The sequence below is a fragment of the Panicum hallii genome, chromosome 3 (assembly GCF_002211085.1).
Source record: "Panicum hallii strain FIL2 chromosome 3, PHallii_v3.1, whole genome shotgun sequence".
Classification (NCBI taxonomy): Eukaryota; Viridiplantae; Streptophyta; class Magnoliopsida; order Poales; family Poaceae; genus Panicum; species Panicum hallii.
Genome location: NC_038044.1, coordinates 3,830,222 through 3,965,151, shown reverse-complemented (window position 1 = coordinate 3,965,151; position 134,930 = coordinate 3,830,222). Strand labels below are relative to the sequence as shown.

Here is a 134,930-nt window from a genome sequence, read left to right as displayed (position 1 = left end):
TTAGTCTGAAATCCTAAAAGTTTGAGAAAAATTCTAAATAAATGAATTTGTTTTGGGCCTAGAGGACTGGAATGAGAATATTAGACAAGTTTAAAGATATCGTTATGCATTTTGGGAATACGTACCAGAACCGGGACCGGAATCCTGAATACTTTTTAAAGATCAGAAAATGTATTATAGGGCCATCAATTTGAAAATAAGGAGACAAAAAGAAGAAGAATGAAGAAATAAGAAAGTAAGGAAAAAACAAGAAAATGATTTGATGGCACAGAGCCTTAATCAGATCAAAATGATTCAAGTTACTACCACGATTGAATTCGAACCTTAGAATTTTTCTACTAAAGGAAAGAAACACGAAAACGGTATGCTACAGGAAAGAAATGGTGATCGCGTAGAAACACGCGACAAGACAAGACAGCGTAAATGGTGACATATGTACAGGCGGTAACCGCTTCCTCCCCCTTCATCAAAAGTTCAAAACTACCATCGAGCACGAACGTAATGGCGGACGGGCATGGCGAAGGCACCGACTGGGAAGGGCCCTACGACCTGCTCCTCATGCAGGACGACTTCGACGACGTCATGTACCTGCTCGACATCCCCGCCGTCGTCCTCGACCCGGCGCCACTGGCACTGGCAGCACAGGCGCAGAACGTCACCGCCGGACCTCCCGGCGACAATCTCCCCGACCCGGAGTGGCCGGCGAAGTTGAACAACGACGACTCCGTCGACAGCAGGGCTCCTACGCACAATGCCGCTATCGCCGGCGATCTTCCTAGGAGCACGCAGTACGTCGGCGCTGGCACATCGGCGACCGCATCAGCGTCGTCGTCCCCGCACGACGAGAACGCGTTATTGGATTGCACCGGCTGCCATGTACTGCGAGAAGTTCTGCACTCTAACGGTAGGCGCACGTACTGACACACATGAATATTAATGCCGATCCGAACACAAATGCTTATACATGTACGTGACGAATTGAATTTCTAGGGCTCGAAGCGGTGAAGCTTCGTGTCCATGGGGCCGCCGGCCTGTTCTACCATGCAACCCTGGAGGTGTATCGCATCAACTCCGAGGGCCTGGCAACAGCACTGACGCATCAGTCCTACATCGAGTAAGATAGACACTACTCCTAAAATTCATTCTGCCTTGCTAGTTAAATTTTTAATTTTTTTGCCATGGATCATATAGTGATTTGGTTGAAGCGCCCAGTTTCAGGGGTCAGGACTACGTGTGGGTGAAACACTACCTGACGGACTACGCGCAGCAGCGCGCCGGCGCAGGCTACACCGTCGTCCACGACTCGATCTCTGCGTTCCACGACGCCCTCTGCGTCGGCATGAACTACGGCGGCAACGCTGACGGTGACGACCGCCGCGAAGAGATGCAAATGGCAGCGGCAGCCGGAAATGGCGGTGGTAGTGATCAGCAGCAAGAACTCGCCGGTACTGACGATGCTGCACAATCTCTCATCCACCAAGGCAACGTGCCTGCAGCAGCAGGTTGGATTATTGTGCATCTATCACTCCATCAGCTCTTCTTCTTGCCCTTTACATTAGGTTACATATAGGGTTTAAGTCGTTGAGCATTCAGTTTATCAGTTAATTACGAGTAAAATCTACCACTTCAAATATATAGGGCCATCTGAACCAAGTGCTAGTAACGAGCAGGAGCAACGAGAGGTTCGCCAGGTTGGCAGGAGTGCCCTCGCGATCCAGGTATTTGTGTGACGACACGAGATCACACTCGATCTACTGTTTTCTGGCGCACGACTTTTATGTTTTGTTGCGCAACACTACATGTCAGAGCCACTCACTCGTTGTATATATAGACATACACTTCCTTAAAAAATTTTCGGTTGCAGGAAGAGAATGAAATTAAGCAGGAGACAAAGAGCCTAACCTAATGTACTTCGATTCTCATACACAGGACTAAGAAATACAGCGTCTGATCAGTTCATTGACCTGGTTTGGCAGAGGGAGAGGGCGAGCAATCTGCAGCTGGGCGACCTGGCGCGCTACTTCCACCTCCCCATGACCCAGGCCGCCAGGCACCTCGGCGTCTGCGCCACCGTCCTCAAGACCACCAGCCGCAGGTTCCACGTACCTCGCTGGCCTCACCGAAAAGTACTCACCAGTTCATCACCTAGCTTCGTCCTGATCGATCTCCTAGCTTTACTTATACTTTCTGATGATTTGCTCCTACATACAAATAGTTGATCGATCAGTGTAGTGACGATGGAGATTTATTTGTGTGCAGATCAAAAGCATCGACAACCATATCGCCAAGCTGAGGAGGACCGGCGACAATGGCGGCACAGCGGCGAAGCGTGAGATGGAGAGGCTCACCGAGTCCAGGAGAAAGATTTACGCTGACCTGCTTGGTCAGTAAAGACTGGATACATTTTCTACAAGTTTTTTACATTAAAGATTTACACTGACCTGCTTGGTCAGTAAAGGCTAGATACATTTTTCTACAATTCTTTTACAGTAAAGATTTACACTGACCTGCTTGGTCAGTAATGGTTAGACATTTTTTACATTAAAGATTTACGCTGACCAGCTTGGTCAGTAATGGCTCTAGATACATTTCCTCCAGCAGCCTCATGATTCAAACTCAAAAATTGTGCGCCACAAATCCTCTAGCAATGTAGGCAATCTATCATGTCAAAATGGTCAATTCTAAGGTTATATGAAAGTCTTGTGGGAAATTCAAACCATTGTACAGATGTCAAATTATTTTTTAAATAGCATGGTTTTGTGTTACAACTTGCAAATGATCAAGTACCGGAAGTTCAGTAAATTTTACTCACCGAACGGTATACACTAGCCCTAAATATTCAGTTTTACCATCAGTTCTCTTGTGAATCAACAATGGTCATCATGTTTCTTTAGTATTTTTGTTGTACATTAGATGATAATTTTAGTGTAATTCAATATCATTCCAGATCCTCATCACTTAAAATCAAGCATAACTAGTCTCTACACGTTATCGTTCCAGGTGAGATTGATTTCAGAGACAAAAATACTTGAATTCGAAAAGGAAATTCAAAGGCAACATCGATTTTTCCTTCGACTATACCACTACATATACACAGTTATCCGCTAGCTATATGATAATGTGTTTGAAACGAAAACTCAACTATTTTGTCATCTGTTATGTACGATCTAAACGGTGACCGCAGGAGTTGAGAGCTCCGGAATGCCGCCCTGGCCATTGAGCACGACGACCTTCCCCTCTGAGTCAACATCCACAATGGCGGAGTCACCCTCCTTGACCTCCCCAGCAAGCATCTTCTCCGCAAGGCTGTCCTCCAGCAGCCTCATGATAGCCCGCCTCAACGGCCGCGCACCATAGCTGGGGTTGTAGCCTTCGTCCACCACCCGCTCCTTGAACTTCTCAGTGACCTGCAGGTTGATGTCCTTGACCTTGAGTCGGTCGATGACCTCCTGGAGCATGATGTCCGCAATCTCCTTGACCTCAAGCTTGGTGAGCTGCCTGAAGACGATCATCTCATCAAGCCGGTTGAGGAACTCGGGGCGGAAGTACTGCTTCATCTCCTCGATAACGAGGCTCTTGATCCTGCCGTAGCTGCTGTCCTTCTCGTCAGAGTCGAGGTCAAAACCAATCTTGCGCCCACCCTTCTCGATGACACTGCTCCCAACGTTTGAGGTCATGATCAGGAGGGTGTTCTTGAAGTCCACCGTTCTTCCCTTGCTGTCGGTCAACCTCCCATCTTCCAAAATCTGGAGCATCATGTTGAAGACATCAGGGTGTGCCTTTTCAATCTCATCAAAGAGCACAACTGTGTATGGCCGCCGTCGAACTGCCTCTGTCAGTTGGCCACCCTCAGTGTATCCAACATATCCTGGAGGTGAACCAATCAGCTTGGACACTGTGTGCCTCTCCATAAATTCACTCATATCAAGCCGGATCATAGCCTCCTCAGAGCCAAAGTAATAGGCAGCAAGGGCCTTTGCGAGCTCTGACTTCCCAACACCAGTGGGACCTGCGAAAATAAAGCTTGCAATTGGCCTGTTGGGGTTCTTGAGGCCCACACGAGCACGGCGGATGGAGCGACTAATTGCTACAACAGCCTCATCTTGGCCAATGACACGTCTGTGCAAAGTCTCTTCCATTTTAAGTAGCTTATCAGATTCATCGCTAGAAACCTTCTCCACTGGAATGCCAGTCCATGACGACACTATGTGCTGGATATCTGCTTCATTAACCATCGGTCCTGTCTCTCCAGATTCCTCCTCTGCTTTGCTCATCTCCTTGCTCTTGTCAATGAGGGCTGTTATCTGTGCCTTCAGTTCCATTTCACGGTCTCGCAGCTCTCCAGCCTAATGGCAAGACATAAAAAAAAGGAAATTAGCTATAAGCATCAGAAAAAAAGGTGCATGCAATTAAGTAAACAAAAGTATAGGCAGAAAGGCAGAGCATAGGCATCAACACATGTGATGAAAGCATGGAAAATAATTAAAAGAACAGGCAGAGAGAAAGATAAGTGAAATGCAGATTAAGGAATATTCTTACTACATTTTAAAATATAAATGGAGTAAGAAAAGTGATGGAAGGAACAAGAATTGCTGCATCATCCTAAAGTATTTGCCATCTGCCAACTATATAGGTAAATATTTTGTATATACTAGTGAATATTGTCAATAGAACAGTTATGGTGGATGGAAGTTATGAAATACTATGACCTACCAGGAGGCCTAGTACAACATTTAAGTTGCGACACAAGCCTGAAAGAGATGTCAAATTTAGTAAATATTATGTCAATTACCTTTTCAAAATCCTGACTACGAACAGCTTCATTCTTCTGTTTCGTGACTTGTTTGAGCTCCTTATCAAGCTCTCTTGCTTCCTCAGGAACCTGCACCAGAAGTTCCATTTAGAATGGTTTAGGGCATGCAAAAATTAAGCATCAAAATAAATGAAAGCAGATGACTTGTGATACTTGTACCTGTGCATGCTGTAGCCTAACACGGGAGCCTGCTTCATCAATCAAGTCAATTGCCTTGTCCGGGAGGAAACGATCACTGCAAACAAAATGTGCTGTCATGTGATGATAAGGATGCAACATAGAGCAAAGGTAAATCATCTGTGAACATCGTCAGACATGATGTGCACTTTTTTCTCTGAGATGGTAGCTAAGGTTGCAGAGTATTTTGCTTGTACTTTGTTACATGATCAGCTGAAGTGAGTATGCGACATTTCATTATTCACAGTTCACAGACCTGATGTACTGATATGAAAGTTTTGCAGCTGCGATCAGTGCTTCATCGGTGTAACGAAGTTTATGATGGATCTCATATCGTTCCCTAAGTCCTCTGAGAATTTCTATGGTCTCATCTACTGTTGGCTCTGGTACTTTCACTGGTTGGAAACGTCTTTCCAGGGCTGGGTCTTTCTCAATGTGCTTCCTATATTCGTCAAGTGTAGTCGCTCCAATACACTGAAATTGACCAGAACAAGTTATAGTTGTAGCAACCTCAAAACAAGCAAGAGCGCTGAAAAATCTCAGTTGAAGGGGCAATAAAAAAGGATACCGGACATACCCAAAAGAAAAGAAAACAGATAACAACATAGGAAATATTATCTACACACCTGTAATTCACCTCTTGCTAATGCTGGCTTCAAAATATTAGCAGCATCGATAGCACCTTCAGCTGCTCCTGCTCCTATCAGAGTGTGAACTTCATCAATAAAGAGTATTATCTCGTCACTTTGCTTGATTTCTTCCATCAGCTTCTTTAATCTTTCTTCGAATTCTCCACGGTATTTTGTGCCAGCAACAAGAAGTCCCATGTCAAGGGTAATGACCTGTGGTAAATTTGTTGTCCATCATTTCCTCACAATCTCATCAAAAGAATGCAGAAGCACGGCAAGAAAAAAATTGAAAAGTATGGTATTGATAATGTCCCCCATATACTCTGAAACTACTACTAGTCCACATCTACCAGTGAGCTAAGATTAATCTACAATTCTAATACAATTTATCACAAATAAGTACAAATATTTGCAGCATATTTTGCTCTTTCATTTGCTCAATTACTGTGTGCGTCAGCGCAGATGACTACAAATTTCTGTAAATTAAATATAATATTGGTGCTAGTATGACCCAAAATATTGAGCAGACTCTTCAATCATTAACATTGTGCCTACATACTTAGATGGCCACTGGAAGAGACTACACAAGTAAAATGAGAAAGAAAAGAGCAAACATGTGCATGCACCCTCATGTACAGAAGCAGAAATATACCATACACAACAAAACAGGTGTATGTAAGAAGAAGAGATTATTCCTAAGCCACAGAATCAATTAAAAAAATACTATGTATAGAAACATATTGCATATTTGCTTTGAAATGATGCAAAAAGGCTACCTTTTTCCCTTCTATCGTTTCAGGCACATCGCCTGTAGAAATGCGTTGAGCAAGCCCTTCAGCAATTGCAGTCTTGCCAACACCAGGCTCTCCAATCAAGCAGGGATTGTTCTTTGTTCGTCTGCCTAAAATTTGTACCACACGCTCAATCTGTGGCTGCCTACCAACAACAGGATCTAGCTTTCCCTGCAGATATGATCAATATTACTTCTAATCCAACACTTGTGCCTCTAATAATGCAGTAGGTCAGAAATATTACCTCTTCTGCTAATTTTGTTAAATTAGTTCCATACTCCTCAAGAGTTGGCATCTTATTACCACTACTCCCTCCTCCAACTCCAGCACCAACAGCTTCTGTAGTCTCACCAATCATTCGGATAACCTAGAGGTCCATGACATTAAAAACAAGCTAAATAAACAATGTTTCTTTTCAAACAGAGTACTTCATCCTGTTAGAAAAAAGAAGTCAGATATAGTTTACCTGTGTACGGATATTGCTAGGGTCAGCTCCAAGACTCTCAAGAACACGAGCCGCCACACCTTCACCCTCGCGAAGCAGTCCAAGAAGCAGGTGCTCAGATCCGATATAATTGTGTCCTGGAAATGCAAGTATTTATTGCTCAAAAGAAATCTTCTATGTAGCTTAATGAGAATTGGGATATAATGATAAAATCAGGTGCTCTGTGATATGATACACAAAAGGATATGATATTCTCGTTAATATAATGCCTTGACAGTTATCAACATAGGAAGTCGACATATTTGCTAGAGGAACAAGATAAAGGGTGTTTGTCTGTTAATATGGCAGTAGATCCACCATAATACATGAGAAAGCAGGGTGTGATGTTTTACATATACAAGTGGACAGCGACAAAAAAAAATTATATGGACACAGCAAGACGATGAAGAAACAATTACATTTAAAACCTGAATTGTTAAAAAGGACAAAAGTATATGTATGGATGATGCGAAACAAACAGGCCCCTTAATGATGCAAATATGTAAGGTTTGGAAGTATCCAGTATGAAGCTGATAGTGGAGACCGAAGCCACCTGTCACTGGGGCACACTGTTATTTTCCAGCTTGCAATCTATTTGTAGTGCTACTAAGAAATATTCTTTGATGAAGATACAAAAGGAGCATTCACAACTTCCATTCAATACTTAAAAAAGTAGCACAATAGACAAATGGAAGATCAAATGGAAGATCAACTACATATATATATTGCAACTACATATATACTTAAAAAAGTAGCACAACAGACAATCAGGATCCCTCTCAAATCAAAAAAAGAGATTCGTTGAATTTTAAGGGAAAGGGCATTTGGTAGGTATGTCAAGACGCCATCAGATAACTTCATATCTGAAAATCCATAAAATCTACCACATTTTTTTAGCAAAATATTTTGTTTAAAAAACACTGTCTGGGAGCTTTACCAGGACTATTAAAAAAAACCTAAATCTGGAAGCAACAGGAAAAGAAATTCCATTCTGGGGAAACAAAATGTTGGTCAACAGAGACAATCCTTCTAATATGTTTTAATTCAATACAAGAAGCAAATTAAGGACTAGAACACAGGACAAAAGGGTATCACAAGAACCTCGAGAAGCATACATTACATAGTTGGCGATTCCTTCTAGTTTATTTTAGTTGTAGTAGTTAATTAGAGAGAAAAGGAACCGAAATTGAAGTCATCACGACAAGGAGAAAGTTTCAAAGAAGCATTGATTAACCTACCTAATTGGCGAGCTTCCTCCAACGAGAGCTCCAAAACACGTTTAGCGCGTGGTGTGAATGGTATTTCAACAGCAACAAAGCCGTTGCCCCGCCCAATGATTTTTTCCACTTCCACACGTGCATCCTTGAGATTTATACCCATGGACTTGAGCACCTTTGCTGCAATACCAGTGCCCTCTCCGATCAGACCCAAGAGAATCTGCTCGGTTCCAACAAAGTTGTGACCCAGGCGCCTTGCTTCCTCTTGCGCAAGCATGATGACCTTAATAGCTTTCTCTGTAAACCTCTCAAACATCGCCCGAGTAACAAAACGAGAACGCCTTGTCCGCCGAGACGATCTGTAAGACGCAACTGCTGACCTGGAATTGGACACTGTCGGTGTGATCGAGAAACTATGTACCGATCTTAGGCCAACAAATGCTGACATCTTGACGGGGCGGCTAAGCGACATTGCCAACATAGAGGCAGGCCTCCTGGCGCCATGGGACCTCCATTTCTGGGTGCTTATGCGACCTGCAAATGTTGTTCCGAGGGCAACTGACTGCAGTAATGTTCCTGCCATGGTTGGAAGTACCGTCCCTTAACCTGTGCAAAGACATTACATAGTTTAGGAATAGTTAGTACCTATCCTCAAATATCAGATGGACACGACGGATGAAATCAAAACATTCACAGCAACAGTACAAGCCAAATCTTCAACATATCGCCCTACATCCAGGTGATACCCCAAACAAATTGCAAAAGCAAACTGTGCTGAAAGTTGGAAAATAAACTGCGTTACAGTCTTCCTAACAAAATAATCCATAACAATCTGGATGGACATGGACTGGAAATCCGCAAAAGAAATAACCATTTGGATTTGGGAGTACAGAAAAAAGGAGTTTTTGGGGGGTTCAGAAAAGGATCACATCTATGAACCGCGCCTATTGATTGAATTAAATAATGCTTCAACCTCACATTGGCATCGATTATAACTAAAGAGGGAGAGGGAGATCAGCCATGCATCTTATCCAGAACCAAAACTTAAACTAAAAATCAATATTTTGCCCACAGAACAATCTCTAGATTCAGGCCAAGAATCACAGCCAACAATCCGACAACAGGTGATTGACAATCCATCAATCGAAGAACGCGAAACCAGGACGCGAGAATCGGGCGCGCAACCAAGAACAGGAAATTACCCAACCCAAGAACAGGATTCAGAGGGAGAGAGAGAGAAGCGATGGTGGCGCTCACCTCCGAGGAGAGAGAGAGGAGGAGGAGGAGGGAAGGGCGGTGCGTTGGTGTTGCGTCCTCCCCTGGTCCCTGGAGATAAGGGGGCCGCTTGCTTGGCTTGGCCGAGTGCCCAACAAGAAAGAGAACAAGAGATTGTTCTCTCCCTCCCTCTCTCCCCTCCTTTCGTCCAGACTCCTGATTCTGCCTTTTGTCGTTTCCCAAGTTTTCTATTTTCTGTTTCTGCATTTCTGAGGACGGGAAATTTTTGACAAGTCCACAATTTTGTTCATGCCATGCACTGTGATAGATATTTTTTGGGGGTAACAGATTTTTTTTTCCCAGTGTGAGAACAGAATCAGCAGGTGTACGCAATGCAAATGTCGAAGGGCAAACAGTAGTTGACAAAATTGACTGAAGACGCTTAAGTAATGTGAGCACTTTTATTTTAGTTTTTTTCTTTATTATATTCAAATTGTACCATGTTACGGATCGTAGTGGAGTCCACGTGGCATGGTTGACAACTGCCGAGAGTTGGATCAAGACATCATAGGATCACGATCTTCAATGTAGGGTTGAATGCGATGTGAATAAGTGCATGCAAGTTCTCGAAGAAAACAAACATTCTTAAAAAAAAACTAACACCAATTTTAGTATATTTGTTTGAGTACAGGTACAGCATGTAGACCGGAGCTATGTTCATGCATGCAAGTTAACTACCCAATGTTGTCATCCAAAAAGAGGAATATAATAATAATAATATAAGATACTTTTCTCGTGCCGAACTGTAAGCATCAATCCGTTGAGCCACATAACAAGCCATTACATGTTTATACACATTTCCCTTTCTGATCTTTTACAAGGATGTGTTGGCAGATGACATGAACACGCATACAAAAATCTTGACATGGGCACTGTGTGAGATGGGGTGTTCCTTCACGCCGGCGCCAGAGCCTCGTAGGCCATCAGTTTCTGAACCGTGCACTTCTGCTACGGCAGCGACAGCTTTCAATCTTTTGTTGCCATCTGAATCGATTACACTGAACCTGAACGAATTTTTGCAGGTCTTTGAATACTTCTCCGCCTGCCAAACAACCCACCACGTCCACGGGACAAATTCTCTGAAGAACACAGATGCGACTTGTACTGCATGCACTTGCTCTTACTGATGCAGACATACATCTTTGCGAACTTGGACAACAACCATGCTGCAAGGACCCAAGAAACTACAGCTTGAGTTGAGATTTCATCTAGCATTGCAGAGACGAAAACGAAGAGAAACTAAGATGATTGCTGACAAAAATTGACCTGAAACCAGTATCAGGCAACTGGTCCTGCATCGACGATTACAAAAACACTTCAGCCTTTGCTACAACGTACATACGGCGGCATGGTACAGCAGGCTGCTGATTGCTACAGAACTATGGAATAATCTATGCAGATGGCTCATGCTTGATTGTTGTACCATGACATCTTGGAGACAGCCATTGACAAAATTGGTAATCTGGGGAATCCGAACCGATGCCTTCATGGCCATCAAACTCATCCAATCCAATCAACTCTTCGATCCGACTCTTCTTGTCCGCTAGGTTTGGGATGCCCCGTGCTCCAGTCTCTTTAAGAGGATAATCTGTCTGTAATTTTGGAGTGCTCACCTTTCTTGGGGGGGCAAGTTTCAAGTGTGGCGGCCTTCTTCTCTGACAGTTGCTTGGCACCTGGTGACTGGAGGGTGCAGATGCTTTTGTTGTCCTGCTCAATCTGGACGGAACGGCAGGTGCCTTCTGAATCTTCTCTTGGGAGGAGACTTTGGTTCCTTTGGGGCATGAATTGTTACTCCCTCGATGCGGTTCAATGCTCTTCTTTGCTGAAGATAGTTTGTTCTTACGGAGCCTCTGCAAGACAGGATTTAACTGACGAACTTCAGCATACCCCATATCCATTGTGTTTCTACGAGGTGACAAACTGAGAAATTTTTCAAATTCAGGGCTGTTGTAGGCAGTGCGCTCAAATGGCCAGAATATTGGTTCATCAGACTCGCTGGCTTCTTTCCTCTCCGATGTCCCTGGACTAGAACTGGAAGGACCAAATTGGAGGCTTCTGACTGCACTGAAAGAAGGGCTGGGAAAGTCAGAACTGAGACTATCCAGAAACTGTTCCTTGCCTGGCAGCAATGCAGAGTCCTCTGCATCAAGATCTAAAGAAGAGACCCAGATATCTGTTCCGTCAAGATCCACAGACTGAGTATCTGACTGTACTGTGAATGGTGTACTTGGGGTACTGATTGTAGATGACTGTTCGCTGAGAGAACTATCATATGAAGAATCACCGCACTCTGAGTCTGACAGAACAAAGGGAAAGCCATTCTTTTCAAGTCTCCATCTAATCGCATCCTCCTCAGTAGCATCCTGCTTAAGACTCTTTAGCGGCAAATTGAGGATGGCAGATGGAACCTCCTTGTCAGGACATGGAGAAGTTGCAATTTCCTCCCTGTTCACGGTCACATCATTGGAACTAGATAGCAATAACTGCGTTGAGAACTGATTATGAAGTGAAGTTGCCTTGTTGTCAATTTCGGAACCATCAAAATCATGGGTCCCCCAGCTGTGCTTCATACAATTGTATTTTATATCACCCTAAAAGATTGATTCGACCTAGCGTTAACAGAAATAAGAACTGTTAGTGGAAATCGGCAAACACTAGCAGAACTTCTCAGTTTTTCCAAGGAGACAATAAGGAAATGGTAGCACCTCCAGTTAAGACAAGGTAATGCAGACAAACCAGAACCAAGATAAGCGAGGATTGCACCTTAAATATTGGATTGAAGCATCCATCAACATTGTGATTTAAATTTTACACAAGAAATTAATATTACAAATGAAGTTTACGGGGTCAAACTAATTTGTTCTGCTTTGATAAATAAGTGACTCAACTATAACAGTCTTGAATTCACATCATACATGATATAATTCTTTTGTTGATATTTCATCAGTATTCTGAAAAGTATCACCATAAACTGCGCAGCTGTCTAAGTATTTCTCATTCAAAGGCACTTTGTCTCAATTGACCAGGATTTTATATCTGCTCCACTTCCTAACACTACACTGCTTTTGTTAACCACTTCAGCTACATGCAGACTTTTATACATAAAGAAAAAAGAACCTACTCCAATCTACGAAAGTGACCTAATGCGCGGGTGTTGTTTTCATATATCACATAAACAAGTTCAGGTGCCCCGTTATGGGGAAAAATTCCATTTCTTTAATAGTCAGATAGGTTCTGGAAAAGGAACTCCACCAATAGAACACTAAAATCAACCTGAGGCTGTAGTCAAGGAAACAGTCGCATGCCTTATGTCATCACTTGTCAGAGTACTTCAACTTCAAGGAAACAAGTCCATTAACGTAATGGCAGGCTTTCGTAGTGGCCTCAGAAATGGTCAGAGTAGAGAAGTTGAGATAGTGATATGATGCAAAGAAATTTCCTCTTGTTTCAAACGTAAATTGTTGACACTATGACTGCTGTTCAGATTTATCAGTCTAAATATGCAATGATGCGTAGTAATACTGACTACAAATAAATAAGTTACAAACATGTGGAAATAGATTCACATGTCACCCAACAATCCCCAATAGTTTCAGAGTTACACCAGCATGCAGAAATCACTGACATTATCTAAAAAGTTCTTGAGGATGAAGTGTCCCTCTGTAGCTCTTTTCAGTGATAAACCTGTCCTGCTTCTAATCAAGAACTCAACATGTAGAAAATTTCCCCCCGATGTCAGCATCTTTTATGATACGGAGGTACGAAAAAATACCATTCTAGCAATCGAGAAACAGAAGAGGCAAAACAGAGAAAGAACTGAAATCTGAAAGAAATCCGCCGCAAGGGAACTTTCTTCCTAAAAACCGGTTAAATTCGGGGAAAAGAAAGAAGGATGGAAGAAGTAAGCGACCGAGGTTTACAGATTGGTGGATGATTATGAACTGAACAAGAAAGGGGGGGAGAGAAGAGTTGCTACCTGAATCTGGCGCGCCAGGACGAGAAGCCGCCAGGCCCTGTTGCTCGGCTTGTTTCTCCCTCCGTCCAAGGCTCGAAGCGGTTTTGAATGAACCCTCTGCAGCCCTGCTGGCTCTGTGGTTTTGGTAGCGGTTTCTTCTAGTTTGGACCTCGGATTCCTTAGGGCTGACATGTGGATCCTCAAAACTTAGGTGAATTCTTTTTTCCTAATAACTGGCCAGCCAGCAGGGGTATTTTTGGTGCCGGTGTGAAACCGATCGGATCTGGGTCCCCTCAGTATCTTTCTTTTCCTAAATCGCATACATATTGTGGGCCACTTTTCATAAGTTCTTTTTTTATCGAATGCTTTCCATAAATTATTGGCATTGTCGATATGCCACATGCTCCCTCTATTTTTATTTACTTATCGTATTAGGTTTATTCTAAGTCAAAATTGATCAACTTTAACTAAATTTATAAAAAAATAATAATATTTACAATATCAAATTTGTTTCATTGGATCCACCATGAAGTATACGTTGATAGTGCATATGTTGGATAGTATAATTATTGCTATATTTTTCTATAGATTTGGTTAAAATTAACTAATTTTAACTTAGAATAAATTTAATACGATACGTAAATAAAAATGGAGGGAGTATGCTGAGAGAGAGAGGGGGGGGTGCTGAGGTCACACGTACGGATTTGATCATATTTGCCGGGTTATGTCTAGTAGTATATTTGCAGAGACTTGAGAGAGAACAGCACAAGCTGTTGCGTGTGCGTGTTTTTTCTGCTAAATACGTATCTTGATCTTGATCTGTACGATTGTGCGGTGGTCATTCTGATTATATTTGTAACAGTTTTATTTTCCTAACAACGTTCGCAGAAAATTCGAAAGTTTCCCCCAAGCGCATCTGGATTTTTGTTGAAATTGTACGTACCATTCGACATCGTTTGAGTTGCTCCTGAATTTTAGAATCCTTTTTCCAAGAATTATTGTGAAAACTCTGGATCGCTTTCCTCTTTGGGCTGTGTACTTGGCCCACCATCATCCCGTTCACATCGTTTGAGGCCCAACCCACGGCCTCCTAAGAACCATTTCCGTTCCGCTTCGGGCCATCCTGGCTCATGGGCGCGTACCAGGCAACAAGGCCAGCGACATGACAGCCCATTCGCTCGCTCGGATTCCTAACTTTTTGAAAAAAAAAAATTAGAGAAATTTTGAGAAAATTAACCACCCACGTCCGATTGAGCAAAAAGTTCGGCCCAATGTAAGTTGGATCCACGTGCAAAACGGCCCAAAACGCCCAGAACGGCCAAAAAACCCCGTCAAGCGGCGGCGCAGCTCAAGCACAGCTGCATAGAAGGACGAAGCAACCTCCTAAAAAAAAGAAAAGAAGGACGATGCAAATTCATGGTTGCACTCCTCAAAAATTGACACCAGGCTTTACTCTACAATCAAACTAAAGAAGCTCTGCCAAAAAGAAATACGGCGCTACTAGCGCCCGACTTATGATGCATTTGATGCTTCATTGCAACATCAAAATAAAATATCTGAAATAATTAAAAATTGTAAAATTGTAATATTGAAAAATACGAAAAGAATAGTTCAATATAAGCATCGTATTCTGAGGAAAAATTTACCACCGCAATATCCAATGCATGTTTTATGAAGGATGTGTTTGGTTTAGCCGTGAGCTGTGAAAAAGCTATCGTGAACTGTCTGCTGTATAAAAGCTGCTGTGAGCTGATAGCTGTGAAAAAACTGAAAGTCGTTTGGTTCACCCTGCTTTGAGAAAGCTACTGTAATACCTTGAAACCCTGATAGACTATATTTATACTCAAAATGATCGTAGTACATAGATTGTTCGGTTTACAGTGACTAATTTGAAGTTCAAATAAAATAACTAAAATATTAGACATACCTCTATGCTACTCATTGACTAACCAAATCATCAGCTATCATCTCACGGATAGTATTTACGGTAACCTCGTTATGTCCCTCTACCTCATCACCTTCTTGTGCTGCTGCTATTGTTGTTGTTGCATGTGCCGCTCGAGGCATGTACTCCTCATTTGCATCACATCTATCAAACTCTTTATCGCTCAAATGGCTATCACGAATGAAATTGTGCAATGCAATACAAGCTACGATGATTTTTGCTTGAATTGAGAAACGTGGCATAGCTTTTAATATATACTATTTTTGCTTTAGAACCCCAAATGATCGCTCAATTACATTACGAAGGGACGAGTGCAAGTAGTTGAATATCTCGTACTTTCCTTGTGGTGGACGACCACGACGATGATGAAATTCTAGTAGATGGTATGTGCTCCCCTTGAAAGGAGCAAGATATCCAGTTTTGTTGGGATAGCCAGAGTCCACAAAATAATATTTATCTGTAAAAAAATATAATTAGTAATAATATAGAAAGTGTTATCTATAGAAGAAAATTGTCTCATATTTGTAACTTTTGGTGGGACAGGAAAGGAATCAAAATTTGACAATGCATGATTAAGGATTCTTGTGTCATGTGCTGAACCCGGCCATCCGGCAACCGCAAATGTGAATCTTATATCAAAGTCACGTATTGCAAGTATGTTCTGTGATGTATATCCATATCGATATGTGTGGTTAACCACCTCATCAGTGAGAACTACGATCTGGACATGAGAACCATCTATAGCACCAATAACACCTTTGAAATGAGGCCAAAAACTTTTCATGTTCAGTGCTAAATGTTGGATCCTTAGGTTTGATGTTTTCTTTCCCCAACTTACACAAACATTTGAGAACCTCATTGAACTTCATATGAACGTCCATGTTGATCGTACAAACCTGTTCTTAGCTTGTGAAAATGATTGGGGACCTCCAACGATCCATAGAAATATTGCCAATGACTCTATTGATGTAACATTATGAGTGGATTTTAGATCATACGAAGAGACCAATAAATCATGAAGTGCTACAAAAATATCAGGGCTTATCCGTAACATCTTATAAAAATATCTTGGAGGATTGAAGCACCTCATAACCCATTGATATCCAGTTTTTGGAGCATCTTTATCTCTATATTCACCTTTGTGCAAATATCGCTCATGGTACAGACTGCCCAAATTTCCAAGAACTGCAGCATGATGTGATAGTTCAGATAGTTAAGACAGAAATAGTAGAGACTGCTGACTTTTTTTTGCTAAGTCTTCCATGCTTGCATCCATCTAGACAGAAAGTGAAAAATACATAAGAAACATATATATTGTTACACATGATATTAATGGTTCAAAGAAAATAGTGGTTCAAAGCAAATAGTGGTACAGAACCTGATGGTTCAAATCAACTAATGGTTCAAAGCAAAGAACAGCTCACAACATAATTATTAAAAGAAAATAATAGTTCAGATGCCTTCATGCAGCCTTCTTCATCTCCTTCTCGTGCTCTTTCTCAATAAAATTATATCTGCCTTCATTCGTTTCAAGTAAGAAAAGGATCTGCCTAAATTCCAGCTTCATGATCAACAAGGTAGCTGTGTGCATCATAGAAGTTTTTTCTTGCACACCATACTCCTTGACCAACTTCATAGCATCTGCAATAGTAGGGACAGGGCTAGATGGAGGAGGAGCTGATGATGCTTCAACACTTGAGTTGATCTTGTCAGCTACACCATCAATTTTCAGTCACGTGTTCTTATACATTCTAAAAAATGGACTTGTCTCCTCCTTGTCTTCAACTGCTCTGTATATTTGTTTGCGCTTCTTTCCGGCTAGTTTTGGTTTCTTCAAAACAGACAACTTGATTGCAGAACTATCATCATTTTTTTATGCAACCTCTAACACATCGTCACTTGAGGAATCACCTGAGGAAATATCTCCCGGACAGAACGCGGTAGCTCCAGTGACATGCACCTTATCTAACAAGAAATGCAAATCATCAAGGTATTTTGGACCACGTTTCCGAAATCTCACATGATTGCACTTCACACCTCTCTCACTATTGTTGCATCTCTGAAAAAATGCAAGGTTCAGTCAAACATATTATGAGTGCATTTTGTATTATACTGAAATAACATCTTATCTTACCTCAAGGTGTTCATTCCACCATATGTCCGAGCAATCAACAGTTTGATTTGCCTCATTACATCTAAGCCCAGTGGCAGCATTCTTCAATACCATGAACTGTGTGTAATCTTTTTTCAAATTATCCAATTTATTCTTCAATTATGTCTTTACTAATTTCACTCCACACTTTGCTAAAAACTTTTCCTCCATATTCTTCCAACCATTTCTAGTGAAACAACCTCCAGGCCTATTCCCAGCTAAAATCTCCTCCTTACAGATATCAATCAAGTGCTTCACATTTGCATTGTTCCAAACTGACTTCTCAGCCATACTTTAGTAAAGATAAATAAAAGTTGCATTAGAAGGTACAAATATTATTTTTCTAGCTTCATCAGCGCACTAAAAGATTTATTATAAATACAGAGAACCATTTGAGTTCGATTTGGGATGACATAAGGGAGATGTGATGCAAAAAATTTTAAAGATGTGGGAAGGTACCTTGCCGCTTGCCGGTGTGGAGCAGGGAAGCCGGTGAGGAGGGGCGGCGCCGGGGACGGGCCGCGCCGGGGGGAGGGGCCGCGCTTGGGACGGGCTGTGCCAGGGGGCGTGGCGCCGAGATCGGGCTGCGCCGGGGGGGGGGGGCGGAGGGGCGGCGCCGTGGGACGGGCCGCGCCGGCGGGAGGGGCAGCGCCGGGGGACGAGCCGTGCTGGGGGGGGGGCGGTGCCGGGGGGAGGGGCGGCACCGGGGAGAGGGCGTCGGGGAGGAGCTTCTGGTCGTGCGTGAGGTGGAGAAGGGGAAAAGAACGAAGGGGAGAAGAAAAGAAACGAATCGGTACTTCATAAGGAGTGGCAGTGGGTAATTTTTGTGACTTACGTTTGCCCTAACGCAGCAAAAGCAGGCGCCCGGCTGCTGTGCGATTTCTACGGTGGAAAGCAGCCTGCGGTGGGAAAAGCAGGTTAAGTTTCGACCTCTTTAGTTTGGATTCTATTTTTTCACAGCAAAAACAGCCTACGGAAGCAGAACCTAACACACCCGGAATATTCCCAAACAAATATCACCATACGATGGATTGAGATTGAGCACACTGAATATTAAAATACAAACACTGCAACATCAAAGATTAACAGATGAAACACCAAAAATTAACTATTGCAACATTCGCATATATCTACAGCATTTGCAACATCCAAAAATCTCTACTGCAACACCATAAGGTACCGATTGCAGCATTCCAAAATCTCTACTGCAACGTCATGAGATACCGCCTGGTGCTCTCCTGCCACAACCTTCGCCCGGTGGCAGGGCTTGGCTACGGCCGGTGGCGGGCGGTACACGCATAGCTTCTCTTCAGGCCCCAGGTCGACCATCCCTTGGACGAGGACGAGGCCGTCGCGAGCCGCCAGGGGCCGGCAGAACGTGCCGGCGCCCTTTCCATCTGCGCCTGGGGGGAAGCACGCGCCGGCGCGGAGCAGCCTGGTAGCCTCCGCCGTGGCGGCGTCGACCAGCATCAGGTTGCCGTCGCGCCTGTCGACCAGGCCGCCGCGCAGGAGGGAGGGGACGACGAACCGCTGGGCGTGGCGGCGGAGCTCCTTGCACGTGGTGGCGCAGCGCACGAGGGTGACCGGGTCGGAGCGCGCCGCAACTTCCGACAGGAGGTCGAGCGGAAGGGAGAGCGGCGCGTGCTTGCACCTCCTCGGTCGTTTCCGTGGCCGGGGAAGGATGGCGGCGCCCGCCATGGCTTGATTCGCAAGCTGGATTGGATCCGTGGGAATCCTCTACTCCTACGTTTGTGGGATACGTGGTTGCGCTGCGCCAGCCGCCAGGGGAAGGTGGGTAACACGTATGCTACTTTAATATTGTTTTATTAGAACAATAGATTTGATGATTGGTATTTTTTTACGAAACATGCACATATACTCTCATGTATACATATATGCACACTGAACCTAAGGATGAAAATGGACGGAAAAAATTCCATGTCGTCCCGCTGCTCATTTCTGTATTTACAGAAAAATACGAAAATAGAACGGAAAGCGGAAAGAGATGTATCCTGCTGGTATTTGTGGGATCTCATTTTTATCCAGAATGATCCCGTATTTATAAAATCCAAAAAAATTTAATAGGCACACCATATGTCCTCTCTTATTATCTCGATATCAATGGATGCACTTTACGGTTTAATGATTGGAAACATGAAACACTGTTTTTAGTCGGGCTCATCTGGGCTGAATTTGCTCTCAGCCGGGCCCGTGCTGGTGTGATTCTGATTCCACTGTTGTTCGGCTCCGGCCTCCCGGCGCGGCGGCCAACCTTTCTGGGCCCCCGGCGGCCCGGCCCCGCCGCCTGCTTAAACCCCGAAACCCTAACTGTGCAACACCCCAGCCCATACCATGGACGAGCCCCAGCCGCCGCCGCGCCCGCCGGTGCAGCTCGCCGGCGCGGCGCGCGACGCGGAGCTCCGCCTCGCCGCGGCGCTGTCCCGTGAGGAGGTCCTCCGCCGGCGCCGGCGCCGCCTGCTGCAGCTCTGCTCCCTCTACCGCGCCCAGTTCTGGGCGCTCGCCAACGAGCTCCCCGCCAGGCACGGCGAGTACTGGTGGCATCACGGCGCCAGCCCCGCGCTCGACGACGACCCCCCGCGCGCCCGGCTCCGGCCGTCCCTGCCGCTGCTGAAAGGGAAGGGGGCCAGTGCTGGAGCGCTGGAGAATGGGAGCCCCGTCGGGCCGCTGGAGAATGGCTGCCGCGGTGCCGTCGGCCCCGGCGCGGCGGCTGCGGGCGGGAGGGCGGGGTGCGCGGCCTCGAATTGCGAGGCCAAGGCGATGCCCCTGTCCCAGTACTGCTTCAATCATATCCTCTTAGACCCCAAGCAGCAGCTCTATCAGCCCTGCGCCTTCCCCACAAGGACAAGGTATACTTCCTGGGTTGACCAGGGGAGTCCAGGATATGATCGCGTCGTATAATCTCGCAATTTCGCTATACAATTCTGGTTTTTGCTGGGCTATGTGTGGTGCCCTGGTCAGAAATGAGTTTAGTTCTTCTACATGAAATTGTAGTAATAGTTTCTTTTTTGTTGAGAACTTGTTCAAGCACATTGATTTGGTGGCTATGTTAGTATGTTACTGTTGAATTTTGTTTTCTAGCAGACTAACACATGATTGGGAGAGAACTAGGTTTGCGGACATGTATTGTTGAAGGCTTTGACAAAGCCTCACAACTCTGGTTGGAAATTGGAATAGATCAGTTCCCGCATATTCCTTGTTCCGCTTCTGAGTGGGGATAGCTACAGCAGCACCCGGACTACAGACTACTATAATCACATAATGAAGTGTAAATGCTAGTGGATATACTATTTTAACCAGAAGCTGGCTTGATAGCTGCCTCCTAGCTTTAATTAGGCGTTTTTTTTAAAACACCGGATTCAACTTGTTGTCTGAATCAAACATAGAATACATCAATTGTTACCTCTTAAAACTATATGCATGTCATTTCATCATTTTACTCTTCTGATTTTCTGCAGTGGCGCGCCAGATGGGGAAGCAATTTGTGGAAACCCTGTTCTGAGAGGCATTACTCCACTACGATGTGCTGACCATGATCCAAAATCTCCGAAACTCATCATAGATGCTTTGAAAAATGTAGGAATTGACCTGCCCTTGACAAGTAAGAGTGCTCCAAAATTGAGTCTCTTGATTTCTGAAACAGTCCGGGAAATTCAGATGAAAAGAAAGCTTTCCATTTATGGTGGAAAGACTGCACCTTCTGATATGTCATTGAAATGATTTATTTGGACCAGCCTGTGATCTCTTTGTACATGATGGCCCTACAGAGATGGGAGATGTTCCATTGTAAATACCAGGTGTCAAGGTTCACCAAATCTTCAAAAGAAGAAACAATGAATTGTTAAACTGTTGGATGAGTTATAGTGCAGTGAAGGAAGCCCAATTTAGAACAATTGGCTGCTTTTAAGCTACCCTCTTTAAACTTTGAATGGAAGAAAACAAATTTCTGACTGGGCTTTCAACAGCCACATGAGGTATGTGAAGTCACCACTAGACCATTGTTTGCTATTTTGAGTTGTTGACACTTGATATCTACATGTTGGCAAATATATTATTACAAATATGCAACTCGAAACTGTTATGCATTGCTAGTAATATAGATAAAAAGGTGCATTTGCTTTACTTTGAACTTTGTGAATGAAAATGCCTTGTGTTGTTATAATTCCCTGCTTCATTGATGATCTTGTGAAAAATAACTTAACCTTTTTATGCTAGCTTTGGATCATGCATTAATGATGCTATACATTTAATTTGCCCAATGGCTCATGGAAATGAATCTGTATTACATGGAAATATTTCTGGAGTAATAGCAAACATTTCTTAATGCTAGTGATTAGTGAAAGAAACATCCAGAACTAGAGATAGAACAGTGTTATAGTTGTTATAGTGTTGATAGGTCATAGATTGAATAGAAATCAACCTGTCTTTAGTCCTGATTGTTTACATTTTCTCATATTCAATATTTATATCCTATACATAGTGAGAGCACAGTGGTAGAACACCATTTGTATCTTTGTATAGTATAATGAAGTTAATATATCATGCTCGCTGAATTCTGACAGGAATGCTAAATAAAGTTCAAGTAATTGGAGGGTTGTATTGAGTCTTGGATGATCAGTCAGGCTACCCTGATGAGACTTGCTAGTCTTCCCTGTGTGGGGAATGTTCAGCATGGAAGTTTCTTTATCATTAGTGTTGTTGCTCCGTATTGGACCGGAAATGTTTCATCTTGTTTGTGGTCAGAAATGTTTGTACATATAGTCGTAAATTGTGGTAGCTACTATTAGTTTGGGGTATAGGTATTTATCTTTGTGGCTGCACCCCAGCGTTGGGAATTTGGGACTGGCAGTTTGGGGCTATATCTAGCTTGCAAAATGTGAATGCATGGTTGATTGATCTGTGTTACTTGGGATGTCTTTCTTGGGTGGTTTTCCTTTTTTTTTTGAAAGCTTGGGTTGTTTTCTTGGGCTAGAGTTGTTTTCTTAGTCTAATCCTCAACTCGTTCATTGTTCAGTTGCAGCCTGTATATTGCTCTATTGTTTTATTGCATAGCTTCTTTGAGCTTGGTGTCCGGACAGCGTATTCTTGACATTTGATCTTATCACAGCATGCTCTCTCAGTTCATCCTCTTATAAGAACATGTTTGTGCACTCATACTCTGCATACGACATGGCCTTCTACATATCTGTCGGCTCACCTGTGAAGAATATCCACATTATTTCTCATGTTGTTGGACTTTAATCCTTAAATAGAGATATGTTTAGTGTACTACACCAAGTACAAAATGTAACCAGCTGGCGATATCTTTAGCATGCTAGTGTCTTGTACTACATATTTTCCTTTGAAAGATCCAGGGCCATTGCCCGGTATATTAATAATTATAATGACTACATTTAAGTCCTATGTTTACATGGATATAAATATAATGCATTTGTAATGTTCAGGAGTGCTTACCGCAACATTTAAGTCAAAGTATTTGTTTATTCATTAATTAGGATATTATTTACGATTAAATTCAATGGGACGTAGACTAGATGATAGATTCACTGCAAAATAAAAAGGGCCAAAGCATACACACCTGTCGTGCATTTTTACGTTCATAAAAGTGAGTGCGCATGTCTTTGTAAGCGTCTCCATCTACATCTTAAGTTGTTAATATATTCCTTAAAGCCTATTTACTAATTCTTATTTGGTGAAAATTATATCCACCTTGAGAACCGCAAACTCACGTCTTAGGATCTGTTTAGAATACAGGAATGTCAAGAGTCAAACTGTAGGCTGCTTAAGCAGGCGACACCTTGTCACCATCAACTGCGGCTTGCATCCTCGGATCATGTCTATAGGTGTACCTCCATGCGCAGAGCAAGTAGAGAAAGAAGGAGACGAGCGCGAACACGGCGAGGAGCCAGTAGAACAGATCGAGGCGGCTGGCGTTGAGGTTGGCGCCGTCGAGCCAGCCATGGCCCCCACCTTGGCGCGCGGTGGCGTGGTTGACCACCTGGATGAGGAAGCTCCCCAGCCACGACGCAACGCCGAGGATGCAGAAGACGATGGCGCCGCCGATGGACTTCATGCCGGCGGAGGCCTCGCTGTAGAAGAACTCGAGCAGGCCGACGAAGGAGGTGACATCCATCACGCCCAGCAGGAAGAACTGCGGCGTGAGCCAGAACACCGACATCGGCGGGGCGCCCGCGGACGCCGCGCTCCTCCTGCGGCAGCCCTCCACCACGGCGGCCACGGCTAGCGCCATGACGCTGGACGCGAACCCGACGCCCACGCGCTGCAGGTGCGTGACGCCTCCGGCGTACCCCGTCGCGCGGCGCAGCCACGGCAGGGCGGCGCGGTCGTAGGCGACCAGGATGAGCATCTGGAAGACGATGGGGACGATGAAGAGGCTCGCCGGCGGGATGCTGGTTCCGCCGAGGCGGGTGTCCATGGTCCCGCCTTGCTGCACGGTGAGGGAGAGGAGCAGCGGGATCGAGACGTTGCCGAGGACGGAGCTGAGGAAGATGGGCAGCATGCGGAGGATGATCTTGGCCTCCTCCACCTGCGTCACCGTGCACAGCGACCGCCCCCGCGTGTCGCCATCGTCCACCGCCGCCTTGTCAAGGAACCTTTGTACAAGAGCGACGAAAAGTCGATCAAACTGTGCACCAATTGGCATGATGATCGCGACAGCAAGGTGGACCAAAGAGTCACAAAATGATCCACAAAGGCACAAACAAACAGGAGAGGGAAACAAATATTCAAAGGGTGCAATTGCAAATTTATTATTGTTATTATTTCCATACGCCCACTGGAGGATCTAAAGTTCAAAACTATGAAAATTGCTTTCAGATTGATGTACTCTTCGAGTCAAACAGCTAGGTCCACTCTATTGTGAGTAGAGAGTACTATTATTGCCCGGCATAAACTTAATGAGAGACCGACAGGGCCCCTTCTTACTTGAAGTCTGAAGTTCTTTGCATAAATTCAACGCTCGTGCCTGTGCTATCAGTGGCGACATGCATCTCCGTCACATTTTCAGGCAATGATAGCTTCCTCTTACGAAAGGCAGCTACAAAAACCTGTCATATACAAAAAAAAAGCCAACAAGTTTCAGGCAATATAAAATTTTATCAAGTTTTTTCGTTTCATATAAAATTTTATCAAGTTTTTTTGTTTGTTTAGTACAAAATTTCATCTTGCTCACTCTCGGCGGATGAACATATCTGTGTACCTGAAAGATTCTTGCGAGAGGGCTCCCCGTGGGTTTCTGGTGCCGGTAGAATGGCAAGCCGCCGCTGACGACGACCGTGCCGACGAGCACCATGATCGCCGCGAGCGCGAAGCTGAGGCCCCAGCCCTCGTTGTCCTGCACCCACACCAAGAAGACGAGCCCCACGAACCCTCCGAGCGAGATGCAGAAGGCGAACCAGTTGAAGAAGCTGATCTTGCCGTGCAGCTCCGCGGGGTCGTCGCCGTCGAACTGGTCGCCGCCCAGCGCCGCCGCGCATGAACGCAGCGAGCCCTCCCCGACGGGGATCAGATACAGGCCCAGGGTGAGCAAGCTAAGGTTCCGACCGCTCACCGGCGCGCACTCGTTGGGGCGGTTGATCATGTCGCACGGCGGCGGGTGCAGCGACGGCAAGTGTGCCTGGAATGCTAGGAGCACGTACCCCTGCCCATGGACCAAACGATCATCTCAAGTTCTCAACTGGATGGTATTTGTCGAAGCTTCAAAAATTTGTCCAAGATCTCGACCGAAATTAACCTCATGTATTTGTGTCTGAAGGGGAGTATTTGCTAATAAGATCTTTACATAGGTAGTACAGTACTGTTCATCCATTATCAAATGATACCTACCATGATCTCGATGGGCGCGAAGATGAGGATTGTGTAGAAGCGCTTGATGTAGGAGTCTGAGACGAAGGCGCCAAGGAAGGAGAAGAAACATATGGCCCCAAAGAAATTCGTGGAGGTGGTGGAGGCGTCCTTGACTCCCATGTGCATGGTTCCATGCAAGTAGCTCACTAGGTTCAATATCATGGGTATATTTGCTATGTTTGCCATCACAATAAGAACTGTAAGCACGGTGAAACATATGTGTTAACAATCTTGGTTTATTTTAGTATTAACATAAATCTCAACATCGTTAGCATGTGTGCTATGGAAAGGAGAAGGATCAATGTTACTAACAATGGATGAACATGCTGGCTTTCACTCCACCATGCCTCTTTTGGTTAACTGGCCGTCCCCTCCAGTCTACAAGACCTTGCAGAGCCATGGTTTTCGGCAGCGTCCGAACTCCTATCGCAAGGCCTGCAAAACAAACCTCTCCTGATTTCCTATCTTCGCAGGCAGCATGTGTGGCTTGAACTAATGCTTTTTTATAGCCGGGGAAGACGAGCAACTAACCCGGCCGTCACATGATTTGAGGAGGAAAGCCGCCACACCAAAATATTCAAACCAAGCCGAGGGTGTGCCGGATTTTTCTCTTGTGATGCTGACTCGTATCTACTAAAAGATATATGTGATTGTGCCTTCAAATAATTGTGAGGGCGCCGTCACCAAATCATCACAAAAAATGATTTAGCTGATTTAGTTAGATACTACCTTGCAGTGTTGTCATACGTAAAGTAAGTACTTGCACGAGATCATATTTAGAAGGGGCATGAAGTGTCCTTACCTTTAATAATTCCAGTATGTTATTTGGGCGTATGCATCTTCTTGGTATAGTCAGCTCTGCCACACAAGCACTGAGATAAAATACTTACGAGAATTATTCAATACTGCAAAAAAAAATGGAAGCGCACAAAAAAAATACCTCCGTCCCATAATATAGCTATTTTTATATTTTCTCCAAGTCAAACCTTTTAAACTTTGACCGTAGATAGTAAAAAAACCATAAAGATTGACAATATAAAATGATATTAGTTTACTCATAATCCCAACTATCATAATATGTAACTTTTTTCTATTTATTTTTTGGAGATATGATTGGTCAAAGATGAAAATATTTAACTTTGACCAAGTCAAAAAGTTGCTATATTTTAGGACGGAGGTAGTAGTGTGCTTTATCAAATTCATAATTCATCTTAATCAAATTTAGTCTCGTCCTAATTTCGACGTTCAATGGCACAATTATTTTACATAACCCACATACAAATATACTATGAGTTTTGCAGTACGCCATACTAATTAAGGGGCGTCAAATCCAAGATTGAGGACATGTTTGGAACAAGTCTACGTCATTGTCAAGGCACAACGTGTTCCATCCTCTATAGAATATAGGATTCTTGGACCATGCCTACAGCTTGTATCTCCATGCAACCAAGGAGACGAGTCCAAAGAGCATGAGAAGCCCAACATTGAGGTACGTTGGCAATATTTAGCTACCCGATACCGAGTATGGAATAATTGAGGAATATATATGGCCATACAACTGCGGCCTTGAGAACCGAAAATTTCTAGTCTTGGGACCCGTTTAGACTACCGGCGGCATCAACCGTGGCCTGCTTCGTTGACGCAGGCGACGACCCCTTCTTGTCACCCAGCATTGCGGTCCGCTAGTTGCATCCCCTGATCATGTCTTTAGGTGTACCTCCACGCGCACAACAGGTAGAGGAAGAAGGCGACGATCCCGAGCACGGCGAGCAGCCAGCAGAAGAGGTCGAGGCGGCTGGCGTTCAGGCTGGCCCCGTCGGGCCACCCGCCGTGGCCTCCGCCGCCGCCGCCGCGCGCGGTGGCGTGGTTGACCACCTGGATGAGCAGGCTCCCCAGCCACGACCCGATGCCGAGCACGCAGAAGACGATGCAGCTGCGAGCCGATGCCGGCGACGACGGCGCCGACGAGCACCAATGATCGCGGCGAGCGTGAAGCCGAGGTCCCATCCCTTGTTTTCCTGCACCCACACCAGGGCAACGAGACCAAGGAACCCTCCCAGCGAAATGCAGATCTCGTACCAGTTGAAGAAGCTGATCTTGCCGTGAAGCTCCGCCGGGTCGTCGCCGTCGAACTGGTCGCCGCCCAGCGCCGCCGCGCATGAACGCAGTGAGCCCTCGCCGACGGGGATCAGATACAGGCCCAGGGTGAGCAAGCTCAGGTTCCGGCCGCTCACCGGAGTGCACTCGTTGGGGTGGTTGATCATGTCGCACGGCGGTGGCTGCAGCGACGGCCAGTGTGCTTGGCATGCTAGGAGCACGTACCCCTGCACTTGGCGGCAAGGACAAAAACGTCTCAGCGAGTGTACCATTACACTTTCATGTTTTAGATCCGACTACTTTTTGTAAGATAATATTAATCAAATTTTAAAAAATTTGACCAAAAGCATTCTAATATATATTTCATGGGTTTGTGATTGATGGGAATATTTATCAATAGTTAGTGTAAACTAGGTGCGCTAATATAATATTTATTCTTTAGTGTAAACTATGGCTTCATCTAGTGCCTTTTTATAGCCGTGAAAATGAGCAATCCGACGCTGTATTTGTGGAGCTGAGCATGTCCCAGTTTTCTCTCTGATGATATCGACCCGTATTTGCTAAAATGTCTTTGCAATCATCACGTGATTGGTTTGGATCATCACATGATGGATTTAGATACATAGTTAGGAGTGTTGACTTGTCAAATGTATTTTATGTTAATGCTTTGTCGTATGAAGATTTTTTTTCAAAAAAGTAATATTTTTTGGATCTACAGGTCTTCTTCAGAAGGGGCATAGGCGCATGGCAAAGTCTCGGGGTGCATTTGGTTCAGCTGTGAGCTGTGAAAAAGCTGCTGTGAGAAACCTGCTGTGAAAAAGCTGAACGCCGTTTGGTTCAACCTGCTGTGAAACTGTGAATTACTGTAAAATATCCGTAATGCCCCTGAGATCCTGATATGTTGTTTATATGTAAAATGAGCGTAATGATGTAAACTTTGCATTAGCGATATGTTTTTCACGAAATTATATTACATATATAAATAAGTGCATTGTTAATTTTAAAAGAGTTGTGAGCTACATAGCAATCTCATGTTCCCCTTGCATTTTCTATGGAAGCAGCTATACTATCACGAATTGTGTTCAAAGTAACTTCATTCTCTCCCTCTATCCCACGACCATCATCTTGAGTTTGTTCCTCAACATTTGATGCTCCTGGCATATACTCCTCATCTGCATCACACCTCTCAAACTCCTTATCACGCAACTGACTATCACGAATGAAATTGTGTAGCACAAAACAAACTATAATGATCTCTTTCTGCCGGTTAGCTGAGAAACTCGGCATAGCTTTCAATATGCGCTATTTTTGCTTGAGAACTCCAAATGCTCGCTCAATGACATTGACGGAGAGAGGAGTGCAAAAAGTTGAATAACTCATGCTTTCCTTGTGGTGGACGTCCACGACGATGACGAAATTCTGGTATATGGTACGTAGTCCCCTTAAAAGGTGCAAGGTATCCAGTTCGATTTGGATAACCGGAGTCAACAAGATAGTATTTATCTAAAAATGAAAAATAAGTTAGCATTGTAAATAAATGATGATCAAAGTGTATAAGGGACTATTTACCTTTAGGAGGTACAGAAAATGAAGGAAAATTTGCCAATGCATGGTTAAGGATCCGTGTATCATGTGCGGAACCCGCCCATCCAGCAACCACAAATGTGAACCTCATATCAAAGTCACATATGGCAAGTACATTTTGTGATGTATATCCATAACGATAAGTGTAGTTAATTACCTCATCAACCGGAATAATAACCGGAATATGTGATCCATCTATTGCACCAATAGCACCCTTGAAATGAGGCCAGAAACGATGTTCTTTCAACTTCTCATGTTCATTGCTAAATGTTGGATCTTTCGGTTTGATGTTATGTTTTGCTAATTTAAGTAAACACTTCAATACCTCCTTAAATTTCATATGAACTGTCTATGTTGACCGGACAAAACGGTTTTCAGCTTGGGAAAATGACTGAGGCCCTCCAACAATCCATAAGAATATTGCTAATGATTCTATTGATGTAACATTTTTAGAGGATTTCAAACCATACGAAGACACCAATAAATTATGAAGAGCCATAAAACCCTCTGTAGTCATCCGAAACATCTTGTAAAAGTATCTTGGACGCTTGAAGCACTTCATGACCCAATCATAACCAGATTCCGGATCTTCGTTTGCTCTATATTCAGCTTTATTACCATATCGCTCATTGTAAAGAGCAGCCATATTTCCAAGAAGAGCAGCATGTTGAGATAACTCATTTAGTGAAATAAGAGACTGCTGCCCTTTTCTAGCCAGCTCTTCCATATTCGCATCCATCTAAATCGTTCAAAAAATGCAAGAAAAAATTATTAAACATACACAGAAAAAATAGTTCCACCATACAATACAAATCTGGTTCGAACATATATAACAAAACTGGTTCCACGGTAAAAAACAACACTGGTTCCAACATACAAGACAATTGTTCGAACATACGAGAACGTAAGCAAATAAATGGTTGAAACACAAGAGAAATTGATCTATGTGGCCTTCTTTATCTCGTGCTCCCTCTCAATCAAATCAAACCTTCCTTCGTTTGTTTCAAGTGCACCAAAAAACTCTCTAAACTCAGGCTTCATGATTAACAAGTGAGCTGTGTGCATCAAAGCAGTTTTTTCTTGAATCCCACAATCCTTCACCATTCTCATGGCTTGTGTAATAGTTGGAACAGGGCTGGATTGCGGAGGAGCCGATGATGCTTCAAGACTTGACCCAATTTTATCAGCTGCACTTTCAATCCTCATGCATGTGTTTCTGTACATCCGAAAAAATGGACTCTTCTCCTCCTTCTCTTCAGTCGGACTAGACAATTGTTTGCGCTTCTTTCCTGCTGGTTTTGGTTTCTCAATAGGAGTAATCTCCACTGGTTCCTCATCACTCGAGTCACTTGAAGAAATATCTCCCGGACATGATGCGGAAGCACCAGTAACATGCACCTTCTCAAACAGCAGATGCAAATCATTAAGGTACTTCGGCCCCCGCTTTTGAAACTTGACATGGACACACTTGATACCTCTCTCTGGGTTGTTGCATCGCTGTAAAATAAATTTAGCAAGGTTAGGAATGAAATATAACAAAGGCAAATAGAATTCCCTTCAATAAACAAAACTTAACTCACCGCAAGATGTTCATCCCACCACGTGCTAGAACACTCAACAGTTTGATTCGCATCATCCCATCCAAGCCCAGTGGCAGCATTTTTCAGTTACATGAACACGGTGTAATCTTTTTTCATGTTGTCCAATTTATTCTTCAATTGTGACCTCACTAGTTTCAACCCGGTTCTTGCAAAAAGTTTATCCTCAAGGTTCTTCCAACCAGTTCCAGTGAAATAACCATTTAGTCTATTCCCAAGAATAAGCTCCTCCTTACAAATGTCAATGAAGTGCTTCAAAGTGGCATTATCCCACACCGCCTTTTCACCCATCACTAATGTGAGGATCACAATCAACTATGTTTTCATTCACAAGCAATCGATGTATTAATCCAAATGTTAAGAAAATAGAAATAAACTAGTGAGGGGCATGTTAAGTCAAAATGTTAAGTCAAAACAAACAGGGGCATGTTTTAAAAGCAGATTGTTACAATCCAAACCCCCTTACACCACAATGTGCAAGCTGCATCCCACCAGTTTCACATCTTTTAAGAATACAGCTTTTCAAAACCCGCAATCTATAGCTTCTCTTATTTTAAGAATCCAAAGCTAAAACAAGCATATCAATAGCAAACTGTTCCAGGTCCATTGTGTAAGTCCAACAAATTGTATCAACATAAGTAAAAAAAGGTTAAAAAATAATAACCCTCCATTCAGATAAGTAAATTATGTATTAAGGTAGGAAAAACCCCCATAAGAAGTCTAATTGTAGTCGAAGACAACGAACTCAGTCCTTGGATTGAGTCTGGACCACGGTAGATTAGAAGTTGAGTAAGTCCATCATCTTAGAAAGGAACATTTTTAACAGAAATAGGAAGGGGCATTATCTGGAAATGAAGCAAATAAGTTCCTATGTATTTTAGTCCCAATATTCTCTCAGCCCATTTTTTGTCTTAACCTCTCATGCAATGTTCCCCAATTCTCCTTCAAACCAATATTTGTCAAAGTTAAAACAAAATGGCTCCAAGCATACTGTAGTGCCATTCACCAGATCGACACAACTAGCCATACATGGTACTACCACTACTACCACATCAAATGTTCCAATTCATTCAATACGTTTCGCAGTGCACGGCAATCCGGTGTAATCTAATAGCACTTCAATAACAATACGGAATATAGTAACCAAATTTACAATTACATAACTAAAAAAGGTCCCATATACAAATGGATGCATCAATTATTCAATTAATCACTCAATTTCTGAATTCAAAAGTGAAATCAAGATGCAATCATGAAATGGAATGAGAGAGAAAGCAGTACACACCAGAGGGAATGGATGCTGTCTGCTGGGGCTGGTGCCCTTGCCCCCTGCAGCTCTCGTCGGGGCGGCCAGGCGGGAGGCCGCGGGTGCGGGCCGGTGCGGGGCTGCGGGAGTCGAAGGGGGCCGGCGGCGACGCAGCCGCATGCGAAGGCGCGGGCGCGGGCGCCGGGGGGGCGGGGGAGCGGCCGCCGGGGGCGCGGCCACCGGGGGCGCGGGCGCGGCCGCCGGGGGTGCAGGGGCGCGGCCGCCGAGGGAGCAGGGCATCCAACCCTAGCGCTAATGGTGCAGGATTGGGGGAAGCGAGAGGAGAACGAAGGAAAAGGAAAGGGAGAATCGAACCGGTACGCTGTGTAACGGATGGCAGGCGGGTAAATTTTTTTATCTTCCTGCTGCAAACGCCGCGAAACGCTGGGGCGATCGGCTGTGGGAGCTGAACGTAGAAAAGCAGGTGCGTTACGAAACGTAGAGTTGCGTTCCAGCATGTTTGGTTCGGCTTTGACGTTCCGAACGCAAACGCAGGTCACCGGACACTGAACCAAACGCGGCATCAGTATCTTTCTCGGTGTCTTTTTCCTGCTGATACACTACTTTTCTTAGTGCCCAACTCAAAGGTATGCAACATTTAGTATGCTGATGGGAGTGTACTATCATAAAAAATCAAGTGAAGGGACCTTCTTTAAATTGTTGTTGATTATTAGCTTTGTCCTGTACAGTAGACGATGCAATTTTAAAATATATTTGAGCCCTATAATAACTAATTATTTGACTATAATTATGGAAAAGGTTATATTATATTTATATATCAACAGAAAATTAATTGCAAGTTCTGTATTTGAGTTACATTAATTGAGTTGCAAGTTCTGTATTTGAGTTAAATTAATTGTAGAAGAAACTTTTAGCGAGTAAATTCCTGCTATGCCACTGGATGTTATACCAACCTCTTATGTACCACTCAAAATCTTTACTCCTCTTCTGTGCCACTAGTTCATAAACCGCTATTGAAAAGACACTTTTCCCCTCCTTTGAATGAGAGGGAGCTAAGGCTATATGCCTACCTCTCTTACCTGCCATTGGGCACTCAATATTCTTACACAATAGTACAAGGTCAATTTTGAGGGTTTTTGGCAGGCAAGCATATAGTAGGTGCGTGCTTACGAATGAATTAGCTACGCATACGTGAGATAATCACTCATTGTTAGCATGTTTAACGACATGGCGGCGAACCCAATTCTCATGTTCCCGATCTAGATGATGTTTATCCCTGATTAATGTGAACTATATTGCGTCACGCGGGGCAGCAGCGTGGAGCTAGGCGACCGGTCTGCCTCGCGCGCCCTGGCTCATGGCGGCAGGCGGCGGCGGCGGGCTCCGCTCGCCAGCGTACATGACGGCGGCGCCGCCGTCCACCACGTGCTCCACGTGCCGTAGCCCGTATGCATGCGTGTCCCAAGGCCCCGTGAGCATGAACGCGAGGCTGGGATTAAAGAGTTCGTGAGATCAAGTTTGTAGGATTTTTAGGATTTTTAGCTTCTATGGATGGAGTCCAATCCATATACAAGATGGTCCATATCGCTGTTAAGATGTCCAAGTTATAGTGAAAATGTGGAGACTACCAATGATGGTGACAAGTGTCGGCTGAAAACAGGCGACCGGTTAAACCGACGGCATCAAATATGAACTGAGCGGTGCATTGAACTACGCAATAGCGATCAAGTGCAGAAGAACTTAGTACCACCGGTTGAACTGATGCTATAAGTATGGAGGCGTCGATGCAGTGAGGAGATAATATGGCAATCAAGTGAAGAAATGACAGAGGCACCGGTTAAACCGACAGTGCAAAAAAGGTATCGGTGCAAGTGTGCTGTGGTTAGTCAGTACGCATATTTTGGTTCCTGAAGGGTTCCCAGGTAAAGTCTTCAGCACGGTAGAACCGACGGGCGTCGTGCAAAAAGTCGGTGAAATGACGTCAGCAGAAGATGGCAGTTGGAGTTCAACGGCTAGTGGGCAGGCTGTGTGCGACCGGTTAAACCGACGGTGGCGACGGTTTAACCGACGCTTACGCTTTTCAAGGAAAAAGATATAACGGCTAGGAGTGGATCTCTAGCCTATATAAGATCTCACCCCGGGTCATCTGAGGCGGCTGGAGTTCATGAGAAGCCTCTTGCACTTATAAGAAGTTCTCCAAGCCTTAGTTAGAGTGAGAGTGCAAGGTGTAGTTGTCTTGTGTGCTGGTTCTCGAGTGAATCAAATCTTGTATCTTGGTGTGCCGGTTCCTTGAAGTTATCGTCAAGTCTTCGGCCCTCTGGCTTGGCGTGGAGCGGCGATGATAGATTTGTGCGGGGGGCGTGGAGACCTCCTCCTCCATGGAGAAGTTACTTAGTGGAGACGGCATCAAAGTGATCGGGAACTTGGAGTGAGTCTTAGTGGCCGAACTTTTATGGCAACTCAAGAAAAGTCCCGGAAGAGACTTGGTGATCGGAAAATAATACTTTTTGTGAGTGTTTCAACAACGTGGACTAAAGGGGTGGTTTTGTACCAACCGATACCACAGGATAAATCCGCACGTCAAAAGTTTGCTTGTGCATTTTATACTCGCAATCTTGTGTCCCTTTACTTTCGTAGAATAGTATCTTGATAGGATTGGCTGTAGGTTGGAAAACTCTTTCGGATGAGATTTTATCACTAGAAGAACCTTAATTACACATCTAGTTTAGCATGTTGTAGTTTATATTTTGTGCAAACTGGTTAAGCCACGGATTAAAATTTTTAAAAAAAATCTAATTCACCCCTCCCCTGTAATCCTACGAGCTCCGATTCCTTTCAGCCGGCCGTACACGACGACCTCCGCCCTCAAGCCATCTGCCTACGCACGTCGGCGTTCGCGTCATCGTCCCCAGCCGCTCACGGTCGTCAGACCACGACCGCGGCCACCGCCAAGCGGCAGGCGCTCCCTCTCTTTCTCCCCCAGATGAGCTAAAAATTTGGCCATGGCTGGGGAATTGGGTTATTAGGGATCGTGTTGAGGACGGTTTAACTGGCTGTGGGGCCGGGCTTTAAGGTGTGCAGTAGGTGGGCTATACCGTCAGTCCATGGAAGGGCAAAAATAGCATTAGAACCAAAATCTGACGACGACGGTGACAATTTTCTGATAGCAAACATGGAAATTATATAATTTTCAATAGCATACGAGGAAGGCTCAAAATTTATCCAAGTAGGAGCACGACGCTCTTTCCTCTTCGAGGAAAGTGTGTTACTCTTCTCAAAGTAGTTCAAGATTTTGCCCGGTGAAAATTGACAGTTTATTTCCCTGATGACTTTTCTGTTTAGAATCAGTAGAAACATCTATGGCCTGTTTTACTGTCATGTGATTTTGGTGGTTAATAATTTAACAAAATCACTTGCTAAGTATAAAGGACCTTAACATCATTTTATGTCTTCAGATTTATCCTAGTAAATTGATAATTAAGTGCACAATTTTCTATGGTATATACGCCATCAATTTTTCTGGGTCCTAGTGAATCAAACAAAAAACAGCAACTTATTACACGTCTGGTTTGATTGGGCTTCTGCTCAACTTGTAATGCAATCGGAGAATGAAGGCCGATTTCGTTGAGCCAAACAAACGGATGTCTTCTGAAAAGGACTCGCTAATTAAAAGCGAGCTTTCTGCTGTTGCTTCTCACTTCATCACTGCAGTAGTATGTTGAATGGTTAAGTTCAACATGGTAATGACGTGATTCGGTGATTGGAAACGACTCTTCTCGACGCAACGCAACGCAACGCAAGCAGCTACGTGTCCAACACTCTTCGTAACCACCACCACGAGTGAGTTCTCTCTTGGGCTTATCCTAACCTTACTTCCTCCAGTTAGGATTACTTGACGTTTTTTCAGAAAAATACAACTACATGCAGCCCATTTTGATCTTCTGAAACGATGACAACTAAATTTTGACTGGAGGGAGTAGTGCTTATTTGGTGAAGCTATACCCACCAAAATCAGTTTAGTTTCAGGACTCGTTTGCAGCACGTCAGGCTGTCGTCAGACGGCAGCTTGCTTCATGGCCGCCGGGGACACCCTGTCATCCTCCGTCGACTGCATCCTCGGATCGTGCCTGTAGGTGTAGCTCCACGCGCAGAACACGTAGAGCGCCAAGGATACGAGCCCGAAGAGCGCGAGCAGCCAGTAGAAGAGGTCGAGGCGGCCGGCGTCGAGGCTGGCGCCGCCCAGCCACCCGCCGCGGCGAGCGGTGGCGCGGTTGACCACCCGGATGAGGGAGCTCCCGAGCCACGACGCGGCGCCGAGGACGCAGAAGAACACGGCGCCGCCGATGGACTTCATGCCGGCGGAGGCCTCGCTGTAGAAGAACTCGAGCAGGCCCACGAAGGAGGTGACGTCCATCACGCCCAGCAGGAAGAACTGCGGCGTCAGCCAGAACACCGACATCCTCCCGGCGGCGGAGCCCCTGCGGCGGGCCTCCACCGCGGCGGCCGCGGCGAGCGCCACGACGCTGGACGCGAACCCGGCGCCGATGCGCTGCAGGGGCGTGATGCCGCCGGCGTAGCCCGTCGCGCGCCGCAGCCGGGGCACCGCGGCGCGGTCGTACGCCACCAGGATCACCATCTGGAACACGACGGGGATCACGAACAGGCTCGCCGGCGGGATACTGGTGCCGCCGAGGCGGGTGTCCATGGTCCCGCCCTGCTGCACGGAGAAGGTGAGGAGCAGCGGGATCGGGAGGTAGCCCAGGACGGAGCTGAGGAAGATGGGCAGCATGCGGAGGATGATCTTGGCCTCCTCCACCTGCGTCACCGTGCACAGCGACCACCGCCGGGTGTCGCCGTCGTCCACGGCAGCCTTGTCAAGGAACCTTTGAATTGAGAGGCAGTTACGGGAACCCAAGGTTAGTCAACGTGTGCACCAACCCGTCTGAGCACGGCGACCGTGTGGTCCAGCTCCAGCATGATGTCATCAATAAACCACAAGAAAAATAAAATCATCATTGGGTATATCTATTGTGACGGTGACTCGATCTAAGGATCTTCGAGACGCGAGACTTTCGTCATAATAAAGCTGATTTCATCACAAAAATACAATTTTTATAGCATTTTTGCTTATAATAGAATCCCAAATCTATTGGAGTGAGATTAAAATTGGGAAGCCAATTTTTGTATTCTGCAAAAAAAGCATTGGCAATGCCTTCACCCAGTTCACTTCTCTGTGATGGCTTCGAGATTTTGCACGCAGTAAAAAAACTCCTTTTTACATGACGAAGCTCAAGCACAAATGTAAAAGTCAATTTGAAGACACAGATACCGTAAGCGGTTTCTTCGTATTTTAAATTTTTTTTTTTGCTTTATTATTTTTGTCATAGATGTATTGTGAAACAGAGGGAGCACTCTTCTAGGCAGGTAGACTGGTAGAGATGATGGACAGCACGCCCACTTACTTGAAGCCTGAAGTTCTCTCCAGCACTTCGATGCTTGTACATGTTCCTTCAGCAGCATGATGCATCTCCATCAAATTATCAGGCACTGGAAGATTCCTCTTCCGAAAAGCAGACACAAAAACCTGTGCTTCACACAAGAAAATCGATCAACAAAATAGCGCAGCAATTCCATAGAAAATAGTACAGCAATTTTATTTCAAAAGAAAATAATCTTATCAAGTCTGCTAGCTCGGAAATAAATGAACTGATCCATGCACCTGAAGGATTCTGGTGAGGGGGCTCCCCGTGGGCTCCTGGTGCCGGTAGAACGGCAGGCCGGCGAGGAGGACGACGGCGCCGAGGAGCGCCGCGAGCGCGGAGAGCACGAAGCCGAGGTCCCAGCCCTCGTTGTTCTGCACCCACACCACGAAGACGAGCCCCACGAGGCCGCCCAGCGAGATGCAGAAGGCGAACCAGTTGAAGAAGCTGATCTTGCCGCGGAGCTCCCGCGGGTCGCCGCCGTCGAACTGGTCGCCGCCCAGCGCCGCCGCGCACACGCGCACCGCGCCCTCGCCCAGCGGGATCACCCACAGGCCCAGGGTCAGCAGGCCCAGGTTCCGGCCGCTCACCGCCGTGCACTCGTCGGGGTGGTTGGTGATGTCGCACGGCGGCGGGTGCAGCGACGGGAAGTGTGCTTGGCATGCTAGCAGCATGTAACCCTGTGCATGGCAAGAAATTAACAAGACGACTGATCAAACAGCTCACCAGATAAATTGCAATAATGTGCCAATTTTTTATGGTACTCGCCAAAATCTCGATGGGGGCGAAGATGAGGATGGTGTAGAAGCGTTTGATGTAGGAGTCGGAGATGAAAGCACCAAACAAGGTGAAGACGCAGATTGCTCCATACAAGTTGGTGGCGGTGGTGGAGGCGTCGGCGATGCCCATGTGCATCGTGCCATGCAAGTAGCTCACGACGTTCAACAGCATCGGGATGTTTCCAATGTTTGTCATCACAACAAGGACTGCAACGAAGAAGTGGAATAGATTCATCAACATTTTACTCTCATTATTTACTGACATGCATCTTCTGATGGTGTTGTTACTTACAGTGGATGAACATGGTGGCTTTCATCCCACCATGCCGCTTTGGGTTAACCGGCTGTCCCTTCCAGTCTACAAGGCCTTCCAAAGCCATGGCTAGCTCTCAGTAGTACCTATTGTATAATCCAACAAGACTTGATGACCAAGCTCTCTTGGTTTTTTGTGTGTCATTCTCCTCATGATCTTTGCAAGCAACAAGTGCATTTTATAGCCATGGAATGTGAGCAACCCAATGAACCCATCGCATTTTTTGTGGACGTAAGGGCTGCTAGAAGCCTAGTAGGTAAACTAAGCTCATATCGTGCTTGCTTTTCTCCGTGATCATGCACGACCCGTTTGATTAGAAGGGTGTTTGTGTGATCGTATCCCAAAATAATAATTGTTAAGTCACTTCCACCATATCACGTGAGTTTTTAGCTGGCGAGCTGAAATTTAGTTAATCAGCTGGGAATTAGCAGTTGGGTTTATTTGGATCAATTAGAGCTAAAATAGCTGGATAACTCTACCTAGATGGATCCAACAGACCCTCACCCTGCTTTTTACATAATTGGGATCGCCTCAAAGTTCAAACATCCTCTCCTGGTAACAAGTTTTGAGGCCTTCTAACAATATCACCTCAGTATATAAAAAAAATCCCTTATAGGGTCCAGAGCCAAAAAGAGCCACATGTGCTGACTTTTTTGGTGAGGCTCTAGCCAAGAAGGCATTAAGGGAATGTATGTATCAATGATAATTCTGATCAATTATTTGCTCATAATAAATAGGTGACACAACAATTTCTTCTATAGCAAATTTTCAGTCTAGTCAACTTCGTCATAAGCCAGTCACTGTACAAACTACTCCCTTTGTCCAAGAATGTAAGGCGTATTTTGTTCGGCGTGTGTGGAACATTATGCCAATTCAAAGTGCGATTACCCAAAGCTGTTGCTTAAAATGTGTTTTCCTCGGTAGTTTTTGATGAACTTTATATAGTTTCATTAAATTTACTCTTACGGAAACAATGTCCTGAACAAGGAAAACGTGGTCAACTTATGGTGAATAAATTAAAGAAAGGTTTCTTGAAATGACCGTAGTGCAGCGTTCATCATTTTCAATGAGTGATCATATATCCATATTATCTGTTCAAGACTTATCCAGTAAATGAGTTGCGATCCTCCTTCGTTCTATGGCTAATTTGCCATCATTATCCGTCTTTTTTCGAGAGCAACTAGACATTACTCTCTCTATTTTTATTTACATATCGTATTAGGTTTGTCCTAAGTCAAACTTGACCAACTTTAACCAAATTTAATTTATAGAAAAAAATAATAACATTTACAATTACCAAATTTGTTTCATTGAATTCACCATGAAGTATATGTTGATAGTGCATACGTTGGATAGTATAATTGTTGCTATATTTTTCTATAGACTTAGTCAAACTTTGACTTAATATATGTATGACCCCTGAGTAGTCATCTGACTTTATCAGCAACTGTTTATATAAATGATTTCCCACAGAAATGCCCGTCGAACCTAAAAGGTGGTAAGTGCGGTCTTGGCCCGAATGCGCCAGATCCTAGGTATGTCGCTAACTAGCTAGGTCAATGACAGCAAGTGATGCATCACCTGGGGCTATAAGACTCAAGATACGAAAAGCTTTATTAGTGCAATGGTAAAGCATCATGCATCTTTTAGAAAAAAACTTTGGTTCATAGATGCCAAAATCAACTTTTAGCCTAGCCCATCAATAAGACGGCCACAGATGCATAGCACAACACTTGCATATCGGCTCTCGATCTGCGTGGTTTATTAAGATTTATCCAAATTATAGATGTGTCCACATCAAAGCATAGATCCACCAACGACTAAATCTTAATTCTTCATAAAAGCTATGAGACTCTTGTGTGGCGAACCACCGCAGTGTGGCATGGCCTCAAGCGCACTTCGATCACCTGGAACAGGAAATGGTGGGTGGTGCGTAGAGCTATCACACTTACTCCCTAAAAAGGCATCGATCCTTCTCTGCACCCCGCTACTAGTGAAGGGATGTGTCACAAAGGATCTTTATTTGCTTGGCCTGCATGCATCTACAATGCTACTTTTTCAGGAAGCGTACATCACTTTGACTTTGCTAGCAAAAAGGCAAGATAATCCGTGATAAAGAATAATCCTTCTGCACTGGCGTTATCCACACACAGGTTCCGAGTTGGAGGAAACACAAGATGCCCTCTACACATGCCACTGATCTATCCATTGGCAGTCCACAAATGAGTGATCTCAGTGAGTGAGGACGTCGCCGGCCGTCCTCTCTGCCACACGTGGTGATCGATGTCAGTTGCTAATGCTGTTTAACTGGACTGGGAAATATGTACGCCGGCATTTGCTGTTTGGGTAATTAGGTAGTGCTTGTTTGGCCACTCAGAAAACAAGAGGCCACAGAGGATGAAAGCTACTGATCATCTGTAACCACCATGCACTCTAGCCAGCTAGCTACTTCCCAAGGTTGGTGACTGTCAAGCTAGAACAACCTGCACTGGTTCCACACTTTCCATTCATGTTGGGATCAGGTAAACTGACTGTACGATCTCTGGCCCTGATCTGATAGCATGAATAGTGAGGCGATAGGCGTAGGAAAAAAAGAAGTGTTTATATTTTGTCAACCAATGTCTGTTTTCGCTTGAGCTAGCTTTAGTACCAACCACTTACTTTACGTTTCCGGTATGCCACAATGATGAAAATTTCACCCAGAACCTAGTATTGTTAGTGGGTTTACGATGATGTGGTGGCCACCTTGAGGAATCTTAACATGGGCCCACATGGTGAGCATAGTTTTTGTATTCTTCATTGAGCTTCCCTTTCATTGCCCGTGGCCTTGACCTGGAGGTTGCTCATACGTGAAGCCATGGGTGACCCTCTGCCTCAGATGCACCGGATTTTAGGCAAATCCAAGCAACTGGGCTCTCATGGAAGATTGACCGGAAAAGGTTTTTTTTATAGACTTCTATAGGTATTTTCACTGCCCAGCGTCAAACATAAAGGGACGGAGCCACGGAGGGAGTAATAGCAGCGTCCAAGTGACATGATCTAGAATTACGCCACGACGGCGACACATGCCTAAAGTGGATGCACTTCTCTTCAGCTTCTTTTTTTTTTTTTGAGCGAACTCTTCAGTTCAGTTGGCAGTGCAACTAAATCTTACTAGGTTGGGTTGGGCCATTGCTTATTCAAATTTGGGCAGGTAAATAACATACAGCCCACCCGGCCAGAAGCCCACCTACTAGCTAGGCCAGCAGACCAACCGATGGCCCACCTAACAAAATATTGATCAATCTCAAAAAAAAACTAACAAAATGTCGATACATATGAATTAGTTACAGAGTATGCCACGATAAAAATGGTTCACGAGGTAACCATGAAAAGAATTGCTTATACGTGAGTTTGACGTGTAGTATTAAAAGTATCAAGAAAAGTAATAATAGGTTGGGAAAAAATTATATACGAAAACTGTAACTCTCAGTGAGGTCCTCTCTATGTATAGTTGACAACTTTTTAATTGGATATCATCTAGATTCCTAAATATCAAAACAAAGATCCGGTCAATAAATATAAAAAAAGGAATAAAGCTTGACATTCCTACCAGCAATGAAGCATAGCTGAGATGGTAAGAAGAGATGGTAGATCGATGCCGCCACGCCTGGATCTGGAGAGACGATGGAGGCAGCAAGCAAAGCAAGCAGACGTGGGTGTGGTCCATGAGATGAGATCCCTATTTCAGATCCAACACGGTGCCGGAGCCACAGTGCGCGAGGGCCACGGTCCTGCAACCAAAAGGTGGTGTGTTTCCTTTTTGTCCCTGCGCCAGCCAGCCCTGCTGCCTGCTGGACGAAGTAACAATATAATGCAGCCACGAGCTAGCAATGCTAGCTGCAACAGATGAACCTGATTTATCATGTCTACCAAAAGTAACAATCTGCTTGCAGAACAATAATCCAGGCCGGAGAGACGAAGACGGCGATGATCGATGCCTTCCTTAATTAGCTTGTTGAGGCCTGTTTAATCTGTTCCGAGCTGTACATGTTGCCGTCCTTCTTAGCATCGTGATGCTGACACTGAAAGTCATGTGATCATTCACAGGTAGTAGTTCTCATGATGGAAATGGTTGGTTGTCAGACAAGTGGCGTTTTCTCAGCAAATGTAATGGGGTTTCCTGAATATGTAACGAGAAGGAAAGGAAATTACCCCGGGTAAATTACTCAAATAGCCCATGTCGGCGAGGAAGGGAGCCTGTAGGCACCGTCAAGCTAATGATTGGCCTTGCAGGTACGATGATTAGGAGAGGAACACAGGGCACCGTCGGCACCATTAACTACTCCGTCCATCTGAGAACTCATGATCAGCAACAATAACAGGCACGCGAAATCATGTGGCCACCAGCAGCAGTGGAACTGACGGCAGCCGGCACTGGTGTGGCCTCACAGTCAGTGCTCATGTGAAGCGCTGCAATACTGGTCGAACGAAACTGTAGATGACAGGCGTGCATGAAACTGTCGCCGATCATCGATCTTTCCCCCACGCAATCAATTCGTTTCTCCGCTCTTTCCGCCTGATCGGAAGCAGGCTAACCGGCAGAGAAAGGAACAGGCGCCGGATCAGGTGACTACTGCGCAGTGGGCACTAGCAGGAACGGCAGTTTTTTCATCATAGTAAATAATAGAAACGGCACCTGCCTCCCTCTCTTTTCTTCAGGTAGCTGATCATCAGGCAGGCGCACTTGTTTTGATTTCCAGGTGAAATGAAAAGAGTTAACTGAAGAAATTAAAATATGCTCTCTTTGTAGACTGTTTTTTTTGTTAAGAAATTAAAAAGATGCTCTCTTTGTAGGACAGGATTCACGTGGAACTGACTATACCAAAGATAACTGTCATGTTCAAAGCTCCGCCTTCTCATCTGCCACAACGTACTGTACTAACACATGATTTGCATTTCTTTTTATCTGAATCTAACAGGGTTGGAGTTCGGTTTTGTTTCAGTCAAAGCGCAGACTGCAGATCTTTGTGCAGAACAGTTGGAGGGACCGAGAACCGAGAGAGAGGAGGGAGGCGTTGGCATTAAACAAATCAAGCACAACTAACCCAATAATTAAGAACAGCAATAACATGAATGATCCATTAATCTATTCACCCTATGACCTCCCAACTAGATGTTCAAAATTCCCAACGAACAAGTATTCCGGAGATGGGTGATGAGCACTGCATGTATTCGCAAGGAGGTACTACTAGCAGCTTGCACAAGACTACAAAGAGAGACGCAAGGCGGCCGGGTGATGGAGGCGCATCGCCGCCCTTCCATTGCCAATATGCAGCCTTCGTACAGAAAATGAAATCGTTTTATTTACTTCCTAATCAAATTAACATTTTGTTTCTCGCCGTACAAGAATTGTCAATTTAAAATTTGTATAGATGGTTAAATGAACAAAATAATAGCTCTAGGATGAAGTTGACTACAATTACGGTTTTCTTTTTTTTTGAAACGAAACAGTTACGCATTGAGAGCAAGGTATACAATGGGATATTCCGATGATCATTTTGTACATGTGAGAAACTCTCAGTGACAGTGACCTTATTATTATATTATGACCGTTTTGCCACTATATATGGTCTGGTCCCATGGATGCTTTTGATTGGGCACATAACTTTCTGAAACGAATCCAGAAAAGAAGTATCAAAGAGATCTCTTTTTAGCTGCATATCGTACAAGCGTGCACACCAACACAACCACGCACAGTCCACACACGCTTGCAAATGTGCATCCCCTCATGGCAGAAATACAAAGGTTCCACCACACAGTCCATGCTTGAGATCAGATGTTTGAGCTAGGACACACCAGGTGCTCATAAAACACTGAAAATCTCATTTTCAGGCATTTGTAAATAGCTAATTCGATGCACTTGCACTGTTGCACACCTAGAGATGCAAGTTCTGAAACGGCCTACCCTCCACATGCGTCCTGCGTACCGGTCGAGGTGCATGCGTTGGTTGGGTTGGGACGACGCAGGAGGCAGATGCCACGTCGACATCTTGGGCTGCTGGACCTGTCGATCGAGCTCGAGCAAGCAGACGATGGCGTGCGACGTGGTCCCGCCGGACGGCATCGAGATCCAGCACCGCGCGCGCCGGAGGAAAACACTGCTCGACGCCGTGCATCATTCTGAAATAAATAAATCTGAATCTGAATAATGTGGGCATGCGCCTGCCTCCCACAACACCACAATGTGGTGTGTTTCCATTTTGTCTCTGCACTTCTGCATCACGGTTGCCGGCTAGGGCTAGCTATGGAAGGAAAGGAAGCCAAGCGTTCTTGATGTGCTGACCTCTAGCGCCTGGTCTGTTTCAGGCTCCTTGATTGATGATGATCTAGCTAGGTAATGCCAGCCTCGTGATCGATCGATCGATCCAGCCTCTGACAGGCGTCAGTGTCTGTGTGGTGTTTGGCAATTGCCTAATCTTCTGCATGGGAGACGGCTGCCTGGCCTGGCCAGCACTGTTCGGCCAGACCACACCGCCCTGTCTGGCGGATCCAGGACAGGTGTCCCCCTCTTTCCACTAAAACAAACCGTGGACTCGCATCGGCTTCATGACACGAACAAGAAGAAATTACCATGGGCACTGGTAGCAGAGCCTGAATGACCATGTCGGCATGGAGGATAACCACACAGTTTGGCAGCTAGCTAGCACTATGATCAGGCGAAGAGATTAACGGGCACGCATGATCGCCGGGCACGCGAACCCTGCTACAGGTGGTGGCGAGGCCCGGCATGGCCAGTGGCCACACACGGCTCGCAGCGTTGGGCGCAAACCGACGGAGCCGAAGCAACAATCGTCTCTCCTCCGAGTCCATGGATCCGGTCCGGGTCCCTTTTGGCGGTGTGTGTCTCATGATTGTGGTTGCGGCAACAGAGAGATCAGGCTAATGGTAACCGGCAAAGGAGCAGGCGCCGGATCAGGTGAAAGAGCTAGTGGCTTTTTTTTTTTTGCCTTTGAAACTGTTCGCTGGTTTTGATTACTACTAGTTAGTGGAATAAGCTAAGGTAACTGCAGTAGCTTAATCGCCTGAATTCTATTGGCAGACGGCATACAAAAAGATGCCTGACCTCCAATGTTTGTGTTTATATAAAAAAACACAGACACAGAAACTCCCCTTCATTATCTTTTTGCCCACTGCATATGCATTGCAACAGCACAGAAAAACAAAACGCATTAATTGCCTGACTGTTCACATGGAACGGAACTGATGTGGTAGAGATGGTCATGTTCTCAAAGTTAAGTTCGGTGTTCCTAATAACTAGTCCAGGTGGTATCTGGCTTGGAATCCTTGGAACCGAGCTGGAAACGCATTAAAAATCTTCAGAAACAGCAGCGCACATGATTGCGTCTGTTTTCCTCTGAATCTAACAGCAGCTCTGGTTCCAGTCAAAGCGCCGCCCGCGGACCGCAAATCTTTGCGCCAAGACTAAACAAGTGGAACAGGGGAGAAGGATTAAGAAACGAAGCACAGACAGATACTCATGATTAAGAACACCAAATGAAGCGGACAGCTGTGCCAACCAATGATTAAGAACCGCAGCAACAAGGTTGGGATCCATCAATTATTTATTCACTCTGATGCCCTACCCAATGTGCCCTAGATTAATCAACTGTTATTCAGAACATTATTTGGATCGCTACTACAAAATAATAGTTTATTTCCTGGAGATTGGCTTGGCGCTGGGTTGGCACCGGACAGCAGGTCGCGCTGCAGGATCGGAGCACCGCAAGACGGCAACCAACCTCCCCAGCCTCCCACGTCAGCTACGTGCGATGTTCGCCCCACCAAACTCCCCGGCTGCAATCATGGCAGCCGCCAACGCCCGCCGTCGCAGCAGCAGCGGCGGCGCCGCGCTTCCGTTGTCGTCGCTTTACAGCAGGAGCAGCGATGCGTCCGTGATCTGATCCGGGTCATCGTCCAGCGGGATGCTAGCGTCTCGGTCCATCGATCTGTCATTTGGTTGTCGGCGGCGGCGGCGGCGATCGTTTCTTCCGGTGGCGTGGTGCTCGCCGGCGCGCACGGCGTCGCCGGGCGTTCAGCTGCAGAGGCGGACGGTGCACGCCACCGCCTGCGCCCAGTACTTGAGCCGCGCCTTCACCTCGTCGGGGCTGTCGCCTGCGTCATCCAAGAGCGGAGAAGATAATGGCGTTAAGGACAGGTCGGGTGGCGACAAAGAAGAAGGGATCAGATCGTCGACGACTCGACGAGCGGGTGGGCGGGCGTCCTTGGTTCCGTGCCGGGGAAAAGATTCCATCTTGATGTGGACAACAAGTTGGCTTTCTCCGGCGACCGAGGAATAACAAACAATCCAAGCCGGCAAGTCCCGCACGGATGCTCGCTTACCGGGGCTGGAGATCTTCCAGTTGGTGACGGGCGGCGCGGGGTCGGCGGCCTGGTGGTGGGCGTCGTCGAGGAGGCGCTGGCTCATGGAGTAGCAGAGCTCGAGCGCCGGGAGCGTGCCGCGGAGCTCGGGGATCTCGTCGTAGCTGAAGCCGAAGCCCAGGTCGGCGCAGCCCTTGAGCTCCTCGAGGTCGTCGTCCGTGAGGCTCCTGGACCGGCCCACGCCGTCGTCCGCGGCCCCCGGGGCGGCGGCGTCCGCCGCGAGCAGGACGGGCCTCGCGTCGCGCCGGCCCGGCCACGCCGCCTCCCACTGCGCCCCGCGCCACACGTCCTCGGCCTCGGGCGCCGCGGCGGCGGGGACGGCCTGCCTGCTGGCGGCGCGGCGGCGGCGGCGGCGGCTGCGCGGGCGGCGGAGGAGGGAGGCGGGAGGCGGGGGCGGCGGCGGGGAGGCGGAGGTGGTGGACGAGACGGCGGCGGGGAGCTCGGGGTCGGAGTCGGAGGTCCACATCTCGGGCGCCTCGGGGGTCTGAGCGCGTCGTCGCGGATGGAGGGGTGAGGTGTGAAATGGTGGTGAGTGGGTGGGGGGTGCGGGCTATTTGTACTGGGCTGGGTGGGTGGGTTGGGGGCCCGCGTGGATGGACATACCATGTGCCCGTTCATGCTGGCATGGAGATGGCGGGTGGGTGATGGATCCGTGTGCATGGACGCTTGGTTTTGCGTCGACGATGGGGTGGGTGGGTGATGGTTCATGCTCCTGTTGTCCGTCGCAATGGATTGGTGGTGTGCGATCGTGGTAGCATCATTCCTTCCGTTTCTGTCTCTGTCCTGTCCCGTCCCGTCGTCTCTCGCTCTCGCCGGCCGCCGTGCCCAACCACGCCACTGCACGCGACGGATGTCCGTCCTCCGCCCCGCTAGCTGGAGAGACGTACCGGAGCGTGGTTATGCACCACCGTGACCGGCTGGGGATGATCGACGCGTGGACGCTGGTTTTGGCGCGCCTGGGCATGAAGGAAACGATAGGATAGGGGTTCCAGGATGGATGGCCGAGCTCGTCTCACCGAAGGAATCTGCTTCCGTCAGTGTGCGTGCAGGAAATTAAGGCATCTATCTCCAACGACTGTCGCCGTTCTATATGTGACACGTGCACCCACCTACAGTACTATATGATGCATGGTGCTCAGCTGTGACCGGCCAATCAGGGGAGCATAGATAGGTACCGATAATGTATGATCCTACCCGGCCCGTTAAGACGTGCAACATCCGAACATACGCATCGTGCATGATGGCGACTGCGGATTGCAGAGATGCATCCTATTCATATCGTGGAGGAATCAGGACCGTGGAAAAAAAAAGAAACAAATAAAGGCGAGGATCCTGTGTGTACCAGGCTAGCACCAGCAGCGTATGTACTGCATGCCGCCGTGTTCCGGCACGGAACCACGTGCCCGGTCGACGGATATGCATGTGCATCTCTTTTCTTCTTCTTTTTTCCATTTTTTTTTTGGAGAAAGTGAAAGGATGTAATTCAGGGAGTTCCTTGACATCTGCACCTGAAACGGGGTCAACGGACCACCCCTGGTACGTTTGCATGCCAAAATGTGGTGACCTATACACAAACATGCTGGAAAACTGGATACACTTCTCGCTCGCACTCCCTGTTTTGGTTGAGTTGGCAGCAGGTAGCAGAGGCATCACTCATCAGCTCAGTCAACCGCTTCTTGTTCTTCTTTCTTTTTTTGATGGGATTCTTGTTCGTCTTTCGCCACCGCACCGAGTGCTTCTGCGCCACCGTCGTTGATGTCAAGCTTCAGGGACACGTCCTTGAACATCTTGCGGCTCAGGGTGTTGTAAACCGCTCTCGAGTACTGCCGCGAGGTGTTCCTCCAGTCCATCCCTGCTCTCATCATCAGCTCGAATTCTTCGTAGCTGATCTTCCCATCCTGTCGGAACAACACACGTGCAATATTTTTGTTAACTAGCTATCATCACTGCAAATGAACACTACGCTTAATACTGCTGATCAAATTAACCTTGTCTTTGTCGACGTCCATGATGATGTCGTCGATCGCCTTCTGGTCGCCTCTCGGAGAGAGGGCCTCCTTCAGCTCGTCGATCTCGATGTACCCGCTCCCGTTCTTGTCGAAGTAGCTGAACACCTTGGGCAGGTGATCCTCGCTACGGATCTTCTGCAGGTGGATGGAGACTGTCACGAACTCCTTGCAGTCCAGGGTGCCATTGCCGTCTATGTCTGCCTAGAGTATGCAAAGACAGGTGCATCTCAGTGGCCGTATTCTATTCTGAGAAAAATAAGATGGTTCAATATGTGTATAATTGAAGAGAGTATGTATCTCACAGCTTGCATGAGCATGTCCACGTCTGTGTCCTGGACATTGTGCCCTGTCGTTTGCAGTCCGTTCCTGAGTTCTTCGATTGTCAGGTGGCCATCCTTGTTGGTGTCCAGCATGTGGAACAGCTCCTTGATCGCCTCAAGCTCTTCGGTTGGGATGCACTCTGCCACAACCTGGACAACAAAGATAAGTTCGGCTTCGACGACTTTGAGAACATTTGTATGCATACAAAAATTTAGACATCGGCCAGTAGATATGAAAGCTTATTACAAGCAGGGCCGCCTTCTTGAACTTGTTCATCACAGTGAACTGCTTCAGCCGGGACCTCACTGCTTCTCCAAGAGGGATGTTGGGAGCTGCACTGGCATTCTGTATCCAAGGATGCTCTACATTGTTGTAGATCAAAAACGATGGTTAATTAGATTCAGCCAAACAAGTTTTAATTTGGGTAAACAAAAGTTGAAGGAATAACTGACCTAGAACCTGCTGGGCAGTCAACCGAGAGTAGGCGCTCGGATCAAGCATCTTCCTGACAAGATCCTTTGCATTGTCAGACACCTTTGGCCAAGGCTCCCTCGAGAAATCGAGGTTCGACCGGATGATAGCCTGTGCAATCCCCTCATCAGTATCTGTAAAGGACGGTCAGAGTGCAGAAAGTCGATGAGTTGCGGAACCTGGACAGAATTTTGGTGTTTCTTACATCTGTCGATTCAACTTACCAGCCCAGAAAGGTGGGACACCACATAGCAAGATGTAGAGAATGACTCCTGCACTCCAGATGTCGATTTCTTGCCCGTAGTTCCGCTTCAGGACTTCAGGAGCCATGTAGTAGGGGGATCCAACGATCTCACTGAACCTGTCACCTGAAAAACAAGTGCTCACAATAATGTGAAAATTGCTTTTTTTAAGGGAATTTGAAGCGTGCAAAAAAGATTAAAATTGGAAGCTTTGTGGTTTTGCGGTGGACTAGCTACCTGGTTTGAAGCACACAGAGAGACCGAAGTCGATAACCTTCAGAGGGGAGTTCTCAGATTTGTTGGCATACAGGAAGTTCTCAGGCTTGAGGTCCCGGTGCATGACGCCGTGCTTGTGGCAATGCTGCAAATGAAGAGGTTTAATTGACGTTTGGAATTTGTCTTTAAATTTGTGCGGTGAATGCGTGCTGGCATTTTACAGGGCTCCATTGCTAATGTCTAGAACATCTATTATTCTAGCCAAGTGATGATGTATGCGCACTAATTTTAAATAATATTTGTTCTGTGAACTACAAAGTAAACTAGCAAGGTGCACCACGCAAATAGCGCGGGTATCTAGTTTTTTTCCAATTTTTAGATTTTTTACTTTATTAAAGTTAAATGCAAATAGTTTTGTTTAAGTTGTATCTTTATAATTGCTTTGTCCTAATGGTTGTTGTTCAGATACGGTGCAATCTTTATTTCCTTTTATTATATTTTGTGGTGTATTTTTGGATAATAATTTAGAATAAAAATGAATGCTTTATATAGAAATAATTTTTTTGGGTATTTACTAAAAATAACTAAATATTATATATTTTATTTTGATATGATTATTACTTTTTTTAAAAATACCTGCAATGTACATTTTTTCTTGAGTGTTCTAGTTATCGTGCTTGATAAATAAATTATTATTTCTAGACTTGTAGAAGAAGATTTAGGTAAGTGATTCAATATACATACCACCATAAGTATAATATGATTTGTTATTTATATATTTTATTTTTACATGATTATTACTTTTTTTAAAAAAATACTTGTGATGTACAATTTTCTTTGAGTGTTCTAGTTACCGTGCATAATAAATAAATTATTCCTAGACTTGTAGAAGAAGATTTAAGTAAGTGGTTCAATATAGATACCACCATAAGTATAATATACTTTATTTTTATTATCCTCCAATCACATCCTGATATAGCTCGATATAGCTCTCTAATGCATGCTCTCCTATTGTGTTAGGTCTTGATATCTCTCCATTATACTCTCAAGAATATTTGCTCACTATACCATGGTAATTGATGATGCATCATTGATAATACACGCCATTACTTTTGAACACTGCCTGTGGCTTGCTATGGACGACCGTGCATGTCAAACATCGAGTTTCAAGTTGTTTTATTCTTTATATCACATAATTACTCCACAGTGGTTGTATCACCTATCATTCCTTCTCTTCTAAAATTTTTTGCTCTCAACCATCAACGAATGACAATGCTACGTAGCAAAACATCACCGCCTCGGTTCTTCTTGTTATCGCTATTGGTGATCGCCATGCTTTGGTAACAAATACAATGCAATCCATGTTAGAGTAATCATCAACTTCATGCCTGCACTAAGATTATGTTGTAGCTATAATATGGCTGCACTACCATGCAATCATTCCTATGCCTCTAATTCTTTTGCGCTAGTTACCTATGCGTTTTTCATATTTAGACACTTTCATATGCTCATTTTATCTAACATAAAATGTTTGTGAACTTGTTGTCCGGTTTATAACTCAAATTTAGAATTTTATTATTTGCATTTGACCTATACTATTTATTTAGCGCTTCTTAATCACTATACAAATCAACTACTATTTTTTTATATTTTAATTCTTGCATTTATCTATTTATTAGTCATATTCGATATGGATTCTTTGATCAACTGCTAAGTTTTTATTATTTCTAATTTCAAATTTAGCTATTTTGCTAATAGTAATTTTTTTGTCAAGTGTTAATGCAAATGCTAATTTTCAAATTTTTATAATTTCGAATTTAGCTATTTACTATTTGTATTTGACATGAACTCTTGGGTTAAGTTTTTTTTTTTCTAATTCTGAATTTAGCTATTTACTAATTGTATTCTGCATGGACTCTTTGGTCATGTTTTAATTTTTTTAAATCCGTAAATAACTATTTACTAACCATATTTAATATGGACTTTTAAGTCAATTTAGACCGTTAGATTTTCATAAAATCTAACAATGCAAATTTTCTCTTTTTAGATTAATGTGGAAATTTCTAGACCCTATCGGCGAACATGGTGGTTTGTTTTAACACTCTCTTATTAATATACTTATTAATATAATAGATAGACAGAATATTCTGATTTCTGAGGCATAAACTTTTGTGTCTGTTTCCTAGTACATGCACAATCTGGCCACATGCAAGTCAAATTTGTTTCCATGCAAGAGTCAAACAAAGGCAATACGGGCGTACCAGCACGACCTCCATGATGGTGCGGATGACGCCGGCGGCGGCGCGCTCGGTATAGTGCCCGCGCGAGACGATGCGGTCGAAGAGCTCGCCGCCCTCGCAGACCTCCATGACGAGGTGCACGGCGTCGCCGTCCTCAAAGGCCTCGCGCAGGCGCACGACGCTGGAGTGGTCCGGCAGGGCGCGCATGATGGCCACCTCCCGCCGCACGTCCTCGATGTCGACGCTGCTGCGGAGCTTGCGCTTGCTGATGGACTTGCACGCGAGCACCTCGCCCGTGGACGTGTCCGTGCACCGCCGCGTGAGCCCGAACTCGCCGCGCCCCAGCTCCTCGCCGAGCTGGTAGCGCCGGAGCAGCTCCTTGGCGCTGGCCTCCGCCGCCAGGCCCTCCCCCAGCACGGTCAGCGGCGCGCACGGCTGCGCCGCGGCGTCCCGCGCGCCGTTGCAGATCGAGGACAGCGTAGAGTAGGACCGCACGTTGGCGCCGCCGAGGCGCCCGCCGCGGTTCCCGACGCCGGCGCGGGCGCCGCCACCAGCCCGCCGCTTATTATTATTGCAGGACGGCCGGGCGACGCAGCAGTTCCCCATCTATCGGCGCGGCCCACGGTTGGCCGGCCGGACGACGACGGCGTAGCGCGTTTCCAGTGGCTGCCGGTGTTTTCTCTCCCTGGGACGACGGCGTGGATCTCTCTCTTCCTCTCCCTCTCCCTAGGGCAAGAGAGGATCGGAGGAGAGAGATGGAAGGAAATGGCGCTGTCGTGGTCGATGGTTTTGACAGGGAGGCAGCCCCACTTTTCCCCCGGGTCCTTCGTTCCCGTTTTGCCATTTTTAGGATTCTTCCACTGCTTCCTGCTGTGTGATCCCGTGTGCATTCTAGCTGGTTCCGTTTTGAAATTTAATTGTTTCCAACATTTCTTTGTTGACAAGAAAAACTTCAACAGGAAATTTTAATGAGTCCACAGCATGAATAGTTGTTTTCATTTATTTATACTACCTCAATGTATGAGATGTAGAAGTAGTGTGATTTTTGCATTGTTGTCTCTTTGGCTACATCAATAGTTAAAACTTTGGTTTGCAGAGTTTACGGTTTTTTTTTTGGGTGGTGGGGCAAAATTTTAAAGTGAAGGCCATGGTGGCAGCTGGACAGTGTGGCAATCTGCATGCAGTCTTGAGAAAGTCACCAAGCTGACATAGAGGCCTGTCTAGGCCCACCAAGCCCCCTCAAATAAGACAGATCAAAGTCCCAGAGTCCGTTTGGCCAGGCACAAATATTGTTGAGTGTATCGTTGGCCCAACTCAATCACCAATTAGCCTGGCTTTCGGCCTGTCTAGGCCCACCAAGCCCCCTCTCGGAAATGAGGCCCACCAAGCCCAAACAAGGCCTCACTGCCGATTCACCGTCGCCCTCTCCGAGTCGAAAATTCTATCCAACCGACGGGGTGGCGGCGGCGGAGGGAGCACAGCCGCGCCGACGCGCCGCACAGGGGTGGCTCGCTGGAAGTCGGAAGGGCGTAGTGGACGGGCATGGAGGAGCTCGGAACTAAGGAGTCGGGGTTGGCGGTGGGGGCTCCGGCACCAAGCTTGCTTTCGCTGTGCCTGGACGCGGCCGCCGCCCGTCTCACCCGCGACAGCGCAGGCGTGGGCGCGGACCGAACTGGATGGCCAGGAGGGTGCGGCGGCGGGGGTCCCGGCGGTTGCGCAGAAGAAGGCGAAGGGGAGGTGGACGACGACAACCTGGGCCCGGAGCAGGTGGCGGAGGCGCTTCCCTGGGAGCTTCTGCACCGGCTGGCGTCCCGGCTCCCTCCCGCTGCGCTCGAGTCGCTCCATCACGCTGCCCATGCCCGGTACCCTGCTTATCTCCCTTTCTGTCCCAATTAGTAGTACGCAGCAACCAGAAGGCCCCATTCCTAAGCTCGAATCCTTTCTTATTCCCATTCTACATCTGCAGTGTCATCTGGTGTTTTCTCTGACAAAATCGTGAACCTTCGTAGAGGGAGAGATGATAATTATGCTTGTAATTGCGCGTATTCCAGGTGCTGCTCTTCTGCTGATGCTACTGCTGGACTTGGAGGACAAGATGGCCACAGACGTGGGACAAAACGTTCAAGGTTTTACAGGCATTTATGCAAGAAAAAAAAGCATTTTGGTCAATACTTCCGTATTGGACTGCCAACGAGAATCATCAGTGTTTGGTTCCAATATCTGACGCATATGATGGTGATTTTAGGTGCGAAGATTTCAACACAGCTTGGCAGTCGTTGTTCAAACTTCGCTGGACCCTTGGTGTTAAGCCTGGGCATGATAGTGTGGTCACTGTGGATTGGCAGCAACAGTACTGGGAAAAGCATTTACAAGAGTATGTTTACGATGACTTGTGATTGGGTTTTCTGAATGAAATTCTTTAATCCCTACATCGCATATGAGCTTTTGTTTTGTTACCTTTTACAGGTGCCTGGATGAAGCTGCAGAGAGTGCCTTGCTTCCTTCTTTTTGTGGGGGTATTGGTGAGTTGAGTATATCAGGTTAGTATCCACTATTCCTTCCTGACATGTATGTCATAATGTCGTTTGTTACTTCTTGGTTAACTGATTAATTGTTATCTGCCATGTAGTTTAGTTTTAGAAACAAACCTGAACCATATGAAAAATATTTTTATCTAACAGTGTGGTACCTATTTCCTGTTGAAGTGACTTTGCTGTTTTTGTTGTTTAGATTAGCAGGACTGACTTTAATTATTTGAAAATATCTTTACCTAAAACTGTGATAACCATCCACTGCTGCAATGACATTTCTATTTTTTTCCTGATTTACCAGCTAAAATCATGAATTCCATCTACCGTTGCGAGGACATTTCTCAACAGCATTCAAGATTAACATATCAATTAAGCAGTTTTGGTTGCTATGCAAGGTGCCAGCATACGACAATTATTGTTCATATTCATTTCATTTTTAGCTCCATAATTTTTATTTTTTCTTGCAGCACTTGCCAATTATGAATCTTCAATTCATTAAGACACAATATTGAGGACTTATTAATATCTATAATAATTTGGATATGCAATGTTATATGTCCTACAGTGTTGATATAAAAACGGGTCTAATCGCACCTGCTGTGTTAGTCACTTGTAGTTCTTTAATATCGAGTTTTCTCCTTATTTCCAGGTGCTTGAGACTGCAAGGCGTTCTTTGCACTGCAGAAACTTATGTAAGTACTTAACTGCTGATGCTGTATAGTATATAGAAGCTTAGAGCTCCTTGACTCTGCACTCTATTTTCTTTTATGTAGCTGTTGTGTATGCATCCATGTTGTTTTTCAAATGGGGGGTATCTACATCATTGATGCAACTTTCTTTGTACATGGTTCCAGAATACATTTATCATCCAGATCATTGCATATCTATTGAAATATGATGAATCCTTTTTATGATATTCTGACGGTTGTACTCTGACTGCTGGGAATGCTTTGTCTCTTAGGACTTGCTTCAGCATTGCAAGCTGGAAAGATTAATGTTCATAAGAATAATAGCAGAGCCTGAGGTAATCTTATGCCTGAGATAATACATTTGCTGTTGAATAACATACCATCTGGAACAAAAATGTATGGCATCAGAACCCTTCTCTGAAATACAGTGAAAGCATAAAGAAATGCTCAACACTTTATTTTATCATGTTCTCTTCAACTCTAAAAAACAGAATAGTTTCCCAGTTTATTTTTGCATGTGCTGTTTGAATTTGTGAGACTATTAAGGCTAGGTGAATAAGCATTCCAAATGAGAATTACATATCAAAAGCTGAAACAAGCTGCAGATATTGTTAGTAATTAAATTATGTCGATATTATCATTTTCTCTATGATGTCTAATTGTCCAATGTTTTTTATGGTTCTTTTTAGTGATATGGCAGTAAGATATTAATGGCTCCAGGGGTTTTTTCTTCTGAATTTTCATTGACAGGTTAATGGTGTATGTATGCTTCTGAGCTGCCATGCAGAGACACTGCTATCTCTTGAATTCATCCACTGCCAGCTTTATCCTGCTGTCATGGATAAAATTTGCGTGGCTGTTTTGCAAAAGGGATCTCAAAGCCATGGAATCAAACAATTACGTATTATATCATCCCGTATTTGTGAAACCAGGCCTCTGACCATCTCTGCTGGTCTGTTAAATTTTCTATCATCTGCCAAGTAAGCACTGCATGCCATTTATATGCTTAACTGATTTTATTTTTAATAGATATTAGGGATTGACAAAAGAATATGAACCATATTTTTAGTTCTTTATTGTTCTATGGCAGCTTCCCATTAGTATTAACCATGGGGTATTGACCACTTATGTGTTTCTGAGCTAAGTCATCATTGCAACTTATATGCATTTGTTGTATGGATACTTAAATGCAGTTCATTGCAATGTGAAACATTTAAACACTGTTAAATTCTTATGAATGTTCAGGTCGTTGCACTTGCTGTCACTCCATGATAGTAAACTGCAGTCATCATATGCTCAAATGATTATTCACACTCTCCTTGAGTCGTCTTGTGGTTTACAAACTCTTGAGATATCAGAAAATAATGTGGGTTGACAGGAAAACCTTCTCTTTTAATCCTTTTACATCTTTTCTACCCGTTAAATTGATTGTTTCTTGTAGATGCCAGGCTGGCTTTCAAAGATGAACAGAAGTTCTACAAGCTCCTCATTAGCACTAAAATCAGATATTTCTTTGAGTTCCCTGTCCATTCTTAACCTGAGGTATTTCTTTGTCCTTACCATAACCGGCTGTTCAAAAGACTTCTGTTGCTGGTTCTTTTCAGAATTTCTGATGGCCTAATTGTGTTTTTCCTATTTCTTGATTCTTATCATTCCAGGAATAATAATTTGCAACAGGATGATGTTGTAGATCTTCACAAAATCCTAATAAAATTGCCAAACTTAAGGGATTTAGATATCAGTTGCAATCCAATCATGGATGAAGGTATCAGGTACTGTCTGACATAACAGAATACCCATCTGCACACTGATGTAATCAGTACAGAAAGTAGAATTGTGTTTTCATGCGTGTCTTCAGTTTCCTCTAGATATCATCAATTGTACATGCACAGTCATTCTGAATATTTGTGATAACTTGTTGCCTCATTTAAACTGTTTTTGGCTGAGTTACTGAAGCACTCAACAGCTGCACATAAAATTGCAGATCGTTGATCCCTTTTATTTCATGGGCAATTGAAAAGGAAAATCCACTTTTGAGATTAAATGTGGAGAATTGTGACTTGTCCAGTATTGGTGTCAGTAAGCTTCTTGAGTGCCTCACATCCGTTAAGCAACCACTTGATGTGTTATCGATAGCAGACAATCCTTTAGGGAGGTGAGTAGTATTTGTTTTCATGCATTTTATCATGTTGTTTTCACTTATGTTAATGTATTGATCGGAATGCACTTGCAGTTCTGTGGCAGCTGCGTTGGCCAAATTCTTGGGTTCACATGTAAGGGATCTAAATGTTGAAGATATTGACCTGGGAACAATAGGTTTCCAAAAACTTGAGGAAGCATTGCCACTGGAAGTTGCTCTTTCCCATATCAACATCAGGTAGCAACAAACCCTGCCATTCAATATATTGTCAGCTTCCTAACTGGCTCCATCTATATATTGCAGTAAGAATCGTGGTGGGATCAGAGCAGCATATTTTGTTTCCAGATTAATATTGCAAGCACCAAACCTTGTCTCAGTCAATGCAGCAGCCAACATTTTACCGCCTGAATCATTGGAGGTCATTTGTAACGCCTTGAAGCAGAGGACATGTAATAAGAAAATAAATAGTTTACTAAAATTATTATTTGTTGCTTAACTACATTCAAGGCAAATTTGTGTAGGCACCGGACAATCGAGACTGGTTGATAACTAACCGAGCTTTACTTTGTTTCAGGTAATTTGGAGCGCGTGGATCTGACTGGCAACTTTCATTTGTCAGACACTATTTTTCCTGCGTTCCTTGAATTCAAGAAGCATGGAAAGCCAATCCTGGTATTACCATCGAACTTGGGCACTTGTGCTCCATACGATGATGACCCGTGAGCCCGTGACTAGTATAATATTAGTAACTGTGTAATGCTGCTTTTTGTCTCTTCAGACTCATGCTGTTAATGATAAGTTTGTTGTGTCATCTGGGCATAGACTACATGTGGTCGTGATTTGTTGTTTTCTTTCAAAGAAATTGATAGTAAAAGTTTGACCTTGTAGCAATGTTGATGTTTTGAACGTGATGTATTCTGGAACAGGAGGAGTAACTGATTTGTCTAAGGCAGATGAGGAAAATGCAATGGTGGTGTGGGATGTATGCTTCTTGAAGAATGTTCAGGTTTAGGTGATTAATAACGATCAATCCTCTATAGTGTTCTTCTAAATAGGATTAATCATATTAAGATTTTGGTATACCCTATCTACAGTCCAATCTGAACCCTTCTTTGAGATGTATCTACGGTTGCTTGTCTATTTTGGTTACTCAAAAGGTAGCGGATTTTTCCTTCTTCTTTTTTTGTAATATAGGATATTGAAGCAGCATACTCCATCTTGCTTGGGATAAGAGGCTTTCACTTATTATTGTATTCAATATTGAAGACGGTCAAATGTACGATTGTCTTCAGTGTAGGAAATGAGATTATCGATGAAAAAACATTGTATCCAAGTATGTTATTCGGTGTTTATGAACTATTTATAGAATTCTAGACAGGTAAGTCTAAAATAGGAGGTGGAACTATCTAAAAAAAGGCTTTGTTGGTTTTCTTCGAGCATCTACCGAAACATACAAAAACGGCAATTACCAAGCAGTTCAATGCATGACAAAGATAGACACCGCCAATTGCTCCACACCACACAACATTTTCTTCTCCGGCGAACAAAAGCGTTTACCGGCCGATCCCCATTTTCCAGGAATCGCACATATATGCAAGAAATCAATCCGCGGAGCTGATCAATCCGATCCCCAGAGTATCAAGAAATCAAGCAAGGCAAGGTGATCGATCCTTGGAGCACAGGAGTACTATGCAAGAAGACAGGGCCACGAGCAGCAGCATGGACTCGTCGGAGCTGAGGAAGGTGTTCCAGATGTTCGACAAGAACGGCGACGGGCAGATCACCAAGAAGGAGCTGGGCGAGTCGCTCCGGAACCTGGGCATCTACATCCCCGACGACGAGCTCGACGCCGTCATGGGCAAGATCGACGCCAACGGCGACGGCTGCGTGGACGTGGAGGAGTTCGGCATGCTGTACCGCTCCATCGTCGGCGAGGGCCAGGGCGCCGACGGCGACAAGCGCGACGAGGAGGAGGACATGCGGGAGGCGTTCAACGTCTTCGACCAGAACAGCGACGGCTACATCACCGTCGAGGAGCTGCGCTCCGTGCTGGCCAGCCTCGGCCTCAAGCAGGGCCGCACGGCCGAGGACTGCCGCAAGATGATCAGCAAGGTGGACGCCGACGGCGACGGGCGCGTCGACTTCACGGAGTTCAAGCAGATGATGCGCGGCGGCGGGTTCGCCGCGCTAGGTAGATGATCGGAGGGGAGGAGGATGACTTCGTTTTAGATATTCGTTCCTGCGGCGTGGTAATGTGGCAATCTGATCGCACGTGTTGGATTATTTGGCTAATTCATTCATGCTTCTATTGGTTTTTGTTGGATTATTTTCCTTGGACAAAAGTGTTGTTTAATTTATTTGTATATGTAGAAACAAAGTCATCTGTAGTGGTAAACCTGAAATGTTCGTTTGGTAATTGGCTCAAACGTTTGATTTTTGCCTCTTATCTTTCTACTCTGTTTATGGATCCATTTGGAGTTCCATAGAGTTAGTAAGTGTGACATTATGAGCAGAATTATGCGTAGTTTATCCTCTCCTTATATTCATATGAACTTCAAATTCCATCGCATCACACCACATTTTGGAGGAACGGGGGTGTCTGCATTTTTGAAATGGAATCTGTGTCTCAAAACGGCCCCTTTCGTTATTTTTTGTACAGCCACGGTTAGCGAAAAATTGTTCTGCTCGATACGGGAGGCAGGTGAAATGGCGGGAGTACTGTTTGGATTTCAAACTTTGAACTTTTGAACAGCAGCGCGCATCTTCCAAATGCGAGTGGATGCCGCCACCATCCCCATTCCCAAGAGAATCTCAGCTCCCAAAGGTCTGGCCACAACAATTCACACTCCATTTCCACCCATCCCGCGTCTCGCAGACCACCGGAGGAAGAAAGAAGGTGCAAGGCAAGATGGAGGGGCCGCCGCCGGAGCAGCGGCAAGAAGGGGAACAGGGGCAAGCGCCGCAGCGCCGCCGCCCGCTTCGCCGCGCTGCCTCCCGACGTCCGCGAGCGCATCCTCGCCTTGCTCCCCTACTGGGACGTCATCCAGCTCTACGCCGCGTGCCGCGCCTGGCGCCGCCTCCGCCTCCACATCGCCACTCCCGTCGTCAAAGCGCCGCCTCCGCCTCCACATCGCCACTCCCGTCGTCAACATCGACCTGCGCGACCTGCTCATGGTCGACGGCTGCACCATCTACGACCCCGCCATCTACGGCCTCCGCGTCGCGCTCGGGGACGAGAGGAGGAGCCGCCCAGTGGAGATGCTCGACCTGACCTACTGCTCCGGCGACCGCGACATGAGGACGCACGCCGACACCCTCATGGAGCGAGTCCAACCGCGCAAGATCCGCATCTCCGCCAAGAAAATTGAATATTTGGGACTCCGATCATCGCACTTTGCAGTTTTGCTATTTTTAACATCAACTTCGTAAAAATAGATCTCCAAACATGTGACACTTGATTTTCTTGCCATTAGATGTATTTTCTCTCTTTTCTAGTATTTCTCCTTGTATTTGACATATATTTGGACCATTTTACCTTTCTATTTTTTCCCAAGTGAGGGTTAATCATCTCCATGTTTGGCTCCGCCTCGACTAGCTGGAAAGCGCAAGGCTCTTCTGGTACACGATGGTGACAAGTGCCGAGCGTGCGCGTATCCCGGCCTGCTGCAGGCGGAAGAACTAGTGCCGCTGTGACGGACACTCGAACACCTTGGCGGCGATGAAGGTGAGGACAAGGAGCTGCCCTTGGCTCGCGTACCTCTTGTCGCCGTTGCGGTACTGCACCAGGGAGTATCTGAGTTACGGGCCGACGTAGGTGGCGATGTTGTAGGCCAGTGCGTAGAATGCGGTCACCGTGACGTGCCACCGCACGGTGCGCAATAGGGCTTTGGTGAGCTTGAACACCATGACGAACTTCCGGCCGGAGCTATCGCCGTCGTTGGTGAGCTCCTCGAGGTTGGCCTTGAACTGTGGGAGCAGGCCAGCAACATTGTCGTTGGGTTCGAGCCTCGGGACATCGTCCACGACGAGGGTCTTCGTGTGGCCCATGGCGAGCAGGGGAGCCATCCACGAGAAGGTGAGCACGCTAAGAAAGCCGGCGCCAGTGAGCAAGGACATGGACGTGTCCGCGGCGCTGCCGCTGTTCTCATCGGCCGCCTCGTGCGCGCTGATCAGCAGAGGCTCCTCGGAAGCATGGCCGTGTCCATCCCTCATTCCGAGGAATCCGGCTGAGAGTAGAACCACTGCTGCAATAACAGAGACGGCATCGAGCGCCCATGACCGGCCGGACACAGGGAACCCGTCGAGGCATGCCGCCGTGTGGACGCCGACGGCAACGACGGAGAGCAGCATGAACAGCGCCCATCAGAGCCTGAGCGGTGCTGGGAACTGCTCTTGGTGCTGCTGCCGCCCCAAGTCGAGCCGCATGTATGCGGCGAGCAGCGGCCACGCTGGAGAAGGGTAAAATGGTCCAAACATATGCCAAATATAGGAAGAAGTATTAGAAAAGAGAGAAAATACATCTAATGGCAAGGAAATTAAGTGTCATATGTTTGGAGGTCCGTTTTTCAAAGTCAATGTTAGAAATGGTAAAACTACGAATCGCGATGTTTGGAGCAATTTTCTCACCCTCGCCCGCTCCTGCGCCCTCACCACCGGCGAGCTCCTGGACGCCTTCTTCCGCCGGCTGGACAAGTGAGTCATGTAGGAGCCGTTCATGGCCGGCGAGCTCAACCTCCGCGGGGGCGACCACCGCGTGCCGGTGATCGACGGCACCGGCGCCGAGCTCCTCAACGTGCTCTCCCTCTCCCAAGCGGTGCTCAAGGACGCGCCGCGCCTCCGCTCCCTGCGCTCGCTGATGCTGTCCGGCGTCACCGTCGCCGTGCCGCTCGTGCCGGGCGAGTGGTGCCCGCTGCTGGAGCGCCTGCGCATCGAGAGCTGCCGCGTCGAGCGCCGCGCCGTGGTCGTGCGCCTCCCGCGGCTCAAGCTGCTCGCCATGGAGGACATCGACGTCGGCTCGGCCGGCCGCGAGAACGCGCCGTTCGGCGACGTCGCCGTCGACGCGCCGGAGCTTGAGGAGCTCGCGGTCAGCTGCTCGACCCGCTGGGCCGTGGACTACAGGTGCTTCGCCGTGCGCGCGCCGGCGCTGCGGCGCCTGCGCTGGCGCGAGCAGTTCGCGCAGCGCGTGCGCGTCGACGTCGGCAACCCGGGCCGCGTCTCCGAGGGCACGATCGAGTTCACGTCCAACGGCGAGCGCAACGACATGTCCTGCTGCGAGATGAAGTTCTTTCACGCGCAGATGATGAAGATGCTCCGGGGAATCCTCCCCAACCTGACGCCGAGCAGCATCGCAGACATTGCACGGTTACAAAGAACTCACCCTCTCTCTGTTCGACTGTTCTAGTACCGTGGTTGCTACTTGTGGAATTGTGGACATTGGACAGTGATGTGGTGTATGTGCATTTCTTGTTTGATGCAGGCCTTACGTGAAGCTGGACATCCGCACCGAGGTGGATGGAGACACCGGTGAGGTGATCCAGGAGGAGAAGCTCACCTGCGACATCGGTGGCCTCATGTCGCATGTACCTGAATGCTGTTCTGCTCGGTGGTGCTGAAGAATGGCAAAAATTTGGGATCAGACTTTTGAAGTACCTATATCTATCTATTGTGCTGTATTTGATCAACCTTTTGGTGCCGTGGGAAGAAACCTCGCCGCGTTCTAGAATGCCAAATGTGAAATGATCCATACTCTGTCCAATCTGTCTGTAGACTGCAGTTTCTTCAGTAATCTATGATCCTGCATTTTAGTTGTTATCTGATTATCCTTCAGGAACAGGTATCTCTGTGCTGCAGGCCTGAGGAGTTTGCTTGAACCTGTTCCGTTCATAATCGTTGCAAAACTGAAAAGAAAAGGCGCAAGCCAGTATAAAAATCTAATGGTAAAAAATTAAGTTTAATATACCATGTCGACTTGCAAAACTATGTAGGCCGGAAGCCGATTTTGCAACGTTGTTTCAGAAGAACAAATAAGCAGCTGTTTTTGCAAAGAGATGCTCCCATGAATAATGAATTCCGAGACGAAGAAAGGATGGTTTCCGTCCCAAAATGGCCGTGGGCTGCGTTCTTCTTGCTCCCCGTCCTGCAGCGAAGCCCAATAGAGGCCCAGGCAGACGACCGAGCGGGCCTGGTTTTCACAAGGCCCGATCGTGGCCCAACCTCGCGCGCGGATGCTAGGGTTTCGCCGCCGCCTCCCCGGCCGGCTAACCCCCACTATATAAACGAGCCATCGTGACCCTTCTCCCACAATCCCCTTCTTAACTCTCGTGTGCGCCGCCATCAGATGCTTCCGTTCACCTCGTTTTGATCCCCTGTGGCCGGTCTGCCTGATTCGGTTCATGGTCTGCTCTGGTTTGGTGTCGTTCTTTCTGCGGGAGATCCGATGGGGTAGATGCGTTCGTGTTTGTTGGGGCTTTTTTTTTCCTGAGGCTTTGTTTTGGATTTGGTGATTTGGTTCAGTTTTGGATTGAAAGATTGGGCACAAAGAAGCCAATTTGCAGAGCAAAGGGGCCAGAAAAGTGGCGATCTTTGCATTGAAGGTTGGCGACAACGAACTCCAGTTCTCCGTGCCGCGCAGATTTGCCTCTGTTTTGTGACGGCCTCGAACAAGCTGCTACATCTTTTTTTTGCCTCGCAATCCAACACTGGTTTCTCTTTTTTTTTGTTACGAAAGGAAGAAAATAGATAGTTGGCCAATTTGCAGAGCAAAGGGGCCAGATTAGTGGCGATCTTTGCATTGAAGGTTGGCGACAACGAACTCGAACATGCAGTTCTCCGTGCCGCGTAGATTACTCTGTTTTGTGACGGCCTCGAACAAGCTGCTACATTTTTTTCTTTTCTCACTCAATCTGAAGCTTTTGATTCATTTTTATAACTGTTTGGAGTTAGGTGAATCTTGAGAAAACTCAGAATTAAACATCAGCGAATCTTTAGTTTGTACTGGGAATCAAATGTGAATAAAGTCATACAGGCAATAGATGAGTATTTGTCCTGGGAGACAAATGTGAATGGACAATGGACAGGTGAAGGGACATTGAACGGATGAATGGATAATGAACAGATTACAGGGTTTTAAATAAGATGACTACCCACCATAGATAGCAGACAAATTTCAGGGATGATTTACTTCAAATTGTGATAAACATGATTCTAATAGAATCTTCGAAAGTCCCTAAAATATTCTTTCAACCCATCCATGAGTACCACGGCAAGCAACGCAGGTCGGCGGGCCCACAGGCACATGAGCAGGCGGTGATTTATGGGATTGCAAATTTTAAGTGATCTTAGATGAACAAACCCAGGTGGTCAGGTTGTTACGAGCAAAGGAAAGTTACAAGATCGTATCCATCCACCCCCACCGATCAAATGATAGCTAATTTCCGTGCTAATGTTGGGTAGAACCAATCTTTTTTTGATCTTCCCCTCCTTGAGGTACCAATCACGGTCTGTAAAATTCACAATGACTTGGCCATGCATCTGAATAATTTTCAATTACAGAAACCAATGTTTCATCTTCTACAAAAAACAGTATACTATGAATCTATGAGACTGACTGACAACAGAAAAACTGAAACTTTTTTCACATATAAGCATCTGTGACTACAAGCACCACAAGCCATCAGTTCCCTGCACACCGAACTCTGAAAGTTCAGGCATTATTCAGAAGGTAGACATTCTGTGCTAGTGTCCTCACTGTCACACGGATGCCCAGCGCTCACTCCCGCGCGACGGCAACCAGTTGCTTGCCGACGTTGCGCCCGGAGTAGAGCCCAATCAGCGCCGCCGGCGCCCTCTCCAGCCCTTCAGCAATGTCCTCGACGTAGGTGATCTTCCCCTCCTTGAGGTACCCTGCCATCTCCTCCTCGAACTTGTAGTACTCGCTGAAGTAGTCCAAGACCACGAATCCCTCCATGCGCAGGCGCTTGGCGACGATCTGGAAGAGGTTGTGCACGCCCTCCGGCTGCTCAAGGTTGTACTGCGAGATCATGCCGCACACGGGGATCCGCCCGTGGTTGCGCATGTTGGACAGCACGGCCTCTAGCGTCGGGCCACCCACGTTCTCGAAGTAGATGTCGATGCCCTCAGGGAAGTACCTGCAGAGGCAGAGCAATGGTACCACAGGAATGAGGATGTCAAATCAGTGCGCGCTCTTGATGCTGAAGTGTACAATGGATAGGAAGAGCTCACGGACCTCCTCAAGGTGGCATCAAGGTCCTGCTCTTTCTTGTAGTTGAATGCTTCGTCGAAGCCAAACCTGGTTTTCAGCAGGTTAACCTGAAGAAGACCAGATAATCATTCAGTTGATGATACTGTACTACTATAATGGCAATGTTGTGCTACCTATGATTACTGACGTGATACAAATGAAGCAAGAGAGCAAATCGTTACCAAAAGACAGGAAAATAAAATTTCACAAACCTTCTCATCAGAACCAGCACTGCCAACCACATAACAGCCCGTGAGCTTAGCAAGCTGCCCAACAAGCTGACCAACGGCACCTGATGCAGCCGAGACAAAAACGTAATCGCCTTTCTTAGGCTTGCCGACATCGAAAAATCCAGCCCAAGCAGTAAGGCCGGGCATGCCTGAGTAGTTGGGTTGTAGCGTTGTTAGAAAGCAGCCTTAAAATGTGCGAGAATAAAGGATCTGAGATAGGCTTCTTTCCAGGGTAACACTGTAACATATTTGGATTCAGTAAAAGGTCAGTGAACAATCACTCGAATGAAAAAAAAATCTGATTTGCTGGTTAGATAAATGGAACAAACAAAAAGGAATAAGGAATGATTTTGTTTAATGTTGGAGGAAGGTATTCAAGGTGTAACGTTTGATTGGCATACAACTCACCAAGAACACCTGCGTAGTAGGACAGAGGGAACTCAGGGTGATGGATCTTGAAAAACGACTCCGGTTTAGGGACGAGAGTGTACTCCTCCCATCCTGTCATCCCCCACACAAGATCGCCAACCTTGAAATCCGGGTGCCCAGATGCTATCACCCTGCTGACGCCAAAATTAACCAAAACCTGCAAATTTGTACGAAAAGATACCACAGGATTGTAAGGTCTCCAGCTGAAAAAGAAAAGGTACAGGAAGAAAGTGGACCCATCTCCAGTGCAGAGGTTCAACAGAGCACACAAGACTCCCAATTGCATTTTAGAATCAGACGAACAGTAACAAATCTTTATCTTTATTCCCAATATAATTAGCAGTTCAGCGCATAGATTGCAAGCTTCAATTTGAAGAGTAAGTGCTTGAACCCAGTCAGAACATCTGGGAATCTGAACACAAGCTTCCAAACTCGCCAAAATTCCTAGTAATTCAACCAAGATAGTCCAAATCCTCTAATATAAAATTCCTGTAAAAATCGTACGAAGCATCATCTCTGCGTGTGTTGTCAGTTGCCACAGAGTCTTGCTTGACGCCTCAACAGGGAACACAACACGACCTACGGGAGTAGTTTATGACCAGCTAGCGATAGGAAGCAACAAAAGTTTCAGTCTTTTCTTTATTAACATCGCGTGTCACGGTTTGATTGTTACCTCCCCGAGGACGAAGTCCGGGACGTAGCTGGGCCGTTCGTGCTTGGTCATGCGGCCGCGCATGTAGGGGTCGCAGGAGACGTAGAGGTTCTTGACCACCATGGCCGTCGACCCCGGCGGCACGGCCAGGCTCGCCGTCGCCGTGACCACCTCCATGTCGTCCTCCGACGGGAACCCCGTCACGTAGCGCTTCAGGACCACCCTCTTGTTCGCCACCTCCTCTCCCGCCGCCGCTGCCATCGCGCCGCCGCTCTCGACTCACCAGCAGGCTCGCCTTGTGGTAAGGGTAACTAGCGCGGATGTCTTGGGATGCGGTTTGGGCCTGCCGTGTTCTGACTGTTGTGTGGCGGGCCCATGGACGTGGAGGCTGTGGGGACAGATGTTTCTAGGGCGCTCGAGGCCGGTCGCCAACGCCTGGCGGTGGTTGGTGATGACAGCGTCACCTTGCCGGGTGGGGAGGTGTGGCCGTGCAGTGGCAGGCCCTGCAGATTTGGCAAGAAAGAGTGTGTAGGTCACGCAAGACAATGCCCTCCTCGGATCTGAAGGGAGGCATCCATGCAACGATACAAGACTGAAATCTTCAACCTGTATATGTATGCCCACATGATCTTATTCAATTTCTTTTGCTCCACAGCTCAAAAGAAGAAATCTCTCTGGTGAACGGATAAGGGCCGTTTGTTGCACACCTCATGATCTAGATAAACTGTTAGCTGAATAAAATTGGTTTCCATACGGACCTTCTCATCAGAACCAGCACTCCCTCTGCTTCGGCCGTGGGTCGCTTGCCTCGCCGGTGAGCCGCCGCGCGTCCCGGCAGCACGGAATACAAAACCGCTCGATAATCGCGATTATCGGTGAAATTTATCGTTACCGATGCTAGCTGAAAACGTAAACCGACTCGAATTTCGCTGGATTTCAATAGAAAATTCAAAAATTTAAAAAAATTCATAAAAAGTAGAGAACTTATTTTTATAAAAAATTAGACCTTCTCTTTATTCCAGAACGTTGTCACATGTTGAAAGCAACAATTGTTTGCTTAGGAAAAAAATATTTTTATCTAACTACCCGTTACCATCCACTAACCCGTGCGATTAAGGCCGATTTTCGTGCCATTAAGGTCGATAATCAATATATATGCGGCGATTATCGATGATGCTGCAGCTGGGAGCGAGGGAGATAAATTAATATGCCGAATGACTTTATGTATGGACTATGTGCTTGCTAGTTTGTACGTGACTTATATAGACTACGTACTCTTATTTCTATGCACTATGAGGTTTGTATGAACTATGCACTTTTTTATTTTTGTGAACTATGAATTTTGTATGGACTATGCACTCATTTGTTTATATAAACTATGCTTTTTCGTGGTTTGTATACATGTGCAAATTCATGTGCTTTATGCAATTTTATGGGCAAAATATGTAACTATGTTTATTTCTTAGGCAATTCTATATGCAAAATTGTGCATGTATGTGTAATTTATCTAATATAATATAATACATAACCTAAAAAATTAAATGCTATCAAATCTTTATTTTTTTCCACTGCCAAAATATATTTTCAGTAGGCGAAGCGATAAATCGTTCAGTTTGCATCGATTATCGATGAAAAATTGTTGATTTTTATTTTTTTGAATTTAGATCTCTTTACCGATCGGTTTTGACGATTTTTCACCAATTTTCAACCGATTATTGTTACCGGAACTCACTGATAAATGCTGCATCGCCGGTAATGTAATCCTTTCCCGGCAGTCGCAGAGGAGCGCGCTCGCGTCGCTATGCAGCTTGCAGAGAAGCATCACGGAGCTGGCCGTTCAGCAGAGGCTGGGTACAAGGCGGCGTCCGGACAGGACGCGGGCGATCGTTGGCGGCGCGATCCCGCGGCCTTCTCGCCTCGCCATGGCGACGCAGCGCGCGCTGGCAAGGTAGGCAAGAAACTAGCGCTGGGCAGCACCCAACGTCCGATCCCTACCGCGAAGAAGCGCGCGCAGCAATGCGCATGCTATCCGTGAGCGGAGAAGCAAGCTGGCGCCGGCCGGGCGCCGCCGTCGTGCCGTCGCGGCCGCGCGCGCCGGCGTCCCCGCCCGCCCGCCCGGCCCAACCAGGGGTGGACGGCGTTTCGTTCACCGTCCGGCCTGGACGGTATTCCATTTACCGTCCGGGCTGGAGCGATTTTTAGCCGTAGGATCGCATCTGTGCGGCTGGCATCGGATCTCGCGGGCTGCTGTGGGAGCGATGGTTTGGGCCGCGCCGAGTGAAGGCCCAGTTTTCTGAGCCCATTACCTCGCCGAGGCCCGTAGCCTGGCGTGCGACCGTTTGCTTGACTTAGCGACCGCCCTGGCCGCTCCGGCGCTCGCCGCCGTCGGCCGTCGGCAGGGATGGCTGCTATTCACGGCGGCTGCAGGGGGGCGACCGTGCGTGACCAACGCCACCGCGGTCTATGCACGGCTGCTAGAGGCGTCGGGAAACAAAGCAGCACTTCCATTCGGTTACGGTGACAGTCTGACAGCAGATCGGACAATGGGATGCCGACGGGCGACGATCGATCGAGCTCGCGGCAAGGGAGGCGCGGCGGCCAGCGAGGAGGCCGAGGCAACTCAGACATGTCCGCACCCTTCTCTTCTCTCAGATTCTTGCATGAACTGATAAGATAAGTCTACCTTCTTATGCCTCAGTAGATAACACGATCTAGATAAAAAAATAACACAACTCTCCAAGGAATCCTGGTTCCTAATCCATCTTTTGGTTTTCTTTTGATCTTTGTAAATCTAAATTACTATTTCTCCCTTATGTATACATTAGAAAATAAAAAATGAAGCTTCGTGGGCAACTTTTTCCAAAGGAAAAACCCTGTTCAAAGGTATAACCGTCTGCAAACTGAAAAAAAAAAACATGCGATTGCCTTAGCAAGTTATTTTTTCATGGTGACAAAGCTTTTGCGAAACCTAAATTAAATCATATTGCTTCATGAACTACAAACAAAAGAAACTCAAAGATGGAGGTCATCAGTAATGACCCAAAAAGATGTGTTCCAGTGAACCATATGCATAGGTTGACATGCAGGCCTGCTGCCTATTTACAATGTGCCGAATCAAGATAGATGCAGCGGGTGGAAGCTGCGAAGGTTATTTACAGGTCCATTCAAAGGAACTAATTCTTCCACTAGAAACTTGGCCACCTGCAGGCATACAGAGACAATTGGGGCATGGCAGCAATACTGGATTCTTGCTTTGACAAGTTTGCCGCGGTGTATAATTGACATTCTGCTATTCATGGATGCGATATCGTTTAGAATAGGATCTTTGATACTTTGACTCTTTTTCATCATGGCATCTCTATGTGTAGGGATCTTAATGTCAAACCTATCTTCCATGAGTTTAGTTATAGCTCCTTGCTTTGGCAATTATTCCGTGGTGGATAGCATCTATCCCATTTGAAAACGATGTCCTCTGGAACGAACAAAAAGGGAAAACGGGGTATATATGCAAATCTTACAGGGGTCCACTTGTCAAAAAAGAATATTTCATTTTAACGAAAGGAGAAATTAGGTTCGGGTACATGAGTGCGATTTCTATCAAGCTGCAAGTTCATATAGTAATTTTGTACTCTGAGGTGGCAGATATCCATTTCAGAGATTGCCCGTGCATAGAACCTGGTTTCCTTGGAGTTTCAAGAGATAATTAACACTTTTTGCACAAGTACTCTAAAATTTTCTAATGTTCAATGCTTTTAAGTACTCTAAGAGAGAGTCCAGAGAACTACCTATTGTGAGTAATACAAGGATAACGGTCATACAAAATGTGTAATGTGTATGCTTGTCTCAAAAGATCATCTGAAAGTCCAAACATTTTCTGAAAAATGTCAGAATAGGCATGCGATTTGCAATCACGTAGCTAGTGTGCATTGACATATTACAAATAAACTTCCTAGTTATATATGTACTTATCCATTCAGAATTTCTTGAAAAGACTGGTAGCCAAAGAATATATTCGATACGGAGGGAAAGGTCAGTGCTATGTGATGCAAATCACAACAGGGCAGCCCAGCATTACCTGATCTCTCCTCTGTGATGCCCAACATTATAAATACCTGGCTCCTGCTTGCCTGAATGTCAAACCAACAAAGCTACGGGCATATGGCACTGGCAAACAAGTGTTGATGAGGGAGGGAGGCCTTACATGGTGATGAAGAGCCTATCTCCCTTAGCCAAGAATGACTTGCCTATCTGTACTATCTGGTTCATCAGGGAGTGTCCTTATGATGGATGGAAGGTGGATGATGGCAAGCATTCTGGTTAAGCGAGTGATTCTCTTCCACCATGCTAGGCTCACCCTCTTTCTAATTCTCCCTCTGCACGTCAAAGTTAGGTTATGTGATTTGGTTGCAATTTTGCTAGCTCTTTCATTGGTAACAAAAGCCATCCAATTCATTATGTTGCAGTAGATAACAGTACATTATCTATATAAATTGTTTGCTGGTTTTCTGCAGATGACCTCATCAGAACCAGCACTTCCAACAACATAGCAGCCAGTGAGCTTAGCAAGCTGCTCGACAATTTGACCAACGGCGCCTGCTGCCGCTGAAATGAAGACACAGTCTCCTTTCTTAGCCTTGGCCACATCATAAAGTCCTACGTAAGCAGTAAGGCCGGGGATAGCTGAATGATGGTTGTGGTTGTAGCATACAGGTAAGAAAAAACAACTTTGCATTCTGTTACACTTGAGGATTTTAAATGGGGTTCGTTGTTTTCCCGGGAAACAGATGATAGAGTTTATTTGGATCATAGGAGAAGCTTCTGAAGGATTAAAGATGACATTCTGCTGGCGATGCGCAAGAGCGAGAGCTGAAAATCAACTCACCAAGAACACCTGTATAGCAAGACAGAGGCATTTCTGAGTGTTTGATCTTTGAAAGGGACTCTGGATTAGGGATGCAGGTGAGTTCCTCCCATCCGGTTCTTCCCCACACGAGATCGCCTACCCTGAAATCCGGGTGCCAGCTAGAACCTGATTTTCTTTTTTTGGTCGAGTGAGACAACAAGATTCTAAGGTCTTCATTTTGTAAAAAAGAAAAAAAATGCTGAATGGGAGAAGACAGCGTTGAAGCTGAACAGTGCACAAATCTTCTCCAGAACAAGTGCCGAACGTATCTTTATTTGAGCAATGCATAACATAATGTTTGGTAAAATGGGAAGCCATCTGTCGATGCTCATAGCATGGTACGGCGCGCAACGTCTGAGATCTCAATTACTCCCTTGCGACGGCGACCACCTGCTTGCCGACGTTGCGGCCGGCGAAGAGCCCCACGAGTGCTGCCGGCGCCGCCTCGATCCCCTCGGCGACTTCCTCCACGTAGACGACCTTCCCTTCCTTGAGGTACCGCGCCATCTCCTCCTCGAACCGGCGGTAGTACTCGCCGGCGTACTCGGACACCAGGAAGCCCTCCATGCAGATGTGCTTGCCGACGAGCTGGAAGAGGTCGACGCCGTCCGGCCGCTCCAGGTTGTACTGCGAGACCTGCCCGCACACGGCGATCCGGCCGCGGGGGCGCATGTTGCGCAGGACGGCGTCCAGCATCGCGCCGCCCACGTTCTCGAAGTAGACGTCGATGCCATGAGGGAAGCACCTGCACGATGATCGAAGGATCGGAGTTTCATATATACAGTATGATCCATCATGAGCATGCATACAAAAAGGAACTGATGAAGAAAGAGAGAAAAAAACTGTCGTTCGTTCGTTCGTCGCAACCTCTTCAAGGCAGCGTTGAGGTCCAGCTCCTTCTTGTAATTGAAAGCGTCGTCGAAGCCAAACTTTGTTTTCAACAGATTGACCTTGTGATCAGAGCCGGCGCTGCCGACAACGTAGCAGCCTGTGAGCTTAGCAAGCTGCCCAACGATCTGACCGACGGCGCCTGCAGCCGCTGAGACGAAGACATACTCACCTTTCCTGGCCTTGCCCACTTCAAAAAGTCCAGCATATGCAGTAAGGCCCGGCACACCTGAATTCACGGGGTTTTACAATTGCAAAAAAGAAGAAGGTTTTTTCAGTGAATTTTAGGAATTTGAGCATCAGTACTTGCTTTGAAACAACTGGCTAACAACGTGTTGAACTCACCAAGAACGCCGGTGTAATAGGACAGTGGAAATTCGTGGTGATTGATCCTGTGACAGAACATTGGGTTGGGGATCAGGCTGTACTCTTCCCACCCGGTCACACCCCACAAAAGATCGCCGGGCTTGAAATCCGGGTGGCCAGATAGCACAACCTTGCTCACATTACAAGTATCGAGAACCTGACACACAGTTACATAGCATGTAGAAATAGAAACGCTACTTCAGACAGTAAAACTGCCAACGAAAGCAAAAAATTCAGGGAAGAAAAAACTTAAGTTGCATTGACCATGTTAGCACAATACTGGTGTGTGATGTTAGGACATAACAAAAACCTTGCCAGGGACGTAGTCGGGGACGAAGCCGGGCTCGGAGTGCCTCGTCATGCGGGTGCGCATGAAGGGGTCGCACGAGAGGTACAGGTTCTTGACCAGGACGGCCGCCGACCCCGGCGGCACGGCCAGGCGCACGGCGCCGGCGACCACCTCCATGTCGTCCACCGTGGGGCACCCGGTCACGTAGCGCTTCAGGATCACCTGCCTGTTGGTCACCTCCTCCCCCTCCGCCTCAGCTACCACCGCAGCTGCGGACGACGCCATTGCTTAGCTTGCTCTTCCCACTCCTCTCTGCTCTCTGTTTTTTCTTACAAAAATGTTGCTCTCTGCTCTGCTCGATCTTTCTCTTTCACGAAGCGCTGTATGCGTGGTAGGCAGCTTTGTTTCTTTTATTGATCTGAAATAAGAATGAGTTGGCAGGAAACAGTACAAGCAGCAGTGGGTAGGCAGCTTTGTTCTTTTATTGATGTGAAATAAGAATGAGTTGGCAGGAAACAGTACAAGCAGCAGTGGGTTGCAGGTATGGTGTCCTCTCACCTGGTCAGACCGACGCCAGCGGCTGGAGCAACGGAAGGAGCATGCCAGATTTTTTGAAATGGGCCTCCGAGGCGACGGCCCAGCAGGCGGAGCAACGCGTGGAGAAAAATACCAGTTCAGCGCGGGCGGGCGCGCGCTGGCGGCCATGTGACATTGGCGCGGCCTGTGGGAAATTTCCCCATCCTCTTTCGTTTCCCATGCGACGCGGTCGTGCAGTTGAAAGGAGGGGGAGCAGCGTACGGCGGCGCGCGGGGGAGCAGGAGCAGCGGGCGGCGGCACGCGGGGGGAGCAGGAGCAGCGGGCGGCGGCGCGCGGGTGCAGCAGCCGAGCAGGGGCGAGGGCGTGGGGGGAGCAGGAGAAGGGGCGGCGCGCGGGGGAAGCAGGAGTTATACATAGGTGGTTTAGTCATTTTAATAAGTAACAGATCATAGTGAGGTGTAACGTGGATAATGTTTTCACTCTACCTTTGTGGGATCAACATTTTGGTGGTTAACGGGGCTTGCCTCTAGCTTCATATTTGAAACTGTATAATTGGCACAACTACAAGGAGAAGTAGTGGGGAATTTACAATTATTTTGGAGATAAATCAAAATAGAGTCGAAGAAATTTTGTAACAGTTGAGGTGCTAATCTTGGGGTTCCAATGAAAAGAAAGTGGACCAGATAATGCATCGTAAAGACTCTGCCTAGTTGAGGAAGTTTTGGTTATTATGATACGACATGCTTAGGAAATTATCAAATGCGCTTTCGGTGTGTGTTTCTGCCTGCGATTTGATACAGTACATAGGACAAAGCAAGTGCTGATATTGGATGACATTTTTGCGGACTCGGACCATCTTGTGGATACTGGGCGGTTCGTCCAGACATAGACACATTAACAACATTTATTGGTACACAACAACCATTACGAAAGTTTTTCCTAAACAATACAAACAAGCTCAGGTAAAAGTTTCGGACAGTGTACAATACATAAAAAACGATGTTTCTCTACTCGCGGCAACACCTTTTATTAGGTCATACAGTACAAGACTACATAAAATTGAAACAACCATTGTGGACGAAGTAGGCAGCAGAAGGTCCGTGGCTTCAAGCGCCAAAGTCGTCGTCCATTTCCTGCTCATCGTCGTCAGCACCTGTCCTTGCAAGGATCGCCTTGATCTCCCGACGAAAGTACCTCCGCTGATATGGATCGAGCGCAGATAGATCCATTTTCATGATCCCATCTTCCCTTTTCTTCTCTTCCAAAGTGAGCTTCCGATCTTCGCGATCGTTGAAAGCAGTAGCCCACTCCACCTCCGCCACAATTTGTTTTCCTTTGTGGTCTGTCATTTTTTGAAGGACTTCCACGTAAGCGGAAGCTGTGGAAGATGACTGCAGCTCACTGCTCCTTCTCTTCTTCGCAGAATCTCGGCCAATTGGACGACTGTCATTTGCATCTTCTTCAGGGAAGCCAAGGTCTACAAGATCAGGCGTTGACTCTTCACCATTGTTGTCCGCGTCTTTTCCTTTCGCCCCCACAAGGTCCAGCCACTTCCTTTGGCCACGAAGTGATTCCCAGCAATGCATGAATGCGAATGGCTTCCCAACAAGGGCATGGTACTGCTTCTTGGCATCTTCAATCTGTAACAACAGGAAACAGCTATATGAGACACCATCTGTACCAAAGCAGCATGATCAAAATATATGTAGTTTACTAATACTATGGTACTCACCCTATCTTCTTCCATCTTGCCGGATTGATTTTTCCTGTCTTGTTCGGCTTTGTAGCCACAAAACCTTGCAGTATCTTTTTGGATAGTTCCCCAGCGCTTCCGGATGGACGGTGGCGGCCTCTGTCTCTCTACTGGGGTGTTTGAATATAGGAACTTGTGCACACGGTCCCAGTAAGCTTCACTACTCTGATTGACACCGACAATGGGATCTTTGGACACATTTATGAAGGCAGAACATATAGCTTTGTCCTCAGCAATTGTGAAGTTGCTGGTTCGACTTTTCACTTGGGTAGGGCTGTTGTCAAAGTTTGGAGTAGGTGGCATGGCGGGGAAGCCAATGCAAAGTGGCAAGGCTGGCAGCGCGTGGTGGCCATGAAGCTGGGGACGACTCAAGGTCTATATACGCGGGCGCTGAAAAATATGCAGGTTGGGCAGCTTGGGCAACTTGGGCAGCATAGGTAGCTTGTAGAAAAGCAACAAATTGAGGGTCGGCCATAGCACTTGGATCCAAGGAGCCATAATTTGGGGGCTTCGCAGTGCCCTGGCTCGAGTGGGGTGGAAGGTTATTCCTTGGATCGGCCATCCGCTTGACTGGGGTTCTTGGGTACCTACATTGCCTACAACATATGGTTACAGAAAGAAATACATGCTGTTACAGAGCTATGATACCAAATAAACGCCTAATAAAATAGACATGGTGGGTACAACGAATTGCGGAAACTACAGGGCACCATTGTAGAATATAGAAAGCACCGAAAAGTTTACACATAAAAACAGGAACCTACTCATTTTAAAATCAAGACCACCTATCATTTAGCTCACTTAAACACTAGCTAAACAGCTTTGTTGGTATCCTTCAGTTTTTGTATAGGAAAAATGATGATCTCATTTCTCATTTGAGACATGTGAGCAAAATAATAGTTTAGTGTCACAACATGAATGGGAAACAAAAAAACAGTGTGATCATTCTGGTCCAAGAATTAGGGTGCAACATCACCAGACCAGAAAACAGAAATTATTTTCAAGTCTACCAGCACTCATGAGGGACCAAATACAGAAGCAGCCCGACTGCAATTGCTAGCACATCTGGACATGCACATATACTCATTTGTTTAGAACAGAATGTTAAAAGGAGCACATATACACATCTGAACATGATTTTTAGAACAGAAGGAATTCACGCACGAATGTTAAGCAAAAACCTAGTTGATAAGAGATATGAAAAAAGGAGCATACTTTTCATTCGTTTATACACTGGGTTGGGGGTGGAAGCATGGGGGGATGGACCAACTTACCACAGGACAGAAACATTCCACTGAGCTACATTGACCACAATCATATCCTTACTGTATACTCTTAACATTAATGTTGACAGATTATCATTTGCGTCATGTTGAATTCTAATAATTGCTTAATATCGGACTGCATTAGCATCATATATACTGCCACGCATCCACCATTCCCCCATCCCATGAACAACAGCAGACCCGATTAAACCGCTCTAACAAAATAATCAGTGTGTATTGTCCCTAATCTGTAACCGAACGGCTCGAAACAAACGAGGATATCACGAGATTTTGGGGCGAACAACCGAACGAACCCAACCAAACCGTAACCTAACGAAAGATCCAAACCCTAACCAAAGCTACGAGGAGATTTAGGGCCGACTCACCGGCGCGGGCGAGCGGAAGAGGAAGATGCACTTGGTGGTGACGGCGGATCCGGGCTGACAGCGTCGTCCCCAACGTTCTCCGCTCGAGCTGCCTTCGCCTTGGCACCTCTCTGCGCGTCTCCTTCCCGGCGCCGCCTCCTGCTGGGTTCACCGGCCTTGGCACCTCTCTCCGCGTGTCCTTCCCGGCGCTGCCTCCTGCTGGGTTCACCGGGGGCGGATCTGCCTCCCCTCCCGTTCCTCGCTTCGGGAGTCGCCAGATCGGTAGTCCTCGTCGCCGCCGCCGCCGCCGCGTGCTACTGAAGCGCGCTGGTTTCGTCGGTGGGGGGAGGAGGCAGACGGTTCGACTGGATATGGACGCCCAACCGCCCGCGCTGAACTAGTATTTTTCTCCACGCGTTGCTCCGCCTGCTGGGCCGTCGCCTCGGAGGCCCATTTCAAAAAATCTGACATGCTCCTTCCGTTGCTCCAGCGCTGGCGTCGGTCTCACTGATCTGTAGGGAATCGCCATTGCTTAGCTTGCTCTTCCCACTCCTCTCTGCTCTCTGTTTTTCCTTTCAAAAATGTTGCTTTCTGCTCTGCTCGATCTTTCTCTTTCACGATGTCGCTGTATGCGTGGTAGGCAGCTTTGTTTCTCTTATTCGTGTGAAAAAAGAATGAGTTGGCAGGAAACAGTACTAGCAGCAGTGGGTTGCAGGTATGGTGTCCTCACACCTGGTCACTGATCTGTAGGGAATCGCTGAGGCAGCCGTACTGTGAGTCTGTGACAGGTGCACAGTACCTCTCTTGGCTGTACGAGCACAGAGATCGAGCACACAGTACGCCAGTAGTAAGCAATAGCTAGTGGCCCTTCTGTGCATTTTTCATGTTCTAGGCATAAACTATTTTCCATTATCACCTGTGATAACTGGATTATATATCCTCTACTTCTTAAGCTATTACCCGGAACAAAGAAGTTCAGTCTTTTTTTTTCCCTCAAACATTCAGTAGGAAATTTAGTCCTTTTAAGTGTTTGAGATGTCTTATAACAGAGTGAAGTACATTGCAATCAAAGTTTAACTTGTTAGTTCCTAGCCAAAAGGTGATTGAGTCGATTTTTCTATGGGAAAAGGTGTAGATGTCACTCTGCTATTGGTAAGAAAACTGATTGAAATCCATGATAATATTAGCCTAATACTCCTACTTGATAGATAATCTTCTCAAAGGTCTCCATAATAGACCGTGTCTGATCGTTAAAGCCCCTCAAGAGCCCAGCATTAGGTTTCAGCATCGTTAAGCCCATTAAAGCAGACTTAGGAGGATTCATTTGTGGATTGGGCTAGGATTTGGCCCCGCTAAATGGGCCATTAACATATCGGCATCCTTGATGATTTGCTGGGACCAAAGTATATTTCATTAATTTCGGCCTGGTACTGTATACCTCGTTGCAAGACTAACTAGAATAATGTGCTGGTATATAGGGTGAATCATTTATCGAACTATTTGATCAGAAGAATGAGTTTGTCGTTTCAGTTCTTGTGATTCGAGTATTTTGAGTAGGTTTCATGTTCTCAGATGTATATCTGACTGTGCTCCGTATCTGTTTTCTCTATTCATGTTTGCCTCCATATTCAGGTGTCTATATTTTCTTGGTAAAAACTGTACCATTCTTTTATGACGCGTGATGCATTATGATCTCATTACTGGGACCAGAAGTTTCATTTAAATCCCAAAATGTTGTCCATGGGCAACATGACAGCAAGCTTGGTCACAAATCAGACAATGAATTTGAAGCTGAAAGTTCTCTCTTGGTTCTAACTGGAAGTTCAATTAGTCGCCTACTCGCCTTTCAAGCTGTTGCAATCGGAGTCTTGATATTTTGTTGTTCTGCACGCAGCTTGATATATCCATAGCAGTTTTCTTTTCATTTTTAAAGTTTTAACCACCATGAGTAACCTTTGAGAATGAAGATTGGAAAGAGAATTCAAATATATGGGAATTTTTATGTGGGTGGCATAATTTGTCCTTCTCTAACATCGAAGGGCAACTGCTAGTGAAGTAAAGATTGTGGTTGATGAAGAACATACTGGTGGAGTTAATTTAAGCTTTGTTTACGCCAGTACCAGAGTTGTAAAGAAGGTTACTATTTACCATATTACAAGGTACTTTAAGAAAAAAGTATTCCATTTTATTAAAAGCAACATATTCTCCATGCCTCAATATCTTTTTTTCTGAAGAGCACATTATAGAGGGCTAAAGGCAGTAGCTCTTCAGTTCTCTCAAGAGGCTAACAGAATATCTTTCAGTCAGTCCTCACCTTTTGCTCCATCATAATTGAACTTCCTTTTCACATTATTAAGGTCCATTTAAATTACCCTTTTTCCATGTTTATGGTAAAGCTTGTGTTTCCATTTTTCAACCTTGTAGTACACCTACACCTAATCCATGATGACTTTTGTTCTGCTTGAAATTCATACTCGCAGGATAAAAAGGAAGTAAGCTCCTCAACTGGTGAAAAACATAAATCTTATTGCTTCAGGAACTACAAAATATGAGAATCAAAGATGAAGGTCGAAAGGTCAAGTTGACGTGCAGTGAACCATATGCATCATAGTTTGACATGCAGGCCTGTTGACTATATCAGTACAGTGTTCCGAATCAAGATGCTGCCGGTGGAAGCTGGGAAGGTTATTTACAGGTCCTTTTGATGGAACTTATTCTTCCACTAGAAGAAACCCAATATTGGATTCTTGCTTTGACAAGTTTGCCGCCAATATATTATTGACATTCTGCTATGGATTGGTGTGATATCATTCAGAATAGAATCTTTGATACTTTGACTCTTTTCATTCTGGTATCTCAAGTTCACATCAACCAGTTGCAGGAGGCCACCACGCCTACTCGCCTAGGCAGGGATCTTAACGTCAAACATATCTGCCTCGAGTTCATAGCTCCTTCCTTTGGCAATTCCGTGGTTATTTGTAGCATTTCTCCCAGTTGAAAATGATGTCCTCTGAAGGAACAAACAAAAAGGGAAATGGGGTATATATGCAAATCTTTCAGGGGCCAATTTTATTTTCAAAAGGAGAAATTAGGTGTGTGTGCCTTCTATCAAGATGCTATGATGTGGCAAACATTCATTTCAGAGATTGCTTGTGCATAACCTCCTGGTCTTCCCATGAAATTTCCTAATAATTAACACTTCTTGCACATTTACTCTGAATTTTCTTCTCAAATTCAACACCTTTAGGTTCCTATACTACCCTTGCATTGAGAATCACACAATAATATCATAATTAGCAGTAAAAATATTAAGGAACCGAAAAAAAATACGAGGTTGAATTTTGTTCCAAAAAATTAATGATCAAATGTAAAACATTGAACTCGAATAAGTAATAGTCCAATACCATCTCATGTTTACCTTCCTTTTTTCTGGAAATAAACCCACAACTTCTAGCTTTAGCAATTAAGGAATGAATAGCATTCTAAGACAACATCAACAACTCGAGAAAATAAGCCTAACAATTAAATGGCTCGGTCGCAGTCCTGGTGATGATACCTAATTTTTATTCCGATTGGAAGAACCTTTTGTCATTAGCCTCTAAGAGGTCCAGAGAACTCGCTTGTAAGTGATCGGGCGTATAAGGCTGGATAATGGTCACACAAAAATATGCAATATGTATCATTATCTCAAAAGATCATCTAAAAGTCCAAGCATTTCTGAAAAAATATTGGTAAAAACATTTTGTAATCATGTGGCTAGTGTAATTGACATATTGCAAACCTCCTACATGCGTACTTATCCATTCAGAACTGATTTGGCTGTGCAAGGATTTCCTTGAAAAGACTGCTTGGCATAGAATATATTCCATACAGAGGGAAATAAAGGTCAGTGCTATACGATGCAAATTGCAACAGGGCAGCCCAGCACACTATCTGATCGGATCCCTAGCTCCTCTTGCCCACATTATAAATACTTGGTGCTGACTTGCCTGAATGTCAAACTAGACAAGCTAGGGGCAGCATGGGTAAACTAGTGATGATAAGGAGGGATGCCTTACATGGCGGTGCAGAGCCTATCTCTCTTAGCCAAGAATGGCTTGCCTCTCTCTACTATTTGGTCCATCATCAGGGAGTCCTCATGATGGATGAAATGTGGATGATGGCGGTCATTCTTGGCTAAGCGAGTGATTCTCTTCCACCATGCTAGGCTAGCCCTCTTTCTAATCCTCGCCTTGACCCCCTTTTTGCATGCCAAAAGTTACATTGTGTATTTGTTGGTACAAGTTAGAGCCGGAATCATATTCAAGACCGTCAAGTCTTAAGAAGCACGGTTTTGAGCAATTGAAGATAAGAAAGGCAAGTAAAAGGGTACGTTAATTAGTGGTATGGGTCGATTCCCTTTCTTTTTGCTGTTTGATAAGTGGTGGTTTAGTTATTGTTCTTTTCTTCTAATTCGTCATGCTAAAATTGATTGCGAGTTGTGCATTTACTTAAGATGGGCACGGCAGTCCTAGATCTTTAATAATGAATCACCACAGGGCCTTTTGCTTGTTCTCAGGAACACTTACTCCATAGTTGCATTAACCTTCTAGTAGCAGTACGGTGGCAGAATATAAATTTATTTGTCGAAATATGTAAGTATTAGTCAAGTTGTCCAAGTTAAAGTAGATAAATCTCGCTACATTTCTTGGGTGCGCTGAGTTTTGCCGATGGGATCCTCCTCGAGACATACGAGATGAATGGTCGTTTGTGATGAAAGTGGGGCACTTTGACGTACTCTGGGGTGTTGGAGAATTTGAGGTTCTTTAGAGGCACAATCATTGCTTGATAGGCCAAGACATCTAATAATAAACTAATCCTTAGGATATACAAATAGGATATGACATATTTATAAATTAATCCTTGAAACAATTGTTTGAAATAATGATGAGAAAATTTTGTAATATATCTTTTAACATGTCCACCACCATCTCGTAAAATTTAAACTGGAAGCTTCACATGTACATAGAGAAAAAAAACAAATCTTTTTACGGGTAAATAAATTGGACGAGTGATATAGTGGTTGAAGTAACTTGGACAAAAGTAGTTTAGAGAGTTATTCAAATTTTTTGTCACATTTAAGGTAGTAATTGGACTCTTTTTTCTTAATACTTACTAGCTGATTTTACTCGTACCAAATCAAATAAACAGAGACCACATGGCTACATGCTGATCATCTTTCTTTGGCAGTGAGCTCAAATGCTTTAAGTTTTTTCACATGTCATGGAGCTGTTCTTTTGAAGAACATGATCATGCTGTTGTTTTGTTGATGATGATATTATTATTATTATTATTATCATCATCATCATCATCATCATCATTATTATTATAATTATATAGTAAGATTTGGGAGGAGACGAGGAGTCGGAAGGTAGGCTAGATATACCCGATAGGCGGCCCCTCTTGCTTCTTTCTCCCCTTTCACCCCTCTCCCTCTCCCGCCCTCTCTCTCTCTCTGTCTCTCTCTCTCTCTCTCGGGCTGCGACGACTGGGCGAGCGGTGGCGCCGTTCGCAGGTCTTCGTCGGAGGCGAAGAATCCCACCAGGTATGCCCGCTCCTTTTACCTCCCTCCCTAATTTGTGAAACCGAGCACTCCAGACTCTAATGCAAGCAATTTCTATCCGGATCTGACCCAATTACAGTATATCTACGATAGTACCTACTAATTTCGAGTTTGTGCAAAAATCATCCATTTCCTGCACAGGGTCCGCCCCTGGTTACAGCAGCGATGAACTGTGGCGATGGGTGCTTGTGCTGGATGGTGAGTTCTTGATACGATGGAGGGAGAACGGACCGAAGGCGATGAGCTGATTGTCGATTATGTCGATTGTCTCATGTCTCTGGACACCAACGCTCGGGCTGGCCCGAGCGATGGTCTCATTTTCGGTGCTCCTGTTGTGGAAGGGGCGGTTGGAGGCGGAACGGAGCCGGATGCCATGAGAGATTTTGCTTCAGCTGAGGACCCCAAGGAGCCTGTGCTCGGTATGACATTCGAGTCTGACGAAGCTGCAAAGGCGTTCTACAATGAGTATGCCAGGCGGCTCGGTTTCCCCTTCCGTGTTGGCAGGTCTCGGCGCTCCAAGGGCACAGAGGAGGTAGTTGTCATGAAGAGGTTCGTTTGCTCCAGGGAAGGGGTGTACAAGAAGAAACAGACCTCACCAGATGAGGCTACAAGGAAGCGTGAGAGGATGTCAATGCGGGAAGGTTGCAATGCTATGATGGAGGTGGTTAGGGAGTCAGACCATTGGGTTGTCTCCAAGCTTGAGAAGGCACACAATCATGACCTGGGCACTTGCAGTACCAACGTTGGGTGTCTTCGTGCTAGAGGTTTGCTAGGTGGATCTGATAAGGTCACTATGGTGGGGCCTGACGAGATGGCATTTCTTAGGCAGAATGTTCTTGGGGAAGGAGGAGATGCTCAGGGCCTTATTGATTATCTCAAGAAGACACAAGCCAGTGACCCTGCTTTCTCCCATGCCATACAGGTTGACAAGAATGGCTGCGTGGTGAATGTTTTCTGGGCTGATGCTAGGGCCAAAGCAGCTTATCGGCATTTTGGGGATGCTGTTACATTCGACACGTCGTACAAAAAGAACAAGTACATGATGCCTTTTGTTACTTTCTCAGGAGTCAACCATCATCTGCAGCCTGTTATTTTTGGATGTGCATTGCTTATGGAAGAGACTGAGTTCTCGTTTGTTTGGCTATTTGAAACATGGCTATCAGCAATGGGAGGAAAGGTGCCATGCTCATTAGTCACTGACCAAAACAGGGCCATGAAGGCTGCAATTGGGAAGGTTTTTCCAAATTCCTGTCACCGTTTCTGTAAGTGGAATATTTTGAGTAGGACCAGACAAAAGCTGACCCATGTATACACAGAGCATCCAACCCTAAGAGATGAGCTTGAAAGCTGTGTTCTTGAGTCTGAAACTATTGCCACATTTGAAACAAAATGGACGTCAATCATTGATAAATATGACTTGAGAAAGAATTCATGGCTTCAAGCAATATACAACATCCGCCAAAAGTGGGTTCCTTTGTACTTGATGGATACATTCTTTGGAGAAATTGCGCCCACATGGAAATTGGAAACCATGAATGATTTCTATAAGAAATATTTTAATGCAAAAACAACACTGGAAGTTTTTCTTAATCAGTTCAATTTGAGCATGGCAAGCCAATATGAGGATGAAGCAAAAGCTGATATGGACACCTACTTAAACAAGGCAACTACAAAAACTGCATCCCTAATAGAGAAACAGGCAGCAAGCACCTATACCAAAGCAGTCTTCAGTAAATTTCAGGAGGAATTCACAGAGTCTCTGGGTTTTATTATTCAGAAAACTGGTGATGGTTGTATAAGCAAATACAGCATCACGAAAGATGAAGATCCATCCGAAACATTCTATGTGACTTATAATGCTTCGAATAAGATGGCAAAATGTAGTTGCAAATATTTTGAATTCTCAGGTATTTTGTGCCGTCATATTCTTGGAGTATACATAATAGTCGATCCGCGCACACTTCCTCCTGATTACTTTTTGAGAAGATGGACAAGGAAAGCCAGAGATGATGATGCTTTGTTAGAAGAAAACAACAATTATCATGATGAGGATCCTTCTCAGTCCATTACTAGCCGTTACAATGTCCTATGTGTTGATGCCATTAGATGTGCTGAGAAGGGAGCTGGATCAGAGGCAGTCTACAAAGCAGCAAAAGATATCTTACAGAAGGCATATCAAGAGATTATTGCTTATGAAAGAAATCCTGGTCGGGGTTCCCAAAGGGATGCCATTAACATCAATGAGGACGTCACAATAGATGATGCAATGAATGATCAGTCTATGCCAGATTCTGGACGGAAGGTACCCTTAATATTATACTATAAATTCATCAGGACAATTCTTCTCAACATTATTCTGTGCTATTGGTGCAAGTTCTGTAGACGGTACTGATTTTCCTTAATTGCTGAAAATGATATCTTTTACTGGTTGTGTACTTTCCAATTGAAAAGTATGTAAACAGAAGTTGCATTGTGTTTTGAACCTGCTCGGATGAGAAGAACGTCCCACTGAAACTTACTATATATTTCTCCTTCTTTTTCAGTCCAAGTGCTAACTAAATGATAGACCTTTCTGATTTACATATATCAATTTTTTTTTATCAAAATCTACACAAAGAACGATACATTTATGTTTGCCTTTTCAGGTGACTAATCTACTAGGCCAGTTTCTTGATTCCTCTTGGTCTCCGGTCTGATATTTTTCTTTCATATCTTTGGAGATGAAAATGCAATTTACCAGCATTATCATCTGTCATGATTGGCATGTAATTTCTATTTTGAATTGGCTAGTGGAAAACAGCATGTGGACTTTTCAACATGAAATGGATTTCGATGACATAGGTAAATAGAATTTATTATTAGGGTATTAGCACTGTGCAACATTACTTTACCATGATAAGTTTCCCCTGAGCAATGATAATGCCCCAATTTTCAGGATGTCCACCTGACTGTAGGAAACAAGGACAATTTTGTTTGAAGATGCCAGATCATTTCTGAATGTAATGAAGTCTTTGTTGCGTCCATACTCAGTATGCTGTATGGTGCTGCCTGTATGTCTGAAACTGCTGAAGGTGAGTGTGTGAACATCGAATTATTTGCTACTCAGGTTTTAGATTACTTTTCATAAAAAGTACATCCGTTGTGGTCCCTTAAACTCTTCCTATGGTTTAGTTTCCTTCTGGCAATCACTCATGTGCAACCTTATTCCTCACATATCCCCCAAAATGTCGAAACCAGTGTAGAATTACATAACAAGGCCGGTATTATTGGCGTTTTTTCAACCATGTTAATAACAATACCATCAACTTGCACCCACATGTCAGTAACACTTTATTCCTCCCCTACCCCAACAGACCAGAGCAACACGTGAATGGTATATGCACAATACACATGCAAAAGAATAATAAGCTCAGAACAAACAGTTAATAATGATTATCAAACTGTCTATTTGCACAAACATATAAAAGTAAAATGTTGCCCTAGATTTGTTTAGTACAATGTGACTCGCTAATATACCTCCGACATGTGAAAACTTCATTTACGTTTATGTACTGAGTATCAAGCAGTACCAACAACAGGAGCTAGCTTTTGTGGGCAACATGAATGCCACATGGAGAATGAAAAAACCGAGCATTCAAGCAGCATGTATGTGGTGGCACAAGTGGTAAGTGGTCCATTTAGGACTCAAACACCTAGCACAGTTGCTCACCCTTCAAGGAGGGTGGTGCTTAGGCTTCAGGCAAAGCAGCAATCTAAGCATGCATTTTATCTATAGTGACCTTAGGGCGTGGTTTGCGTAATTTTGACAGTTGGAGCTATCTGGTTTTGCAGCAGCTGCTAGAGAAAATGAGAGACCTTGGATAGATTTTTTCCTTTGATAAATGCAAAATGACCCACTTATCCTATTCTATCTCTTTCCATTAATGTAGGGTGTATTTTTTGTAGAGAAGTCTTCAAAAGTAGATTTTTGACATTTAATTTCTCTTGCAATATATTGTCAATTGCTACAGAATTAACACCATCTTAGAAGTCCCTGAAATGAGAACCTGTTGACTAATCTTTGTACAAGAAACACAACTAACTTGACTAATCTTTGGTCAAAAGTTGCAAAGATGAAACCAAAAACTAATATATTTTCTTTGGGAAAAGGGGCAGGATATTTCTCAAAGAGATGCTATTTGTTTTCGTTAATTCAGTGTTTACGAAAGATAGTCTTCATAGGCACATCTTAGAGGCAGGGAAGTTCTTGCTTTCTATGCTACTCTGTCAAAGTGGCATTGAAGAGAAAAAAAAGTGGCACTGTTCTTGTTGAGGAGAACTTTTAATATCTTTAGTATGCTCTAATCATGTTGCCAAACCGTTTTTTAATTAGGTCGGAGCTGCTGGAGATATGTTTTCCTGATGAGAGATTGCTAAAAAAAAATTGCAATACAATTATATTTTATCTATGTTGGAGCTTTGTCCATTGAATCCTGCTGAGTATATTGTGATGCCTCCCAGGATGACGAGGCAACACGAGGTTTGAACATTGCAGGTAACTAGGATCTGATGAATTCGATAACAGAAAAGCCTCTGAAGAGTCTCAACTTTCTTCCTCAGGGTCGACGCATATTGTTGGCTCCAGGACTGCCCAGAAAGCGGGAATGCTACTTGACCCCAACAGAGATGTGCCAGGTGGCGTCAAACCACACCCTGTCCAACTTCAATGGACACGAGCCTAGCCTTAGATGCCATTGGAAACTGAGTTCTGGTGGAGGCAAGGACCTGTGATGATAAATGTAGAAGCAGCCCAGAACATCTGCAACGAAGTATGCCAGGGCAAAATGTATCACTGTTATCTTATCGATAATTGAAATTTGGAGATTTCTTGTTCGGTCTTTGATAACTCAAAGGGACATCTAGTGTGGTTACAGGCAATGTATCAGTAGAACCCTGATAAACCATCAAATTCATCTTCATGACATTATGCTTCTGTGAATAGCTGATCAAAATATTCCCTGTTGGCCACCAATGCGAATGTGACTGGAAAAAACATCACATAATTTATTCATGGCATCTGCATGTAACAAATTAGCTGGACAGAACAAATTTACATGCATTCCAGTTCCCTGTTGGTTCTCTGTTTTATCTGTGCGCACATGCTTACATGGGTAGAACCTAAAAATCCCATCTTTTCTTCACGTGAACCAATACAACAGAATTCTGTACGTTGTCCTGAGGAACTTTAAGTGTGAAATGAACTTTGGCCTTCAAAGGCACCTCCTTTGTACTGCCGCCAGCATCTCCAACCTACATGCCATAGTTTATATTAGTTGATTCCAATATTTCAGTAGAAAGGTAAAAAAAATGTCATTTGATTCATAATTGAGAAATTCTCTTAGCCAAGAAATGCTAGAAAAGGGACAAAAGGTGTTCACACCTTGAAAACAGAAAAAGAAAAACTGTCCACTCATTCGTGTGTGGCTCATTAAAATGTGGACGAATGCCTTACCCAAAGAGATGCATATCCAAGCCTGTTGTCTGACTCGTAACCAGCTTTCCACTTGAGATGCTTATTTTCCTTGTGCTTGTAGGTGGCACCCCAGTAGTTTGTGTCGAAATTGTACCAATAACTGGAAACAACAAGAAGTTTCCTATGTTCAATGGGGTCACTTATAAACAGCATCCTCAAGCCTTGCATGCATTCTAATGTCCCAGGCCCAAATACTGTGCAACAGTCTCATGCATCTGAGACATAATTATATGGTGCCTCCATCATTTCTCAATCTCTCAGCCGCTTTTAGAGATGTTTATGCAACCACATAAATGTTTGAATTTCAAGACATTATGATATGGCCAGGGATGAATCTTTAATAGATGCAAACGAAGAAAGTACAGAGGGCAACTTGAGCTTGATTGTCCCCTCCACCGAGGAGATCTATGCTCAATTCTTGCCTGCCTAACCTAGGACTCACAGCAGCCTTTAATAGACAAGGCGTCTAACAAACTCACTAACAAATCTTATCCAATTAACTAACAAATCCTAAGGGCTAACAAACTTGAACAAACTAACTAATCCTATCTTGATGGTGTGCTCCTGGTCCACATCCATAACACATTATGTGTCAAAAATTTATGTCATTGTATTTACCTCAACTTGTCCGATGGCGTTAGTTGGCGCTTGAATGCGAATGATAGGGAATTGGATGGTAAAGAGATGCTGGGGATAAATGATATCTCATCATCCTATAAAATATGATCAATGAACCATTGTGAGTTGCATGTAGTAAATATAAGTGAAACAAAACAAGCAGAGACAAGCCTTACCTTGTAGCGGTATTTAATGTTCACTGCATTATCATTGTACACAGCTGTGCAAACTCCATTCAAAACATGTGACTTCACTAGGCCATTTACTGACAAAATTCTGTCACCCTCATCCAATATCTTCTCTTTTATTGAAACTTCACCTTTTGGAAAGAAGAAAGTTGCTTTTGGCTACAGGAAAGACATGTATAATTTATTTTCTTTAGTGTGATCAACTCATGCATGTTACCAATGAACTTAGGCTCAGCGAAGGTTATGGCGTTTACATGATCATTATTTACAAAAATTCATAGTTGTCCAAATAATTTCAAAAGCATAATTTCACCATTCATAGGCCATCTTCAGGATTACACAACTGTATAGCTTTTTATATTTGTTGATAGAGTCATCAATGGGAAAATTTTCATAGCTGTTTGCATAATTTTCAAAGAATAATGGCTTCAACTATAGGCAAATTTCAGGATTAACATTTGTATAGATCTCTTTTATTTCTCCAATTTGTGAAACACTGACCAGTCCATTAGGAGGAACCAGAGATGACAATTCAATCTTGCATGGTGAATCTCCCAAATTTGCAGTAACTGACACTTCTCCTTGTTTCTCCTGAGAATTAAGAAAAAAAATGTGGTAACCTATATTATGCAGTAGTGTAAATGTAGTACAGTTTCTAATACCTTTAGACAAAACCAAAAAAAAAAAAAGAGATACAACAATGCAAATGCTTTGTGAGTTGTGACATGTTTACCAAGATGTGAAATTTCATTTTCCAAGAGAACGCAATGAATAGCATGTAAGATTCAGCATCATATTTACCACTGTAGTGGTAAATATGTAGTCTTATAGCATTTTAGCTGGCAGAATTTTTTATTGGCAGATTGAAATAGAAAACCAAACAAAGTATAGAATGCATTCTGTATCACTTGCATGATGGTATTCACTAATATTTGTCCAACCTTGAAGAATGAGAAGCATCGAAGAAAAGTGGAGAAAACACACAAAAGTTTTGCTGGCAGATTCAAAAGTATCTTTATCATCCATTAAACTTCATCAGCTGATGGTTTATCAAAGAAGATCAAATCAAACATTAATGCACTCTCCTCTCGTTAATCATGGTATTAATGACCATTAAAGAGCGATTAGTCACTCAATCGCGACTACTTAGCTGTTGTCGTGCGCGCGCGCGCGCCCGCGCGGGGGGGGGGGGGGGGTTGATGGTGGATTGTGACAACATGAATAAGAGACAGCAAGGGAAAGTAGAGAGAACTTTTTTTAAAGGCCAGGAAAGGAGAAATAGTTGACTGGGCTGGTCTAAACCACATACACAACACTACAGAGGAACTACTCAAAAAAATCCTGGAAACCAATTCCACTTTCCTTTAAAGCAACTGACTTGATAAGAAAGACAAAAGTTCCACTGCTACAGATCATGAGGCCCCACTGCCTTGATGTACTATTAGTCTATTACTAAAATGTCCCAGGAACTGGACATGGATGACAAAAGTACAGTAATTGGTGTGGTTTTCAAATAACCACTTTGAACAAATTATTTTTAGATATACTGATTATTAGCAACTATTCTTCAGCATAATAGGAGAACAAAAAAGAATAGCTTTGCAAGTTGCCATCTGAACATAAACCTATTGTATATCAAGACAAATGAACAATACATTCATCGAAGAAGTTAAATGGAACTCTTTAAATTACACAAACTGTCAAGTCATTCTGCATTTCAGAGCAAGCTGCACACAACAGGTGTTGGACAGCTGACCGACTTGCCAGAAAGGGTCTCCCACATCCTGAACGAAGCTCTCTTTGTGATCAAATGGATGAAACAATCGATCACCTGCTCGTTTCTTGTGCCTTCACCCGGCAAGTCTGGTTCAGGCTGTTACAAAGTGTGGGCTTGCAGATCCTAGCCCCACAACCTGATGAAACTTCCTTTGATGATTGGTGGGAAAAGGCAAGTAAGAGAGTATCAGGAAAGGTCAGAAAAAGGGCTAAACTCTATCATCATTCTAGGTGCATGGTCAGTTTGGAACCATCGCAATCGTTGTGTGTTTGATGGCGCTCCACCTGACTTGATTGCAGTCTAAAGCATGATCAGAGAGGAGACGCGTTTATGGAACTTAGCCGGGGCTCGAGGAATTTCTTATCCCCTCTCCCTAGTGCCCTCACAGGAACAGTTGGGTCCTTGGTCTAGTTTAGGTCTTGGCGCTTGAGAAAATAGGTTCCTAATTCTGATAGTATAGGGGTTTTTTGTACAGGTTTCGCCCAAAACAAAAACCTGTGATGTAACTTTGGGTTTCTTTACACCCTTCTCTTCTTAATATATTGATACGCAGCTCTCCTGCGTGTTCCAGAAAAAAAATTTCAGAGCACATCAAAGAAACATCCAAATAGAAAAGGAGGAAAACATGTTTTGGCATAAGAAAATCAGAATCATTCGAATGCATGTGGTAGTCCTTTCAAAAAGAATGAGGTGCTTTTCCCATTCACTCAACCTCAGTCCAAAAAAAAAACTTTCAACTGAATATTTTAAAGATTTAGAAATTACAACATGAGCTTCATTTAAAATTCATTGCTCAGTAACAACCAAAATGCCATCTCTTCACAACTCATAAATAGGCATGGTATGAAGTTTCACTTGATCGAAGTTAACTCCACAGTGCGAGTCTGATAGATATTAATCTATCCTTAGTACAGATGAAAAGCCTGCTTTCATTACACATTTTTTTGCCATGGTTCAATTTTAGTTTTGATAAAAGATACATGAGGAAGAAAAGCACATGGAATCGAGGTGAAGGAAAAATTCTCAACACATATAATACATGGACAAACTCAAAGAGAATACTCCTTGAAGATTCATCACATGAAACATGACGTAGTTATCAAAACATTTCAATTGAACAGAACACACCTTTCTACTTTCATACTTGAATTGAAAGCACCTATCCAAGCGAATGCAAGAAACAATAGATTTGTCATATTCATAGTTGCAAGACACAGATAAACAGTGTGCTGAACAGCCGACATGAATATATGATTGTTCTCCACTCTGGCAATTCTGAAACACAAGCCAGTTTCAGAAAGTCACACAGTACTGCTGTAGAACCACATATAAACAACAGAAATCACTTCCAACTTCAGAGTTCCAATCATGAAAAGAACAATTTTGAGCAGAAAATAGGCATAATGCATCAAAAGAAACTTCTACCGCCACAAATATAAGAAAATAGGCATAACACATGAATATGCACTTAGAATTGACAACAGGCATTTCGTAGTGCTAAGCTGCACTATGCCCTAATGAGCTTGTATTCATATTTGTTAAGGGAGTGATGAGTGATGACACAATGATTTGTAGTGGTCTTGCATCATATTCACAGTTATTTTGGACAATAAAAAAAATACTAACAGATTTTTAAGACATGTTAGGTATATGTACCAGTCTTAAGAAAATCACATTGTTCACATTAATCAAAGATCCTACTTGTTAGAATAGCAATATATCCGACATAGACTACAATATTCTAACACTGCTTCCTCAAGGAAACTCCATGTTTACATGAATCAAAGATCTTACTGCCACCTATATTATGTGAGATAGTATGTAATATTCAATTAGTATGTAATATTCAATTCTTAATCACTACCAAGTGCTTACTTGTTCCTATATGCCTGAGTCAGTTCTTTAATGAGTAACTCGACTTGTTTAGCATCACATGAATATTTGAAAAACACAATACTTAGATCATATATCGAAGCTTACATGAACTATTTCCGCTAAATTTCTTAAAATTAGAGTAGGAGCTCTCCAATCCATTTAACCTAGTTTGAGTAGGACATGCTCATTGATATGTACAAGCTTAACTATTTCAACATGAGCTAGTATACTTTCAACAATATATACTAATACTCTCAATTGAACGTATGATCCAACAGAAACTTTGTTGACAGTGCCCTATCCTACATGATGCGGGGTCATCAAGAAAACAGTTCTCAACATACAATTTTATGCAGCCATACCACCAGTTAAGAGAACCCTGAGTGACACACCACAGATGCAAAAGGTCCGACCATTATGCACTAGAACTGAACCCAACTTCATAGAAACATACTTCTAGAGGAAGACATGATGTCTCATGTCACAAAGCAGACCCATACACCAGAGAACACAAGCATGCCTGGGATGTCCTTTTGTTCTTTGTCCCCAAACAAAGCAAGAATGTCTAGCCTTAGCACTTTCTGGTATTCCTAGAGTAATTACCAGACACTTTAAAGTGCACATTTGTACAAACACAACTCGTACTAGCACCTAACTCTAGTATCCTGTTTCATTCATTCCTGATAAAGTGAACTCTGGACAAATTCGTCAGTGATGCATATTTCTGTCTCATTTCATTTCCAGAAACATTTGTGTTTCGTTTTCACATTTCAGAACTACAAAATCCTATCAGTTCCCTTTCGTTTCCAAATGCTGGAAAGCAACTAGTCATTATTAACTTTATCGCGTATCATACCATTCCCAATTAATCCCGAGTCCCTCCGACACAGCTACTAGCCTAATACCAGAGGCAGCAACAAAATTCGCGGTGAAAAAAGCGCGAAATCAATCAGAGGCCGCACCTTGGTGTTATGCGAGGCGCGCAGGCGCAGCGAGCCGGCGAGGTCGGCGGTGCCCCGCAGCACGGCGCCGCGGGACGCGGGGTCGACGACGACGGAGAAGTTCCGCGCTAGGAGCGCGAAATCGGGCGGGCCCCAGGCGATCCCTCCTCCCCCGGCGGCGTGGCTTACGCGGAGGCGGAGCTTGGCGAGGCCGTCGAGGACGCGGCAGGAGAAACGGTGGGAGAAGAGCCGCCGCTCGCTGTCGAACTCCGAGGTCACCCGGACGGGCGGACGCCGCCGCAGGAGTGGGGGCTCCGGTTCCTGTGGGGGCGGTGCCAGGTCCAGGGTCGCCGGGGCGGGGGCGGGCGGGCCGCTGCTGCCTTCGTCCATGGGTGGGGGAGGGAAGAGTGTCGGCGCCGCCATGCGATGCGGCGAGGTGGGTAAGGTGGGGTAGCGAGAGGAGGAAGTGAAGAGGACACCTGGTGTCCGTTGCTTGAGCTACAGGCAAGGATGCGATAGAGAATTTTGTGGATCTCTTTTTAAAAAATTGCAATTCTTCAATAAATTCTCTAGAGTGGATGTGAATTCTCACGCACTTTTCACCTTATCTCACAAGATAACGACTCTCAACTTTGTCTTGTTGCTCGCTAGAACAATCTCAAAAAAAAATGTTGCTCGCTAGAACATGAGAGTGCTATATTTCAAAATTTTTGTCTTCAAAAGTCAAAGCCTTAAGGGCCAGTTTGGCAGAGCTCTCGGAGCTGATTCTCTGCTGAATCCAGCAAGAGCTCTGCCAAACAGTTTTTCAGAGAGAAGTGATTCTCTGCTGATTCTGTGGAGTGATTTTCTGAAATGAACTAAGAGGCTGGGAGCTGATAAAAGTAGCTTCTCCTGATTCTGTGAAGTGATTCTCCATCCTGATTTTAAGAGTTTATGCTAGAGAATCAAAGAGAATCACCTTCAACCACAGAATCACTTCTCTTAGAGAATCAGCTCCCACAGAGAATCAGGATCAGTTGGAGCTCTACCAAACTGGTCCTAAATTGTGCTCATTTTGCATGTTGGATATAGATCCCACAACTAAATCACATAGTTTTATTCTAACATGTGCAAGCTTAATATCTTAATCGTCCAAAATAGTCTCTTGGCCTAGTTCGAACCAAATACTTAAGACTTCTAGACACCTAGCTATAATCTATCTACCGATGAGGAGATGATTTATTCGAATGATAATCTGAAGTGCTCTTAGACTTCATAGGAGACTATGGTTGTATGTGCACAATGATGGTGATTTTCTATAAATTCCTTCCAAATGAATTGGGAAGGGTAATGTAATATCAACTTTTGGTGTTGCATTATGCGGGATGGAATAAAAGTATTAGCATAGGAAGAATGTGTAAAAAAATATGTCATCTTAGCAATTGTATGAGAGCACTAAAATAAGATTGCCTAATAATATTAATTAACGTTGTTTTTTACAAGAGAAAATGAGAGCTCACTTCATACCATGATTAACAAAAATTGAGATATATATTTATTATTAGCTGTTCCTAAGGTTGGTTAAGATTCTAAATGCGCACCGATGTTAGGACTCTTGTCATGCATAGATAGTGTCATGCGAACTTGAAGAAAACTATCCATTATAATCTTTAATAGGTAGAATTTTTTTTATCTTAAGCTAATTGATGGTGAATTTGGTCACTGTTCTGGATAGATTTGATGGCATTTACATAAACATTTTTCAAGAACAATTGTGTAACCGTGGCAGCTGGTACCGTTTTCCATCATATAAATCCTAAGCGTATGTTTGGGATGGGTTAGGTCCATCCCTATTTTTTGGTTGGGTCCAACCCATATAGTGTTGTGTTTGGTTAGAGGAATATGTCCAACCCAATTTTTGTTTGGTTAGAGGGATTTGGAGGGATAGTATGGATGCCGATTTCACACCATTGGCAACAGCCATTCGTAGGGCCTACCTATCCTCTTTTATTTTTATTTGTATTTTTTCACATGCTCGCTTTCCTCGAACATCCTCTGTGTCATCCTCTTGCTAGAGCCGCCTAAGATCCATCCTCCTGAGCTTGCCTCGAGTAGCCGCGCGGGTTCCTCGCCGCCCTTGCCGCCCGGGCTCGCGCCCACCAGCTGCGTCGCGAACCGCCGCTGCCGGTTGCGAGCTCCCACTGGCCGCCACCACCGCTGCCTACCGCGCGCGCCGCAAGCTCCCACAGGCCCCGTCGCGCGCCCCACGTGTTGCCAGCCGCAGCGGGCCATGGCGCTGCTGCTTTGCCATGTGCCGCCGCTCTGCTCGGCAGGCTGCGTCCGCTCGTCTCGCTCCTGCCGGCTGCCCCCAGCTCACTCTCACCGGCCGCCCAAGAGACGGAGCCGGGACGGCGTTAAAGTAGGTCAGAGTGGTCTGCTCGTATCTAAGGGGAATATTTATCTCAGGGGATAAATGCAATCCACCTTGTTATCGAACCAATCGAACCAAACACCTCGATAACGGATTGACCCAACCCACTTGAACCGCCAAGGGTCCAAACGAGGAACCTAAAACTGGAACACCGTCCTGGCCCCACGCTCCAGTGACACAGCCGGCAAACCGCTCCTCTCTCAGCGTTTCACACGATCCCTTCCGTAGACCACACTCAAACACCAGTACCACCGACACGTATCTCAAGGCGTATCGGACGGCAGATGGCCCACCTCACGGTACACCGGGCGCACCCGCCGCCGCCACGCCGAGTCGCCGCCGCGTCTCCGCCGGGCGAAGCCCGCCAGGGTCAGCGCTATAAAAATCCGACCTCGCCGGAACCCCACCCTTTGAGAACTCCCTTCTCCGCCACTACCCCCCTGTACCTCCCGCCCGCCGCCGCTGCTGCTAGGGAGCTTCCACGCGCGCGCCTACAACGAGAGCTAGCAGCAGCAAGCGGTCGCTATCGGGTGCCGCTCCGGCCGTGCCACTGCTCGCGAACCCTAACCCCCGATGCCGTATATGGTGGGGGCCGCCGACCAGATCGCCGCCGGCTTGTTCGCCGCCGACTCGGCGGCCGAGCGGCCGGGGGGTCTGACGAGGAGCGGCTCGTCCAGCCGCCTCAACGCGCAGGCGCCGGAGTTCGTGCCACGGGGGCCGCCGTCGCCGGCGGCGGCGGCGGCCGCGGTCGTGGTGCCACCGCCACCGCCGCAGGTGATCCGAGTGTTCGCCGCGCCGCCCCCGCCGCCGCGCGCGGCCTTCTTCGCGGCGCCCCCGCCGCGGCCGTTCGAGTACTTCGCGCCGGTGGGGGGACGCGGCGGATTTACCACCAAGGAGCAGCAGTTGCCGAAGCCAGAGCCGGATGTGGAGCTGATCCCGCCCGCGGCGCAGGCGGAGCCGGTGGTGGACGGGCTTGAGGATGAAGTGGTTCACAAGATCACCAAGCAGGTGGGTGTTGTTTTCCCGGTAGATATGTTCAGATCAGACGCAAATATTACTCGTGTTTCGTCAATTTGAAAACATAGGCTGGCATTATGTTGACTAAATTCGTCTTTGGGTCAAGACTTAGTCCAAGTGCTAGTATGGTTCCCTGTTTAGGATCACCAATACGGTTTTATGCTAATTTGAGCAAGCTAGAAATTTTATAGATGTATTTGGTCAATACTCCCAACTTTATCCAGAGGCAAACATTAGCAACCAAGATATCACGGTGCTGAGGTGCTTGGTATTGCCATTTGCCCAAGTTATGTGAGAATCTGAAATCATGCATTTGGCTATTGAACTGAGCATTCTGAAATTCATGTTAGTCTAGCCTGCAAGTGATTTATTTGGATTATAATTGTATCAGTATTTTTCCTCAGATAGTATCAGCTAGATTGTAAAACTATTTGTAGTGCTAAAGAGGATCAAGTTCAGGACATGGAGCAATGATATTGCTCTTTACTTGTTTTGGGACAACATTTTCCTTCTTTTCTGTTTGCTTTTACTTGTATGTTTTATTAACTCCAGGTGCAATTTCTGTATTGCAATTTTGTAGGTGGAGTACTATTTTAGTGATATAAACCTGGCTACCACAGAACATTTGATGAGATTCATCACCAAAGATCCTGAGGGATATGGTGAGTTTTATATTTGTATTTTAGCTAGATTTTAAAAGTAAATTTCATATTTGGATGGTGGAATCTACACATTCTTATTGGTGTTAGTGCCATTAGTTTACTTTTTTCTAAAAAAAATGGGGCAAACACTTTTTAGCTAAATTACCTTAATTAATGCCTTTCCATATTTTTTATAAGTTTTCCCTTTTTGTTGGCAGCTTGTGTTGGGCATTTCATCTCTAGCTTACCCTATCTTGCTTGGTTATCATTGTATGGCTACGTAGACTTACGTTCCATTTAACTTTGCTTCTTTTTCTATAGCTTCTATTATTTCCCAAGATAAAGGAAAAAAATCATGCATGGTATTTTTGTGATTGTGATAATATCTATGATCTCTTAGCAGTCAGGCAGAGAAATTGTATTTTATGTTTTCCAATTACTAATTTTCTTGTAAATTGTTCCATAAAAAAATTCCTTGTTAATTGCAGTGCCAATATCAGTTATTGCTGGCTTCAAGAAAGTAAAAGCTTCTGTGCGTAATAACTCCATGCTTGCTGCAGCTCTCCGAGCCTCATCAAAACTTGTAAGTTTCTCCATACCTAACTGTCCTGTGAAGCCATCGTTCCTGATCTTTTGATTTCAACTAGGCACTTAATACCTACTGATTTTGTAGCAAATCACATGTATATTTGCTTACGTAATTCATGTTGCAGGTTGTAAGTGGTGATGGAAAAAGGGTCAAACGTCAAGAGCCATTTACTGAATCTGATTTGCAGGAGCTCAAGGTATTAATGGATTTCTCTGTACTGTATATTTTATTTTATAAATTGGAGATTGCAACTGATTCATTGGTTTCTTCTCCTGTAGTCCCGAATTGTTGTTGCAGAAAATCTTCCTGGTGATCCTTCCTACCAGAATCTTAAGAAGATATTTTCAGCTGTTGGCAGGTATGGTCATTGCAACATGCCAGCACCTTCTTTTCCCTTCCCAGAATCATTGTAAAACTAATAGTTTTGTCATGTTCCAGTGTGATTTCAATCCGCACTTGCTATCCTCAGACTCCAAATGGCTCTGGTCCTGCAACTAATAGATCTGCCAAGCTAGATATGCTTTTTAGTAACAAGGTAACTGCAATTTCACTGCTTAAGTACTATATGTGTATACTAGTTATCTTACATATGGGGAAAACCTTCCTTGACTATCTTATTGCTAGTGTCCAGCAGCTGTGCAAAAGAACATGCAAAGCATACTGTATAAGCGTAGCTTTACGCATTTAAAGCCTCGGATAAAGTTTTGATAGAAAATACTGTTCAAATCTTATAATTCCAGGTATATTTATATTATGAATCTTTCATAATTAAATTTGGAAACTACAAGAAACATTTTTCTCTTGTTGGGTTGGCTAATGATGACTAACATTATTATGAGCCAAACAAATCATGTGCATCTGCGGTGCATCTTGTTTGACAGATTAAGATCATAATCTCTTCTCAATTAGAACTTCTATTACTATGTTTACTGAAGGAAATATTTTGTCATTGACTACAAATATGAACCTGTTATTCAATCCCCACCTACACTGTCATCTACTTGTGACACAACCCCCCCCCCCCCCCACACACACACTTTTTGTTTCCTCCCAGGTCCTATGCTAGTTGCTCCCACTGCTCTACATCAGTTTTTCTTTCTTCAGTGCATTTATGATTCTACTACGAATTAATATTGATACTTACAACTGGAAGTTTTAGGCTTCCGTATGAAGTTCAGTATTTGTGTTTGTAATTCGTAAGACATCACATGGACTTGAGAAGTTTCACTTTGACATGAAGAGTTTAGTGTTCTAGCTGCCACTGGGATGGGGAAACAGGAAGAAATTCTTTCTCTTTTTATCTATGCCCATGGTGGTATGGCCCTGGAACAGGAGGGAATTCTTTTTTTCTTTTTTTTGCTATTCATATAGCTCAGTGATTGTTCTCATGTTTTTTAGAATAGTTTTGCTGCATGCATGTTCATTTGCATTAGCTCTTGTTCATTGTTTACTAATGAACTAATAAACTTTCCCTTGAAAACAGCTGCATGCTTTCGTGGAGTATGAGACACCTGAGGATGCGGAGAAGGCAGTATGTATCAGTGCATGATGTAGATTGCTTGCAAGCAGTATCTTTGCAGTGCACACCTAGTTCTAACATTTGGTTGGTTTCATGCAGATTGTGGCGCTTAGTAATGAGGAAAACTGGAGAAATGGACTTAGAGTCCGCTTGCTGAATACTTGCTCGGTAACCAGTTACTTCAGCAGTTTCTTTTGATAGTTGTGCTCCTTGCATTTCTCATTTGGTGCATCTCACAGGCTACAACAGTGACTATTTGTTGTCTTGATGATGGACCTGCTTTACTGTCTGTGTTCCATTGGGACCTTTCTTGCCATTTGTAACCTGTTATGATTTTATACCCTAGATGAAATCCATATCTGCATCCTAGATTGCTGTTCAGATATTGAGAAGTTTGAAATTTCTGTTCCACTTCTTATACACTTAATCTACACGACTTTCTTGGATTCAGGCAAAGGGGGCAGGCAAAGGAAAAAAGGAAGCATATGAAACTAATGGAAATGGCGAGGAAGATGTCTCCATTTCGAACCAATCAAATGACAAGCAGTCTGAAGAATCCTCTCAACTGTTAGATGTGTTGCCAGAGCACTTGGTAAGATCATATTGTTATGATACTCTCTTTTTTTTTCTGAACCCGAAAACAGTATTAGGGCAAAAAGGATCTTAGCCCAAATTTATTTGTATAGTGAATACAGTGTAGCTCTTGTGTCCAGTAGATGCGAACTAGGGGAATCACAAGCCAGATATCCCTGTGGTAATTTTTGAGCTATTTAGCTTTAGTTAATAACAATACATACAGTTATGAGCAACCTTTGCTGAATTTAAGCAATCTTTGCTGCTTGTGATTTTTGCCCATGGGTTTTCTTTGTGGATCAAACTGCTCGGTGGATTAGATTCCACTTGCCTGTCTAAAGTTCCCTGGGATGTAGTTATGATAGTTTTTTTCCGGGTGAATGATGTTCCAATATTGAGGATACCTTAATTTCTTTCATAAAAACTTGTGCTTGATAGCATATTGTGCAATTTTAGCGGACATTGTCTCTCTGATCCACTCAATTCATGTATGTGTATGCATTATCCTTACAATACAAGAGACAATAACTTCGCCTGACATTTTGAATGTATAGTTTGACGAGACCTTCAATGAGAAGGAAGTTCCAAAACGTGGCAGAGGACGCGGTCGAGGTGGCAGGGGGCGTGGGCGTGGCAACCACCAGTACAACAATCACCACCAGTACAACAACCAGCACTACCAGAACTACCAGCCGCACTACAATCACCACGGCAACAACCACCACGGCGGCAACCGCGGTGGCGCCCACCCGGTTGGAACTCCGCCACACAACCTGATAAACAAGCCCGAGCAGCACCAGCAGCTGCCGATCGGGGCCAGCAAGCTTCCTCCGGGCCCCCGCATGCCTGATGGTACGCGGGGTTTCACCATGGGCAGAGGGAAGCTGCAAGCTGTGCTACCAGGTCTGTGTGCTGTTGGCGAGCCTTAATGTTGGTGGTGAGCGAGAGGCTTTCTTATTGCTGCTCTTGTTTGTGTACCTTATGGTGGGTGGATTTCTGTGTCAAAAGACTTGTTTCCAGATGGATGCGTGCGCTAGTGTTTGGACAGCTTGTTATGTACGGAGAGTCGGGTGTTATGTACGTCCAAACAAGATTCTACCACTCTATGGTTCTGTTTTTTTTTTTGTTTTTGTTTCTGTGTGTATTTGGTGTGTGTGGGGTTGTGGGGGGGGGGGGGGGTCGCGTTGTGCAAGAGTTCACATAGGGGAGCAAAAAGTAAAGAATGCTCGAAAAAGATATAACCGGTGAGGTCTCTTGAATAGTTTGCGCTGGGCATGGGCAGCAAAATGGTTATGCTCGGGGGTGCTTGAAGAGGCATCGAGAGAAGATCAGAAAATAGTTTTGAGAAATTTTGTTTCGCTAGAATTCTTTTCCCAATCAAAGCTCTTGGCCGTAGCCGGCCTCTAGGAGATTTGCGGCGGCGAGGTCGCAAAAGGTTTTCTGTAATCGACTTCGGAAACAGGTTTTGTGAGGAGCTTGTGCTGTGCACTGGCAGAAGAGGACCGCAGAGTGGTCACCGTAGGGCCTAAGCATCGTGAACTCTAGTGGATGATGGCTTTTTCTGTCCGGTTGGATGAAGAAGCCAAGGACAGATTACTCAACATGTCTAGAATGCTTAGGTATGTTGCAGCTTTTCCGTAGAAAATTGTTAAATTTCTCAATGGAAATATTTTATTATCTCTATCTCTACTATTTCTAAAGCAATCAATAATTTCTTAATTTGTTAATCGGAATCCTGGTCGGAAGCTGGACAGATCAATCGGAATCACAATCGGAACTAGACAATCAATGCTTACACGGTCATGGCACGGTTTGTACATGCAGTGAAAGAGCATAAAGTTGGTCTCATGTATATCCGGATAAAATTTATATTACCTATAGCAATACTGATTTCTTGGTCCGTCAATTAAAATCCAGATCGGATGATCGAAAGCCGGATAAATCAATCGGAATCCCAATTGAAATCCGGACAATCAATGTCTCACGCGGTCACTGCACGGCTTATACACAGAGTGAAAGAGTATAAAGTTGGTGGTCTTATATAGATCTAGATAAAATTTATATTATCTATAGCAACGCACGGATACCATGGTAATAGTATGTAAAAGTGTATTTTAGTATCCGTTTACATGTCTTACGACGCACTTGAGTTTGATATCCGGATCCGCACGCACCTGAATAGTAGATGCTATTCGAATTTGCACCCACCGAGTCGGAATCCGGAGCGGGCTCCTGTCCGTTTCGGCACCATACCAATACGGAGTATTTCTCCGATCCCGCCGCCGCCTCGTCCTGTTGAGATGCTTCATATATACGGTCGCGCTGCCTCCTTCCCTGACGTCCTCCAAACCGCACCAGCCGCACCCCTTGGATTGCCGTCTTCGCCGCCGCCGCCGTCCAAATCGGCGTCCAGATCGGGCCTACCTGGATTTGATTAGTTCCTTCGTTCGCCGGTACGGATGGCGGTTTTCCATGCTGATTCGTAGTGTATTCTTTCTCAAACCTGTCGATCCGTCGTCCTGTCCCGGCTCGATTAGCCTTTCTTTGTGTCTCTTGATGCGGCGCGCCGCCATTGATTTCGGTGATGTGTGGCCCCGTTCGAACTGATCAACAGCTGAACATTCTTGCCTTTGTACAGGGAATCCCGATCAAGCTAGGGCAGAGCATGTGCAAAGTTCCAACCAGGGAATCGGTGGTTCTGTTCTCGGCAACCAAACCCCGAGTGCTCCAATCTTGGAGGAGACAATGGCTCGGAGAAAGGTGACTGCAGGGGAGGCCCAGAGGATGAAGAAGATTCGTGAAATCAAGCAAAGGAAAAACAGGCTCAAGGCAGAAGCGGACAGTGACCCAATCGAGGTAATGGACCTCAAGATTGTCAGTGCTTTAAGTTTTACTCAAATTCTTAATTTTGTATATGTGTTGTGCTATATATGCGCCAGGATTTTTATCCAAACCTCCAGAGAAACTCCTCTTTGCATCACCTCCTTGTTCCTAAATACTTGCATGGCACCCAGTTTTTGATTTATCGCAGAAGAGGTGGCCCAAAGAGGAGTTGTGATGTACGATTTACTCAATTGTTCTTTTTATTAATCCCGACTAAAACTTAGTCAGTTTACTGACTACACATGCTAAAGCACGCCTAGACTATGTGCCTTTTAAATTGGTTTTCAGATTTTCTTTTTATATTGTCTTCTTTAAGACAATACTTTATCATTCTTATGTCCGTTTTCTGCTCTGTGTGGTTATCCAATTTGAAAAAGGTTAATTAACATCAATGTGCTCTTCTTGTAGGAATATGATGTTTGTGCGATTTGTGACGATGGTGGTTCTGTAGCTTGGTGAGTGTATTCATTATAAAGTTTCTCTGATCCACTTCCTCTCCTTTACTAGGATAAAAAAAATATATTCTGCAGCGATTTGTGAATGAAATCATAGTTCCATGCTTAATACTAATATGTTTTCTCCTTTACAAATTTTAGCTGCGATGGTGGTTGTCAAAGGTCTTTCCACCTAGTTGACCGGGGGGACGACAGTGATGAGGAACATGCAGATTGCAGAGAAAAACTTGGGCTAACTTTAGAACAGGCAAAGGTATCTCCTGTTTTAGTTGCCAGGTTGTTTAAGTTCACTATTACTTTGTATATGTCTACAATTGACACAGCGCTTCATGTTTCTTATTGACAATTCAGATGATTGTCAACACGGAGGAAGGTTTTATATGCAAGAACTGCCAGTACAAGCAACATCAGTGTTTCGCTTGTGGATTGTTGGGATCTTCTGATGACACATCATCACAACCTGAGGTAAGAGAGCAATTTTATTTCAAATCGATGTCCATATAAGTTTATCATGTTTTCTTGAAACCTTTGAACTTGATTTACTTCTGAAGAGATGAAACAGAAGGTAAAAAAAGAAAGAAAAAAATTCCCTTCCCTGGATCTTATTCTTTGCTACTTTCCTGAATTGCTTGTCAGGTATTCCAATGTTCGCACGATGATTGTGCGCACTTTTACCACCCTAAATGTATTGCTCAACTGCTATACCCAAATAGCGAAGAGGCCACACCTTTTGAGGTCGAAGTTGCTGCTGCCAGAGAGAAATTCACTTGTCCTGTGCATGAATGTATCGTGTGCAAGGGTGTAGAGAATAAGAATGATAGGAGCATGCAGTTTGCAGTCTGCAGACGCTGCCCAACTGTATACCACCGGAAGTGCTTGCCAAGGTTTGTTTTCCTTGATGATGGAGATGTCCATATACTCTATTCCTTTATGTTCTATCTGAAAATGGGACCTTTTCTCATGACATTTTGTTCTTGCTGTTTTTGCAGTGAGATCATTTTCAAATCGAGGAAAGGTCCCAATGGTTCGCTGCAAAGGGCATGGGACGACATTCTTCCTGACCGAATTTTAATATTCTGCATGTATGTTAATTTTCTTACATTTGTTACTCATATATATGCTCAGCTCTCTCTTTGCTTGCCTGTTATCCCTATTTTCCCCACTAGAGTAACTGAATTCTGCAAAAATCTTTTGTAGGAAGCATAAGATCGTAAGGAAACTCCGAACACCCGAGAGGAACCATATCATCTTTCCTGAAGCCAATGAACAAGATATGCCTGAGGAAATTGAGGTGCGCAACCATCAGCCCTCTTCCGAGCAAACTAAGGCACCTCCACCAGCTGCAAGCAACCAGAACCAGTGCTCCTGTTCCAGTCCCCTCTCGTTCGCTCCAAGCTCCTTGTTCACGCAACCATATCCAGGCTCTTGCGGTTGGCTCGATGACTGATCATACTCCAACAACCTCTCTGTATCTTGTAGACAGTAGACGGCAGAAACCAGATGTTTACAGGTCGTCCTCTGCAAAATGCATGTAGATTGACAGTTTGTGTTGGTTACATGCGACAAAACCTGAAATCTTTTGTCGTCATTGGAATCATTTGGTTTCATTTTTAGCATGTTGCACATAACCGGTGGTTAGCAGGGAGGCAGTTCAAGCCCAGTGCAACATAGCATGTACCATCATCTCCTGTTTCACTCCCGTCTCCTGCTCGCTCTGAAATCAATGGCTTAGTCGAGGTTCTTTGTCACCAAAGATAGATGTTCTACTGTCAGCAACCTGAGACGACTTACATCTTGCTCTGTCGTTATGCTCTGTCGGTAGAGGTTCTACTGTCATCTGCTCTGCAGGCTCTCTTTTATATATTCAGTCGCTTGGCTAATATTTCACCTCGAGCGTAAGTAGTTTGAGAAAGTAAATCGACCCTAAATTTTGTTAGGGGAGTAAAACGGACAAAATAGATTGGTGAGGTAGTAAAATGGATTTTTCTTTCCTCCAACAAATTGATAAAATTTATCGTAGATAATCTGACAAATAATAGACCATAGCATACAGAAATTATTTTAATCATATATGCACCCTAGCCTCTGTAACCGGTTGGTTACAGGAACTGGTAGTGAAGCTTACCTTCGGTGGTTTTTTTGCTGCCATTAGGTGGTCGAACATCATGTATGGCAGCAAAAAAAGAAGAAAAAGTGTACCTCTTCTAGAGAATCGACATGCTACTATTTTTTTTCCCTGCGACCACTTCTTCCCTGCTGCTACCACCTGTATAAATAGGTGCTGCGTCCTTCCATTCTTCCGCACAGACAACACACAAGAAACCAAGTAGAAAAGCCACTTATGCCCTGACACCACCCATCATGGTTGGAAAGGTACATGCATTGCTCATTTCCCAGTAGTTCTATAGTGGCCGTAGTAGTACTCACTATGTGTATCCAATGTACTTTGAACACTGGCAATATGCAGCTCCTATTGAAATATTGTTTGGTCACTGTAAAATTTTCTCACTCAGATTAAAATCTCTCAAATTTGCAGACCCCTCCTATCAAGGTTGGACCATGGGGTAGGAGCAAAGGGAGTCCATTTGACATCACAAAGCCATTCGAGCGTCTCGAAAGCGTGACGATTCAGTTTGGCAGGGTCATCAATTCATTTGGTTTCACCTATGTTGATGCCATAGGCCAGAAGCACACAGTTGGCCCAGTTGACGGTGACGGCCGTGGGAAACTTACTACGGTAATTGATCGATGAACTCTAAATGAATTCTGTAAGGATTGTCTTTGTGGGCGTTGCGAATTGTTTTTTTTCTCAATGTTCATCCTGCTCTCCACGTTATGTTTTTCTAGGCATCAGCAATGGAACCTTGCAAGCAAGCTGCCATGCTTGTTCTATCTCGTCAGAGGTATACTAACCAATCAAAGTTTTCCTTTTCTTTTCTCTTCTTTTCCCCCCGTGCAGATCGAGTTTGCACCAACGGAGTATGTGACGGAATTCGCCGGATGAATTGGTGACACCAAAGGAACATTTGTTGTGACGTATCTCAGGATTCGAACAAACTTAGAAACATACGAGATACATGACACAGGGCTGAACGCCCAAGCGAATACTAGTGTAGTGACTGAATTTCCTTTTAGCGTCCCTCTGCCGGAGAACACTAGCATCGTGGGATTCTTTGGCCGTCAAGGGGACAATCTCAATGCCATTGGCGTTTATGTGAAGTCATCAAGTTCCCTCGACACAGACACAACACAGGAAAGTTCATTCTTAGCTCATTTCCTACCTTGCTTGTCTTGTCCATGATCGTACTCGTCCACCTATTTGCTCTTGTGTTCCTTTAACCTAAACCTCATACCCTGCCTACACCTCTACTTTGCAGGGTGCTGCGGTCAAGATTGGAGCATCGGGTGGGGGTGGAGGGACGGAGTTTGATGTCACAGAGCCACCCATGCGCCTTGAAAGCATGACCATTCGCGCTGGCGACTCTGTTGATTCAGTTGGATTTTCCTACGTTGATGAAACAGGCCACAAGCACACTGTAGGCCCATTTGGCGGTACCGGCGGGCAACTTGCAACGGTACCAAACTAACTATCTAGACTTGCAATCAATCTAGTAGGAGCATGTAATTGTTCTGCCTTATACAAAGGTGCATGCAGTAATGTGGCTAAGGATTTTTTTTTCTCTCCCTACATGCAGATAAAGCTTGCACCGGTGGAGTATGTGCGGAGACTTTCCGGAACAATTGGTCAGGCTTTTGGCTCTGAAGCAAGGATGCTTGTGGCGTCGCTACAGATTAGAACAAACATCAGCGACGATCAGTTCAGCATCCCGTTGCCGGAGAACGTCAGCGTCGTGGGGTTCGGACGCGCAGGGAATCTTCTTGACGCCATTGGTGTTTACATAGCTTACAAATCCCCCAACTTCCCCATCGCTCATCATGCAACTGAAGAAACCTCAGGTTACAAAGATGAAGAAACCTCAAAGAACACAACCGCTACTACTTCCCAACCACCACTCACCATCATCACTGGACAGGTATCTCATGCCCCTTAATTGCTCGTCAGTACCTACCTTGTTAGGGCATGAGATTCACTGTTCGTACCTCATACAACTTTCTATTTGCAAAAAACAAAAATGTTGCTTCTATAATCTGCAGACCTTTCCCATCAAGATTGGGACGTGGGGTTCGTCGAAGAAATCTTCGTTCTTGGGAGAGAAGTTTGGAATCTTGGGGTGGAGGCCCGAGCCCGACGGAGTTTGATGCCACAGAGCCACCTAGACGCCTCGACGGTGTGATGATTCGATCTGGCGACATCATCGATGCATTTGGCTTTTCTTACGCTGACGAAGCTAGTCAGAAGCACACTATAGGTCCTTATGGCGGGAGAGGTGGGAGTCTTACCACAGTGAGTAAACTTTGTTTGGAAGCAGTATGTCTCTTGGCTACCGTATTTTTGGCATCTTTAATTTGTTGCAACAGAGATGGTATCTGTTATGTTTGCTCCACCTTGTTAAAAATTGTAAAGAAGGTGAACTAACCTACACGCAAAAAACTTTTTCCTGCAGATCCAGCTTGAACCATCAGAGTATGTGAAGCATTTCTCTGGAACAACTGGTACCTATGTCGGATCACCGGTTGTGGCGTCCCTAACGATTGAAACCAACTTACGGGTGGTACGGGCCGTATGGGAAAGATCAGAACAAGCTTTTCAGCGTTCCCCTCCCTGAGACCGCCAGCGTTGTGGGCTTCTTTGGAAGTGCTGACAGCCATCTTGATGCGATTGGCGTTTACGTGAGCCGTTTCATCTCAAACTAGTCCGAGCGGCGCTCGGAAATGACACCTTTGTAACCTTCGTGTTACATGCTGTTGAGTGACAGGCCAAAAGTTCGTAGGCCAAAAAGGGGGGCAAACTTGCAAATTCATTCCTCAACCCAGGGAGAATAGTGTAAGAAACGAAGAAAGAAGGAATTGATTCGTTCGTTGGAGGACGCAGTGAGCTGAGCAAGCAAGCACGAATCACCGCGGCGGCGGCCAAGGATCACCGTGCTCGTCCTCTGGGCATCCCGTGATGGAAGCTTTTGCTCTGCACAAGCTAAGGTGGAGCTGCCGGCTCGAGGCGAGCTGATAGCAGGACGAGCGAGGGAACTCCGGCGTCGGAGGTGATCCCTCCTGCTCGTGCGCCGCCGAAGGGACAGCCACGTGCCGGAGTCGACGATGACCGGCCGGCGGGGTCGCTCGCCGCCCGTCCGTTGAGCTTCCGCTGCCGGCCTGCCCTGCTGTCCTGTCGCGGTGGCTTCGCTTCGCTACGAAGACGACCGGACATGGTGTGAACGGTCATCTCTCACTGTAGCACCAGCGTCCTTTCATCGCCGCGCGCGCGTCTCGTTGTAGCGTTAACTGTTTGGCCATGCATACAAGCCAACTAACAGGAAATTAAAAAAGCATCACTGCTAAGACAGATAAATATAATCTGGAGATGGACTCGACGGCAGTAGTGTTTTTGTATCGTCCTGCTCATCATCTCATTGTAGTACTAGCTACTAGCATTGCACATGCAAGCTTCACTGTCTGCACTTAAATATTTGAGAGGTTTTGAATTTACAGGTTTAACTTGCATATTTTATCTATTTGCATAAATATTTGCAGAACAATGAGTAGTCAAATGAATGAAAAAAGTCCATGATGTTATATATTTAATAATTAAGATAGTATTGGCTAACAAACTAACTTTGTTCTTGGTATACTACTTGAGACTACTATGAGAGTAATAATCTAGTGAAAATCCATTATAATTATACGGGGACGTTTTCCTAACTAGCTACCAGGTTCTGCTTAGGGATGCAAGTTATATATATTTTAAGTTATTGGATCAACCTAAAAAATTGATAAAATAAATTAGAATGGCATTCCACGTAAATAATTTAGGAGGATAAATGAACCAGAGCGACATGCCATCATAATTAATTAGATGACAAAAAACACTATTGAATACCACCTGCATCCTCGGTCCTGCTTCCTTCCATTATTGTTTTGCATGGACACAACACGCCGAGAAACCAAGTAGACAGAAGCCACTCACTCTTCTTCCCTGCGTCCACGTACACCCATCATGGATGGAGAGGTACATGCTGCATTGCTCATTTTCCCAGCCAGTTCTAGTGCCCGTGTGGGTATTCTTTGAACACTGAATCTGAATTGCATTGTTCGGTCACCTTAAAAGTTAAAATGATGTTGCAATTCAGAACCTCTCAAATTAAATTTGCAGACTGCAGAGACCCTTCCCATCAAGGTTGGACCATGGGGTGGGAGCAGAGGGGATCCATTTGGCATCACAAAGGAACCTAAGCGTCTCGAGAGTGTCACGGCTCGGGTCGGCGCATTCGTCAGTTCATTTGGCTTCAGCTATGTTGATCTGGCAGGCCTGAAGCACACTGTTGGCCCGGCTGGCGGTAACGCTGGGAAGCTTATTACGGTTAGTGTGATCCAACGAACTCTAAACTAGGTGCATTATTATTGTCTTACTTTGTGGGTGCTTTCGATCAATGTTCAGTTTTATTGTTCTTTTCCTTTTTTTCTTCCCCGTGCAGATCCAGTTTGAACCAACGGAGTATGTGAAGGAATTCTCTGGATCCGTCGGTCTCACACAAGGAGCATGTGTTGTGACATACCTCAGGATTGAAACGAACCTGAAAGCATATGAGCTGTACGACGAAGGGACGGACCTGTTTCCATCTCTGCCAGGTTTCGGCGTCCCCATGCCGGAGAAGGAAGTTCCCTTCAGCATCCCTGTGCCAGAGAACACCAGCATTGTGGGGTTCTTCGGCCGTGCAGGGGGCGATCATCTTGACGCCATTGGCGTCTACGTGAAAGCAACTAACACAAGCACAGCACAAGAAACCGGAAGTTACCTGGACGATTATTCCCCAGATGAACCAATCAATCTTCATGGTTGCCGAGGTGCAGAAACTTACCTCATTTCCTATACATACATATATGCTAGCTCCCCTCAATCACCTTTCTCTTTACCTTTTAACCATGTTGCTTTGCCTCTGATCTGCAGGCTGTTCCCATCAAGATTGGAGCATGGGGTGGGGACGGTCACGGAGGGACAGAGTTTGATGTCACGGAGCCACCCAAGCGCCTTGAAAGCATGACTGTTCGTGCTGGCAACTCTGTCGATTCGATCGGATTCTCCTACGCTGATGAAGAAGGCCAGAAGCACGGTGTAGGTCCATTTGGAGGTACCGGTGGGCAACTTACAACGGTACTGAGCTAACTGTCCAGGCTTGCAATGAATCTACAGTGTGTTGTTCTGACTTATACAAAGCTTTTGGCCAATGGTGTGGCTAAGTTTTTTTTTCTCTCGTGCAGATCGAGTTTGCACCAGCGGAGTATGTGAAGAAACTTTCCGGAACAATTGGTCGCTCTTCTACCTCCGGAGGAATGTCATTCGTGGCGTCGCTAGAGATTGAAACGAACATCAGAACGTATGGGCCATACGGGAAAGCGCACAACGACTACCCATTCAGCATCCCGTTACCAGAGGATTTTAGCATCGTGGGATTCTTCGGGCGTGCAGGGAGGCTTCCTGATGCCGTTGGTGTTTACATAGGCTACTCCAGATCCCCCTTCACTGACGCAACTGAAGAAACGTCTAGTGACAAAGATGGAGAAACCTCAAAGGACGAAGCCACTGCTTCCCCAGAATCACAAACCATCACCGATGAACAGGTGTGCCTTTTGCTCATCATCAGTACTACGTACCTTTGTTACCTTACCATTATGCGCATAACTTTATTTCTCTAAATTGCTGCTTAATTTGCAGACTTTTCCTATCAAGATTGTGATGTGGGGTTCGGGTGAAGGGATGGAGTTTGATGTTGCAGAGCCACCTAAGCGCCTCGATGGTGTGATGATTCGAGCTGGCGACATCATTGATTCATTTGGCTTTTCCTATACTGATCGAGCTGGTAAGAAGCACACTGTAGGCCCATACGGTGGCAGCGGTGGGAGTCTTACCTCGGTGAGTAACTCTGCATGCAGTGTTTGCTCTACCTTGTTGATTATACAGAGGTGTATAGTACTAATCTTCAGGCAAAACTAATTTTTTTTCCTGCAGATCCAGCTTGAGCCAACAGAGTATGTGAAGCATTTCTCTGGAACAACTGGTACTTATGTTGGATCACCAGCTGTGGCGTCGCAGAAGATTGAAACCAACTTACGGGTGTATGGACCGCATGGAAAGGAGTAGGACATGCCTTTCAGCATTCCCCTCCCTAAGAATGCTAGCGTTGTGGGCTTCTTTGGAGTCACTGACAACCTTCTTGGTGCAATCGGCGTTTACGTGGGTGGTTCCATCCCAAACTAGTCAGTCTGAGCAGTGCTCGGAAAGGCGCCTAAACTAAAATCAGGAATTCCATCCTCTGCGAGTTCAGGTTTCCAGTGTTTCAGTCGTAATAAGATGATCATGCATCATCAGCATGTGGTCAGTGTTTGTGAGTGCTTTTGTGTATTCAGAGTGCTTTTTTTTTGTCACCTATGGTGTGGAGTAAGATTTCTATGGGATTGTGGTGGTGTTCAAACATTTTCATTCCGGAAAAGTCCATTTTGTTAACTTGTGTGCCCCGAACACACGCACACAATTTGAAACTAAATTCTTCCCGGTTTCACTCACCCACCTTTGCTGGTTGAGATTAATTTGAGATATTGGGCCATAGTTACCCACCTTTCTCGCGCGTTGGGCCAAACTGGGCCTTCTGCTCCTGCTTTGGCTGTGCCCACGGCCCGCAGGAGCAGAAAGCGCTTTGGGCCGTGGGCCTGTTCGATACCGGCGACGAAACACAGCCTATTTGCTACTGCCTCTCTCTCGATAGCGGCCAGCCGGCCACTACAGCGCGAGTGGCACCGCCCTTGGCCACTTCTTCGTCGGGAGCTTCACCGGCGATGAGCAGGTACGCCCGCGCATTCCATCCCCTTCCCTTCCTGCTGTGCGAAATCGAGCATCCAAACCCCTAATGTATGCCACTTGTATTGGGATCTGACCCGATGTCCGCCCCTCCTTCAGGGATAAACCATCTGCGCGCAAGCAGCCTGCCCGCCTGATTCTCGTGGGGGAGCGGAGACCATGGCTCCAGTAGGTAGCTCGCGGAGCGACCTTAGGAGGCCGGGGAGAGGCGGTGGCACCGACCAAGAGAGCAGCAAGCCCAAGCCGCGGCTTGATGTAAGCGAGCTAGCACTTTGCCTAGTTAATTACTAGTTTGTCAGTTTGCTCGTTCACGTTGACATATGCCAAAAATAGCAGCTTTAGCTGTGGCCTTACATGAGAGTCTCTACGTGTTTCTATATGATTAGTGGACTTTACGGTGCAGAATACTAGTTCATAGCGGAAGCACACGTGCAGGATTTCTAATTGCCATATTACATCGGCACTGGCTTAAGAAAAAGAATTGGTTAACCATTTTATATGTACATTTTCTTCTGGTGTACCTTGTTAAGTTTCACAAAGTTAAGGTGAGTCTGCTCTTTGTGCAGGGAGATGATCTTTGTGCAATATGTGACAATGGTGGTAATGTAACTTGGTAAGTTTATATTGCTTTTATCCTTTATCCGCAGTTATGATAATTTACTATGTTTCGCTAAGGATCGTCCATAATTTGAAAATTTTGACCAACTCTATTATCGACTTTCTTCTATTGAATACTCGGTTTCAAGATATAAGGTGCAATTTCACTTCAAGTAGTCTTCAAAAACTAAACTTGAACCACTAGTTTCTCTTGTGGTACTTTCTTCATGAAAAAATTATGACTGTAGGAAAGTATTTTAAAATATGAGTCTAGTGTTTCCGTTTTTGTATCACAAAACCTACTTTAAAATGATTAAGTTTGAACCTTGAAGTGTATGTGCACCATACTCTATCAGTAGGCAAGAATGCTAGATAGCCCTTCTTCAGACCAAAATTTTCAATCTCGCCATATGCTTCAAGCAGCATTTAGAATGATAGAGTTTGACTCACCAAACAAACAAACAATCTCCTTTTGTGTTGTACAAAGAAAGAGGGTGACCATCAAACAAAAAGTTTACTTCTGATTTTTGTACTAGCATTGTCCAGGCATTTGTTCAGGCACAATCTAAACCTACTGATTCACACTCACATGTCTTCGATGTGATGCATGTAGTTAGGTGAATAATTTATTTCTGAGAACAAATCATATAATTTTTTCTATATTCTGCTGTGTTCAATCAATGCTGAATCAGCATTGCAGTTTCCTTTTTTCCCCTTGCAAACCTTTTAGTCCCAAGCAAGTTGGGGCAGGCTAGGGATAAACCCTTACAGCGTGACACATCACTGCATTTCAACCAGCTGTCCGGTTTCCTTAAATTACTGATACACCTAAACAATGCACAATAAATAGTTTATAATGTAATGCGACATAAACTTCTAAACATTATCAACTCAACTGCATTGATGTTACAAAATTTCTGAAGCAACACAAGGGTTCAATCCTTATCCCATGTTTCATGTGAACATCTCTTCTTACCTTGATGTTTTTTAGCTGCGATGGTGGATGTGGGAGGTCTTTCCACCTAACTGATGAGAACAGTGAAGGATCTAGGTGCAGATTAGTGCTTGGGCTAACCAAAGAACGGGCAGAAGTATGTATCTAGTTGCCTATTTCTTTAAGTTTGCATTTGCTTTTGTATGTCTAAAACTGACATAGTGATGTTTTCCGTTGATAATTCAGATGATACTTGCTGATGATGATAAAGATTTTATATGCAAGAACTGCAAGTATAAGCAACATCAATGTTTTGCTTGTGGAAAGCTGGGATCTTCTGACTTGTCATCTGAAGCTGAGGTAGGCATGGTAGAATCCTGTTTTGTCAAGAGTTTGAACTTAATCTATTTTGAAAGATTTGAAGAAATCGAAAATAGTATTTTCTTAGAGATTAGGTAAAAAAAGAAAGGAACCTTTTCTTTTGGTATAGGAATGCAAAGGTATCCCAGTATGCACCAGAATGCATATATGCTCAAAATGTTCAAGAAATTCTGTTACCTGCATGTTCTCAGTTGAATATATTGAATTATTTGCCTTTCTGCTTGACTCGGCAGGTGTTCCAATGTGAGGTTGATGATTGTGGGCGCTTTTACCACCCTAAGTGTGTTGCTAAATTGCTCTACCCGGATAACAGACTCGAGGCATCACTTTTTGGGGACCAAGTTGCAGCCAGACAAAAATTCACTTGCCCTATTCATGAATGTATTGAGTGCAAGGGAGAAGAGAACAAGAACGATAGGAACATGCAGTTTGCAGTATGCAGACGCTGCCCAACTACATACCACCAGAAATGCTTGCCAAGGTTTTCCTTCATACTACTGTCCCTTTCTTGTTATGTTCTATTGATGAAGCATGATTTTCTTTTGCTGACAGTTTATATATTTTTGGCAGTGACATCCCCTTTAAAACAAAGGAAGGTCCCAATGGCTACATGCAAAGGGCGTGGGATGAGTTGGAGGCACCAGATGGACGTGTCATTGCTCGTGATCGAATTTTGATCTACTGCACGTGTGTTAATTCACGCACCTTGCTCCTGGTTGGCTGTTCTCCTCAGTTACCACTCCAGATTTATTGCATTTGTTCAAATCTTTTGCAGGAAGCATGAGATCATAAAAAAGTTTGGAACTCCCGAAAGGAATCACATCATCTTTCCGGATGAAGAAGATATACCCGAGGAAGAAGAACAGCTCGACAACGCCTCACCTGAATCACCTCAATCTCCTCCGCCAGTTGCAAGAGATCAGAACCAGTGCTCCTGTTCTAGTCCTATCAACTCGTTTGCACCAGTATCCTTGTTTACGCATCCACATCCAGGAACTTGTGGTTGGCTTGGTGACTGACCATCCGGCACCATTCACCCTCCCTTGTTAATAACCCAACAGTAATACTACATGTTCTTTCTGTTGGCCTGCGGAGGTAGACAGACCGACAGTACAGGGTGGTGGGCAGGTTGGACTGGCCTGTTAGATTAGTTTGGAAATTTAGGGTGACATCTTGTGCAACTAAATTGCCATAATGCTCAGTTATATGTGCCAGAAGCTATAGAGCCTGGTTATGACTAGTATCGGAGGTTTTCAGAGATTTACCTTTATAAATGCTCGTATGATGGCAAGACCAAGATCTTTATTTCGCAAGCCTTCCAAGATACAACCTGTCTACCTGGCGATGGACACTGTGTGCTGTGTGATCATTTCCTTTATCAATGCTCAGTGACAAGTTTCGCTGGCTGTTGTGTGATCCAAGCCTTAGGCTGGAGAGCTAGCCCTCAGTCTATGACTGATTTGGTATCTGGTTGGCTTCCTAGAAATTTGGGGTTTCCTATTATCCTGGACTACTGCAGCTCTGGCTTATCAATCTGGTAAATGTGCGACAAAATGGTGATGGAGAAACAAGTTCCCACATTAGCAAAGAAAAAATGCGGTTGCTGAAGTGGCGGAGAACAGGAAGCGTATGGAGGGATTGTTGTTGCCTTGGTTGGAAAACAGGAGGTGCCTTGAAGGAATCGTGTTGCAAACTTGCAGTTGCGATGGATGAAAGACTACCTGAAGAAACCCAAATTATAACCTTTCCGCGATTTTCAGTAATAGGCTCTGAGAAAGTGTTCGCCTTTCGTTTTCAACAGTGATGAGGCAACCCGGTGTCCCCTGCCTGATGTGACGAACTAGTTTGATGCACTTTCTTTGAAGGCGTGTTGGATGAATATATTCATCCATTTCCGTTTGTAAGGATGTCTTTGTGTTCCGAAAAGAGAGTGATTTGTGTTTGTAAAAATTTCTGGATTTTTGACTACCCGATCATCATAAGGACTCGAATCCTACGCCCTTTTTCCATTTCCCAAACAGGCCAAAAAATCCAATCGGCTATCTCCTCCGTCCGGAACAGCTGTACTACATTCATCCAGCTCGAGTTGATCTTTGCTGCGAACAATCGTTTTTCCCCATCTTTTGGTGCCGTAATTCTTCAGCATGGTTGGGGTTCGATTCGATTAGGAGTTAGGACCGCCGCCGCCGATCGATCTCAGTTGATTCCGTAGGTTTTGGGGATCCATGTGCGGGTGCACTTTTGTTTTCCAAAACTTAGAATTGTGGGTTTAGCTGTACCCCCCCCCCCCCCAGCAACGCAAGTACAGTGCAGCCAGCGGTGGTTGGCTCTGGTGATTCCTATTCGTTGAGCAGAAATTTTTTGTCTTTGACCAGGGTACTTCGAAGATAGAGGAGAAACAACCTGGGGGTCTGATCGGTCCATCAGTAGCTCTTACTGGGAACGGGTTCATGTTTTTGGCAGCAAACCTGCCTGCCTGATAAATGAATTGTGAGGGGAGGCAGGCCATGGATGGAGTAGAGAACTCAGGCCATGTGCTCCGGACACCAAGAAAAGCTCGTGACATCAAGCGGAAGAGCAAGAAGAAACGCAAGGCAGAACCTCAAGATGTACATGAGCTCACAACCTTGTATTTTTTTTTTGTTTCTTCTGTTTATTAATTGGGAAATTCGGTTATGTTGGAGCGAAAGGTTCCGGTTCATGTTAATAGAACTGAAGCATGGTGCTGTACTGATTAGGTAGTTTTGCTTTCTCAGCTGGGTATTATTAGCACAATTCAGGTAGTCAATCTGGAGAAATGGATTCTCCTTAGAATTCGTCGTGACACTTGGACATACTATGTTGTGTAGCAAACTTATCTCTCTTGTTGTGGCTTAGGTGTAACATCTAAAACAGAGGAATTTTTAATAGCCATACTAGATTAGGAAAGAAAAAAAGTTTATCACTATGCGATGATTAACATAAAGCACAGTCGTGTTTCTTCATGTTTAGGTTATGATTTTATTTTCCCCCCCTGACCCATGAAAAATTATGGAGTACCTGTTGTGGGCTTGTCGCTCCACGTTCCCTTACTGTTTGGTAAATATCTGCAAGATGCTACAAATGGGAAAAGCTAAGCTATTTCCTCACATGTTTGGTTATTATGTTTACTGGGGGTGGTTCATTATGTGGTTTGTGGTCCCTACCTCTATGGACACAATGAGCTTTTCGCCTTGTTCTAAGTTGACTTGAAAGTCTCCAGAATAGTTGCTAAATAAATAGTTTTTTGACTGTCATGTCTCGTCTGTTTGGTAAAGATAATCGTAGATACTAAAGACCGGAATTTACTGGCTGTGAATGCTTCTTTTTATAAGATAATATTCAATTTCCACTACCACATAATGATAAAAAAAATATCTTGAATGATGTTTTAAAAATATATTTTTTAAAGTAGATTGCAGTCTGCACAAGGTTTATGTGGCAAACCTGCACATAACACCACTTTTAAACTAAAATTTCTCTTTGAACCACTGCTCCTATTACCATGATTTTTGTTTGGTGCCCATCCAAAAACCATGCAAGAGAGCATTGTCCAGCGACAGACATGGGGCATAATTTGGACGTGCTTGATTGAACTGAACAAGGCGTCATCCCAAACAAAGGTGTAAATGAAAGGGCCATATGTGGTCACGCACTCCCCCAAAACTCCCAAATTCTGTTCTTCGAGTTGTTATCCTACCTAGCCAACACTGGTTGCCATCTCAGAATTTTCATGAGTCGAAGCTGTCAGGAGAGGCACATGGCGCCGGTGTTACATGGACACGGATGCGGGTATCCAACTCAACAAGTTTTTTGTGGACACGCCAAATACATACCTCTATGAATCTGACACAAGAGCCAAGTGTCTGAGTTGGAAAAAAAAAGGATATCTTGGTGGCAATTTGTGACGATGGTGGCTTTGTAACTTGGTAGGTATTCTGATACTAAAGTTTCAGTGGTTTGGCTTCCTCTCCTTTATATGAGCTAATCATTGTTTCCAACAACAAACCATATCTTGTATCTATATTAAAGCTGAGTTCAAACACTAAAACATGAGTTTGCCACATCCTCCCAGCTGTCCTGTCCTATTTCCCATCCAGTGATTACAGATAGATGTAAATGACAATTTATAAAATCTCATTTTGGAATGTGCCACAGATGATGCATTAAATTGTTTGTGAAGTCTTGCACTTTTAATGCATTACATGCTTATAAAAATATTCCCTTCAGTCGTATTTATTGTATCTTTTTTGTCTTTTACTAAGATAAAGAGATTTCTGCAGCGATGTTTTGTCTTAAATCTTATTTCAATGCTTATCACTTCTTTCCTTGGTTTTATTTCAGCTGTGATGGTGGATGTATGAGGTCTTTCCACCTAACTGAAGAACATGGTGAGGGTTCCAAGTGCCCATCCCTTGGGCTTACTAGTGAACAAGCAAAGGTACCTCTTAATTGAGTTACTGACCCTTTAAACTCATGCTTGCTTTTCTATGTGCGAAGTGCTTCATTCTTTTCATTGATAACTCAGATGATAATTGATAAGAAAGACTTTATATGCAAGAACTGCAAGTATAAGCAACATCAGTGTTCTGCTTGTGGATTATTATGGTCTTCAGACTTATCATCAGGAGCTGAGGTAGGCTTAACATCTATGTTTGATTATGTTAAATGGCTTTTGAATTTATATTTTCTGTAAAAGATGAATAAATAACACATGGTATTCCTGAAAGTCTGAAACAGTGTGTAAAAACGGACAGCTCAATTTCTTGTAGAAAGAAAGAATCAACAAGTATATCAAGATTCCCTTTTCTACGGGCATATAATCCAAATGTTTGACAAATTTTATTCTGTACATTCTCATCTGAACAGATGTAATTCATTGTTAACTTCTGCATTTCTTTTCAGGTATTCAAATGTAAGGACTATGCCTATGGCATTTTTACCACCGTAAGTGTATTTCCAAACTGCGACACCCTGATAGCAAAGTCCGGGCCTCCCTTTTCGAACAGCATGTTGCTGCTGGACTGAAATTTTTTTGTCATGTGCATAAATGTATTGTGTGTCATGGAGAAGAGAGTAAGGATGATAAGAATATGCAGTTTGCAGTATGCAGGCTCTGCCCAACAACATATCACCGAAAGTGTTTGCCCAGGTTTTCCCTTATACTGGAGAATTAAAGAGGCCTCTGTAATCCTCTGCCCTGTTCCCTTCTTGTTAATACCTATTGATTAAACTGGTATTTCTTTTCCTTGTTTGTCCTTGTTTTCCCAGTGTTATCCCCTTTGCAGCGAAGGAGGGCCCCAATGGCTACATTATTCAAAGGGCGTGGGATGGCATTCTTCGTGATCAAATTCTGAGGCCACGAGTGACTTGATTATGTTGGATCCTTTGCAGGAAGCATGAGATCATAAAAGAGTTAGGGATTCCCAGGAGGAAACTTATCATCTTTCCTGAGGCCAAAACAATTTTTGCACCCAAAGATCCAGAAAGTACACCAAAGGAACAAGATATATTGGTCGAACAAGAGCTACTTGGCCACCCATCATCTGAACCATCTCAGACTCTGCCGCAACCTGCAACCATCCAGAATCAGTGGTTCCGCTCCAATCCTATGGACTCATTTGCGCCAAGTTCCTTGTATACTGATCCATACCCAGGCTCATGTGGTTGGCTCGATGACTGACCATCCAGCCTATCCGCCCCTCGTAGATAATACCAACAGTGACAGATCCTTTGCAATGTGCAAAGACATTGGTAGCTTGGGTTTGTTTGATATCAGAAAACCCAACTTATAGAAAGCCGATAGCCTATCCGAGTCGAACCAGCCCCATCTATAATGATGGTGGATGAACATGTGTTCCTGTTGATGTGACATGATAGCCAGCCCCTGCAGTACAGAATGATGCTGTAGGTTGCATATGACATATACCGCATCCGGAGAATTTTGGAGATTAAAGTATGATGTTGGATTTACCTGGAACCGACTGCTCTCTTATTAGATGCAGGTTAACCATGAATTGGAAAACTGCTAGCATATGGAGAGTTATTACTGAATTGTTTATAGTATTTCTTTTTTTGGATTAAAATCAGCTTGGCGATTGATAGTATTACTCTTTCAAAAAAAAAGATTGATAGTATTCAGTAAATTATCATTGATGATATGTTTTTTTTCCTTCTGATGTATGGAAAAATGGTGCCCTATAACTGTATTACCCTTTAGAAATTGCCATTGATGCTCGACCCTCAGATGCTCCAGGCAAATGGTTCTGACAGAGGGCGAGTCCATATAAGTGTTAAGCTTTGACTTCCATGCCGAGAGCTTGGCACCTTACCATAAGAATTTCCACCATTTGGCTGCTTCCAAATGCAGCATACTGCTGTAATGAACATTTCAAGAGCTAGTACCTAGAATTTGTCGTTGCCGGTTGGAGCATTTCCATATAATATCCTGCTGTGTCTCAGAGTATGCCTGGTGGAGCACACTGTATATAGAAGTTCAGTGTGCCTGGCACTTGCTCTGGTTTCCATGAAACATTATCAGCTTGTTGCTTGAAAAACCCTTCATATGCTTTGCTCAGAGAGGGTGTGTCGAAGGAGGATGGCAGGTCCTCAGATTCTAGAACCTCTTGAACTGGGACCCGTTTGTCTCTGGGCCCTTTGTCTGCCACGTATATTCACGGGGCACCGACTCACTGGGCCCACTTTGTCATCCACAGGGCATGCAAATTTGCCAAGTAGGGCACAAATCACTCCTTTATTTTTCATGCAATTACTTGACCCGACAAGGAGAGAAAAGAAATAAACGCTGATAACCTATAAGGATCCATGCAGCTCTTATACGCACCCCTGATGCACTGCAAGTGGCACCCAGGCCAGGCCCCAGCTATGAAAGTCAGCGAGAGGATCAGCAGACCCGAAGGCCCTGCCTTGGACTTGCGAGCGTGGTTGAACCCTGAGCCCGTCGAATCTGGCTCCCAAATATTCAATCAACTCCCAGGCCTCCCAGGCATGGAAGCAAGAACTTCTAAGCACTTTTATAATCTCAATATTAATAGCAACTGGGACAGGAACCCTAGAAAAAGTAGCCAACGGAATCTTGACACCGATCCTCTGGAAGGCTGCTGAGAATCCCAATGAGCAAATCAGACTGACAACTCAGGTCAATAGCAGGGTAGGGATTTGAATATTAATAGTATATCATTGCATAGGAATGCCACATAACAATCTCGATTACAAATCTGAGAGCTGCATCCAGAACACTAGTAACTGTGGCTTCTGGGAGAAGCCCAGCTTGGTCTTTGGATCCGACGACGCGTCAGGGTTTTTCTGCACGGCGAAGTGGAGTGCATCTGAAGGAGACAGTAGGCACACTGTTCCAAGCAAAGAAGTAAACCTGAAGGGAACAGTAGTTCACACTAGATTATTAGCTGCTCGTCGCGCGATCTTATATATTCACAGTTCCAAGAAGATCTTAATGGCACGATATTAAATCATATATACTAGTTCTTTTTTCTCTTTTTTCTTTTTAAGGATACGATGGAGATCTGTGTAGTATTTTTTTCTATAATCAAGAGCTGTGTAGTATCGAGAAGACAAATGAGTTAATTTTACAATGAGGGCTGATAGGGCCCATGCACACAAACTACTCATCAAATTTTTCTCTTTTTTGGTTATTCGGATATTGTAAGTCACCATTTATATATTTTACATACAAGGAAATGAGAAAACATCTAGATATTCAGCTCATGTTTACATTGCTATATTACGGCCATCTGTACATATTCATGTTTAATTTCAAACTATTTTCATAGGGGAAAGAAACAGAGGTACGCTCAATTACAAACCTAGTGCTTCGAATATCAGAAGTAATTGACAATATTCTTCCAACATTCCAATTCGACGAAAACTGAGCTAGTAATGAAATGACCAAACACAAATGTAAAACACTACTACATATCAAGTATCGGTCTCACCTAGCATCACCAATTGATACTGCCAGCATGAAGTATACTAGTTAGTAGCAGTAATCTTAGCTACTCCTTCCGTTCCAAATTGTAGGTCATTTTGACAAATCTAAATGTATAATTTTTACTATGTATCTGTTATCGCCATATTCTGGACAGGCTAAAAGTGGGCCGTGGAGCAAGATGGGCTTGAGAAACGGTTATGATAAGCTTGCAGATCGGGTTCCGTACGGGCGTTTGGGGCCCACAAGGCCGTGTAAACTCAGGTTTAGGCAGTTAGGATTTGTGTCGTGTTTAATTAGGGTTAGTTAAGGAGAGCAAGTCTACGGACTATAAATATGTACCATGAATAAACAAGAAAGAGAGATTCATTCATCAACAACTCACGGCGCATCGCCTCCCCTGTTCCAGGGTTCTTCATCGGGTAAGTGCCATGTTGCCCCCTGATCACGCTTCGCGTGATCGGGGGCGCATTGCTCTTATTTGTTGCTTTATATGTTGCTCGTTCTGAAGCCTTGTAGATGGCGGGTAGCATTAGTTATCGTAGTGCGTATAGAGTAATGTTATTTTTGTATCATGATCTTGCTCTGTTTCATTGTTCTTGCGTGCTCCGCGATCATCGTACCTGATCATAGGTGCAATGATCGCATCTTGCTTTGTTTATGTTAATAGATCTAATCTGTTATAGTCGGTTCCTGCTCGTTAGGGATTTAGCTCAATATGTGCATGATTAGGCCTTGCAAACGAGTTGAAAGCTCCGGCAGTACGTTAGTATCAGATCTTAGTCTGCATAGAGATTTCTTTAAGAATCGGCTCTTTAGTTGTTCTTAGGGTCTCTGTTCGGGTTGTTTGTTATGATGCTTTGCGTATTCGTTAGGCTCAATCACGTGTAGGATGTTCCGGTTGTGTAGTGAGGGCTTAGCTGTCGTGGATTGGATTAGATTAATATCTTTAAAGCAAGTTTTATCTTATTATTATATATAAATGTCGTTTGACCCAAAGATCCGATCCGGTAATGATGCAATCGGCTCTTTATAGCCGATACCGGGGAGGAGTGATGAGCCGATCACGGCTCGGACTAACCTTTACAAGTGTCTGTGCTCACAGGAATTTCACGAATCACACCTTCCTGATCAGGTACAGGATCAGGTGGCACGCCTAGCAACCCCAAGCCAGGGTGTGCGCCAGATCGCTGGGCCGTTGACCGAGGGACCGGGGCCCGCCAGCCGTCCCGGAAGCCTCCCGGCTCCTCGTGTTGCCTGTCGCTGCTCGCCGGTGGGTTTCGATCGACAACACATTCTGGCACGCCTGGTGGGACACATCTTCATCGACTTCGTCATCGGCGTTTGCACAATCTTCATCGACTCCGTCATCCTCGTCGGCTCTATCAGCAGTGGTCGGCAGGATGTCAAGGGACGATCCGATCACTTACGAGGAACTCTCTGCTGAACATAAGCAGAAGTATGATGAAATCAAGACTCAGTTTGAAGCCGATCTCATCGGCTCTTTCGAAAGGACTCGCAGCCATGGTGTCAGGTGGAAGGGATTTTCACCCGAAGGTGCTCTTGATGGGGTGGATTTATCTACTCCGTCTGAAGATCGTACTAGAGCGCTGCGACAGGAAGTGAATTATGCGGTGGCTCATTCATTGCACCGACACTCGGAAAGTTTGGTTAATGCTTTTGAGCGTGTGGCTCTGCGTGTGGTCCAGGAGATTATGAAGCATCAACATTCCCCAACTGGACCTGCCTTGGGAAGTCATAGAGGAGAACTGCCGTTCCAAACCAGACCACCACTACCGTATACACTTGCAGCTGCAGAATCACATGGTGCTCCAGCTTATGTAGTTTATAAAGAGGGTGGTGACCCCACGGATCACCAGTTTTTCAGCGAGCCGCCTAAGGAGATCCCACATGGTTATGTGTGTATGTATATACCGGACAGTAATAATCCGGTACATCCTGAACAGAGGATAGTTGGAGGGGTTTCTGGAGCCACCGGGCCGAGTCATGACAGTACGCACTCGGCCCCTGGGTTACAGACAGCGGAGCAAATCAGCAATATTTTAAGGGATCAGTTCGGCATATTACCAAAAAGGAGAGCGATCGGCTACACTAAGCCGTATCCAGGAAACTATGACTTAATCCCATTACCACCCAAGTATCGGCTCCCCGAGTTCACTAAATTCAGTGGGGCAGAGGGATCTAGCTCTATCGAGCATGTGAGCCGATACTTAGCACAATTGGGCATGATTTCTGTATCAGATCCGCTGCGAGTAAGGTTCTTCTCGCAATCGCTTACGGGACCGGCTTTTGGATGGTATACCTCGTTGGGTCCCGACTCCATCCGTACCTGGAAGCAGCTGGAAGAACAATTTCATATTCAGTATCACACAGAAGCCGCGGAGGCAGGAATTGCCGATCTGGCACAACTTCGGCAGAAGCGTGGGGAAACCGTGGCAGAATTCATCCGACGCTTCAGGGAGATGAAGAATAGGTGTTATTCGACAAGGATCTCAGAAAAAGAAGCTATCGAACTAGCATCAGTGGGATTGTTAAAGCCGATCAGGGATCTGGCTTTTCAACTGGAATTCACCTCTTTGGCACATCTGGTCCAGAAACTATCGACTTATGAGCAGCGTCATCCTGAGTTATACCAAGACAGGTTTAAACGTCAGGTGGCGGCAGCTGACACGGAAGAAGCCGATGACTCCGAGGAGGAACTAGAGGTATCGGTTGCTGAGTGGGCTCGTGGTGCAAATCCCGTCCCTTGTAAGTGGCTGAAACAAACTGGTCCGGCAAAAGGGTTTGACTTTGATGTGAGTAAGGTCGAACAAATTTTCGACTTGTTACTGAAAGAAAAACAGTTGAAGTTTCCGGAAGGGCATAAGCTTCCCACGGCACAGGAGCTAAAAGGAAGAACATATTGTAAATGGCATGATTCCTTTACCCATGGCACGAACGACTGCAAGGAACTCCGTCGGCAAATACAATCGGCTATTGAACAGGGCCGATTGGTCTTGGGGAAGACCGCCATGAAGGTAGACACTCAGCCTTTTCCTGGTGTAAATATGGTAGAACAAAATGACCGGTCTGCAAGGCGGCAGTTGGACTTCGCGCTCGGCATCAACATGGCAGGGATAGCATCGCGACATCGAGCCAAAAATATGAAGGCTGGTTCTAGCAATCGGCCCCAAAAAGAGAAAAAGGAATATGTCTCAGAAGAGCGGGTAAGGTACGTAAGGAATCAACGTCCAACTTCTTCTGATCTTCTCAGGAAATACGAGTATCAGTACCAGCAGCGCCTCCGGCGGGAATCTGAAGACGAAGAATATGAGCATCGCACCGGGAAGCGTTTGAAGAAGCACGAGGATGCTCGTGATCATTGGTACTGCCCATTCTTCAGGTATTGTTGGGATTCCGGTATGAGCCGATTGCCTACTGTTAAGGACTGCCCAGAGTGTGCACATATGAAGACAGAGGCAAGGGAATCGGTTTTCGGGCGATTAGGACCTGCGCCAACTCAACAGGAGCGGGTTCGGTCACCACGAAGAGAAGATGGAGAGGAGGATAGGTATCATCGCCCACGCTGGTGCCCGGATGGGCTAAATCGTTCACAAAAGCGTCGGGTTCAGAGGCTACGGAGCTTGGAAGAAGCCGAGGCCAAGTACGTCGAGACGTTGAGAAAAGCGCGACCGGATCTGGCAGAACAAGTTCATCATGAGCAGGAAAAGAAGCCGCACGTGTCGAGGAAAGAATGGCGTCCCAAGCCGACGAAAGCCGATAAAAAGGTATCGGCTGATACACACATGGTTTTTGTACTTCCTGCAGAATTCCATGCTCAGGCCTACGAGGAGCCATCCGTAGCCCAGCTTGATCTGGGACCACGGCCGGTGATATTCGAGAAGCCGCAAGCCAAGAATTACAAGCACTTGAAGGCATTATATCTCAAAGGGTATATCAATGGTCAGCCCATTAATAAAATGCTAGTGGATACGGGAGCGGCGGTCAACATTATGACATATTCAGTTCTGCGCCGGTTGGGGCGATCTGCCGGGGATCTGATCAAGACTAACGTCACGTTGAGTGACTTTAATGGGCAGACTTCAGAAGCTCAGGGTGTCCTCAGTGTAGATCTCACCATCGGGAGTAAGACCGTCCCGACTTCCTTCTTCGTCGTTAGCAGCAAAAGCACCTATAATGTCCTACTCGGCAGGGACTGGATTCACACCAACTGTTGTATCCCCTCAACGATGCACCAATGCTTGATCCAGTGGGATGGAGACGAAGTGGAGGTAGTCCAGGCAGATGACTCAATCGAGATTTCGCATGCTACCATGAGCATCTGGGATGCAGAGGACCAAGAGCCGATTTCAGGGATAAGCTTAGAAGGGTGTGACCGCATCGAGGCTACAAAAAACGGAGTGAGGCTGGTCTTATCCACTGGCCTTACGGAGTAGAAAGGTTACATGAAGGAAGTCACAATAATGTTCCCATTAAGGCCGATTCACGCAAACGGCCCCCAAAAAATGAATTTTTGGTGATAAGTGCTTTACGTAGCTGTTATGAGATAGCCGGCTTTGACAGCCGGCCCGATTCTTTTCTTAAACACTTGGAGAATTTTGAAATATGTAAATCGGCCGATACCACCGATCGGCTGGAGATCGTTTTGTTATCTTCTTTTCCTATTTGCAGCGTTGATTTAACAGAGGACGGGAAACTAGGATATGGCTTCACATCGGCTGATGAACTTGAAGAGATCGATATTGGTCCCGGGGATAAGCCGCGGCCAACGTTCATTAGTAAGAAATTGCATCCGTCATTACGAGAGCCGATGATAGCTCTATTAAAGGAATATGCCGATTGTTTCGCCTGGGATTATACAGAGATGCCTGGGCTCGACAGGAGCATAGTGGAGCATCGGCTCCCTCTCAAAAGTGGATTTCGACCGTTCCAACAGCGGATACGTCAGATGAAAGCCGATGTCTTGGTCGAAGTTAAAAAAGAAATAGAGAAAATGATAGAAGCCGGATTCATCAGGGCTTGCAGGTATGCTGAGTGGATTTCAAGTGTTGTACCCGTACAAAAGAAAGATGGCCGATGGCGGGTTTGCGTGGATTTCAGAGATCTTAATAGGGCCACTCCGAAGGATGAATATCCGATGCCTGTCGCAGAAATATTAATCAATGCGGCTGCCGGCCACAAGATTTTGAGCTTTATGGATGGTAATGCTGGATATAATCAGATTTTCATGGCTCCTGAAGATATACACAAAACGGCATTCAGAGTACCCGGAGCGGTGGGACTGTTTGAATACGTGGTTATGACCTTCGGATTGAAAAATGCCGGAGCAACGTATCAGCGTGCCATGAACCACATCTTCCATGACCTAATCGGCAATCTGGTAGAAATATACATCGATGATGTCGTGGTCAAGTCAGCATCGGTCGAAGGGCACCTAGATGATTTACGGCAAGTTTTAGAACGAACCAGAAAATTCGGGCTCAGGATGAACCCGAAAAAATGCACTTTTGGTGTAACAGCTGGGCAGTTCTTGGGTTTCCTGCTTCATGAAAGAGGGATAGAGATCGGCCTAAAAAGTCAAGAGGCCGTGCGTACTATGGTGCCGCCCACTAACAAGAAAGAGCTCCAACAACTTATTGGCAAAATTAACTTTGTCAGGAGGTTTATCTCTAACTTATCTGGGCGGATTGAATCCTTTATGGAACTGGTGAAGATCAAAACCAATGAAGAGTTCCGCTGGGGGGCAGAACAACAACGGGCATTCGAAGAAATCAAAGACTATTTGTCGAGACCACCTGTGTTGGTGCCACCGCAACAGGACAGGCCATTTTACATATACTTGTCAGTCGGTGACACCTCTATCGCTTCGGTGGTAGTGCAGTTATACGACGGCAAGGAACGGGTGGTATTTTATCTCAGCAGAAGGATGTTGGACGCCGAAACAAGGTACTCTGATATGGAAAAGCTTTGCCTTTGTTTGTTTTTTACATGCACCAAGCTTCGTCACATCCTGCTGTCGGCTGAGGTAGTCATCATCTGCAAATCGGATGTTATAAAGCACATGCTATCGGCTCCTGTGTTGAAAGGCCGATTAGGCAAATGGATGTTTGCATTATCAGAATTCGACATCCGGTATCAACCCGCGAAAGCAGTTAAAGGGCAAGCACTGGCAGATCTCATTGCTGAGAGGGTTAATACCAATATAGCAGCACTTGCCGTACGAGCCTGGGCCATGTATTTCGATGGATCCGTCTGTGGAGATGGTTGTGGAATCGGCATCTTGCTGGTATCGCCTCGGGGGGCAGCCTACTCTTTCTCAATTAGGTTACCGGCCACCTGTACTAATAACCTTGCAGAGTACGAGGCGGTGCGCAAAGGCATGGAATTGCTCCTGGAGGCCGGAGCTGAAGCCGTGGAGGTCTTCGGAGACTCCAAATTGGTAATTTCCCAACTCACCGAGGACTACAGGTGTGAAAGTGAGATATTATTTCCAGTATGGGTGCACTGCCAGGAGCTGATGGCCCAGTTCAGGTATATAAATTTTTATTGGATACCTAGAGCTCAGAATGCAGAGGCCAATGATCTTGCGCAGCTGGCTTCAGGATACAAAGCCGATGGGCCCAGACATCAGGTGTACTTCCTGGACCAGGGAGATTGGAGAGCCGATATCTTCAATTACTTGAAGGATTCGGCTCGGGGGCACCCAGGAAGATACGCTATAAAGCCATGAAGTACGTCCTGATAGGAGATGATATGTTTTACAGGACCTTGGAGGGGCTGCTGCTCAAATGTCTAGGGCCGACCGAGTCCAGTCGGCTCCTGCACGAAGTTCACGAAGGAACGTGCGGGACTCATCAGTCAGCTCACAAGATGAAGTGGCTAATTAGGCGGACAGGATACTACTGGCCCACTATGCTTGAAGATTGTTTTAAGTATTATAAAGGATGTCAAGCATGCCAGAGGTTCGGAAAAATCCAGATGGCGCCAGCGTCCGTAATGAACCCCATTGTTAAACCGTGGCCATTCAGAGGCTGGGGCATGGATATGATCGGCAAAATTAATCCTCCATCTAGCAAGGGTCATCAGTTCATTTTAGCTATCACAGATTATTTTACCAAATGGGTGGAAGCTGTCCCGATGAAGTCAGTAGCATCCAAAGATGTGATTCATTTCGTCAAGGAACACGTTATTCACAGGTTTGGGATCCCACAGACTATAACAACAGATGGTGGCTCGGTTTTTATTTCGGAAGAATTTAAGAAGTTTGCTGTCGATATGGGTATCAAGCTGATTAGGTCGTCTCCTTATTACGCCCAGGCAAATGGGCAAGCCGAAGCATCTAATCAGAGCCTTATCAAGTTAATCAAGAGGAAGATTGATGAATACCCCAGGCGCTGGCACGAAGTTTTATCAGAAGCATTATGGGCATATCGTATATCTTGTCATGGGGCAACAAAAACTTCTCCTTATCATTTGGTCTATGGGCAGGAAGCCGTGTTACCGTGGGAGATTACAGCCGGGTCCAGGCGCATAGAGTTCCAGAATGACTTATCCGCTGAAGAGTATGCTACTCTGATGAGTGATAATGTGGAGGACCTCACGGAACTCAGGCTATGGTCACTAGAAAAGATTAAGGAGAATAAGGCTAAAGTAGCCCGTGCATATAATAAAAAGGTCAAGCCAAAGGAATTCCAGGTAGGAGATTTGGTTTGGGAAGCGGTATTACCGTTGGGAACCAAAGACACAACATATGGCAAATGGTCCCCAAACTGGCATGGACCGTATAGGGTTGACCAGGTCTTACCCGGGAACGCATACATGCTTGAAGAATTGGACGGCGTCAAGTTTCCGGTAGCAGTCAATGGCCAACACCTAAAGAAATATTTCCCAAGTATGTGGGTTGACGAACAGTAAAGCCGATATCACCCATCAGGCAAGAAGCCGATGCAACCAGCAGGTTAAGAAGGGAGGTGAAGGTTAAGTCGACGACCTTAGCATTGGCAAGATAGGAAATGGGAAAAGGGCCGATGAGCGCTGATCGGCCCGAACAATGATAGAAAGGATTAGAACAGCCGATGCGTTGCCATCGACTTTAGAAGTTTTTGCTTATGGCAATCGAAACACCACAAATTATCAGACAGCCGATGCACCACCATCGACTTTAGGCTCATTACACGGAGACACAGCGGTTCACTACATACAGATACAAAGTTTATCCTAAACAGGGCTACTGAAGGAAGGCATCTATAGCAGCAATAGCATCAAGACGGATGCGGTCGACCTCAGCGAGTACTGCCTCATCATCTTCGTCCGCCCCCGGCACCACTTGTTTGCTCAAGTCGCTCAGCTCGGTCAAGTCCGCCTGCAGCTCGGAAGTCAAAGCTTCTGCCTCCTGCTTAGAACCCGCAATGAGATCCTTCTCCTCCTGGATGCGCTGCTTGGTGGCCCGGACTTTGGCCTCGAGGTCTTCCAGTTCTTTCTCCAAAAGCCGAAGCCGACGGGCAGAAGCGGATGTGTCAACCTTCGCGTCGAGTGCGGCCTTCTTCTTGTTGATCGACTGACACATCTCAGCGATGATGGTCCTTAAGAGTGATTGGGAACGCCGAGTCTCGATCCTGCGGCGAGCTTCTGCCACTTTTGTTTGGAAGGAAGAAAGGTGTCCGGCCGGCAAGAGCTTGGCCTGGAGACTCACCGGGAGCTGGGAACTGACCTCGTCAAGGATCTGTTTAACTGCACTGGAGTCTTGAATCAGCACGGAGATCGGACCCAACAGAAGCTCTTTCACGCGGAGGAGCCGATCAACAGTGCTGGTCAGGCCCGAGGAAGAGTCAGCGGCTTCCAGTATGGTCGATCCCAATCGTGGCGGGATCAAACGCGAGGAGTTCTGAAAGGTCCAGGTTCTGAAGAAAAGAGGGTAAGCAAGGTATTGCAGGAGAAGGCCAAAACAATTACAAAGGGAGAGGGAAAGACATACCTGTCCTGAGAAGGAAGTAGCAATGGCCAACGAAGGGACGATCGGCTCCCGGGGGTGCACCCTTTCCGAAGTACGAACGGTAGCAGCAGAGGCCGCCTGAACCGCACCCTCGGAAGAAGAGGCAACAGCCGACGGGGCAACGGTCGGCTCTGCGAGAGGGATGGCCGATGGGATGGCAATCGGCTTCGCGGACGTACCTCCCGTGTAGGGGAATCAGCAGTGGCCGAAGCGGTAGAGGGTCCTTCCAAACGGGGGCCAGCAGGGGATGAAGACACGATCGGCGCCTGTGGGCTTGGTGAGGCAGCTGGGACAACAGCTGATGCAGAGGGATCCTCCAAGGTCGTTGCGCCCGGATCACGGAGAGTAATCAGGGCCCTAAGAGGCACATTCACGTCTTCTGGCGCCCCTGAAGATGAACCTTTCTGGTATGGGGGCTCCTCCTCACTGGAGACTTCTACAACGGCAGGCTGCAAGAGAAGAGAGCACCGTTAAAGGAGACATGAACAAAGACCCGATTGCAAAGCGAGAGAAAGGGCCAAACCTGGGCGATGACTGGAGATGACGGAACAGGAGAAGATGGTGTGGCTTCCTTCCGGACCTTCCTGACCAAAATCTTCCTCGTTTTGGCGCGAGCTCGGGGGGCAACGGCTTCCAAAAGCCGTTTTCGCTTGGGGGTCAGCTTAGCAGTGCTCGGCTGAATCTGCATTATGCTTTTTGAGGGAGGAGGCGCATTCTTGCCGAAGAGAACCACCGGAGCAATCGCCAGGAAACAAAAGGGCGATCCATCTTCGTTCATCGGCTCTGGGCCATCTTCTTGCTGCAGAAGCAGAAAATGGAGTCAGAAAGGGGGGCCAGTAAAAGTTGAAAGAAGAAAGACCAATTAAAGGCGGTACCTCTTCAACCGGGATAGCATACTCAGGATGGATTTGCTGCAGCATCGGGCCCAGAGCTTTTCGGAAAACATGAGTTTTCCACATCGACCACCATCCCTCAAAGTCAACGGCCGAAGAAGTAAAGGAAAGATTGACGGGAACAGACAAGGGAAGGTCTGTGAACAGATTATAGCACCTCTGGGCGGTTAAAGCGTCAGGAAGGTCCACCCTGCTTGATGTCAATAGGTGAAGAAGGAAGTGGGGAGGCACCTCGCAAGACCGAACTGCCGGGCTGCTACGACCGGCTGATAAAACTCGTAACCAGGCTTGAGGATCCGGTTAGAGGTACTCATGCCAACTGGGAGGAGACAAGGCCGAACCATGATAGAATAAAGACGCCTGGTGTCGGCATCATAGGCAATGTCGGCCAGTCGGAAGGTAGCCGGGTTCTCAAAGAGCTCGGAATCGGCATAAGGAAGGAAGTTCGGGTTGTCAAGGCCTTTGTAGAAAATCCGGAACCATCGGGAAGCATCTAGAGGGTTCAGTTTCCCGCCAGGGAGACTATACAAAGCCTACCCAAAACTGGTACACCTAATCGGTCTCCCACTCAGATCAGGGAAGGAATTGCCGAGTAAGGAAGGAAAATCAGGGTCAGAACTTTGGAAGTAAAGACGAGCCCACAGCTGGATAAACCACCATGGGCCACCGGTCCTGATTTTCTTCTGAGAAAGAAGGCTAGAAGTCATCAAATGGAGATATCTGTAAAGCTCCCCGAGAAATAACCTACCAAGGCCAACAGATTGACCCCTGGCCAGCTCATAAGCTAAGGAGAGGTAATTCTTAGTTGGGGCAAGGGAAGGGCCACAGAAGAGGAAATGTTCGAGCCATAGGTTCAGAAAGGCTGTGTGCTCCTTCTCTGTTACAGGGCCCTTGCTTTTCTGGTGCTGGCCAGGTATGTGCTCCAGTTAGTGCACTCGGTTTTGGATGACAGTTTATATGGGACCACAGGGAGGCTGTAAGCAGAGGGGCAGGTTGATGATATGTCCAAGCCAGTAATCATCATAATATCTAGCAATGTTGGTGTTAACGGGCTGTGCCCGAAGAGAAAGCAATTCAAGGCGTCAGACCAGAAATAGCCGATGGTCTTCAGAAGGTTCTCGTCTTTTTCAAGGGGAGAGAGGGACAGAGACAGAGCATCGGCTATCCCAATGGACTCCCATAAGGGCTGGTAAGCGCCTGCTACTCTGTTGTACCAAGCCATCCAGTTTCAGGAGGATTCGGCCAGGCACGGAGGCTGTCCGACCAAGATTCTAGGTCTATATCCTGACTCACAAAGGGGATCCGATTGGCTTCACAAGAGATCAAATCTATGGGTTTCTCATAGGAACGAGGCCCTAGGCAGAAAGAATTGGGGGAAGAAGGGTGCGGCAAGAAGATATCGGAAGCCTGAAAAAAATCCCAAGAAAAAAAGGCAAGATTGCGAGGGAGAATTAATTAACCGCGTAGCAAAACTTGCAGATGCTGTGTTAAAATTAATGAGGGGTCGGAGTTCACCTTCAGACCAAAGACATCGGCGGCGGTGCGCGAAGACTCCGCCATCGGGAACCTTGAGTCGGGATCCTGGAGAGCGGATCTAGGTTTGGCGGCGCAGGATCGGATATGTGTCTCAAGGACCGGGAAGGATCTTGCGGTTAGGGTTTTGAGTGAAGGGGATCGGAGTTGATCTGGATCCCAGAATCTTTGGAGATTTGTGTCAGGTGAAAAGCCAGCGGAAGGGTAAAGTAAATTGAAGGGTTATTTCAAATCCGGATCGGCATTACTCTGAAGCCAATGCGCTGCCATCGGCTCCTGAAACAGATAGATTGCGCACAAAAGGAATTGCTGGTACAAAAGTAGATTTTATTCACAGCAGGGTAACATACACAAAAGAGGAGTTAACTGCTCC

At 45.2% G+C, this 134,930-nt stretch overlaps 18 protein-coding genes, 1 long non-coding RNA gene, 2 other non-coding genes and 2 pseudogenes across 44 annotated transcripts; 12 read left to right on the top strand and 11 right to left on the bottom strand.

Moving 5' to 3' along the window:
- Nucleotides 1–2,993: 2,993 nt before the first annotated feature.
- Nucleotides 2,994–9,524, bottom strand: LOC112884107 (chaperone protein ClpC2, chloroplastic). The gene is made up of 10 exons (XM_025949436.1): nt 9,369–9,524; nt 8,133–8,717; nt 6,877–6,992; nt 6,655–6,777; nt 6,396–6,581; nt 5,617–5,832; nt 5,247–5,464; nt 4,973–5,048; nt 4,793–4,882; nt 2,994–4,346 (listed from the first exon to the last, which is right to left on the bottom strand). Exons 2-10 carry the CDS (start codon nt 8,692–8,694, stop codon nt 3,168–3,170), a joined length of 2,766 nt encoding a protein of 921 aa, XP_025805221.1. The 5' UTR covers nt 8,695–8,717; nt 9,369–9,524; the 3' UTR covers nt 2,994–3,167.
- Nucleotides 9,525–10,149: 625 nt separating this feature from the next.
- Nucleotides 10,150–13,486, bottom strand: LOC112884241. Of its 5 annotated transcripts, none has more exons than XR_003227065.1 (3): nt 12,660–13,450; nt 10,653–11,995; nt 10,150–10,552 (listed from the first exon to the last, which is right to left on the bottom strand). XR_003227065.1 is itself a non-coding variant. In XM_025949616.1 (3 exons), the coding sequence occupies exon 3, from the start codon at nt 11,954–11,956 to the stop codon at nt 10,778–10,780; it is 1,179 nt and encodes a 392-aa protein (XP_025805401.1). In that variant the 5' UTR covers nt 11,957–11,995; nt 12,660–13,081; nt 13,363–13,460; the 3' UTR covers nt 10,150–10,777. The 5 variants fall into 5 exon arrangements, 4 of the variants coding, with proteins under 4 accessions (XP_025805401.1, XP_025805399.1, XP_025805402.1 ...); XM_025949616.1 differs by having other exon boundaries at nt 10,150–11,995; nt 12,660–13,081; nt 13,363–13,460; XM_025949614.1 differs by having other exon boundaries at nt 10,150–11,995; nt 12,660–13,242; nt 13,363–13,432.
- Nucleotides 13,487–19,760: 6,274 nt separating this feature from the next.
- LOC112887578 lies at nt 19,761–23,328 on the top strand. 3 transcript variants are annotated; one of them, XM_025953775.1, is made up of 4 exons: nt 19,761–20,305; nt 20,915–21,057; nt 21,191–21,430; nt 22,019–22,853. In XM_025953775.1, the coding sequence occupies exons 1-3, from the start codon at nt 19,791–19,793 to the stop codon at nt 21,244–21,246; spliced, it is 714 nt and encodes a 237-aa protein (XP_025809560.1). In that variant the 5' UTR covers nt 19,761–19,790; the 3' UTR covers nt 21,247–21,430; nt 22,019–22,853. The 3 variants fall into 3 exon arrangements, with proteins under 3 accessions (XP_025809560.1, XP_025809559.1, XP_025809558.1); XM_025953774.1 differs by lacking the exon at nt 22,019–22,853 and adding an exon at nt 23,204–23,328 and having other exon boundaries at nt 20,915–21,430; XM_025953773.1 differs by having other exon boundaries at nt 20,915–21,430.
- Nucleotides 23,013–25,852, bottom strand: LOC112887576 (protein NRT1/ PTR FAMILY 4.3-like). 2 transcript variants are annotated; one of them, XR_003227590.1, is made up of 6 exons: nt 25,635–25,852; nt 25,302–25,519; nt 24,676–25,116; nt 24,402–24,523; nt 23,141–24,070; nt 23,018–23,107 (listed from the first exon to the last, which is right to left on the bottom strand). XR_003227590.1 is itself a non-coding variant. In XM_025953772.1 (5 exons), exons 1-5 carry the CDS (start codon nt 25,720–25,722, stop codon nt 23,239–23,241), a joined length of 1,701 nt encoding a protein of 566 aa, XP_025809557.1. In that variant the 5' UTR covers nt 25,723–25,852; the 3' UTR covers nt 23,013–23,238. The 2 variants fall into 2 exon arrangements, 1 of the variants encoding a protein (XP_025809557.1); XM_025953772.1 differs by having other exon boundaries at nt 23,013–24,070.
- A 4,353-nt stretch (nt 25,853–30,205) lies between these two features.
- On the bottom strand, nt 30,206–30,892 carry LOC112884242 (annotated as a pseudogene).
- A 4,549-nt stretch (nt 30,893–35,441) lies between these two features.
- Nucleotides 35,442–38,578, bottom strand: LOC112884257 (protein NRT1/ PTR FAMILY 4.3-like). The gene is made up of 5 exons (XM_025949629.1): nt 38,420–38,578; nt 38,117–38,334; nt 37,588–38,028; nt 37,331–37,452; nt 35,442–36,751 (listed from the first exon to the last, which is right to left on the bottom strand). Exons 1-5 carry the CDS (start codon nt 38,505–38,507, stop codon nt 35,923–35,925), a joined length of 1,698 nt encoding a protein of 565 aa, XP_025805414.1. The 5' UTR covers nt 38,508–38,578; the 3' UTR covers nt 35,442–35,922.
- A 7,382-nt stretch (nt 38,579–45,960) lies between these two features.
- Nucleotides 45,961–47,397, bottom strand: LOC112884060. The gene is made up of 2 exons (XM_025949376.1): nt 46,823–47,397; nt 45,961–46,594 (listed from the first exon to the last, which is right to left on the bottom strand). Exons 1-2 carry the CDS (start codon nt 47,325–47,327, stop codon nt 46,515–46,517), a joined length of 585 nt encoding a protein of 194 aa, XP_025805161.1. The 5' UTR covers nt 47,328–47,397; the 3' UTR covers nt 45,961–46,514.
- A 1,125-nt stretch (nt 47,398–48,522) lies between these two features.
- Nucleotides 48,523–52,966, bottom strand: LOC112884526 (calcium-dependent protein kinase 29-like). Its single transcript, XM_025949929.1, has 8 exons — nt 52,382–52,966; nt 50,142–50,265; nt 49,887–50,030; nt 49,644–49,796; nt 49,438–49,553; nt 49,173–49,340; nt 48,850–49,071; nt 48,523–48,759 (listed from the first exon to the last, which is right to left on the bottom strand). The coding sequence occupies exons 1-8, from the start codon at nt 52,964–52,966 to the stop codon at nt 48,523–48,525; spliced, it is 1,749 nt and encodes a 582-aa protein (XP_025805714.1).
- An 816-nt stretch (nt 52,967–53,782) lies between these two features.
- Nucleotides 53,783–59,024, top strand: LOC112886932. Of its 3 annotated transcripts, none has more exons than XM_025952972.1 (16): nt 53,783–54,222; nt 54,412–54,486; nt 54,606–54,734; nt 54,827–54,900; nt 55,193–55,286; nt 55,541–55,583; nt 55,853–55,915; nt 56,331–56,560; nt 56,826–56,946; nt 57,022–57,122; nt 57,239–57,352; nt 57,565–57,735; nt 57,814–57,957; nt 58,024–58,169; nt 58,295–58,392; nt 58,647–59,024. In XM_025952972.1, exons 1-16 carry the CDS (start codon nt 53,903–53,905, stop codon nt 58,653–58,655), a joined length of 1,932 nt encoding a protein of 643 aa, XP_025808757.1. In that variant the 5' UTR covers nt 53,783–53,902; the 3' UTR covers nt 58,656–59,024. The 3 variants fall into 3 exon arrangements, with proteins under 3 accessions (XP_025808757.1, XP_025808758.1, XP_025808756.1); XM_025952973.1 differs by having other exon boundaries at nt 58,650–58,999; XM_025952971.1 differs by having other exon boundaries at nt 58,295–58,951.
- Nucleotides 59,025–59,344: 320 nt separating this feature from the next.
- Nucleotides 59,345–60,052, top strand: LOC112886933 (probable calcium-binding protein CML28). Its single transcript, XM_025952974.1, has one exon. It carries the CDS (start codon nt 59,410–59,412, stop codon nt 59,917–59,919), a length of 510 nt encoding a protein of 169 aa, XP_025808759.1. The 5' UTR covers nt 59,345–59,409; the 3' UTR covers nt 59,920–60,052.
- A 4,221-nt stretch (nt 60,053–64,273) lies between these two features.
- On the top strand, nt 64,274–64,394 carry LOC112888251. The gene has a single exon (XR_003227788.1). It is a non-coding gene; the product is annotated as a small nucleolar RNA snoR86 (small nucleolar RNA).
- Nucleotides 64,395–64,476: 82 nt separating this feature from the next.
- Nucleotides 64,477–64,602, top strand: LOC112888252. The gene has a single exon (XR_003227789.1). It is a non-coding gene; the product is annotated as a small nucleolar RNA snoR86 (small nucleolar RNA).
- A 625-nt stretch (nt 64,603–65,227) lies between these two features.
- LOC112887242 (2-alkenal reductase (NADP(+)-dependent)-like) lies at nt 65,228–67,784 on the bottom strand. Its single transcript, XM_025953369.1, has 5 exons — nt 67,313–67,784; nt 66,619–66,796; nt 66,193–66,359; nt 65,966–66,048; nt 65,228–65,867 (listed from the first exon to the last, which is right to left on the bottom strand). Exons 1-5 carry the CDS (start codon nt 67,550–67,552, stop codon nt 65,489–65,491), a joined length of 1,047 nt encoding a protein of 348 aa, XP_025809154.1. The 5' UTR covers nt 67,553–67,784; the 3' UTR covers nt 65,228–65,488.
- A 3,653-nt stretch (nt 67,785–71,437) lies between these two features.
- Nucleotides 71,438–72,426, top strand: LOC112887372. 2 transcript variants are annotated; one of them, XR_003227555.1, is made up of 2 exons: nt 71,438–72,001; nt 72,101–72,426. It is a non-coding gene; the product is annotated as an uncharacterized LOC112887372 (long non-coding RNA). The 2 variants fall into 2 exon arrangements; XR_003227556.1 differs by having other exon boundaries at nt 72,076–72,426.
- Nucleotides 72,427–72,437: 11 nt separating this feature from the next.
- Nucleotides 72,438–74,151, bottom strand: LOC112887371 (2-alkenal reductase (NADP(+)-dependent)-like). 2 transcript variants are annotated; one of them, XM_025953520.1, is made up of 4 exons: nt 73,748–74,151; nt 73,428–73,642; nt 73,062–73,311; nt 72,438–72,939 (listed from the first exon to the last, which is right to left on the bottom strand). In XM_025953520.1, the coding sequence occupies exons 1-4, from the start codon at nt 74,020–74,022 to the stop codon at nt 72,561–72,563; spliced, it is 1,119 nt and encodes a 372-aa protein (XP_025809305.1). In that variant the 5' UTR covers nt 74,023–74,151; the 3' UTR covers nt 72,438–72,560. The 2 variants fall into 2 exon arrangements, with proteins under 2 accessions (XP_025809305.1, XP_025809304.1); XM_025953519.1 differs by having other exon boundaries at nt 73,428–73,605; nt 73,759–74,142.
- Nucleotides 74,152–75,237: 1,086 nt separating this feature from the next.
- Nucleotides 75,238–76,330, bottom strand: LOC112886851 (glutathione S-transferase T3-like). The gene is made up of 2 exons (XM_025952862.1): nt 76,007–76,330; nt 75,238–75,914 (listed from the first exon to the last, which is right to left on the bottom strand). The coding sequence occupies exons 1-2, from the start codon at nt 76,328–76,330 to the stop codon at nt 75,381–75,383; spliced, it is 858 nt and encodes a 285-aa protein (XP_025808647.1). The 3' UTR covers nt 75,238–75,380.
- A 5,360-nt stretch (nt 76,331–81,690) lies between these two features.
- LOC112887926 (protein FAR1-RELATED SEQUENCE 5-like) lies at nt 81,691–88,144 on the top strand. Of its 12 annotated transcripts, none has more exons than XR_003227655.1 (6): nt 82,992–83,241; nt 83,401–85,561; nt 85,905–86,100; nt 86,195–86,330; nt 87,760–87,793; nt 87,859–88,144. XR_003227655.1 is itself a non-coding variant. In XM_025954220.1 (3 exons), exons 2-3 carry the CDS (start codon nt 83,474–83,476, stop codon nt 86,234–86,236), a joined length of 2,130 nt encoding a protein of 709 aa, XP_025810005.1. In that variant the 5' UTR covers nt 81,691–83,241; nt 83,401–83,473; the 3' UTR covers nt 86,237–88,139. The 12 variants fall into 12 exon arrangements, 1 of the variants encoding a protein (XP_025810005.1); XR_003227654.1 differs by having other exon boundaries at nt 87,632–87,778; XR_003227659.1 differs by lacking the exon at nt 85,905–86,100 and having other exon boundaries at nt 81,691–83,241; nt 87,760–87,778.
- A 130-nt stretch (nt 88,145–88,274) lies between these two features.
- Nucleotides 88,275–94,654, bottom strand: LOC112887927 (outer envelope pore protein 37, chloroplastic-like). The gene is made up of 6 exons (XM_025954221.1): nt 94,192–94,654; nt 90,079–90,168; nt 89,566–89,736; nt 89,390–89,484; nt 88,751–88,871; nt 88,275–88,548 (listed from the first exon to the last, which is right to left on the bottom strand). The coding sequence occupies exons 1-6, from the start codon at nt 94,591–94,593 to the stop codon at nt 88,417–88,419; spliced, it is 1,011 nt and encodes a 336-aa protein (XP_025810006.1). The 5' UTR covers nt 94,594–94,654; the 3' UTR covers nt 88,275–88,416.
- A 2,341-nt stretch (nt 94,655–96,995) lies between these two features.
- On the top strand, nt 96,996–102,044 carry LOC112886082 (la-related protein 6B-like). The gene is made up of 10 exons (XM_025951860.1): nt 96,996–97,588; nt 98,178–98,259; nt 98,727–98,821; nt 98,952–99,023; nt 99,106–99,185; nt 99,266–99,362; nt 100,311–100,358; nt 100,446–100,514; nt 100,798–100,938; nt 101,474–102,044. The coding sequence occupies exons 1-10, from the start codon at nt 97,154–97,156 to the stop codon at nt 101,846–101,848; spliced, it is 1,494 nt and encodes a 497-aa protein (XP_025807645.1). The 5' UTR covers nt 96,996–97,153; the 3' UTR covers nt 101,849–102,044.
- Nucleotides 102,045–102,111: 67 nt separating this feature from the next.
- Nucleotides 102,112–105,952, top strand: LOC112886633 (protein ENHANCED DOWNY MILDEW 2-like). Of its 2 annotated transcripts, none has more exons than XM_025952588.1 (8): nt 102,112–102,538; nt 103,558–103,775; nt 104,211–104,257; nt 104,399–104,510; nt 104,609–104,722; nt 104,894–105,141; nt 105,247–105,339; nt 105,455–105,952. In XM_025952588.1, exons 1-8 carry the CDS (start codon nt 102,493–102,495, stop codon nt 105,702–105,704), a joined length of 1,128 nt encoding a protein of 375 aa, XP_025808373.1. In that variant the 5' UTR covers nt 102,112–102,492; the 3' UTR covers nt 105,705–105,952. The 2 variants fall into 2 exon arrangements, with proteins under 2 accessions (XP_025808373.1, XP_025808374.1); XM_025952589.1 differs by lacking the exon at nt 102,112–102,538 and adding an exon at nt 103,110–103,372.
- A 666-nt stretch (nt 105,953–106,618) lies between these two features.
- LOC112884525 (jacalin-related lectin 34-like) lies at nt 106,619–112,508 on the top strand. Its single transcript, XM_025949928.1, is given in 15 exon segments — nt 106,619–106,630; nt 106,794–106,994; nt 107,105–107,160; nt 107,303–107,525; nt 107,635–107,832; nt 107,953–108,291; nt 108,413–108,511; nt 108,823–108,930; nt 108,932–109,048; nt 110,523–110,729; nt 110,845–111,120; nt 111,318–111,521; nt 111,629–111,988; nt 112,083–112,280; nt 112,377–112,508. Coding segments are annotated over 15 exon segments (2,730 nt in total).
- A 623-nt stretch (nt 112,509–113,131) lies between these two features.
- On the top strand, nt 113,132–117,127 carry LOC112886888 (protein ENHANCED DOWNY MILDEW 2-like). The gene is made up of 8 exons (XM_025952908.1): nt 113,132–113,208; nt 113,322–113,477; nt 113,789–113,835; nt 114,811–114,910; nt 115,000–115,113; nt 115,368–115,615; nt 115,705–115,821; nt 115,910–117,127. The coding sequence occupies exons 2-8, from the start codon at nt 113,382–113,384 to the stop codon at nt 116,151–116,153; spliced, it is 966 nt and encodes a 321-aa protein (XP_025808693.1). The 5' UTR covers nt 113,132–113,208; nt 113,322–113,381; the 3' UTR covers nt 116,154–117,127.
- A 514-nt stretch (nt 117,128–117,641) lies between these two features.
- On the top strand, nt 117,642–120,835 carry LOC112884524 (annotated as a pseudogene).
- The last annotated feature ends 14,095 nt before the right edge of the window (nt 120,836–134,930 follow it).

What these genes read in the sequence shown, in the direction of transcription:
- LOC112884107 (XM_025949436.1), bottom strand. Translation starts at nt 8,694, where the DNA reads ATGGCAGGAACATTACTGCAGTCAGTTGCCCTCGGAACAACATTTGCA. An exon ending in GGAGGAAGCTCGCCAATTAG is followed by an intron (nt 6,993 to 8,132) that starts GTAGGTTAATCA and finishes TTGCATTTCCAG; the next exon opens with GACACAATTATATCGGATCT. An exon ending in AAACGATAGAAGGGAAAAAG is followed by an intron (nt 5,833 to 6,395) that starts GTAGCCTTTTTG and finishes AATTTACCACAG; the next exon opens with GTCATTACCCTTGACATGGG.
- LOC112884241 (XM_025949615.1), bottom strand. Translation starts at nt 11,956, where the DNA reads ATGAAGCACAGCTGGGGGACCCATGATTTTGATGGTTCCGAAATTGAC.
- LOC112887578 (XM_025953774.1), top strand. Translation starts at nt 19,791, where the DNA reads ATGGACGAGCCCCAGCCGCCGCCGCGCCCGCCGGTGCAGCTCGCCGGC. An exon ending in GCCTTCCCCACAAGGACAAG is followed by an intron (nt 20,306 to 20,914) that starts GTATACTTCCTG and finishes GATTTTCTGCAG; the next exon opens with TGGCGCGCCAGATGGGGAAG.
- LOC112887576 (XM_025953772.1), bottom strand. Translation starts at nt 25,722, where the DNA reads ATGGCTCTGCAAGGTCTTGTAGACTGGAGGGGACGGCCAGTTAACCAA. An exon ending in TCGCGCCCATCGAGATCATG is followed by an intron (nt 25,117 to 25,301) that starts GTAGGTATCATT and finishes GTCCATGGGCAG; the next exon opens with GGGTACGTGCTCCTAGCATT. An exon ending in CAAAGAACTTCAGACTTCAA is followed by an intron (nt 24,071 to 24,401) that starts GTAAGAAGGGGC and finishes TCTTGTACAAAG; the next exon opens with GTTCCTTGACAAGGCGGCGG.
- LOC112884257 (XM_025949629.1), bottom strand. Translation starts at nt 38,507, where the DNA reads ATGGCTTTGGAAGGCCTTGTAGACTGGAAGGGACAGCCGGTTAACCCA. An exon ending in TCGCCCCCATCGAGATTTTG is followed by an intron (nt 38,029 to 38,116) that starts GCGAGTACCATA and finishes TGCCATGCACAG; the next exon opens with GGTTACATGCTGCTAGCATG. An exon ending in CCCTCACCAGAATCCTTCAG is followed by an intron (nt 37,453 to 37,587) that starts GTGCATGGATCA and finishes TGTGAAGCACAG; the next exon opens with GTTTTTGTGTCTGCTTTTCG.
- LOC112884060 (XM_025949376.1), bottom strand. Translation starts at nt 47,327, where the DNA reads ATGTGGACCTCCGACTCCGACCCCGAGCTCCCCGCCGCCGTCTCGTCC. An exon ending in CTGGAAGATCTCCAGCCCCG is followed by an intron (nt 46,595 to 46,822) that starts GTAAGCGAGCAT and finishes TGGATGACGCAG; the next exon opens with GCGACAGCCCCGACGAGGTG.
- LOC112884526 (XM_025949929.1), bottom strand. Translation starts at nt 52,966, where the DNA reads ATGGGGAACTGCTGCGTCGCCCGGCCGTCCTGCAATAATAATAAGCGG. An exon ending in TCAAGAAGGCGGCCCTGCTT is followed by an intron (nt 49,341 to 49,437) that starts GTAATAAGCTTT and finishes TTTGTTGTCCAG; the next exon opens with GTTGTGGCAGAGTGCATCCC. An exon ending in TGGACATGCTCATGCAAGCT is followed by an intron (nt 49,072 to 49,172) that starts GTGAGATACATA and finishes TGCATACTCTAG; the next exon opens with GCAGACATAGACGGCAATGG.
- LOC112886932 (XM_025952971.1), top strand. Translation starts at nt 53,903, where the DNA reads ATGGAGGAGCTCGGAACTAAGGAGTCGGGGTTGGCGGTGGGGGCTCCG. An exon ending in TGGGAAAAGCATTTACAAGA is followed by an intron (nt 54,735 to 54,826) that starts GTATGTTTACGA and finishes TACCTTTTACAG; the next exon opens with GTGCCTGGATGAAGCTGCAG. An exon ending in GCAGACAATCCTTTAGGGAG is followed by an intron (nt 57,736 to 57,813) that starts GTGAGTAGTATT and finishes ATGCACTTGCAG; the next exon opens with TTCTGTGGCAGCTGCGTTGG.
- LOC112886933 (XM_025952974.1), top strand. Translation starts at nt 59,410, where the DNA reads ATGCAAGAAGACAGGGCCACGAGCAGCAGCATGGACTCGTCGGAGCTG.
- LOC112887242 (XM_025953369.1), bottom strand. Translation starts at nt 67,552, where the DNA reads ATGGCAGCGGCGGCGGGAGAGGAGGTGGCGAACAAGAGGGTGGTCCTG. An exon ending in CGGACTTCGTCCTCGGGGAG is followed by an intron (nt 66,797 to 67,312) that starts GTAACAATCAAA and finishes ACAAATTTGCAG; the next exon opens with GTTTTGGTTAATTTTGGCGT. An exon ending in CTTGATGCCACCTTGAGGAG is followed by an intron (nt 65,868 to 65,965) that starts GTCCGTGAGCTC and finishes CTGCCTCTGCAG; the next exon opens with GTACTTCCCTGAGGGCATCG.
- LOC112887371 (XM_025953520.1), bottom strand. Translation starts at nt 74,022, where the DNA reads ATGGCGTCGTCCGCAGCTGCGGTGGTAGCTGAGGCGGAGGGGGAGGAG. An exon ending in CCTGGCAAGGTTTTTGTTAT is followed by an intron (nt 73,643 to 73,747) that starts GTCCTAACATCA and finishes TGTCTGAAGTAG; the next exon opens with CGTTTCTATTTCTACATGCT. An exon ending in CTATTACACCGGCGTTCTTG is followed by an intron (nt 73,312 to 73,427) that starts GTGAGTTCAACA and finishes CCGTGAATTCAG; the next exon opens with GTGTGCCGGGCCTTACTGCA.
- LOC112886851 (XM_025952862.1), bottom strand. Translation starts at nt 76,330, where the DNA reads ATGCCACCTACTCCAAACTTTGACAACAGCCCTACCCAAGTGAAAAGT. An exon ending in GCAAGATGGAAGAAGATAGG is followed by an intron (nt 75,915 to 76,006) that starts GTGAGTACCATA and finishes CTGTTGTTACAG; the next exon opens with ATTGAAGATGCCAAGAAGCA.
- LOC112887926 (XM_025954220.1), top strand. Translation starts at nt 83,474, where the DNA reads ATGGAGGGAGAACGGACCGAAGGCGATGAGCTGATTGTCGATTATGTC. An exon ending in TGCCAGATTCTGGACGGAAG is followed by an intron (nt 85,562 to 86,194) that starts GTACCCTTAATA and finishes CCCAATTTTCAG; the next exon opens with GATGTCCACCTGACTGTAGG.
- LOC112887927 (XM_025954221.1), bottom strand. Translation starts at nt 94,593, where the DNA reads ATGGCGGCGCCGACACTCTTCCCTCCCCCACCCATGGACGAAGGCAGC. An exon ending in TGGTTCCTCCTAATGGACTG is followed by an intron (nt 89,737 to 90,078) that starts GTCAGTGTTTCA and finishes TCTTTCCTGTAG; the next exon opens with CCAAAAGCAACTTTCTTCTT. An exon ending in ACATTAAATACCGCTACAAG is followed by an intron (nt 89,485 to 89,565) that starts GTAAGGCTTGTC and finishes CATATTTTATAG; the next exon opens with GATGATGAGATATCATTTAT.
- LOC112886082 (XM_025951860.1), top strand. Translation starts at nt 97,154, where the DNA reads ATGCCGTATATGGTGGGGGCCGCCGACCAGATCGCCGCCGGCTTGTTC. An exon ending in CTGATTTGCAGGAGCTCAAG is followed by an intron (nt 99,024 to 99,105) that starts GTATTAATGGAT and finishes CTTCTCCTGTAG; the next exon opens with TCCCGAATTGTTGTTGCAGA. An exon ending in CTGAGGATGCGGAGAAGGCA is followed by an intron (nt 100,359 to 100,445) that starts GTATGTATCAGT and finishes GGTTTCATGCAG; the next exon opens with ATTGTGGCGCTTAGTAATGA.
- LOC112886633 (XM_025952588.1), top strand. Translation starts at nt 102,493, where the DNA reads ATGAAGAAGCCAAGGACAGATTACTCAACATGTCTAGAATGCTTAG. An exon ending in CACCGGAAGTGCTTGCCAAG is followed by an intron (nt 105,142 to 105,246) that starts GTTTGTTTTCCT and finishes CTGTTTTTGCAG; the next exon opens with TGAGATCATTTTCAAATCGA. An exon ending in CGAATTTTAATATTCTGCAT is followed by an intron (nt 105,340 to 105,454) that starts GTATGTTAATTT and finishes AATCTTTTGTAG; the next exon opens with GAAGCATAAGATCGTAAGGA.
- LOC112886888 (XM_025952908.1), top strand. Translation starts at nt 113,382, where the DNA reads ATGGCTCCAGTAGGTAGCTCGCGGAGCGACCTTAGGAGGCCGGGGAGA. An exon ending in ACTTGTCATCTGAAGCTGAG is followed by an intron (nt 115,114 to 115,367) that starts GTAGGCATGGTA and finishes TTGACTCGGCAG; the next exon opens with GTGTTCCAATGTGAGGTTGA. An exon ending in CACCAGAAATGCTTGCCAAG is followed by an intron (nt 115,616 to 115,704) that starts GTTTTCCTTCAT and finishes TATTTTTGGCAG; the next exon opens with TGACATCCCCTTTAAAACAA.